The 121255-nt window shown below is 40.8% G+C and overlaps 4 protein-coding genes across 6 annotated transcripts; 1 reads left to right on the top strand and 3 right to left on the bottom strand.

The window, feature by feature from the left end:
• The first annotated feature begins 13361 nt into the window (after positions 1 to 13361).
• On the top strand, positions 13362 to 76760 carry kiaa1522 (KIAA1522 ortholog). 2 transcript variants are annotated; one of them, XM_055225372.1, is made up of 11 exons: positions 13362 to 13574; positions 13667 to 13836; positions 16918 to 17263; positions 66124 to 66279; positions 67116 to 67159; positions 67245 to 67383; positions 69033 to 69140; positions 69231 to 69379; positions 71077 to 71298; positions 72071 to 74831; positions 75881 to 76760. In XM_055225372.1, the coding sequence occupies exons 3-11, from the start codon at positions 17038 to 17040 to the stop codon at positions 75919 to 75921; spliced, it is 3846 nt and encodes a 1281-aa protein (XP_055081347.1). In that variant the 5' UTR covers positions 13362 to 13574; positions 13667 to 13836; positions 16918 to 17037; the 3' UTR covers positions 75922 to 76760. The 2 variants fall into 2 exon arrangements, with proteins under 2 accessions (XP_055081347.1, XP_055081348.1); XM_055225373.1 differs by lacking the exons at positions 13362 to 13574; positions 13667 to 13836; positions 16918 to 17263 and adding an exon at positions 31980 to 32463.
• A 7-nt stretch (positions 76761 to 76767) lies between these two features.
• On the bottom strand, positions 76768 to 81420 carry yars1 (tyrosyl-tRNA synthetase 1). Of its 2 annotated transcripts, XM_055225382.1 has the most exons (15): positions 81385 to 81414; positions 81054 to 81164; positions 80530 to 80596; positions 80321 to 80467; positions 80069 to 80244; positions 79861 to 79990; positions 79671 to 79751; positions 79492 to 79584; positions 79280 to 79415; positions 78817 to 78902; positions 78580 to 78715; positions 78396 to 78505; positions 78082 to 78275; positions 77363 to 77504; positions 76768 to 77253 (listed from the first exon to the last, which is right to left on the bottom strand). In XM_055225382.1, exons 3-15 carry the CDS (start codon positions 80584 to 80586, stop codon positions 77143 to 77145), a joined length of 1599 nt encoding a protein of 532 aa, XP_055081357.1. In that variant the 5' UTR covers positions 80587 to 80596; positions 81054 to 81164; positions 81385 to 81414; the 3' UTR covers positions 76768 to 77142. The 2 variants fall into 2 exon arrangements, with proteins under 2 accessions (XP_055081357.1, XP_033831184.2); XM_033975293.2 differs by having other exon boundaries at positions 81054 to 81420.
• A 1174-nt stretch (positions 81421 to 82594) lies between these two features.
• LOC117379028 (SOSS complex subunit C-like) lies at positions 82595 to 82936 on the bottom strand. The gene has a single exon (XM_033975741.1). The coding sequence runs from the start codon at positions 82934 to 82936 to the stop codon at positions 82595 to 82597; it is 342 nt and encodes a 113-aa protein (XP_033831632.1).
• A 432-nt stretch (positions 82937 to 83368) lies between these two features.
• On the bottom strand, positions 83369 to 113883 carry mfsd2ab (MFSD2 lysolipid transporter A, lysophospholipid b). The gene is made up of 14 exons (XM_033975555.2): positions 113670 to 113883; positions 107265 to 107387; positions 105867 to 105991; positions 95415 to 95538; positions 95164 to 95242; positions 93634 to 93803; positions 93459 to 93549; positions 92799 to 92917; positions 90571 to 90654; positions 88301 to 88384; positions 88093 to 88205; positions 86348 to 86491; positions 85845 to 86021; positions 83369 to 85003 (listed from the first exon to the last, which is right to left on the bottom strand). The coding sequence occupies exons 1-14, from the start codon at positions 113754 to 113756 to the stop codon at positions 84949 to 84951; spliced, it is 1575 nt and encodes a 524-aa protein (XP_033831446.1). The 5' UTR covers positions 113757 to 113883; the 3' UTR covers positions 83369 to 84948.
• Positions 113884 to 121255: the final 7372 nt, after the last annotated feature.

The raw sequence follows: 121255 nt of genomic DNA, 5'->3' as shown, positions 1-121255 counted from the left end.
TTCCATGGTAAACTTTCCTGTGAATGCCCCACATGCCTCGTCATTATCGAGCGCTCTTTAAATAACTCTGTAGTTCTTGTTGCTTCCTATGGGACGACCGGGTTTCACTTAAACTGTTGACCTCGATAATAAACCAGAGGACAGCTGGTCTGGGCTTTTGTTGGAGGAGTTGACAGGCAAAAACAGAGGAGCTGTGAGAGGACACGACCAGAAGGGGGCGACAAACCTCTGCAGAGAGCTAGGAATGAGTGAAGAAACGTTAAACAGATCAGACTTGTACAAATATTTAAGTGTCACATAACTGGAGTGGTGGAAGAGGTGCTCAGTTTTGTTAAATACTCAAGTAAAAGTAAAGTAACACATGAAAAAATCTACTTAAGTGAAAGTATTAAAGTACTTGCTTAAAAATGTACTTAAAGAGTAGAAAGTTAAAGTGTTTCTCGCTGATTTTGAGTCTTACAAAGCTTAAAATGTAGTGATTTTGATGCAGATTTGAGCCGAATTTTGTTTTTCTCGCCTGTTTTTATTTGCGTACGGTGGTCCCTCATATATCACGAGGGTTACGCTTTAAAAAATAATCCACAACAGGCGAAATCTGCGAAGTCGTCAGCTTTATTTTTTGCTGTGGGGAAGCTGGACCAATGTGCTCGAAGTAGGAGGCAGAGTCAGAAAAGGCTCAACTGACAAAATGTATTTCAAGCACCGTGGTAAAACAAAAATAATACATATTTACAAAAAACAAAAAACAAAACTGTGCTCAACTTAACAAAACAACAGGAATTAAGAAGCTAAGCAGAAAACCCCACGTGTCCCTGAACGTCTGATTGGCACCACTTATATACCCCCCCCCACACAGGAAGCTCCTCCCCCTCGGTGTACGCCGTATTCTTCACAGGTGCTGAGGGTATAACTTTAGACGTATCTGTTACTCAACCAGCTCTCAGCATCTTAAGTCCCTTAAAAAAAAAAACTATAAACACTTAAAACATTGAAACAAAATACATAGGATATTGAAAGAAAAGAAACAAACAAACTTTACCCAGTTCTTCCCTCCACATGGTCCGGCCCACGACCACACCCAAGGCTTTAAACATGGCCGACACAGGACACACCCCCTCATTATTATTATTATTATTATTATTATTATTATTATTTATCTTATTTTATTTACTTAATTGCGCATCAGATTGTGAGCCTATTCTGACCCATACTCCGGAACAGTAGGTGGCGGTAATGCTCCTGTACAATGGTTGCCAACCGCTGTAAAACAACAAAAAGAAGAAGAAGAAGAAGAAGACGAAGAAGAAGAAGAAGACGACACGCCCCCTCTGTGTCTGGACCATGTGGAGATTCAGGTAAGAGGATGAATGTTTTAAACTGAATTGACAAAATAACTGAATTAACTACATTTAACCAAAATTTTAAACAAAACTTTAAAGTGGTGATTGTCAGATGAAGCATTGAAGCCTTTCCTCCAAGGTGTTCACTTCAGCACAAAGCTCCTTGAAGCTTCATTTGCTCTAGTAGGACATCTACAGGACGCAAAAATATCAGTCGGCATGAATTTGAAGTGTGTCGCATTTTGCAGAAAGTCTCTGAATAAAACTGTCAGCAAAATAAAGAAGTTTGCAAAACATGTATATTGTAGTGATGGCAGTGTACTGTGTTTTATTCACTGGCAGTGTGGAAAATTATTATTTGGAAATGATGAAAATGGAAATGATCATTTACAGTGAGGAGGGTTTGGGTTTGGACAATGTGCTTTTGTCACATTGAGGTGAGGCCAGTGGTTATGGTTTAGGGGACACATCATTGGTTTATTTAAAAACATTCCATTCTATCCTGATCTCGCTCAATTGTCTCCAAACTGTCTCCAAACTCTGTCCAAACTGTCTCCAAACTCTGTCCAAACTGTCTCCAAACTCTGTCCAAACTGTCTCCAAACTCTGTCCAAACTGTCTCCAAACTCTGTCCAAACTGTCTCCAAACTCTGTCCAAACTGTCTCCAAACTCTGTCCAAACTGTCTCCAAACTCTGTCCAAACTGTCTCCAAACTCTGTCCAAACTGTCTCCAAACTCTGTCCAAACTGTCTCCAAACTCTGTCCAAACTGTCTCCAAACTCTGTCCAAACTGTCTCCAAACTCTGTCCAAACTGTCTCCAAACTCTGTCCAAACTGTCTCCAAACTGTCTCTAAACTGTCTCCAAACTCTGTCCAAACTGTCTCTAAACTGTCTCTAAACTGTCTCTAAACTGTCTCCAAACTCTGTCCAAACTGTCTCTAAAGTGTCTCCAAACTCTGTCCAAACTGTCTCCAAAGTGCCTCCAAAGTGCCTCCAAAGTGCCTCCAAAGTGCCTCCAAAGTGCCTCCAAACTGTCTCCAAACTGTCTCCAAACTGTCTCCAAACTGTCTCCAAACTCTGTCCAAACTGTCTCCAAACTGTCTCCAAACTCTGTCCAAACTCTGTCCAAACTCTGTCCAAACTGTCTCCAAACTGTCTCCAAACTGTCTCCAAACTGTGTCCAAACTGTCTCCAAACTGTCTCCAAACTCTGTCCAAACTCTGTCCAAACTCTGTCCAAACTCTGTCCAAACTCTGTCCAAACTCTGTCCAAACTCTGTCCAAACTCTGTCCAAACTCTGTCCAAACTCTGTCCAAACTGTCTCCAAAGTGTCTCCAAAGTGCCTCCAAACTCTCTCCAAACTCTCTGTCCACAACTCTCCATCAAACACCCACATTTTGAATGAATCCTGACGGGTTTATATCGCTTTCAAAACTCGCGGCAAAATCAGAACCACTTCCTGAATCAGTCACATGGTACAGCCGGGCCTCGATACGCGCGTCTCAAAAACGCCCCCTACTCAACACGGCACGCGCTTCGAAACCTCAATATGGAACATCACATCACTAAAAATAACTGAAATAACTACATTCAACCAAGTAAAATATCTTTAAAGTAACAAGTGTGTGTGGTGATTAAATTAAAAGGTAAACTAAACAAAACAAACCCGGGATAGTTCTGCTCAGTTGTATATTGAACAATTATTGGAAATGAACAAATTGATGGTAATATTAAAAAGGACAAACGCGAACTTTGTCAGATTTACAATTATTCTATATGTTTTTGTCTGTAAACCCCCTCACCACACAGTTTGTACACTTTTCTCACACAGGCATTAACATTTTCTCACATTTCTCTTTGTTTAACTGTAACAAAACCTGTGTCTGTTTTACTCCGGTGATGCCGCACACTATCGCCTCGTCAGTTTAACCCTCTGGTGCACAGCGGTCACTGCAGTGGACAGCTACTAAAACAACTTTCTCTTTAATGCATTGGTTTATTATGGAAGCCCGTTTCCGCCATGAAAAAAAAAATAAAAGCCCCACAGAAAGTCGAAATTACGAGTTTTAAACTCGAAATTACGAGTTTTAAACTCGAAATTACGAGTTTTAAACTCGTAATTATGAGTTTAAAACTCGTAATTATGAGTTTAAAACTCGTAATTACGAGTTTAAAACTCGTAATTTCGACTTTTAAAACTACTAATTATGAGTTTAAAACTCGTAATTATGAGTTTTAAAACTACTAATTATGAGTTTAAAACTCGTAATTAGAACTTTTAAAGTCTTAATTGAGCTTGTAGCACACTGCAACTGAGTGTACAGAGCAGAGGAGACAGGAGGAGGACTGTTATGTTTATCACCTACATACTTTTAAGAAATGAATAAATTAAGCTCCAGTAAAGTTTCTGGCGTCTTGAACAAATCAGTGGGCCCTGAGTGCTGTTCTGACCACTCATGAGCTGTGCTCTGTGTCTGTGAGCGCTCGTTTTCCTGGTCTGAGCAGAGTGCCAGCTGGTCACAACCCCGCTGGTTTATTGAGGAAATTATTAAAATACCAAATTCATTTAATCAAAATTGATAAGGTTCACTTTTTGTAAATGTTACATTCCCAAAATTACGAGTTATAAACTCATAATTCATACTTTTAAAAGTCCTAATTACGAGTTTTAAACTCATAATTAGTAGTTTTAAAAGTCCTAATTACGAGTTTTAAACTCGTAATTACGAGTTTTAAACTCATAATTACGAGTTTTAAACTCATAATTACGAGTTTTAAACTCATAATTACGAGTTTTAAACTCATAATTACGAGTTTAAAACTCGTAATTTCGAGTTTAAAACTCGTAATTTCGACTTTCTGTGGGGCTTTTATTTTTTTTTTCATGGCGGAAACGGGCTTCCATAGTTTATGTGGTGGAGCCTCTAGAGCAGTGGTCCCCAACCACCGGGCCGTGGACCGGTACCGGTCCGTGGATCAATTGGTACCGGGCCACCGGCCATCCAAGAAATAATTAATTATTTCCGTTGTATTTATTATCTGAGTCTGAAAAATCTTTTATTTTGAAAAATGACCGGATTCTCTCGGTTACATTTCCGTCACTCGAGCGCCGACAACTTAACCACTTATCGTTCCGACGGCCCGCGCGCGTTACACGTTACAACTTTACAGCAATGTACGTGTATTTCTGCGTCACCCACACAAACAATCTACACATCAAATGAAAGCTACGACATTCATCTTTCTGAATATGTAAACCATTTACACCTGTAATCACCACAGTGTTGACAGGAAAGACGTTTATACAGAGAAGTCAGAAATGTGAATCTGGACTTCACTTACCATTGAGGCTCTGGTTCTGTCAAACATCAACATATTCACACAAAGTTGGTCTCATTCGTTCCGTAAAGGTCCAGAGAATATAATCCAGTCAAGAAATTATGTCCACAAAGGAAGTTAGAGCCTCCATGTCCAATCTGCTGCAGGAAAGTGAAATCTGTTCCGTCACTTCTCCGCGTAAAAACACGAGACTGGATATAAAGATCCGCGCGTAAAATTACGCGCGCGTATTGCGTAATTTTACGCAGCAGTTTTGTGTTTTAAACATGACGAAACGGACAAAACAAAGGAAGTACGCGACCGAGGACACTGTGGATGTTTGTACAAGTTAAACTAGAGACATCTGGACCCGGAGCGGTTCGTGGAACCGAGTGAAGATCTAATGATGGACTGAGGAGCAGAGGACCTGATGTTTTAATGGACTGGATGCTGTTCCTGATCGGTGAGTGTGGTTTAATCTGCTCTTAACTTAATTGTGGGTCAAATGTGTATCATGTGTAATCATTAGCATTAGCATAAGCATTAGCGCCCCCCCGGTCCACGGTAAAATTTTCAAGCGTTGGCCGGACCACTGCTTTAGAGTGCTCTCTGCTGCCACACTCCATTGAGATCAATTCAGTGGTCAGTCGGTGTAACTGCAAGTTATTTTCCTTATTCAGGCCTAAACGTTGAATCTAAACAGTGTTGAAATTTCCCCAAAAAATGTTGAAATGTTTTTCAAAGCATAAAAAGAAAGATGTGTTTGTGTATTTACAATAGAACTCAAGTTAATTCATTTTTACAGGCAGTTCACAATGTTGTTTCATGTCCTGAGAAGAAGAAAAACACTTTAGAAAAAAAAAAAATTCCTCTTCCCAGTTCCTGATAATTATTGCTTCTATATTTGTTCGTGTTTGCTCGGTCCTGTCAGACGCTTCATCACACACGGCGCTCTCACTCTGGGTAAGTGTGTTTAACGACAACTGCCTCGTGTAATGTTTATATTTCAGAGAGTCAGCTGCCGTCTTCACACTGTCATCGCCCCAAACCTGTGTGAGACCCGCTGTTTATGATCTTACCAGGTCAACACAGATAAACAGGCCCCGGGAACGTGTTTGGAAGCAGACAAACAGAGGACAGACGCACAATCGCACAACTTATAAAGCCACAATCGCACTTTTTAAATTATTAATGTTAAAACACGTAAGATAACGGCGCCTTGTTCAGTTTTTTTCCACTATAATTGTATTTAAGTGAATGTCCATGTAAATCTGTGAGTGTTTTTGTATTCTAATGTTCCACCACAAGGGGTCAGCAGTGAGCACAAACGTTTATCGAGCATTTTATCCCGTTTAAAGTGTAGAAGTGTTCACATTTTCACGCTCGTACTCTCTGTTTATGAAGGTTTAAAGTCAGAGAATAAAAGGGAAACTATGAAACTGTAAATTCACGTGTAAGATTCAAACTTCAGCTGTGACGCGGCTCGTGTTTGACCAAACGAAGAAACGAAGAAGAGACGGACGGATGAACGGAAAGAGTGTGTGAAAGAGTCAAAACCAGCAGCCTCCACCTTTCTTTCTTTCTTTTTCTTTTTCCTTTCTTTCTTTTTCTTTTTTCTTTTTCTTTTTTTTCTTCTTTCTTTTTCTTTTTTTTCTTCTTTCTTTTTCTTTCTTTTTTCTTTTTCTTTCTTTCTTTATTTCTTTTTCTTTCTTTTTCTTTTTCCTTTCTTTCTTTTTCTTTCTTTTTTCTTTCTTTCTTTTTCTTTTTTCTTTCTTTTTTCTTTTTCTTTCTTTCTTTTTCTTTTTCTTTCTTTCTTTTTCTTTTTTCTTTCTTTTTCTTTTTTTCTTTTTCTTTTTTTCTTTTTCTTTCTTTCTTTCTTTTTCTTTCTTTCTTTCTTTCTTTCTTTTTTCTTTTTCTTTCTTTCTTTCTCTTTCTTTCTTTTTCTTTCTTTCTTTTCTCTTTCTTTCTTTTTCTTTCTTTAAACAACAAAACACCTCCACCAGAGCCACCTGCACTTCCACCTGCACCATGTCCACCAACGCCATCTCCTCCTCCACCGCCACCTCCACCAGAGCCACCTCCTCCACCACTACTACTACCACCACCAGCACCATCTCCACTACGTCCTCCAACAACACGTCCACCACCATTGCCTCCACCATCACTTCCACTACCTCCTCCACCACCACCTGCACCATGCCCACCAACGCCATCTCCTCCTCCACCTCCACTACCACTGCCTCCACCATCACTTCCACTACCTCCTCCACCACCACCACTGCCACCTCCTCTACCTCCACCACCTCCACTCTAAAAGCCAGCTGAAAACTAACACTTCATGACATCACAAGGTGGACCAGATCATTTTTTTAGCACAAACATGTGTGAATGAAACAAAACACAACTCCAGGTCTGTTTTTGAGGAAGTAACAACATTAGAACACGACTTAAAGCTCACAAGAGTCACTTTTGTGTAAAATATAGCCTTTAAAATGTTGCTGTAAATATCTTTTCTATTATTTACTGTATCTTACTCCCATCTTAGAATCACACACAGGCATTTTGTGTCTGTAAAACAAAACCAGATACTAAAATGTAATAAAAAAAGATGGAAGTGTAAAGGTCTAAAGGGGCACACTCCCTCCCACGTCCTCCTCTGAAGATAACATCACACAGACGGCCATCAGGAGGAGGAGCTAACCCCGGGTCAACAGAGCGGCACGTTTCTCTATGACGTCGCCGCTTTCAACTTTAAATATTGTGTTTGCGGCTGAGGCCTGTGTCCGGACTCACTCGGGCTCGTGAAATGCTGCTGTCTTAGAGCTGTTGTCTGTTTCCTAGAGCCACAGCAGTTTCCTACAGCTTCATTGAGCAGCTAATGTTCCATGTTTAGTCGCAGCTCTTTGTCTTTCAGTCGTTTTGTCACTTTAAACACCACAAAGTAACGGCAGCATTTAGAACTTTAACTGTGAAATAATCTGCTGACTTTAAAGGACCAATATCTCTGTTCCAATGTTGTTTCCTCGTCACAAACAGACCTGGATTTGAGTTCTTCTCTCAAACTGAAAACACTCTGTTCCACCTTGTGATGTCATCATGTGGTGATACAGGAAGTGCTCCGCTGTGTTTTTAAACTCCACACACCTTCATTTCTAGAATCATTTGGATCATTTCAGCTCTGGATTTTCTTTTTCTGTCGTCCTCTCTTTTTCTCCTCTTTCTATTAGCTACTTTCTTCCCTCTCCTTTTTTATCACCCCCTCTTTCTGTTCCTCTATCACTCTCTCCCTTTCTCTCATTATCCCTCGTTTACTGTTTCTCACCCTCTGTCCCCCTTTCCATTCCTCTCTCTTTCTGTCTCTTTCTCCCTCTTTTTCCTCCCTTGCTTTCTCTCTCCTTTTCTCTCCCCCTCTCATTCTCTCTCCATCTTTCTCTATCTCTCTCCCTCTCTTTCTCCTCTTTCCTTTTTCTATTTCTTTCTCTCTCCCTCTCTTTCTCTCTTTTGCTATTCTTTTCCTCTCTCTGTCTCCCTATCACACTCCCTCTTTCTCTTTCTCTCTCTCTTTCTCCTTTCTCTCTCTTTCTCTCCTCTCTTTCGCTATCTTGTCTCTCTCCCTCTCCCTCCCTCTGTCTTTCTCTCTTTGTTTCTTTCTCCTTTCTCTCTCCCTCCCTCTCTTTCTCTCTCTCCTGCTCTTTCTCCCCTCTCTCCCTCTTTTCTCTTTCCATCTTTCTCCCTCTCCCTTTCTCGATCTCTGTCTCTCTCTCTCTCATCACTCTTTCTTTCCTCTCTCTCTCTCTTCTCTAGAATCATTTGGATCATTTCATCTCTGCAGTTGTCAATCTTCTACTGAACTAAAGCTGAAAACCTCTGTTAACGTGAGAACTACCACTTGATGACATCACAAGGTGGCTGCACAGGGGCCGTCTGGAGTGATGGAGTGATACTAGAGTGATAGAGTGATAGAGTGATACTAGAGTGATACGAGTGACAAAGATGCAGCAGAAACACGTCTGGACACTTGAGGTCAGTGTTTTCTTTTACGTGTTTAAATGTAGTTTGTAAAGCCGTTCTATATAAATGCATAAATACTGCATAAATACTCAAAAGACGTGAAAGTATACAGGTAATGTGCTACTACCAGTACTATTAGAGCTCTGGAGTTACTATGTCATTTACCAACAGTAGTGGAAGAAGTACGGTACACAGTTTTGTAACTTAAGTAAAAGTACAGACACCTAAAAAAAATACACAAGTAAAAGTATCATATGGAAAAATCTACTTGAGTAAAAAATGTACTAGGAGAGTAAAAAGTACAGGTGATTTGCGCAGATTTTTGTTGAACAGAAACGACTGAATCTGTTATTTTTTCCAGCTGTTTTTATTCATGTACAGTTGTCCCTCGCTATATCACGGTTCATCCTTCGCGGTCTCACTGTTTTGCTGATTTTTTTGTGGAGTTTTACATTTTTTTACATTTTGTTTCCCAGAGTATGATCATGCATTGTGTCGTGCGTCCTGATTGGCTGTTGGACTGTAGACCATTGTCCATCAGTCTCCTCCATGCCGTGTCTCCTGTCCAGTACAGAATGTGTTCAGACAAATTTACATAAACGTTGGATCTCAGTGTGACTCTGAAGTGCTGTACGTTTGCAATTTGTTTTCTCCCCGACAAAACCCACAATGTCGATGAAACGTTCTGCACCGACAAAGACGCCTACGAAGGTTTGAACTTTGAGAGAGTTTAAACGAGAGAGAAATGTGAGAAAATGTTAACGCCTGTGTGAGAAAAGTGTATAAAGTGTGTGGTGAGGGGTTTTACAGACAAAAACATAGAGAATAATGTAAAAAATAAAGCTGATACTTCGCGGATTTCGTCTATTCCGGGTTATTTTTAGAACGTGACCCCCGCGATAAACGAGGGGCCGATGTATTTTTATTTTCCTCAAATTATGAATGTGTTAAAAATAAACCCTCAGACAATAATAAAAGTACTTTTTAGTTTTCAGTCCTGCTCAAAAATGTAGTGAAGTAGAAAGTACGGATACTGCTTTCAAACGCAGTGAAGTAAAAGTAAAACATACCAACTTTAAAATGCACTCAAGTAAAGTACAGACGTCATCATTCCCCTACAATACAAAAATCTAATGTGTATTTATGAGTATTTTGTGTATTTTGTGTGTATTTTCTGCTCTAGTTGTGTCTGATTTGTGCTGAGGGATCCCTGTATTTCAGCCTCTCCCTTTGCTCCGAGTCTATTACTGCACAAACTTTGGCTGTGCCCTCGTTTCTCGGTGACTCCACACACACACACACACCCCCCCCCCACACCCACACACCCCCACACCCACACACACACACACACACACACGCTCCTCGCTAACACGCTACACACTGTTACACACTGTTTGCTTTGGGTGATTAAACCAAGCGCCCCGGGAATGATGACGTTCAGATCATACACACTGAGCCTCCACTAAAACATTATAAAAAAAAAAGAAAAAAACACGATATAAGTCGCAAAATTATCCCACAGAATCGACAATTGCGTTTGTGTCGATACATCACACTCACTCCTGATGTCACCGCCGCTAATTAGCTCTTAATAACGCCGCGGTTTAAATATTTAGCTCGAAAATAACAGTTAAATGACTCTGTACTTTTTGCGGAATGATTTTGTTGTTCCTTCTGCGCCGTGTCAACATACATAAGGTCGTGTTTTTGTGTCGTCGTCACGGAAACGGCAAAACTTTTCACTCCCGCGCCGCGAAAGTGAAATAAACTGTGACTCATTTAGACCCCACCTAGTTCCCCCAGAAAAAAGACGGTCCCTTACTGCGCTGGTATACAGATTATACTTACTTTTATGATAGCGAGTTATAGCACTCCACGTTCTGAAGATATATTTGGGTTTTAAATGTGTAATCGCTATGGCAACAGTGTGTTTTTTTTGGGGTTTTTTGCCCACTCAGTCTCAAACTCGGGCATAGTTTCCTATATATAATTGGTGGTTTTGAGATTTTAGGATGTGATGATGTCATACTCCCAGATGGCGGGACAATGACGTCATCGCGAGAGACAGTTTTTTTTTTCCCCCCATCGATTATTTTGTACTTTGTCGTGAAATATCCAAAATGTAAACGCACAAATGTTGAGCCTGATCATTTCTATTTAAGAGTAGACCCAAGAACTCACTGTACGACGAACAATGGTGGAAGAAGTACTGTATTTTCTGGAATATAAGTCGTACTTTTTTCATAGTTTGGCCAGGGGTGCGACTTGTACTCCAGAAAATACAGTGCTCGATTTTGTTACTTAAGTAAAACTACAAACAAAGGGGTAAAAAGTTACTCAAGTAAAAACTACTTAAGTAAAAGTATTCAAGTACCCGTTTAAAAATGTAGTTTCAGTGTAAAAAGTAAAAGTATTTCACACAGTTTTGTTCATTTGAAAATACTGTGCTCAATTTTGTTACTTAAGTAAAACTACATATGTGAAATATGTTTTTTTCTTCATTATTATTGCATTTTTTGGCTGGTGCGACTTATACTCAGGGACGACTTATACTACAGAAAATGCGGTACTCAAACTTACACAAGTAAAAGTATCACATGAAGAAATCTACTTAGGTAAAAGTATGTAAGTACCAGTTTAAATATGTTATAATAGTTTAAGAGTAAACTGGTGCGACTTATACTCCTGAAAATACGGTACTCAATTTTGTTACTTGAGTAAAAGTACAGATACTACAGATACAGTGGTTAAAAGTTACTCGAGTAAAAGTATCAAATGAAAAAATCTACATAAGTAAAGTGTAAATGTAGTGATTTTGGTTTTAAAATGAGACATATTTTGGTCAACAAGATAAATGAGTAAATTCTTTCATTTTTCTCATGAATTTTGTGCGACTTATACTCCAAAAAACACAATACTCAATTTTGTTACTTAAGTAAAACTACAGATACAGAGGTAAAAAGTTACTTGAGTAAAAGTATCACATGAAAAAATCTGCTTAAGGAAAAGTATCTAAGTACCTGTTTACCAAATGTACTTTAAGAGTAAAAAGTAAAAGTATTTAACAGTGTTGTTCATTTTTAAGTGTAAATGTAGTGATTTTGGTTTAAAAATTACACATATTTTTGTCACAGTAACAATAAGAATCTATTCCTTAATTTTTCTTCTGAATTTTGTGTTTTTATTTTAGTTTTGCTCAAACCCTTAAGCTTTATTCAGGATGTTTCCACGAACATGGTAAAAAATACTCCCTCAAATCATATGAAAAGTACTTTTTACTTTTCAGTCCAGTTCAAAAACGTAATGCAGTAGAAAGTACAGATACTGCTCTCAAATGTACTGAAGTAAAAGTAAAAACTGTCCACTGTAAAATGCACTTAGACACCTAAAAATCCTACTTAAACGCAGTACTTCACTACTTCTACTCCATTATCTTCCAACACACATCTGCATTTGAACAAAACTGACTCCAGCTGCTCCCATCTGTGTTTTAAATACGATTGAACTTCAGTTTGTCATGACGTCATCTGAAGCAACAATACTTGAAACGGGGGAGTAAAATGAAACAGACACGACAGAACCAGGAATCCGATGTAACGAGAACACGTCTACTTCACCGTAAGCACATTCTTGTAATTCCCGACTAAAGCGTGACCTCTTTTTTTCCCCCAAATAACACAAGTTTCAGTTCAATATTTCATTCCAAAAAACCCTAATTCCCGTCACATTTTGCTTCGCCCATGTTCAGACCGTCTTTAGCACATCCATCATCTCTTTTTTTTTTTTCCGAAGTCACACCCACGACGCTACCAGCAGATCTCCACAGCAGTCAGCGTTAGATTTCATTAAGAACAGCTTGCACGGCATTACGTAACGTTGTAGGCAGACGAGAAATCCCCCCAAAAAAGTGCTTCCAGATGTCACTACTTTGTTTGCGCGGTACGTGTTTGAGATTTTGAAACGGGATGGGGGGGCTACTCGCAAGTATCCGTGAAGGGTTAAAGCGTGTAAAGTTAGCATAAACGCGTCAAACTCATTTTCACCGAGGGCCACATCAGCAAAATGGGCCAGATGTGACTGTGCGGCAGCGTAAATGTCACTAAATTTAACCGAATGTCGTGTAAAATAAATGTAATTACTTTCGCTTTCTGTGTGTATCTGGTCGGGACACACCTGCTCACAGACCTTCAGCTCTGCTTCAAAAACTGACTTTTACAGCCTTTTAATTATTGGACAATTTGTTGTTTTTCTTGCAGATTAACTTTTTCACACTTAGCTCCGTGTTCGGTGTCAAAATGTCGACGTAGATTGTACCGACCTCGCCTCAAAACACAAAAAACACACAGGTTTTTCTTCTTAAAGCACAAACTTGTATTCACCTTCACCTTTCTTCCTTAAAACTTCCTTCCACGCCAACAATTTTCCTCTTCATGAACATTTTGTGATGATTATTTGCTAATATTTCTGAGTTCCACTTGCTGGGAAAATCTCATTAGTTTATTGTCAGTGCACACGTTAAAGCAGCACAGACTTATTTTAAAATGACAGTCATGCCTTTTAATTTATCTTCTTGCGGGCCACATAAAATGACCTGGCGGACCGCATTTGGCCCCCGGGCCTTGAGTTTGACACACCCTCCTCCTCTACCTTTGACTCGTTCTACCTGTCTTGCTTTAAAACGCAGTCCAAACAGCTGCGTCTTTCAAACCCTTCGCTTGCGTTTTTGTCTCGTTTCGACACTTAACCATGGCTGTTTTAATGTGCATTTTCTCTTTTAGTACTTTCCCGCTTCACGGCTTCACCTTTGACCTCACTTTCCTCGAAAACCTGGAAACGACAACACCTGATCCACGCAAAGGAGGATAAATTAAGAAACTAAAAAAAACACAAAACGTCATGTCTGGTAGGTCACGCTAATATTATCATGTAAGTTTGCGTTGTTGTGCTGCGAAAAGGTGCAAATTTTACATCCCGTTTTTGAAATCGTGTGACTAGGCTGTTACAGGACGTGCAGAGGTGGGAGGAGAGGCTGCTGGCTCCGGGACAGGGGGGCGGGGCTAGCTTCACTGTGAGAATCTGCCTCCTCATTCACACACACACGCATGGTCTGCTATGGACAGACAGAGAGCGAGCGGGGGAGCTGTGGAGTGGACAGCGCTGCCACAGTAAGTTACACACTCACACACGCAGGCACAAACGCACAAATTAGCCTTTTTCTCAGCTGATACAAAGACACAAACGGGTTACGCGTGTTGTTTTGCTGATATGAGACACTACAGTTGTAAAGGCTGCACTGGTCAAGGTCTTGTTTTTTGCTTTGTTTTTTTTACAAACGCACGAAATACGTCTTAAGAAACTCCCTGACTAGACGATGTTAAAGTCCTGCAGTTTACCTCAGGCTTACGCACGATTAATACATTTGCTCTGATGATTTCTTCACATTTTAGCAGGGCCGTTCCCAGATTTAAGGGGGCCCTAGGCTGAATTTGTCTCTGGGGCCCCCAACGGCAGGAACCCCCTTCACATTTGACAACATTCTGACTCTGCTCTCATCACGTTGACCAGTTGTATTTGTGTTTTTATGACCAACATCAGACTGAAAACATCCAGAATGTCACAACGAACACAGCCACAAGAACAGAACACACACATATATGGGGGGGGGGGCGGGGTCAAGAGTTTTAAAATTCTAGACAGTTTTTCTTCGTTTCTGGTGGATTTTAATGTGTTCCAGTTGGCGACAGTGGGCTTAAATTTACACTATAAAAGGTTGTTTACACCGGTGTAAACACAGAGCTGCCCTCACCTCTGCCCGACTCAAAAACAAACGTAGCAGCAGCAGATACACTCACCTAAAGGATTATTAGGACCTGTTCAATTTCTCCTTAATGCAATTTTCTAATCAACCAATCACATGGCAGTTGCTTCAATGCGTTTAGGGGTGTGGTCCTGGTCAAGACAATCTCCTGAACTCCAAACTGAATGTCAGAATGGGAAGAAAGGTGATTTAAGCGATTTTGAACGTGGCATGGTTGTTGGTGCCAGACGGGCCGGTCTGAGTATTTCACAATCTGCTCAGTTACTGGGATTTTCACGCACAAACATTTCTAGGGTTTACAAAGAATGGTGTGAAAAGGGAAAAACATCCAGTATGCGGCAGTCCTGTGGGCAAAAATGCCTTGTTGATGCTAGAGGTCAGAGGAGAATGGGCCGAGTGATTCAAGCTGATAGAAGAGCAACGTTGACTGAAATAACCACTCGTTACAACCGAGGAATGCAGCAAAGCATTTGTGAAGCCACAACACGCACAACCTTGAGGTGGATGCGCTACAACAGCAGAAGACCCCACCGGGTACCACTCATCTCCACTACAAATAGGAAAAAGAGGCTACAATTTACATGAGCTCACCAAAATTGGACAGTTGAAGACTGGAAAAATGTTGCCTGGTCTGATGAGTCTCGATTTCTGTTGAGACATTCAAATGGTAGAGTCAGAATTTGGCGTAAACAGAATGAGAACATGGATCCATCATGCCTTGTTACCACTGTGCAGGTGGTGGTGGTGGTGGTGTAATGGTGTGGGGGATGTTTTCTTGGCACACTTTAGGTCCCTTAGTGCCAGTTGGGCATCATTTAAATGCCACGGGCTTCCTGAACATTGTTTCTGATCATGTCCATCCCTTCATGACCACCATGTACCCATCCTCTGATGGATACTTCCAGCAGGATAATGCACCATGTCATAAAGCTCCAATCATTTCAAATTGGTTTCTTGAACAGGACAGTGAGTTCACTGAACTACAATGGCCCCACAGTCACCAGATCTCAACCCGATAGAGCATCTTTGGGATGTGGTGGAACCGGGAGCTTCGTGCCCTAGATGTGCATCCCACAAATCTCCATCAACTGCAGGATGCTCCTATCAATATGGGCCAACATTTCTAAAGAATGAATCAGCACCTTGTTGAATCAATGCCACGTAGAATTAAGGCAGTTCTGAAGGCGAAAGGTCAAACACCGTATTAGTGTGATGTTCCTAATAATCCTTCAGGTGTGTGTATTTTACTACTAAAGATATAAAACAAATGTGTCCTGTGTCCAATAAAACCCACCCGCAGCTCCCTGTCCACTGCCTCATCTTTAAATATTTATCCATTTTAGCATGACTCTGCAAAAACCTCAGAGATAAAACTGGACAGGGAGTAGTGGCGCTAACAGTGAGGTAGAGGGCGCTAAGTGAAAAGTACTGTCCTGATCTTGAATCGTTTGCATAAAGGATGATGTTGAAGAGGTCTGTGGGGATAAATAACATGATTTACTTTTGCAAAATAGAACTGAACTTTGACTGAGTTTGAGTTGTTGACCTGTCACGATAATAACTATATCAACTTAACATGTATATTTTGGTACCTGCTGCTGTCAGACTCGTCATTTTGGTCTTAAATGTTTGTTTTAACCCGCTCTACATGATCCTGGGGTTTTTATTTCACTATTGTGTCTGTAAATCAAGATATGAACATTAATAACAGACAAATCAGACGCCTTTTTTCCCCAAAGTCACTCCCGCTAGCATTGGCAACAGGTTTGATTGACAGCGTTGCTAACCGGGAAGGGGCGTTGCCTTAAACAGCCTCGCTCTGGATTGGCTCTTTGGTTGCTATGATACTCGTGGTCACAATTCCAAATTTGTCCATCGGCTCCAAAGTAGTAGTTTTAAAATTCTAGACATTTTTTCTTCGTTTCTGTTGGATTTTAATGTGTTCCAGTTGGCGACAGTGGGCTTATATTTACATTATGTCGGGTCCTTGCTCCGGTGTAAACACAGAGCTGCCCTCACCTCTGCCCGACTCAAAAACAAACGTAACAGCAGTAGATATTTTTGCTACTATAGATATAAAACAAATGTAATTGTTTTAGAGGGATATTTAGTCTGCTGTAAACACACAAGCCCCGTGTCTAATAAAACTTGATATATTATGTTATTTTCTTTATAAATGTATAGGCTCTTGGGGGCCCTCTGGTGGCCTCGGGACCCTCAGCAGCTGCTCAGTCTGATTATAGTCTGAACCGGCCCTGCGTTTTACCCCATATTGCGCCATAAGCCTTCTTAAGTGAAGTTTCATCCCAGCTAATCTCGCTATTATACTTAATTCGCTTTTGATTTGCGTCGGTTTATCTGTCGGTTATGTCATACTCTCACGTCGTTCTCCTTCCTTCTCGTCCTGCTGCTCTCTCTGTTGTCCCAGGTGCTGAAGAACTACAACTTATGACAGCGACAGGGGCCAAAGAAGGGACTCGCCGGATCCGCCGTCCGCTCTAGATGCTGCTCTAGGTTTGATTTTGAAAGCTCGGACCGCTCTCCAAAGATGTCGAGGAGGAGGTCGGCGGGAGAACTGGTGCCTAAGGACATTACCGAGGTGTTGGCCCGGGAGGCGAGGGTTCAGCGCGGGCACAGAAAGCCGGGTAGCTCCCTGGGTCAAGCCTTCAGCTGGTTAAAGGGGAGCAAGAGGAAGAAGAGCCTCGCCAATGGACTCAATCAAAGCGCAGTCGGCGTGAAAGACGGCAAAGACAACGCGCACGACTCTACAAAAGGTGAGTTAACTTTGGAATACATTTTGCTGTATGAAAATCGAAGCAAAAAGCAAATACACAGATCACACGATACATAGGAAAAGAATAATAAAACATCATCCTGCGTAGCTAGTGTTAAATGCCAGGGAGAAGAGGTGGGTTTTCAGGCTAGTCTTGAACTGTGTTAAAGACTGAGAGGATCTGACAGGCAGAGGGCGCTGTTCTGTGGTCTGGGCGCTGCCACAGAAAAGGCACCGTCACCTCTGGTCTTGCCTGTCCAAGCCCTGGTGGTTTAAAGGGTCCAATATGACACAAACGTGACTACTGAGAGCTTTAGGTCATGTTATAATGCTGTTACCTCTACAAAAACACACCTGGAGTTGTGTTTTCGTATATTCACACATGTTTGAGTAACACTTTAAACACTCAAAATGCTCAGTTCCACCATGTGATGTCATGAAGTGGTAGATTTTTCAAGTTAACAGCTCCTTTTACCTTTAGTTCAGTTGTAGATTGGCAAATCCAGAGCTGAAACGATCCAAATGATTCTAGAAATGAAGGTGTGTGGAGTTTAAAAACACAGCGGAGCACTTCCTGTATCACCACATGATGACATCACAAGGTGGCGCAGAGTGTTGTCAGTTTGAGAGAAGCAGAACTCAGCGTAAATATGCAGGGTTTGTGTGTTGAAGATGTGTGAATGAAACAAAAAAAACACAACTCCAGGTCTGTTTGTGACGAGGAAACAACATTAGAACAGATCAGAAAATAACGTAACATTAGTGATTATTGTGTTTTTCTTTCATTAGTGATTCTGTTCTTCTCTAACACATGGGATGTTGAGAATTGAGTTGTTTTTTTCAGATGCATAAAACTAGTTGTGGTGGAGGTTTGTTTGATCAGAGTCAGAGGAAACAACTTTTAAAAAAAACATAAATACATGTTTTTGTGAAATAATTGTTTTGAGGATGCTGTATTAAGTTTGTGTAATGCATATCACTGTTAAATATAAATACAATTTCCTACGTTTGACTGAGTAGTTCTTCCGTTCTCTTGTGTAGTTGTTAACCTGTTGATAGGCTCTGCGCATATTAGCACGCTAGCTAGCTCACTGTGTCTCAAAGCTCAAAGTCACTTTTATTAAATTCAAAAAACATAACGCAAACAACGTATTTAAATGAATTAAAATAAAGACTACATGGTTATTTTTATATGTAGAATACTTCAGAGTACACATTATTTTTATTATCAAAATCAGCATTAGCATTAGCGTTAGCATTGAGACACAAACTCGTCTCTTGTGTCTCTGGTGAAGTTTTCATTTTATTTGTGTCGTGGTTGTAACATGTTGTCAGTGACATCCACCCGCAGCTACCTGTCCACTGTTTGACCCTTAACACTCTAACCTCTGACCCCTGATTGCAATATTTCGTGCTTTAAAATGTGTTATCGTGACACCACTGAAGAAAACTCCCATCTTTAGCCACTTTTATTATTACAGATACCAACACGCCACAGTGGGGTTTGCCAATGACGGAACGTAGCCAGCTCTTTCACGGTGGATTAAGATTAAGAAATAGTTTTAAAAGTTATCATGGGGCCATCAGTTTGAACATTCACCCCCGCAACACGCACACACACACACACACACACCCCCACGCGCACACACACACAGACATGCAGGCTCTGGGGTGTAATCCCTCTTTCTGTTTACTGATGCGTCTGCCTGACCCCTGCACAGGGATTACCCACTTTCCACATTTCCTGTTTTTGTTCCATTTATAAAGACTTTTCCATTGGCTTTTGTCACTGTATGTGTAGGGCTTTGTGGACATGTGTTCTGTTGTACAGCTCATGCCTGTATTAGCTTTCTAGTTATTACACCAAAGCTATTTTCTTTAGAATTGAGTATGTTTTGGAGGAAGTCGATATTAAAGAGCACGTTACGCTGTTTTCTGATCTGTTCTAATGTCGTTCCCTCATCACAAACAGACCTGGAGTTGTGTTTTTTTGTTTCATTCACACATGTTTAACACACAAAACCTGCATATTTAGGCTGCGTTCTTCTCTCAAACTGTAAAACAATCTGTTCCACCTTGTGATGTCATCATGTGGTAATACAGGAAGTGCTCCACGGTGTTTTTAAACTCCACACACCTTCATTTCTAGAATCCTTTCAGTCCTGGCATTTCAAATCTCTACTGAACTAAAGGTAAAAGGAGCTGTTAACGTGAAAACTACCACTTCATGACATCACAAGGTGCAACAGAGCGTTTTGAGCTTTGAATAATTTCGCGTTATTAGTCTGTCTACACCTCCAAACATGTGTAAATGGAACAAAACACAACTCCAGGTCTGTTTTTGACGAGGTAACAACATTATAGCAGGTCAGTGGGCAAAGTGGGCTCTACCGACTGAGCCACCGTCGGCGTTAACAACCACTCAGAGGCTTTAATTAAGAAGAATGACTTAAGAAACAGCTGTAAGAGACGGTGTGTGATTACCTTAGACAGGAGAAAACAGATGGTGCTGTCATGTGGGAACTGTGTCGTAAATGGCGACAGGTGAAAGTACCTGTAACGGAGTACTTTTCCCACCGTTTAAATAATTGCTTCACTGTTCTGGCTTCAGTTTGGCGGCAGACAGTAGGGGGCGACAGTAGCTCAGTTAGTAGCATAGACTGTACATATAAATGGACATGGCTAACGTCGACTCTGGCTCTAATTCACTTTACATCGGAAAACTGTCACCGTTTTCTCTGTACCTGCTGCTGTCAGACTCGTCATTTTGGTCTTAAATATTCGTATTAACCCGCTCTACATGATCCCGGGGTTTTTATTTCGCAATTATACCCGTAAATCAAAATATAAACATTAATAACAGACAAATAAGACGCCTTCTTTCCCCCGAGGTCACTTCTACTAGCGTTAGCAACAGGTTTGATTGAAAGTGTTGCTAAGCGCCCACTCCCTGCTAAACCTCACTCCTGATTGGCTCTTTGGTTGCTATGATACTCGTGGTCGGAACTGCAAATACGAAACTCAGCTCCAGATTAGCCGCTATAACTGCTCTAGCGTCGATGAGCTTCATTTGACCGGAGCCGAACGCTGTGGGTGACGTCAGACTCCACTTCTTTATACAAATCAGACGTCGAGTTAGCTACAGGTTTGATTGACAGCTGTGTGGGCGGGACTGCCTGTGTACACTGGTGTATGAACGTGTGCGTGTGTGAATGGGTGAGTGGTTCCTTGATGTAAAGCGCTTTGAGTGACTTGAAGGTGGAAAAGCGCTGTATAAAAACGTGACCATTTACCATGTGAAATAGACGGGGGACTATACAGCGATCCCTCGTTTATCGCGGGGATCCCGTTCTAAAAATAACCCGGAATAGACGAAATCCGTGAAGTGTCAGCTTTATTTTTTACATTATTCTCTATGTTTTTGTCTGTAAAACCCCTCACCACACACTTTATACACTTTTCTCACACAGGCGTTAACATTTTCTCACATTTCTCTCTCGTTTAAACTCTCTCAAAGTTCAAACCTTCGTAGGCGTCTTTGTCGGTGCAGAACGTTTCATCGACATTGTGGGTTTTGTCGGTGGAGAAAACAAATTGCAAACGTACAGCACTTCAGAGTCACACTGAGATCCAACGTTTATGTAAATTTGTCTGAACACATTCTGTACTGGACAGGAGACACGGCACGGAGGAGACTGATGGACAATGGTCTACAGTCCAACAGCCAATCAGGACGCAGGGACAACTGTATATCAAAGAATGAGATTTCCAGAGACTATTTTTATTCCATTGTTGCTTTATTTTGATTCAGATTTGGTTGACTCACCTTTTGTAATTATCAGATTTGTTCTCTGTAATAAGCATTGCGTCTTGGGAAGTTGCAGTGCATGTGTTTTGTGTTGTGTGTGTGTGTGTGTGTGTGTGTGTGTGCGTCGCTGCCTAGTTGCCAGATTGGGTCTAGAGTTATGTGATGGAGAGCAGAGATTACAACAAGTCACAAAGCCCCATTCAGCCTTGAGAGCGCTCTGAGGGAACTTTTTTAATTAAAGCAACTTCTGCACAAAAGCACATGCAAAACAACAGCTCAAATCTTTTCACAATTTAAATAAGATAGAAATGTTGTACTTGTGGTTTCATTGAAATTCCTTTAAAAAAAAAACAACAAGCACAAGATGTTGTTTTAAATCTGATGATTATATGAATTTGCCGTATCACCCATCAATCTACAACCAAGCAGTGGAGGAAGAAGTACTCAATTCTGTTACTTAAGTAAAAGTACAGAGACCAGAGCGAAAAAATACTTAAGTAAAAGTATCACATGAAAAAATCTAAAAGTAGAAGCATTAAAGTACAAGTTTCAAAATGCATTTAAAGAGTAAAAAGTAAAAGTATTTCGCGCATACTGTATTTTTTTTTTTCACTTTTTTTCATAGTTTGGGGTGGAACTTGTACTCGGATGCGACTTATGTTAAATACACGTTTTTTTCTTCATTATTATGCATTTTTTTGGCTGGTGTGACTTATACTCCAGTGCGACTTGTACAGAGTAGATATTAGATATAGAGATCTGTTTGTGCTGAGTTTTGTTCAACAGAAACAACTTCCCAGCTGTTTTTATTTGTATATTTGCTCAAATCATGAACGTGTTAATAATACTTTTACTTTTCAGTCCTGTTCAAAAATGTAGTGGAGAAGAAAGCACAGATACTGCTCTCAAATGTACTGAAGTAAAAGTAGAAACTATCCACTTTAAAATGCACTTGAGTTAAATTACAGTTACGTGAAAGTACAGTACTTTACTACTTTTACTTTGTTACTTTCCACCACTTGGACAGGAGACAGAATTGACCAGAACAGTGAGCAGCCGACTCCCTTTTCCTCACGTCTTTCTCATTAAACACAACACAACTAATACTAAAAATACTGTACTAATACGGAACAAAGTGTCTTCTTGTTCTTCCACCCTACTTGAGATTACTTCATCAGATTGCCTAACTTCTTCCATTGTTTTGGGCGTGACCCCTGCAGTGTCTGTCATTGTGTAACCTGTACTCCTTATTTAAACTCATGTTGGTGTGACACAGTTCTAGCTTGTATCAGAGGTTGTGCGTGTGTGTGTGTGTGTATGCGTGTGTGTTCTCAGCGGCTCACTGCTCGGCTTAACGCGGCGCCATCCTAACACCGTGCCCCATTGCGTCACCTCTGTACTGAACAACACTGTCCATAGAGACTGGGACTACCTGCTTTGTCCAGTGTGTGCGCTCCATCGGGCTGTTTGAGCGCTGAGGTCATTGTGGACGGGCCCGGGGATTCCATCAGTGTATATGTGTGTGTGTGGGGGGTGTGTGTGTGTGTGTACTGTCTTTGTTTATACACGCATCCAGCCATGTGGTCACCCCCCCTCAGCACAAGTGAACTGCAGGATTTGTAACGAAAACACCGCAGTAATGATGAACGCTTTTCTTTGATACGTTAGCTTTGGCGTGCGTGTTTTTGCGGCGGTATTACTTTGTTTAGCTTTGGCGCTCGTTGAGAAATGGGGTCGTGATGCGGATCTCGACATTGTGCAAATTAGGTTGGGTTCGGTTTTGATTAAGTTGAAAAGGGTCGACGGAACTCTGACGCTCTGTTTGTCATATAGAGGTTAAACTCGTCTGTATGTTATGGTAAAATCGTTTGTTTTGAGTTCAGTTTTTGGATGAAAAATGAAACTGTTTTACGTTCACGAATCGAAGACTGAATTAGATTAACTTAAATAAAACTTAAAATCACAGTTGTCAGTTCAAGGGAAAAAATGTGGTTAATTTCTTTGTCATATTTGCTCCGTGTACAGTTGCACGCTAGCTCGATGTGTCTTAAAGCTAATGCTAACTTTTATTTGAAATCTAAAATAAACAACCTATTAAAATTCAAATGAATTAAAATAAAGACCCAATTGTTTTAAATGTAGAATGCTTCGGTTTGTGGTGCTGTTTTAATATTATGCCTCAAAATTGGCGTTAACATTAGCATTGAGACACATTAGCATGCTAGCTAGCTCACTGTGTCTCAAAGCTAACAGCCATGTTTATTAAAATCTGAAAATATAAAATAAACAACCAATTAACTTTCAAATTAATTAAAATAAAGACTACCCGGTTATTTTTATGTTATGTAGAATACTTCTTTTCATTTGTGGTGGTGTTTTAATATTTATTATGCCTCAAATTTAGCGTTAGCATTAGCATTGAGACACATTAGCACGCTAGCTCGCTCACCGTGCCTCAAAGCTAACAGTCACATTTATTAAAATCTGAAAATATAAAATAAATAACCTACTAACTTTCAAATTAATTAAAATAAAGACTACCCGGTTATTTTTATGTTATGTAGAATACTTATTTTTGTTTGTGGTGTTGTTTTAATATTTATCATGCTTCAAAATTAGCTTTAGCGTTAGCATTGAATCTCTTACTAAACACAGACATGTCCTCTGGTGAAGTATTAATTTTATTTGTGTCGTGTTTGACCCTAATCCCTAACCTCTGACCTCTGACCCCTAACCCACCTGCAGCTCTCTGTCCACTGTCTAATCTTTAAATATTTAATCATTTGTGACTTGACCGAACCCCGTAGGAATATAACTGGACAGGAAGTAGTGACGCTAACAGTGAGGTTGTTGGAGCTTATTGTGAATCTGTAGTGAAAATCCAGCTGAAGTTTTGTTGCATTTTGACATGATAAGTTCTTTTTTATGTGTTATAAATCAGACTAGTTCTATCTGCGACTGCCACATCATCATGTGCCGTGGGTATGGGTGGATATATTCACAAACTATGATGTAGATTACAGACTTAGCAGAGTAATTGGTGCGCTAACATCTCATTACAGTGAGAACATTACATATACAGCTTCTGCTCTATTACAGGCCACAAAATACAATTGAAACTCAGCCCGGCGGAGCGCTGGGAGAGAGAGGCGCAGTGGAAACAGTGTGAAAGTTTAATGAAAACACACATTGTTCCAGAAAACATCACTCACCACTTGTACACACTTTGATGGCCGGTGTAATTTTACCTGGGTAAGCAGATTCCTCTCAGCCCCATCCATCACCCGCTGCATAGACCTAAAGCTACGCTCCTGAAAGTCACCACGGCAACGCTGCCCCGTGTGGGACAGCAATACTGAGGGTACACCAGGGACTAGGGATGGGACGATACGCAAGAATATTGTTTATGACGTTTACCGTAATCGTTTGTGGCACTTTGTTGGCGATCATCACGATTATATACAAAGATAATTGCCATTGTGTCACCAGAATGTGCATAAAAAACGACTTCTCCCTCTAGATCACTGTTGTTTTCACTTATAACAAAGTACGATACTTTAACAGTTTAAATATGGAACCTATTCATACAGTAAAATGAAAATTGTAATCCAGTAATTCATATCCAGAAAATGTTTAAACTGTCAACAACAATAATTATCGTGATATAATCGTTATCGCAATTATTTTGGCCATGATAATCGTGACACCAAATTTCAATATCATCTCATGCCTACCACGGACTTTTATGTCTTTTATATAGAATTATACTGTATTTTAGCACTGCGCTAACACGGCTGGGTTAGGGGTCAGGGGTCAGGGTCAGACAGTGCAGGTAGATGTCACTGAAAACATGTTAAACACGACACAAATAAAACTAATACTTCACCAGAAACACAGAAAGAGACATGTTTGTGTCTGAATGCTAACGGCTAACTTTGAGGCATAATAAATATTAAAACAACACCACAAACAAAAAGAAGTATTCTGCATTTAAATCATTTGGGACTTAACTTTAATATTTGTATTTTATATTTTATGCTTTAAATAAGAGTTAGCATTAGCTTTAAGACACATTGAGCTAGCGTGCTACTGTACACACAGCCAGTATGACAAAGAAATCAATCCATTTTTTCCCTTGAATTGACCAACTTTGATTTTCAATTTTATTTCTGTTAATCTAATTCAGTCTTAGATTCGTAAACATAAAACAGTTTCATTTTTTCATCCAAAAACTGAACTCAAAACAAACTATTTTATCACTGTGCTGCTAACGTTAGCAATAGGGATAAAGAGCAAAAGACAAAGTTTAAATCTGTCAACTGGAGTTTTAAACTTCGACTTTTGCTATGGTTTAGACCTGGACGACTGAGGGATTACACAGACAACAGGGATAAAGAGTGGCAGTAACATGATGTAGATGCAGTAAATGGTACAGAACTAGAACAAGAGACAAAGGCGTTAATGCAATTATATTCAACTTATTCCGGAAGTTGCCGTGGACACCTCCATCGTCATTTTGGACTGTATTATATTGCATGTGGCTGCCAATCTCGACGGCAATTAAGGTCGTCACGAACTACAGCGTCTCAGCGACAGGGGGCAGCGTTCACTTGTTGGTCACATGAGCCTGGAGCATTTTATACAAATCAATCTATAGCAAAAGACGAAAGTTAAATCTGTCAACTGGACAAATTGTTGTAGAAGTGAAGACGTTTCACTTTTCATCGAATCCGCTTCTTCAGTTCTGGTCAATTTACTGCTGGACACTGCATTATATCTGTCTGAAGGGATGAGCTAACTACACCGAACCTGTAAACAGCTATTGTCTCCAGTTTCAGCCTTAACGACCCTATTCAATCCTTAATGACCGCCTATTGTTCTCTTTGTTGTTTGTTTTGGGTCTGAGCATAGAGTCATAGAGTTATAGTTATTCCAAATCGATCTACTTTATATCACATTTTAGCTGCAAAACTTTTCCCAAATTCTCCAGTGAAATGAACGGGATTCCCACTTAACCGGAAGTGGCACCGCAAAGAAAGCGCGGTTCAGTTATTTACGGCAAAAGTGGGCGGGGCCGAATACGATCGATAATAAAATGTAGTAGCCGGTGTAATACGGGAGGGTCCTGAGGTAAGTGCGGTCTCATCGGGTATAACAACTGTCCTTAACTCGTGCCAGGTTAATAAATCAATGCAAACTGTTATATTAAAAAATAATAACAATAATAATGTTACTATAGCAACCAAAAAAAGCTGATTATTTACATATTGTTTGACATGAACTCACAGCAAACTCTATTGACTCTTACATGTCTCACACACACATAACCCGGTTTTCTTACGTAGTGTGTGTTTTTTTGTGATTAGAAACACGTGTGTGGAATTAGCCGATTTTAAGTTAGCGCGTCTATATTAGCACGAGATAATAAAGCCCCTGTTTGAGTCGGTTTTTACGAAGTTGCCCCCTGAAACTTTATTTGGGAGGTTATTGTTTATGAGCTGAGAGAGGCATTTGGTATTTTTAGCGAATGTGCCGCGGATTTGATGTGGCGAAGGCGCAGCTGGAACGCATCAGAACCGAAAGGAGAGGAGCGCCCGACACGTTTAGCACTTATATACACGTCCGTTATGTAACTGCAGTAATGGACACACCTGCGGAGACTGTTTACCTGAGCGAGACTGCGCGTTCCCACTTTTTGACAAATGCGTTTCAAAGTGGAACACGACGCAGCGGCCGAGGAATCCAGGCACTTCAGAGTCGTATAAAAGGCCATGTTTGGATTATTTGATCCAAGTAGTTTATCTTGAGCTGGTTCTAGCTTTGTGTAGTAGTAAAAGTAACTGTCAGTACTCTGGTTTAAGTATCTGTACTGACGATTTGTCCTGAGAAACTTAAACAAACTTAAACCAAACAAAACCAAAAGGCTAAGGGTGAGGAATTACGCAATAAAATAAACCGTCTTAACTTTATTTTTGTTTGGATCATTGATTATTTCCTTGGCAGCAACAGTTAAAAAACAAAACAAACTGCCATGCTGGTAAAAAAACAAACAAACATCTGCCCCCACAATGCCTTGCTGCACCCCTCCCACCTTCACCTGTTTATTACGTAATTTTCTGATCTATGTTCTAATGTTGTTTCCTCGTCGCAAACAGACCTGGAGTTGTGTTTTTTTTGTTTCATTCACACATGTTTAACATATTTAGGCTGAGTTCTTCGTCTCTCAAACTGAAAACACTCCGTTCCACCTTGTGATGTCATCATGTGGCGATACAGGAAGTGCTCCGCTGTGTTTTTAAACTCCACACACCTTCATTTCTAGAATCATTTGGATCATTTCAGCCCCGGAATTGACAATCTCTACTGAACAAAAGGTAAAAGGAGCTGTTAAAAACGACCACTTCATGACATCACAAGGAGGAACAGAGCGTTTTGAGATTTGGAGATATAGATAGACTAAAAATAAAGTGTTACTCAAACATGTGTGAATGAAACAAAACACAACTCCAGGTCTGTTTTTGAGGAGATAACAGCATTAGAACATGACTTAAAGCTCAGAAGAAGACTCCATTTTGCATTATATAGGACCTTTTAAACCCTGTGAACAAAGAAATGGTAAATTAAACCTTTTTTTTTCTTTTTTTAAATTCATTTTGAGCACATGTATCGGGTTCACTTAAAGCACATTACACAAATTAATCCTTATATCAGCTCAAAAAGGCGTGGGAAGAAGAAAACATATTAAATCCCACCCCGTCTTCATTTAAGACAAAATTCAATGCTTTGTTTAAGTTTCCTTTTCAGTTGAAAAACAAAAAAAGAAACAAAAAAAGATCATTACCATTAACAAATTGAATTAAATGTTTTGTACCCAGGCTCTTAATTTTGCTGCTGCACCCTTGTGGACAACTGTGGGATTACACTGAGATGTTTATGATGAAAAGACGCTTAATCGAGGCTGGAGATGGCTCAAATGTATACTGGTCTGTTTTGTCTTTTAAAATACGCTCATGTTTGTTTTTTGTTTTATTTTTTCAAGAAAACGGTATAGAGTTTTACACACAATGATTTAAAGCAGGGGTGTCAAACACATTTTCACCGAGGGCCACATCAGCAAAATGGTTACCCTCAAAGAACCAGATGTAAAATAAATCAACTTTTTTAACTTGATAATTAACTGTTTCTGTATTTACTTATTCAAGTTACAAATATTACATATACATTTGCCTAGATGTAAAAATATGTCTGTGTAACTGTGTATCTCCTGATAAAAATACATTTTAACACCGTCATATCTTTTAACTTACCCTATCAAGGGCCGCATAAAATGATGTGGAGGGCCATATTTCGCCCGCGGGCCTTGAGTTTGACACATGTGATTTAAAGTATCCAGTAGAGCTCAAAATTTGATCAGTGTTTCTTGTTTTGTCTTTTTCAGTTTAGCGCTGCTGTAAACATGCCATATATTTTGACCATTAGCATCAAATTAGATCAGAGTTTTTTGTTCATTTGTTTTAAATTTTCATCTATTTGAATTGTCCTGCATATTACCCGCAGTGGGGAGTTAGCGCTGTTGTAAACCCGCTTTATATTTTAACCATTAGCATCAAATTACAGTCTCAGCTATTTAAAGTGAGTAAACTAACTGAGCTCCCCAACAGCGCTGAGTTCATTTGTAATACCACCCTTTTGCCACAAGTGGGAGTACTTGGCATTGCATCGCGACACTTCAGACGCCCAACTCTTGTGGAGCAGAGAAATAAAGACAAGGTTATACAGGTCAGCCACCCACACTCTGCCCCACAGTGTGTCTTTACTACCTTTTTTAAATCCATCCTTTGGGAGAACCGTGCTTTTAATCCTTTGTAACCGTGACAACCGCTCACAATGCCATTTCACTGCATTACTTCAGTGTTTGCCCTTCAGTTTCCTGCAAATTTTAAATGCTGCTACGACAGTTACATGTTCATACTCACTTTTTTTTCTTCTTTTTTATCTATTTAAGTGCATCCAGGGCGTTTGGAGTGTGCCGTTCAGCGCTCGTAAGGTGAAAGCTGCTTCGTACACGCACATAAAAGTGAACTTAAACCCGATCTAAGGCTTTAATTTGATGGAGGATGGAGCTGTAGTGTCATATGAATGCAGTGCAAGGGTGTGGTTGTGCCAGGGGCTCCATCAGGAGGCAGTGGCTCGCTCACTCCATCTCTCCTCTCTATGTAGCAGATCGTTTTACACTGCAGAGACGGGGTGCTGCTCATCTTTATACATATTAAGAAAAATACAGCTATTTCTCCAATAACTTGCCTCCAAATCGATTCTTCTTGTGCAAAAAAAATGACAGTTGTAAATATAAACCCTGTCAGCCCCGTGGCATCCTCTCCAATCCCAGCCAGTAAATCTGCTTTTTATTGAAGTTTTTTTCCTCTCTCCCTCTTTTTCTCTCTCTCTCTCCCTCCCTCCCGCTCGCTCTCTCTTTCATTTGAAGGCTAGAGGATGAAGGGCGTGCAGGAAACGTGACCACAGTGACTACAGCAATCACTGCGCTCTTTCGATTTCTATACAGTGTTTTTTTTTTTTTTTTCTTTTTAGTTTCTATAGGAGCGATCTCCAGTTGACGTTATTCCACGCGCGCACGCCGTCGCTCGTCCCCCGGGTGGCGCTGACCTCATTTCAGACCTTGATCTCCCGGTGATATCTGGAGCTCACTTATTAGCATAAAATGACACAGGGGGTTTTGGTGCGGTCAGGGTTGATAACAGACCGTGATGACGTTAACTTTGAATGGGTTTATATGGATTTTACACATAATCTCTTTTGGGATAATCACTGTAAATACTTCATACGAGGAGGTACTTGCATATTCGTTTGGCCAGTGTCATTTTAGACTCGCGCGACGTCACCCACAGCGTTCAGCTCCAGTCAAATGAAGCGCATCGAGGCTAGCAGTTATAGCGGCGAATTTGGGGTATCGTAGCAACCAAAGAGCCAATCCGGAGCGAGGTTGTTGAAGGTGACGCCCCTTCTCGACCGCACCTCTGGTTTAGCAGGGAGCGGGCGCTTAGCAACGCTGCCAATCAAACCTGTTGCTAACGCTAGCGGGAGAAACATCGGGGAAAGAAGGCGCCTAATTTGTCTGTAAATCAAGATATAAACATGAATAAGAGAGACAATAGTGAAATAAAAACAGTCGATGGAGCCGGACGCGCGCCCCATGATCACTTCCTGTTTGTAACGCAGCGGCTAGCAGGTTAGCCATGTCCATTTATATAAACAGTCGATGGTTATACTGCACTGAATATGATAAAAAATAACTAGGTCTGTGCAATTAATCCAATTTATTTTTTTAATTTTTGATCTACAGCCAGTCCTCTGTCAGTAATGAGGATTTTCTGTTCCGATACCGATTTCGATACTTTGGCTTTAAGTATCTGCCTCTGCATATATATCCCTGAAGTAAATATAGACGATAAATGACACTATTGAAACCAAACCATAAACAGAATTATTCACAAAAAGTATTTTAAATTTGGCTGAATATTGTTGAGATGTATAAATGAACAGCAGAAAACAGCACGTAAGTCATTAGTTTGTGTGTTTCAGTGCATAGTTCAAACTTCTAAAGCTCAAATCTGGTCATATTGTTGGAAAAAAAAGCAAAAATGTCCCACTATGACAGAGACAAAGTCCTCACGATAAATATTGACCCCCAAAACTGTTGCCGATCCACGATATCAACAGATACAAGGACAGATCGTAAGGTAAAAAATTATCCAGATGTGTTTTGTTACTACAGAACGGTTTTGTAAAAATACGCATTTATTATTATGAGAATCTATGAGCCAAGCAGCCAGTAAATCGTCTTATTACACTACAATTTATAAACCAAAATAGGAAATTAGTTTAACCGATACCTTGGGAGCCCATACCCCGTCCACAAAAATAAGCATAAAACAGTAAAAATAAATAAATATTACCGTTTCTTGCGTAAAATTACCACATTTTCCGGACTATATGTTGCACTTTTTTTCATAGTTTGGCCAGGGGGTGGGACTTATACTCCGATGCGACTTGTATGCGAAATATTTTTTGTTTTTACTTCATTATTATGCATTTTTTGGTTGGAGCGACTTATACTCCAGTGCGACTCATACTACGGAAAATACGGTATGTATAAAATAGAAAAATAAAAAAGTTTGTATTGTATAAATTCAAGAAAAACTTAAATTAAATAATATTTAGGGGAAATGATGTATAAATGATTTGCTCATATCGTTTGGTGCATGGACTTTACATAAGACAAACTATTGAGACCAGATTATAACTACCCCAAAACGACTCTGTTTGTTTACCTATTCTGCAAACTTTTGAAAAATTACAACCTTTCTTCTTTCCATTTCCATCACGTCGTGCAGAACGCCGCCAGGGCAGTGAATGTTTCATCATGAGACGAGCTTTGAAGTTTGAGCCCGCTTCACATGCATGTATACTTCCCCCCGTTTCTGCTCCCCGTCTCCGCTTTTGTGTACACGTTTATACATGTGAGGAACTCCCGATGTGTCAAACACGAGGCGCACAGGTCTTGTGAATTATTCAGCAGCGCTCTGTTCCTTTTGTGCGATTTATTATCTGTGTTTCATTCTCATTCTGGTCTATAAACACCACACATCTGCTTCGGGCTCGTCTGTTTGTGGTCGTTACTCCTGCCTTGACGTCGTCCTGGTAGCATCACTCAAACACTAATAATAATGATCGCGTTTGCCAAAAGATGGGATTAGGGCGGGACTAAGTGAAGCTCTTAGCGGAGAAGCAAAGGTGTATTGTGTTGTGTGTGTGTGTGTGCGTGTGTGTGGCTGCTTAGCGGAAGGCAGAGGCAAACGCACGGGAGAAGGAGGGGCTCTTCCTCTGATACACACACAGTAGTGAGTCTGACAGCGTTCAGATGGCGTGTGCGCTTCAGCAGCTGGACGACAAGAAGTGTGCCTTAAATATCCAAGAGTATTCCTGATTGGGTAGCGTTTGTTTTGTTTTTTTGGGTGGGATTTGTGCATTTGGAGCACGAGCGCACTTGCTAGAAATGGTGTCAGTGGGTCTTTGGCACGCACGGCACTGGGCAGCATGTGAATCAGCAGGACGGATCTGACCACAGGGACCGAGCGGAGTGCGTTATCGACTGCATGTTCAGGATAACGAGCGAGGGCTTGGAAGAGGGCGAAGTGTCGGGGTAACGTGAGACGAGATGGAAGAGCCGGCTTAATCGGGAGAGAAAATGGGAAACAGTAACCAGAAGAAGAAGAAACTCCAAGCTGAGAAGATCCTCCTCTGCTCACCAAAGTCAGGCAAAGACAATCAGAAGGAGTTGTGGCTGTTCGGGCATCCGGATAAACTCGTCACAGGTACGAGACGCTTTCAGGTTCTTTCTGATTTATGGTTTGTTCATTCTGCTGTGTTTGTGAGCTCAGAGGTGCAATATTCCCACGCTGACTTGACCTTAGTCAGCTTCATGGTTCTTGCTTTCTGCCCATGTACGCAAAAGTATGTACAAGAAACCAAGGCCGTGACCCGAGGTTTTTCCTCTTTGTCGGCTAATTAGTGTCCGGGACTTTATTCTACGAGCAAATTTAAAGCGCTCTTATTCTAAAAACTGTAATTCTAATGTTGTTTCCTCGTCACAAACAGACCTGGAGTTGTTTTTGTTTCATTTGCGCATGTTAAAACGCACAAATCCTGCATATTTAAGCTGAGTTCTTCTTCTCTCAAACAGAAAACGCTCTGTTCCACCTTGTGATGTCATCATGTGGTGATACAGGAAGTGCTCCGCTGTGTTTTTAAACTCCACACACCTTCATTTCTAGAATCATTTGGTTGATTTCAGCTCTGGAATTGCCAATCTACCACTAAACTAAAGGTAAAAGGAGATGCTAAGGTTGAAAACTACCACTTGATGACATCACAAGGTTGAACAGAGCGTTTTGAGCTTTGGAGATGTTACAGACTGACAATAAAGAGTTACTCAAACGTGTGAATGAAACAAAACACAACTCCAGGTCTGTTTTTGAGGAGGTAACAGCATTTTAACACGCTCAAAAGCTCAAAAGAGTCAATTTTCTGTAATATAGGTCAAACCCAATTATCTGTTATGCTTTAATTCCCAGGTTGTTGCGTTAAGGAAAACGAGGCTGAACGAACTAATGCGAGTCACTGATGGTTATCTCTGTAGCAGCTCAAAACTCCAGACAAACAGGCTTAACACATTACTTTTGTTTTCATTTGCTGAAGCTTTCCCGGTATAGTTCCCACAAGATATTTTTGTGCTCACTTAAAATAAATTCACGAGCAAGTTTCACAATATTGCAGCTGGCAGGTTCACTTTGTTTGCATAAAGACGCACGGCAGATGGATTTGAACAAGGATTCGGTTTTACTTCTAAGTGTTTCGTGTTTTGTGATTTTTATGTTCCGTCTTCTGTTCAAGTTCTGACCCGTGCTCTTTGGTCCGAGCCCGTTTCCTTGGATACCTATGACCCCGCCGAGTTAAGAAACCTCAAAGAAGCTCTACCCGAACATCAAGACGGGCTTTGGTGCAGAACGAAAACGACCTGGACAAGAATAGTTACACGCTGATAATGAACTTGTCATTTAGACTAGTTTATTACTGGATTCTGTCGCAGGTTTATTTAGAGGCGTGGGGTGTGAGTGCATTCCTACATACCACAGCATTTCATACGCATGGGAACCCATTCATAAACACGAGTACCAACCTTTTTCTCACTACCGGCATATTATATTTATCATTATCTAGTAGGGATAGATCGATATTCTGTTTGGACGTATAAATCGATGTAATAAGACAATTTGCTGGTTGTAATCGACCCAAAAAGTCTCATAATGTTTGAATTTTTATATTAAACAAAGTTGTTCTGTTGCTAAATGAGTTACGTCACACTTTTGAATCAGTTTCGTCGCATTTTATTTTTGTTAACACCCCTTCCTGTGGTGGTAAAGAGAGTCAAATAACTGTAATACTAGTAGTAGTAGCGGGAAATACGCTCGCCTGACTAGTTTGTCGTCTTTGCGGCCGTGTCTCGCTCTCTCCTTGCTGTAGTTTTCGTTGTCTACCAGTAGGGGCGCCTGCTGCTTGTTACTCCATTTGAGCGTCTTGGTTTTGGGTTCACGGTCCAGGTCTCTGCTCTCTGTGTCCATCTTATTCCTTCTCGAAACTCGCAGAAAACAAGATGGAGGATGATCAGTTATGCTAGGTTAGCGTTAAGCTACTAAAGAAATATGAACGTTACAATACATATTAAAACACACGAAAATACTGTATTCTGTCTGATTTAGCAGGGAGCAGGCGCTTAGCAACGCTGTCAATCAAACCTGTTGCTAACGCGAGGAAAGAAGGCGAATAATGAAATAAAAACCCCAGGATCATGTAGAGGGTTAATACGAATATTTAAGACCGAAATGACGAGTCTCGACGGAGCCGGAAGCGCACACATGATCATTTCCTGTTTGGAACGCAGCGGCTAGCACAGAATAGGTTAGCTACGTCCATTTATATTCAATACAATGCAGTTTATTTTTGTAACATCCAAAATCACAGCAGCCGTCGCCTCTTAGGGCTGAACATGAGAATGAATTTAACCAACAGAAAGTTAGAAAATCAACAATGAAAGAAAGAAATTTAATCAACAGAAAACAAGCAAATGGAGACCTGTCCCAGAGTAGAGCGCCCCCTGTCATCTCGGCAAAGAAAAAACCTCAAAAAAACCCAGTGGGAAAAAGAGAAACCTGGAGGAGAACCACAGTGAAGGAGAGATCCACTCCCAGGGATGGACAGGCTGCAGATGTGTCCAGGACTAATGCGCATCCATTTGCTGATAGAGTTCAGTCTGTGGGGCCAGAGCCACTCAACTCAGAGACAGAGAGGGGCCAATCCACGGCAGGACAGGAGCCACCGCAGCCAGGCACCGGGTCGTCCAGCCAGGCGAGGGAAGGGAGGGTCCGGGCTCACGGAACACGACATATTCAGTCTATGGTATCTGCAAATAACAAAATCTGTATCGTAACTGAAAAGCTGGATCGTTACCTCCCTATTATGTAGTTGACTTGTTGGGTTTTTTTTGTCATTTTGTTTTGCAGCTGCTTGTTTTCGAGTTAATTCTGGCCTATAAAATCCGACTCTATGAACAGCAGACCGTAGCGTTCTGTTTTAGAGCTGCTCGTGTTTGTAGTGGCCACTTCAAACGAGCAGGTGGTGAACTCGGGGACTCGTGTTATGTGTTGTTGCAAAAATACTATTACTGGAGGAGTGTCTGTCGTCAACGAGACCCGGAAATGAAGTAACTCGGCCCGTAATGATCAGTAAACACGTTTTAGACAACAGAATGTAATACGCAACACAAAATAACAGCACAGTAGGAGGTGTTTTACTAGAAGTGATAGAAAAAGACAGTTTTATTTGTCCAGGAAATGTCCAATTTTGTTCTATTTATATATATTTTTTTCTTTATCCCGTCTGCAGCAATGGTGGAACGTGACAAAGTAAAAGTAGTAAAGTACTTTTGAGTATCTATACGTGACTTAAATGCGTTTTACAGTGGATACGTTTTACTTCACTACATTTGAGCGCAGTATCTGTACTTTCTACTCCACTACATTTACGAACAGGACTGAAAAGTAAAAGTATTTTTTGATTACTGACCGAGATCTGCTGCAAAATCTGAGGGTTTATTTTTAACGTGTTCATAATTTGAGCGACAAAAATGAACGGAAACCGAAAAATATTGATTAAATTGTTTCCGTTGAACAAAATTCAGCCCAAATCTTGATCGAAATCGTCACATTTGAAGCTTTATAAGACTCAAAATCTGCGTGAAATACTTTTACTTTTCACTCTTGAGGTACATTTTTAAACAGGTATTTGAAACACTTTTACTTTTAAATTTTTTACATGTGAAACTTTTACTTTACTTAAACGTTGGATCGCAGTGTGACTCTGAAGTGCTGTACGTTTGCGATTTGTTTTCTCCCCGACAAAACCCGCAATGTCGATGAAACGTCCTGCACCGACAAAGACGCCTACGAAGGTTTGAACTTTGAGAGAGTTTAAACGAGAGAGAAATGTGAGAAAATGTTAACGCCTGTGTGAGAAAAGTGTATAAAGTGTGTGGTGAGGGGTTTTACAGACAAAAACATAGAGAATAACTGTAAAAAATAAAGCTGATACTTCACGGAAACCAGGGACCACTGTACGTTCACCTTCAGTTTAGGTTTATCTGAGTATCTACTTTCTATCCGCTGCGTTCTCTTTTCACTTTTTCTTTCGACCTTGGATTTTTGGCGTTAAAGTGTCGCCGCAGAAGTATCGGAACAGAAACCTCCATCCTAAAGCTTTACCTGAATAACTCCCTGACTGTGACCTGCTTCAGTTCAGAGTTCGGTTGTTCCTCGCAGTGCACAAACACACAATTTCATTTGCTTTATTTTTTTTTTATCTGTCTGCTGCAGCATGTGAAATTCCGAATCCTATTATCCCACTTCGGCGCTAAGCCTTTTGAGTTCTGTAAGCGGGGTTGGGATGATCTTGTCTAGGTCTCCTTTTGAAGATCCCATTTACTTACACTGTCCCTGATTCCCTGCAGTCGGATCATGAGAGCGACTTTCCGTTTATGTCACTTAGCCCTCGTTAAGCTCGTGTTGTAGCCTCAGTGTTAACATTCGGAGCACGATGTACATGTGACTGATTATATTTTAAATGTCTGAGCGCATTCCCCAAAGAATTCCTGTTCAACACGTCCATAAATGAAAGTGTATATATAAGTACGGACAATAGATAGAACCGTGACTGTAATTAGGAGATAGTTTCCTGTAATTAAGACATTTTACACACTCGGATCAAACCGTGACGTTTGATTCTGATCTTCACCCGTGCGGAGATGTTTGCTCAGGCGCCGCATCTGTCCGAAACGCCACCGCACTGAAAAGAACCTGTAGCTTTGTCCAGAGCGGGCGCCGTGATCGTTTCGTTCCTTGGCGTGCTGCGTTCAGAATCCTGCTCTCCACAGAACGGGGACCTGGCAGGAAGTGGAACGCGAGCTGCTCCGACCTCGCGTATCGGAGACGTCCTTCTTTTACACTCGAGCAGACCAAACTACGCACGTGTCCCAAGTCTACGGCTCGTTCTGGGTCTCCATGTGGGTGAAGGCTCTCACGCTCTTTGTGCCACGCATTTTGCTCTGGTCCAAAGTAAAAGCAGCATGTTTCTGTGGCGTCAGAGCAGCTTGGGTTCCACATTTGTTCAGCCCGATGTTCTAAGGACGACTCCGTGAGGTGCATGTGTGCTACAATTTGGCAATATCCTTTTTTTTTTCCTTTAAATCTAATTATACCGTGATGTTATTGCCTGTCCCAACTAATTAAGACACGCTTAAAATGTAGTTAAACTTGGATTTTTCCTTAAATAGCACACACACTTTGTAAAATAACGCTCGTTTAATGAGGACAATGTGAATTTAGCTGGTTTCAATGCAAAGTTCTTCATTAAGTGACCAACAAGCTTCATGTCTCTGCCCCTTCCGCTTGTTTACAACTTACTCCTCCTGCCCACTGCCACCTCACTCTGCTTTTTTCTTCTTTTTTTTTTTACCATTTTACCAAAACCAGATCACAAGAAAATGTGTGAAACATCTAATTCATATGTTTAAGAGGTAAACTAAAGAGTGAAGCACACACGGATTTAAATGGAGCCCAAATTTGGACCTGGGGAGGAAATGTGGTTTCAACTATCAGCCTTTAATTACAGTAAATACACACGTACACACTGAATCTAACACAGTGTGGACCTGTGGCTGGGCTCCTCGGACAGCGTGATCGAGTCGGAACAGAGAAACTGAGGCACATCAGTGTGTCGATATATAATGTGTGTGAGTTTGAAACAACATTCCACTTCTGTGTATTTGGGCAGTTTATAACTTTGTTTCACTCATCTGTCCTGTCCAAATGTCCATGTCCTGAGTCCAGTTCCATGTGCTCCACATCACTCCATACGTCCTGCACATTGGTCCACACCGCTCCACATTGGTTCACACCGCTCCACACCGCTCCACACCACTCCACACCGCTCCACACCGCTTCACATTGGTCCACACCGCTCCACATTGGTCCACACGTCTCCACATTGGTCCACACCGCTCCACACCGCTCCACACCGCTCCACACTGCTCCACACTGCTCCACACCGCTCCACACCGCTCCACACCGCTCCACACCGCTCCACACCGCTCCACACCGCTCCACACCGCTCCACATTGGTCCACACCGCTCCACACCGCTCCACACTGCTCCACACTGCTCCACACCGCTCCACACCGCTCCACACCGCTCCACATTGGTCCACACCGCTCCACACCGCTCCACACCGCTCCACATTGGTCCACACCGCTCCACATTGGTCCACACCGCTCCACATTGGTCCACACTGCTCCACACTGCTCCACACTGCTCCACACCGCTCCACACTGCTCCACACCGCTCCACACCGCTCCACACCGCTCCACACCGCTCCATACGTCCTGCACATTGCTCCGAGTCCACGTGTTAGTTATATTCTTCTTTCTAGCTTGTTTGTATTTATCAGTTGAAGTTCTTGTAGTTGTTTTGGACACAGATGTGTAATGTGGCGTACTAAGACACCAGCTGTGTGCCTGTGTGTGCGCTCAGCCATTACACTCAGACGTCCACTCGTTTATTTCAGCTTTCTCTTCTTGTTTTCTGTTTTATTTAGTCAGTCTTGAGGTTTGTTATAAACGATAAAACCAGAGCTGCACCTTGGAAATGGCAGTGTCATAACTTCAGAAACTCATTTTCGTTTATTTGGCTATTGGCGGAAATCTCTTGTAAAAACTGATTAAATAGGTTAAAATAAGTAATGTATGAAAATCAGGGACTAGGATAAAAACGAACAGAAGGATGCGTCACCACTGAACGGACTGATGTTTTTTTAATCAAGTGAAGGAAATATCCGTTATTGTGATTTGTGCGTATTTGTGCGTGCACTTAATGATGAACGGCTTTTACACACTTGTTAACGTGGCCTCTCGACCGCGCTCACAGCCTCACACACGGGGGGGTCAGGTGTATGCGTCCAGTGGACACGTGGCCAGACATGGAGCTGCTCCTCTGGACAAACAGCTGACTGACCCACACTCGGCTCTACAGGCAGAACCCGGACAGAAAGACGGTGTGGATAAAACAAGGAAAGCACTGAATCGTCGACCTCTTAATTTATTTAATGTAAGAAAGTCTCAGGATCTCAAGGTACTTTTTAGGGTACGACATGATAATGCCTCTTGATCGTGGGATAGTTTATTTTATTCCTCTCCTGGCTCCCCTGCAGGTCTTGTACTATGTTATTTAATATTGTTTTAAATAATCAAATTGCTGTAAAACGCCTCATAAACATATATCTGGGCCTTTTAATTAGGCCCTGGTGAGCTTATAGTCTGTTCAAAATTATGACGTAATAAGATACAGTTATTAGTGGTGCAGGAACAGACAAAGTCAGCACAACAGTCACAGTGGAGCAACAAACAGCACTCACACTCACCGATTCACACGGCCGATGAGCATGACCCGTGTACAACAGATTTACTTTAACGAGTATGTTTGACTTGTATTTTGTCCATTTATAGAGCCCCACTAAGCATTAATAAGCATTTTATTATCGTCTTTTATTATCATCTCCAAACCAAGACCCAGGGCCTAAACATGGCCTTTGACTTGAATGAGCCGTGCTCGATGCACATGTGGGTAGTTGTGTTGCTTTAGTGGCTTAGGTACCTCTGGTCCTGCCCATCGACCATGTGCAGTTCAGCTGCCCCCCATGAGACTGATCGACGAGAGCGAGCAGAGTGGAGCGGCCGCAGAGGAGGCAAGAGAATTATAAATAAATTATAAATTGTAATGTTTATGCTTCCAGGAGCCTCTGAACCATGTTCTAAACCTGCGGCTCATTCAGGACAGTTTGGTTAGAGCAGTCACATGGTACGACATGAACGAGCCAATCAGAGCTTGAGCTTACCTAGAACAGGCATAGAGTGTTGCTGAAGCTAACGATTAGAAAGTGTTTTTTAAGGAAACTAATGGATTTTGAGCTGAGAAAAAGTTTATGATCTGAAAATACGTAAAAATCCCCACAAAACTGGACCTTTGTTGCAGCTGTAGGTCCCTGTCAGCCCCTGTCAGCCCCTGTCAGTCGAACATGAGCAGTTTGTGATTGCACTGCGCTTTATGAGAAAAATCCTTTCTGGGCAAGAAAGTTGTAGTATCAGTGAGTGGCCACTAGTCTAACTTGAGACAGATCTAAGATGGCAATACCCTGTCCAGTTATTTTAACAGATCCATGCTCCAAACCATAGACTGTATATATAAGTAAATGGACATAGCTAACCTGCTAGTAGCCGTGTTCTAAATAGGAAATGATCATGGACTGCTCATCCAGCTCCTTATTTTGTAATTTGTAATTAACCCGCTCTACGTGATCTTGGTGTTTTTATTTCACATTGTGTCCCTCAAGATATGAACATTAATAACAGACAAATCAGCTGCCTTCTTTCCCCTTGGCTGCTCCCGTTGGCATTTGATGATATTTGTGGTTCCAAATATGGAGCCTGGCTCCAAATTTGCCCCTGACTGTGAGCTTCAATGAGCTTCAAGTGACTGGAGTCAAACATTATGGGTGACGTCACATTCACTTGTCCATTGTTTATGAGTTTATGAGTATAGTTCACTGCTGAGCTGGAACAATGACCAGGTCACTTTGAATGACGGACTGGATTAGACAAAGTATCATGGATTTCTATTACTACAATAGTTTCTTATGGATTACCGGAACGGACGAGGCAAAGATGCATATTTTGACGACAGGTGATTACTTATTGAGCGCTGCATAATGGCGGGGTGCTGTTGGTGGCCAATATAATTATATCAGAAACACTGTGACCCAATACAGTATTATATACCAGTACTGTAAGTAGTACTAGAAGTATTATTACATTTGTATTGCTATTAATCGTATTGGTTTTAATTGTTTTATTTAGTAACACAATATTTATAAAGACACAATAACTTTACTTGTGCACGCGTTTTGAGTGATGATTTTCACACAGATCCAGAGTGTGTTAAAAGCCTTGTCATTCATTACCCGTCTCCTCCCTCGTGTGACATTAGGGGCTGCAGACCTCAAAGGCAGAACACTCTCCTTCTCAGCTCTGCCTGGTTTTTAATAGTCGACATCAATTTTCAGCTGTGGCCTTGTTTTCGGACCTGCTACGGCCAAGTGTCACGGCTCCATGCACTTGAAAGCACTTCATCGCCTCTCCCAGTCTGGCTCTGTCCCGCCTTACCCTTTAACAGGTTAGGCGACAGAAATTTGGGGGTCTGGGGCAAGAAGCGTCACATGGGCCCCCCTCTAATATAAATGAGTAGGATAAAGGTCCAGTTCTGGGCCCCTAAACCCTTGGGATCCCCTGCCCTTTCGCACTGACTAGGGGAATGTCTAGTGGTCTGGTTCTGAATGACTGAATAAACTTTGGTCACTAATTTATTTCATTTTTATATCTATATATTTTTTTACCTGCCAAAAAACACCGTGCTAGAGCTGGGATTTAACCCTAAAATCTTATGAAGACGACGACTCTTGATAAGTTCATGTTGAAAACGAGAGATTTTAAGACACATTATAACACGTAATATAATTTTTTTTTGTGTCTTTATTTAAAATGTCTGTGTAAATCCTCAGTCATCCAGGTCTGATCCATCGCAAACAACAAAGTTAAATCTGTCAACTGGACAAATCTTGTAGGAGTGAAGACGTTTCGCTGCTCGTCCAAACCGTTTCTTCAGTTCTGGTCAGATGCTGGTGGCCACTGCCTTTAAATCTATCAGAGGGGAGGGGCTAACTACACTGAAACTGTAAACAGCTGTTGTCTCCAGTTTCAGCTGAAACTGCCCTATTCAGCTCTTAACGACCCTGCTATTGTTCTCTTTGTTCTGGGTCTGAGGATGGAGTTGTAGATGGGGGACAGATTATGTCTCAGGACCCCATTTCTGTTTAAGGAAGGATTCTCTTTCCTAACAAAAATTGCTTCTTTAACTCCTCTCTCAAACCATTTTTCTCTGGCTAAGATCTGAACTTCACTCTCTTCAAAGGAGTGGTTAGTGTCTTTGAGATGGAGCTGCACGGTGGACTGGGGTCCAGAGGAATCTCCCGTCGGTGTTGGTTCATCCTCTTATGCAGCAGCTGTTTAGTTTCTCCAGTGTAACGCTCACTCTTCACTGAATGGAGTAGACACATTACTTTGTTTATGGTTCGGGGTTTTGTCCTTAGGGTGAACCAATTTTTGCCTTAAAGTGTTTGTGGGTTTGAAAAAGACAGGAATCTCATACACCCAAAACATTAAACATTATCGATGTCGAGGTCTGAGTCACATCTTCAGGAAGAATGTTCCAGGTTTAAACTGCAGAAAAATGAAACACTGATTCACCTGGTTTAGACCTGATCTAGTCCTGGTTCAGTCCTGGTTTCGTCCCATATAGTTATGGTGTAGGCCTGGTTTAGACCCGGTTTAGTTTTGGTTTAGTCCTGGTTTAGATCCGGTTTAGACCCGGTTTACTCCTGGTCCAGTTCTGGTTTAGTCCTGGTTTAGTCCTGGTTTAGTCTTGGTTTAGTCTTGGTTTAGTCTTGAGTCTTGGTTTAGTCCTGGTCCAGTCCTGGTTTAGTCTTGGTTTAATCCTGGTTTAGTCCTGATTTAATCCTGGTCCAGTCCTGGTTTAGTCCTGGTTTAGTCTTGGTCCAGTCCTGGTTTAGTCTTGGTCCAGTCCTGGTTTAGTCTTGGTTTAGTCTTGGTCCAGTCCTGGTTTAGTCTTGGTCCAGTCCTGGTTTAGTCTTGGTTTAGTCTTGGTTTAGTCTTGGTCCAGTCCTGGTTTAGTCCCGGTTTAGTCCTCAGAGTGTGAGATGTTCTTTGGTCCATGGAGAGACTTGTACAAACTCAGAGCTGCTTTAAACTCCACTAACCTGGTACATTCTTTGTGCTCATGCCACAGTTCGTGTAAAAAGACGACTATCACTTTGAGACACGTGAGCAAATCCGCTCTGACGATATCTGATTTATAACGTAAACCTTGTGACAGCTGAGTGTGTCCTGCCAAAGCCAAACTGAGATGAAACCAGTGATGAACTCAAAAGATCTTTTCTGCTCGTGTTTCTGGCTCCTCCATCGCACAGAATATAGAATGAGGTTCAGACTTTTTTCTTTTTTACCAGAATAGTACAGTACAGGCGTAAAAATCAGCAGGATACACGATTCTCCACCAAGAATCTGCGACGCTATGCAAACAGATTAAACGATAACGTGAATGACAAGACTTGTAACCTGAAAACAGCAGAGTTATTATGTTTTTATATGACATTTCTACAGTATAACATCTGCATAATTCATTTAATAACTGTCATAATTCAAAACTGGGACACACACGGGTTGGGACGGTTTGTATACAGTATTTTCTTTATTATAAGTCTTTTTTTCATAGTTTGGCCCAGGGTTTGACTTATACTTATGCAACTTATGTGAAATATGTTTTTTTCATTTTTTGGCTGGTGCGACGTATACTCCAGAGCGACGTATACTCCAGAGCGACGTATACTCCAGAGCGACGTATACTCCAGAGAGATTTATATACTCCAGAGAGACATATACTCCAGAGCGATTTATATACTCCAGAGAGACATATACTCCAGAGCGATTTATATACTCCAGAGCGACTTATATACTCCAGAGCGACATATATACTCCAGAGCGACATATATACTCCAGAGCGACATATATACTCCAGAGCGACTTATATACTCCAGAGCGACATATATACTCCAGAGCGACAGATATACTCCAGAGCGACAGATATACTCCAGAGCGACATATATACTCCAGAGCGACTTATATACTCCAGAGCGACTTATATACTCCAGAGCGACTTATATACTCCAGAGAGATTTATATACTCCAGAGAGACATATACTCCAGAGCGACTTATACTCCAGAGCGATTTATATACTCCAGAGCGATTTATATACTCCAGAGCGATTTATATACTCCAGAGCGACTTATATACTCCAGAGCGACATATACTCCAGAGCGACATATATACTCCAGAGCGACATATATACTCCAGAGCGACATATATACTCCAGAGCGACATATATACTCCAGAGCGACTTATATACTCCAGAGCGACTTATATACTCCAGAGCGATATATACTCCAGAGCGACTTATATACTCCAGAGCGACTTATATACTCCAGAGCGACTTATATACTCCAGAGCGACTTATATACTCCAGAGCGACGTATACTCCAGAGCGATTTATATACTCCAGAGCGATTTATATACTCCAGAGCGATTTATATACTCCAGAGCGATTTATATACTCCAGAGCGATTTATATACTCCAGAGCGATTTATATACTCCAGAGCGATTTATATACTCCAGAGCGACGTATACTCCAGAGCGACGTATACTGCAGAGCGACGTATACTCCAGAGCGACTTATATACTCCAGAGCGACTTATATACTCCAGAGCGACTTATATACTCCAGAGCGACTTATATACTCCAGAGCGATTTATATACTCCAGAGCGACTTATATACTCCAGAGCGACTTATACTCCAGAGCGATTTATATACTCCAGAGCGACTTATACTCCAGAGCGACTTATACTCGTAAACACAGTAAATACAACTGTGAAAAGTACATGTAATGTTATGAAAAAAAATTGTAAACAAAATCCTTCTCTCATTATTCTGGCATTTAGCAAATAGAAATAATTTTTGTAATCCTATTTGACCTAAAACAGGAAAAGTTTCATCAGATTTCATGTCAGACAGTGAGAAAAAAAAAAAGTGTGTGTATTTGTATATAGTGTATTTAAACTTTGTGTAGTGATTTCAACTGTTTTACTCCTTTTACTGTGGGCAGGGGTGAGACTGGACAAAAATAGGGACACCTGGGACATTTCTTGTTTAAAACTGGGTCACATCACTGGTGTCGGATACGTCTGCCAGGACAGGGGACACAGGGCGAGGCAATGACAATTTCAGAAAAGTTACACACTGTACCTTTTATCTAGACCTAAAAAAAATTATTTATATATTAAGTTTTTCATCAAAGTTTTTGCTTTGCATTTCGATGGCACTGTGTAGTAACGTTGTACTTCTAGTGACGACAATTGATAATTCGCTGTGGCATCAGGCGGGGGGTGTTCTACTTGTATTTCTATGGTGGAATGTTCAGCAGTTACCATGGAGACACAGTGCACAAATTCAAGAAAAAACACAAAATGGATTTAAAGGTCCGATATTACAAAAACTTGACTCGTGTGAATGAAACAAAACAGCCCGAAAAGTTCACAGATGTTTGAGTTACTACATCTCTAAAGCTCAAAACGCTCTGTTCCACCTTGTGATGTCATCATGTGGTAATACAGGAAGTGCTCCACTGTGTTTTTAACCCTTTAAAGACTCAGAACATTATAGACCATTATAGCGCGCCTAGACTTTTTTCTTTTTTTTTTTAACCATAAAAATCATGTTAAAGGAGGTATCACCGTGTACTTTTGCCCTTTTTCACACAACGACCTCTATTTTACAAATCCATCCTTATTTTTCCATTGACGCATCAAATAAGTGTGTAAAACCAGTTTAATTAGAAGAAAAATGTAAAAACGAATGTACTTTTGAGTAACTTTTATGCAACTAAACAATGAAAAACACTATCTGTCCAGCTCTGAAACACTTTAAATTACATATATGAACAATAATAAACATTTATACAAGAGATTATGCAGATTGTGTTTAGGATTAGGTTTTTACAGCCCTTCCTATAAAAAAATGTCAGGCGTTTATGCAGCTAAGACAGTGATTTTGCCAGGTAATATTTTTTGAAATGTCGATTAAAGAATATCTGAAGTTCTGCAGCTTATAAATTTGTAATATTTGGTAAAATAAGTAACATATTTAAAGAGCCTCGTGCCTCTGCTTTGAGACGCCGATTGAATTTACACGTGAGTACAATCGGTTGCGGAGTTACGGCGATGGAAAGTCCACAACCGCGAGTCTATCGGCGACGAGAGCATCCGACGCTATAGGGTTAAACTCCACACGCCTTCACTAGAGTCATTTAGATAATTTCAGCATCTGGAACTGCCAATCTACTACTGAACTAAAGGTAAAATGAGCTGTTAACGTGTAAACTACCACTTGATGACATCACAAGGTGGAGCGGAGCGTTTTGGAGGTGTAGATAGATTAATAAGCGTCACTCAAACATGTGTGAATGAAACAAAACACAACTCTATGCGTGTTTTTGAGGAGGTAACGACGTTATAACACGACTTAAACCTCACACGAGTCCATTTTGTGAAATATCGGACCTTTAATATGTCAAATCAAAAACGTACGGCCCGAATCCTGCGCCGGCTCCAGCGTCTGCGGAGGTGCACTCGGCAGAACGCTGGTCCAAACGTACTGCCGTCTCTTTACGCGGATTTGCCAGCGCTTTCAAACGGATTCAGACAAAATGATTTGAACTTGTTTACCAAGGAGCAGCTTAGTTCATCGGGCGTACATAATGGGATTTGTGTGAGAAAGAGTGACGAAGAGTTTGTGACGCCGGGAGTTCACCGTGTCAGAATGACTTGTTGTTTTGTCAGAGCTGGAGGGACCTGTTAACAGTCTCCATTCCCCACAATTCTAATTCTCTCTCACGTAACGTCACCGCAGAGACACACTTTCTGTTCTAGGCGGGTTTTGACTTGTCACAGGATGCAGAATTTTAAGGTCAGTGAGTAAAATAAACATGATACCGCCGCTCTCTGTGTAACTGCCGCCGTCAGACTCGTCATTTTGTTTTCAAATCGTTCGTATTAACCCGCTCTACATGATCCTGGGTTTTTTTATTTTCCTTTTGTGTCTGTAAATCAAGATATGAACATTAATAAGAGACAGATCAAGCGTTAGCCTTAGCAACAGGTTTGATCGACAGCGTTGCTAAGCGTTTGTTCCGTGCGTTGTGGATGCAAAAAGGCGTTAACTTCAACCATTTTGCTTCAGATTGGCTCTTTGGTTCATAATTCATAAGCAAAAAATTGAAACAAACCTGTGAATACTTCTACTTTTTCCATTTTTTCATGTGATGTTTTTATTTGAGTAACTTTGTACCTCTGTATCTGTACTTTTCTTGTACTTTAAATAACAAAATTGAGTTCTCCATCCGCCGCTGCTGAAATCTGTTTGTAAATATAACCTTTGTGTAAGATGAAATGTCCAGGAGAGTTTGGGAGATGCTGAACTTGTCCGGTCTTGTTCATAAATGAGCTGCTGCTGAGGAAGTTGTCAGCCTCTCATTAACTCATCAGTCACGTTAAAAAAGACTCTACGTCACCACATGACCTGGAGTAACCTCTGTCTGCACCTTCACTGCTCAGCTCTTCAGCTTTTACTTTTGCAAATACAATTTTCAATTTCGAATACCGGATTTTTTTCTGTTCAGGAAATATATGGACAGTATTGTAAAGAATAATCAGCGCAAGTTATATTTATCAGAATGTAGTTCCCAGGAGGAGGACGCTGTGGCAGAGAGGAAATGAAAGAAATAAAATGAAATAAAATTATATTAAAAAAAGAAATGACATAAAAAAAATAATAATAATACAATAGAATACAATGAAATAATAAAATAAAATATAGTAAAAAAATAAATAAAACAAATAAAAAAATAAAATGATAAAACAAAATATAGTAAAAAAAAATAAATAAAACAAATAAAAAAATAAAATGATACAAAATATATAAAATCATCAAATCAAAATAAATAAAATAAAATCATAAAATAATAAAATAAATAAATAAAATAATACAATAAAATATAATAAAAAATAAATAAAACAAATTAAAAAATAAACTGATAAAATAAAAAAAACAAAAATAAATATAAAATCATTAAAATAAAAATAAATAAAATAAAATCTTAAAATAATAAAATAAATAAAAAAAATAAATAAAATTGTAGGGATACACCAATCTGATACTGAAAAATTTGCTGCTGGATATCGGCTTCCAAATATCGATTCAGCCATTACCCTGGTTGGACATGTACATTGATAATAAGACTATTTACAGGTCATAATTGGCCCTGAAAGTCTATAATAATGTTTGCATTTTTATTTTAGTCATATTTTTTGTTTTTGTTTTAAGGAAATAAATGCTGCTTTGGTATCGGTTAATATCGACATCGGTATCAGAACTGAAGAAGCTGGATCGGTGCTTCCCTAATATTCAATCTTATACTACATAGTTTTACATTTGTAATTATAATTTTCAGATTTTACAGTGGACAGGAGGTGAATAAATAAATAAAACGTAAGAATGTACAGATCTGATCCTGAAAACTGATCCAGATGTTATGGAACTGTTTGTCTTTTAAGTCCAGCCAATTTTTGTCTTATTTTACTTTTGTTTGAAGGAAATAAATGCTGTTTTCAGGCTTTGCTCTGGTATCAGTTGAAGAAGCTGGATCAGTACATCTGTAATATTAAATCTTTTACTACACACTCTTATCCTTACCTTATACTTTCCAAATCATTTGTTGAGGTGGTTAAACAGTGTAACTTTAAACGGCTACGTCTTCTTTCCTTTTATAAACATGAATGACTATAATTTGCCCACTGCCTGTTGGACCTGTTCCTGATGAGCGCAGAACAGGAACGCCCCATAAGACCAGCAGTTTCCATTGTGTTATTTGCTCAAATTATTCTCACTATAATTACTGTGCCCAAAACATCCCAGCGTCCAACCCAAAAGACAATTCACTTAATCTGCCTGTAGTTATTACGCAATGTGTAATATCCATAGACTGTACAGTGGTCCCTCGTTTATCTAAAAATAACCCGCAATAGACGGAGTCAGCTTTATTTTTTACATTATTCTCTATGTTTTTGTCTGTAAAACCCCTCACCACACACTTTATACACTTTTCTCACACAGGCGTTAACATTTTCTCACATTTCTCTCTCGTTTAAACTCTCTCAAAGTTCAAACCTTCGTAGGCGTCTTTGTCGGTGCAGAACGTTTCATCGACATTGTGGGTTTTGTCGGGGAGAAAACAAATCGCAAACGTACAGCACTTCAGAGTCACACTGCGATCCAACGTTTATGTAAATTTGTCTGAACACATTCTGTACTGGACAGGAGACACGGCACGGAGGAGACTGATGGACAATGGTCTACAGTCCAACAGCCAATCAGGACGCACGACACAATGGTCTACAGTCCAACAGCCAATCAGGACGCACGACACAATGCACGCTCATACGATGTAAAAAAGCATGAAAAATTGCACTAAAAAAATCTGCAAAACAGCGAGACCGCGAAAGGTGAACTGTGATATTGTGACGGACAACTGTATAAAGAAGTGGACTGAGAGTGACGTCACCCATAGTTTGTGGCTCAAGTCAAATGAAGCTCATCGAGGCTAGCAGTTACAGAGCCGAGTTCTGACGGCGAGTATCACAGCAACCAAAGAGCCAATTCGGAGCCAGGTTGTTGAATATAACGCCCCTTCCAATCCGCAACACTTGTTTAGCAGGGAGTGGGCGCTTAGCAATGCTGTTAAATCAAATCAAACCTGTTGCTAACGCTAACGGGAGCGACCTCAGGGAAAGAAGGCGCCTGATTTGTCTGTTATTAATGTTCATATCTTTATTTACAGACACAATAGTGAAATAAAAACCCCAGGATCATGTAGAGGGTTAATACGAACATTTAAGACCAAAATGACGAGTCTGACAGCAGCAGAGACAGAGAGAGAAGCGACAATTTTTCAGTGTAAAGTGTTGACGGAGCCGGGAGTGCGCCCTTGCTCACTTCCTGTTTGGAACACCGCAGCTAGCAGGTTAGCTATGTCCACTTACACACAGTCCATGGTAGCATCTGTCCCTAGAAGCACATGTGGTGGTTCTGCATTTTCTTTTCTCAGTCGGCTGGTTCAGGGGACACAGGGCGAGGCAATGACACTTTCAAAAATGTTACACACTGTACCTTTATCTAGACGTAAAAAAAAAATATTTATATATTAAGTTTTTCATCAAAGTTTTTGCTTTGCATTTCGATGGCACTGTGTAGTAACGTTGTACTTCGAGTGACGACAATTGATTATTCGCTGTGGCATCAGGCGGGGGGTGTTCTACTTGTATGTCTATGGTGGAATGTTCAGCTGTTACCATGGAGACACAGTGCACAAATTCAAGAAAAAATACAAAATGGATTTAAAGGTCCGATATTACAAAAACCTGACTCGTGTGAATGAAACAAAACAGCCCGAAAAGTTCACAGATGTTTGAGTTACTACATCTCTAAAGCTCAAAACGCTCTGTTCCACCTTGTGATGTCATCATGTGGTAATACAGGAAGTGCTCCACTGTGTTTTTAACCCTTTAAAGACTCAGAACATTATAGACCATTATAGTGCACCTAGACTTTTTTTTTTCTTTTTTTTTAACCATAAAAATCATGTTGACGGAGCCGGGAGTGCGCCCTTGCTCACTTCCTGTTTGGAACACCGCAGCTAGCAGGTTAGCTTTGTCCACTTACACACAGTCCATGGTAGCATCTGTCCCTAGAAGCACATGTGGTTGTTCTGCATTGTCTTTGCTCAGTCGGCTGGTTCTGTCGGCTTTGAGGTCAGCCTCGAGAGACCCGTTTGCTCACTCGTGCTAAACCGCAACAAACTCATTTATTATCTTGCTTTGGGATGACTGTAGGGACCGGCTCAGAGCCACATCTGCGTTTTTATACTCTTCAAAAACACTTTAAACTTGACAAGCAGCAAAAAAAAACATTTCATCCTCCTGCAGGAAAAACACCCAGAATCCTCTTAGTGAAAGTGAGAAAGGAGTCGTCATGAACAGGGTGACAGATACTATTTTGGGGCTCCATGTTTGGATGCTCTTCAGAGGGGTCCTGCAGGGAAAGTCACTTCTGCTCAAGCTTAAAGCGCCATTAAAGATGATGGGTTCACAGGGAAACACAAAGAGACAACGCACAGTTCAGGGAGACGTATCGCTGCTTTGTGTAATGACCTCATCCACTTGAATTGGTTCAGGGATGTTAATGCAATTTGAACTTCCAGCAAAGGCTTTATTAAATGCATACTTGGAAATTACTCGAGGTCAAAAGGAAAGATCTGCACAGTTATGTTTTGTTTATTTGAAAACTTTTTTAAAAATTCTTCCGGTGGCAAACTTTTATACTGTATTTCCATAAATCGACTTGGATTTCCATTGCGATTTTGCGGTGGTTAAGGTTAGCTTTGATGGTTTGCTAGTCTGTTAGCATCAGCATAGACGTAGAATAGAAGCGTGTAAACTTTTTTGATAGAACGGGGAGTCAAATAAAACTTTAACGGAATGCAAAATTGTTTAACCGTCTGGTGCACAGCGGTCACTGCAGTGGACAGCTACTAAAACAACTTTCTCTTTAATGCATTAGTTTATGTGGTGGAGCCTCTAGAGTGCTCTCTGCTGCCACACTCCATTGAGATCAATTCAGTGGTCAGTCGGTGTAACTGCAAGTAAATTTCCTTTGATTAGTTTTCTTATTCAGGCCTAAACGTTGAATCTAAACAGTGTTGAAATTTCCCAAAAATTGTTGAAATGTTTTACAAAGCATAAAAAGAAAGATGTGTTTGTGTATTTACAATAGAACACAAGTTAATTCATTTTTACAGGCAGCTCACAATGTTGTTTCATGTCCTGAGAAGAAGAAAAACACTTCAGAAAAAAAATCTTGAGCAAGGCTTTCATAATTCATGCATTAGAGGGTTAAAATGTGCAATTAGGCAACAACAGATTTAAAGACAATAACATTTTAAATCAGACCTGTTAAATAATCTATGACACCGGTGAAGCATTATGTTATAATTAGCACATTTTAAATTACAATAGCTAGTACAAGGCTGTTAACTTCCGTGTTAGAAAACTGTGGTGCCCAGTGTGATGTTTCTGTAGACGTGGATAGCTGCACATGACACGAGCAAGTAGCGGATTTGTGCCAAAGTGCTGAATCGTACGTGTATCCTGCAGTTGGTCCGGTCGAGGTTCAGCAGAATGAGGTCAGCTGACACCTGAATAAACTGAATGACCAGGTTATTACATCAGGGGATTTTTGGGGATATTCCAAGACGACAATGTCAGGATTTATCAGGATTAAACTGTGAAAGAGAGAGACAGGAGCATGAGACACAGAGAGAGAGGGAGAGGGGGAGGGAGGAAAAGGGAGAGAAAGGGAGGCTGAGAGGGAGAGAGACAGAGAGCGAGAGAAATCAGAGAGAGGGAGAAACGGAGGCAGAGAGAGAGATACACAGTGAGAGAAAGAGGGAGAGAGAGAGGAAGAGAGAGAAATGAAAGCAGAGAGGGGGAGAGAGAAAGAGAAGCAGAGAGAGAGACAGAGAGAGAGAAAGCAGAGAGAGGGAGTGAGGAAGAGAGGAAGGAAGAGAGAGAAATAGAAGCAGAGAGGGGGAGAGAGAGAAAGCAGAGAGAGGGAGAAACAGGCAGGGAGAGAGCAAAAGAGGGAGGGAGAGAAATAGAAGCAGAGAGGGAGAAACAGAGGCAGAGAGAGATGCACAGAGAGACGGAGAGAGAGCGAGAAAGAGGGAGGGAGAGAGAGAAGCAGAGAGAGACAGAGAGAGGGAAAGACAGAGACATCATTTTCACACATGGATTGTCCGTCACAGAGTCCAGACCTTAACCCCAGTGAGAATCTTTGGGATGAGCTGGAGAAGCTGCAGCGTCAGACTCGACCATCATCAATGCAACAGGTGAAACATTAATGCAACACTGGACGGAAATAAATGTTGTGACGTTGGAGAAGCAGAAGTGATCAAAGCTAAAGGCGGAACAACCAAATATTAGTGTGAGTGTGTGACCTTTTTTTTTCAGTGGCGACTTGTTTTTTGGCCAGGCAGTGCATATAAACAGACATAGCTAACCTGCTAGCCATCGTGTTTTTTTGCTCTTAAATCTTCGTATTAACCCGCTCTACATGATCCTGATGTTTTCCTTTCGCCATTTTCTCCATAAATCAAGATATGAACATTAATAACGGACCAATAAGGAGCCTCCTTTCCTCGAGGTCGCTCAAAATTTGCCGCTGTCCTCGATGAGCTTCATTTCGACTGGAGCCGGACGCTGTGGGCGACGTCACACTCACGCTCAGTCCTCTTGTTTATGCGGCCTGTGCGTGTGTCAGCGGAGGTGAAAACGAGATAAAAGGTCTGACGTTAATGGAATATAAATGACGTGTTAACTCCAGCCTCTAGGGGGCCTCTTTAAAGCAAATGATAAACATATACAATCTACAGAGTATATTTATATCTCGTTATTCGTCTACGCATGACTCTTGCCGTTTTCAAACAGATATTCTTCTTCTTATTGACGTAATCCCATTTATAGTATTTAATTTCCGCCGTCCTAACCTGCCTCTCGCTGCAGCCGGACCGTTTTGTGTTTGGAAGGTAATGAAACTGCCAGTGCGCATCAAGCCCGGGTTAAAATGTGACCAGCAATATGGGCCCTCCATCACGGCTACGGCCAGTCCTTCAGGTGCGCGCTCTGCGATGGCGGATACTGGCCTCATTTGTATTCTAAAGCAGCACCGGGGAGTCTGAGTTATGAGGTCCTCCACATCGACTGGTCTCGTATTAACTAGGACTAACCCATCCCCCCGTACAACACAACTAGAGGGTTTTAAACGCTTTATAGATGCGCCATGTCGTAAAGAAGTTTAGATTTAACACAGTGAGGGCGACAGCAGCTCGGTTGGTGGAGCGTTTGTCCATTTATCTGAAGATTGGCAGTTCGAATCCCGCGCTCGACTTAAACATCGTTGGTTGAGCGGTCAAATCTATTGATCCACAGGTTGGCGGTGCGAAAAATATTTACCAGTGAAGGTGAGATAGAGCTAACAAAATCAAAGAAGGAAATGGGAATAGAACCATGAAATACTTGTCAAAACTTGTCAAAAATACTTTACATGGTCCAAATTATGTCGCAGTAGCTCAGTTTTGCCTGCGATAAACGATTTTCACGTCTGGCTCGCGACGGCAGATCATAAAGAGTTTATAGTAGCTAACGCACGGCTGTAATGTTCTGTTTAATGTGTTCATAAGATGGAAGCGTAGACTGTGTAAAATGGTGGACGTCACCCACAGCGTTCGGCTTCAGTCAAATGAAGCTCGTCGAGGCGAGTTCATACTAATTTACGGACATAATAGTAAAATAAAAACCCCAGGATCATGTAGAGCAGGTTAATATGAACATTTAAGACCAAAATGACGAGTCTGACAGCAGCAGAGACAGAGAGAGGACACAGTTTTTCAATAGAAAGTGAATTGGAGCCAGAAGTGCGCCCATGATCGCTTCCTGTTTGGAGCGTAGCGGCTAGCAGGTTAGCTATGTCCACTGTTTATATATACAGTCTATGGGTGGAGGTGTTGACATAATATAAGCCGTTTTGTGTTTTTTTGCCTTTTCTTGCACCTGCTTTTTATATATTTTGGCGTTTTTTATTGTTATATGTTGTATATGTGCAAAAAAAAGAAAAGAAAAAAAAAGCATTGAAGGCAGAGGGCAGGAGGAGAGGAAATAAATCACCAGGTAGTGTGACTGTCACTTCCCATGAAGGCTCTGTGTAAGAGAATTCCTCGGGGTTTGGATGCAAGGAAGATCAGAGAGAGAAAGACGGAGAGACGGAATATATAGGCTGAAGGAAATTACATAATAAAAAGAGTGTCTGAGGGTGTGTTTGTCTCTGAAGTCGATCGTGCTCATGTTTCAAGGTCGAGTTAGGAACAAAACAAGACAAAACGCAGATATACTTACGACTTTGGAAGCATCAAAACGTTCACTTCTTACGTTTAGTCAGTTTATTATTATTATTATTAAAGTGTTCATATTACGCTATTTTCTATGTTCTAATGTTGTTTCCTCATCACAAACAGACCTGGAGTTGTGTTTTTTTGTTTCATTCACACATGTTTAACACACAAACCTGCAGATTTAGGCTGAGTTTTTCTTCTCTCAAACTCAAAACGCTCCGTTCCACCTTGTGATGTCATCGTGTGGTGATACAGGAAGTGCTCCGCTGTGTTTTTAAAATCCACACACCTTAATTTCCAGAATCATTTGGATCATTTCAGCCCTGGAATTGCCGATCTACTGCTGAACTAAAGGTAAAAAAAAGAGCTGTTAACTTGAAAACTACCACTTTATGACATCACAAGGTGGAACAGAGCGTTTTCGGTTTGAGAAAAGAAGAACTAATCACATTATAACACGGTTTAAGCTCACAAGAGTCAATTATGTGTAATATAGGACCTTTAATAAACGACTAAAGGCTAATTACTCTTAACGATGCAGCAAATTAGTGTTATATAAGCACGTAAAGTAGCACAAAGGTAAAACTGTTGTTGTTTTTCTAAATGTCATAGTTACCAGTCTGAAATCGAGCTAAAATTGAACTAAACACGATCACATTACTGTTTATACGTAGATGCAGGTTTGGATAAATACTGAGCGCAAAGTAAAAACCGGTTTCTCCAAAGCGAAACACCGCCTTATTGCGAGTGTGTGCGGGCCTTGTGCCAGCAGGGTCTCCACACAAACAGACTCCACCTGTTCCTCTTGACCCCGCGTTAGCCGAGCCGTGACGTCACAGTCCAGCTCCGGCGTGTTTTTGTTTCCACGAGTTTGCTACGCTTACATAACAGACGCACAGCAGGCCGCACGCTCTCGCCCTGTGTAGAAATGTTGTACGACTGTTGATGCTTTGCTGTGGCGGCATCGGGCTGGGCGTGTTCTACGTGTATCTCTATGGCGGGATGTTCAGCAGTTACCGTGGAGACGCAGCGCACACATTAGCAAACGCTGACAAAAATGGCTTAAGATTGTCTATAAAATGGATTTAAAGGTCCTGTATTACACAAACCTGACTTGTATTATTAGGATATCTACATTTCTAAAGATCAAAACGTGCTGTTCCACCTTGTGATGTCATCATGTGGTAATACAGGAAGTGCTCCACTGTGTTTTTAAACTCCACACGCCTTTACTAGAATCGTAATTTACTAGAATTTGTGTAATTTCAGCCCCGGAATTGCCAATCTGCTACTGAACTAAAGGTAGAAAAAGGTTAAAGGTTAAAGGTTAACTTGAAAACTACCACTTCATGACATCACAAGGTGGAACAGAGCGTTTTGAGTTTTGGAAATGTAACAGACTGATAATAAAGTGTTACTCAAACATGTGTGAATGGTCCTATATTACACAAACTTGATTCTTTTGAACTTTTTGGGGCTGTTTTGTTTCACACATGTCTGATCTCTAAAGCTCAAAACGCGCTGTTCCACCTTGTGATGTCATCATGTGGTGTAGTGCTCAACTGTGTTTTTAAACTCCATAAACCTTCGCTAGAATCATTTGTGTAATTTCAGCACTGAAATTGCCAATCTACTACTGAACTAAAAGTAAAAAACGAGCTGTTAACTTGAAAACTATCACTTCATGACATCACAAGGTGGAACAGAGCGTTTTGAGCTTTGGAGATGTTACAGACTGATAATAAAGTTACTCAAAAACATGTGTGAATGAAACAAAACTGAACTCAACGCATGTTTTTGAGGAGGTAATATCATTATAACCTGACTTAAAGCTCAGAAGAGTCCATTTTGTGTCATGTACGACCTTTAACCTCACACTGCCCTGTCCACTGACCTCTCTGTTCACCTAATGCTCCTCCGTTCTTGTAACAAAAGCCGCCCATCGCGCTCTCGTCTTTAGCTCCTCCGCGGACGCGCTCGGAGCAGCGGCGGGGAGGGTGAGCCGAGGCCACGACATGACATAATGCTGCTCTGTTTGCCATTACACGTTCCAATAAGTGAGTGTGTTCTGTTTGTCAGTCCAGAGGGAGGCATGTTTTTGTGTATCTACAGTAACTATCCTCATCGAACGGCGTGAGGCGGCGGCGAGAGGGTTTTCTGAGGAAGTGAGCTAATAAATGGGCGTGTTTGAGGCAAAAGACGAGAAGAATCAACTGCTTTTAGATGACGCGACAGTAGGAATAGTAGAAGTAGTAGTATCAGTGTTGTTTTTGATGGTGACTTCAATGTAAATATGGAAATGTGCTCCTTGGTGACCCCTAGTGGATGGAGGGTGAATCAGCGACCGTCAACCTCACTGTTAGCGTCACCACTTCCTGTCCAGTTCTTTTTTTATTTTTTATTTAACATTATCATTACAAAAACACGTAAGACACAAAAAAGCAGCACACCACAAAACCAAAATTAAAACGAAAGGACCTGAGACGTCGAATACAAACATTTTTCAGATTTACGCAATTTCAAGGAGTAAAATAGTTTAAATTAATTCATAAAATGTTGAAAGTGGAAGGTAGAATCTCTCCATTTACAACAATGAATATGATATTAAAATATGAGTAACATTCAAATTTTGGAAGGTTTTGCCGAGTCAAATATTTAAAGATGAGACAGTGGACAGGAAGCTGCAGGTGGGATAGAGGTCAAAGGTCAGAGGTTAGGGGGTTAGTGTCACAGTGGACAGGGAGCTACAGGTGGACGTCACTGATAACATGTTAAAAACTACGCAAATAAAATGAATACTTCACCAGAGAACACAAAGAAACATGTTTGTGCCTGAATGCTAACGCTAACGCTAATTTTGAGGCATAATAAATAATAAAACAACACCACAAACTGAAGTATTGTACATATAAAAATAACCGGGTAATTATTTTATTTTATTTAATTAGTTATTAAATTAGTTATTTAATTAGTATTTTACGAGGTTGTTTATTTTATATTTTCGGATTTGAATAAAAGTGACTGTTAGCCTTGAGAGCTAGCGTGTGGCTGTGTGAGTCTACAAGGCTAATCTAAAAAAACAAACAAAAACAAAGCAACAATGTTCTGTCTCGTAATGTTTTTGTTTTTTTTCCTGAAGCTACATCATTAACTACAAGGACACACACACTTGCTACTTGTTAAAAAGCAATATTTCCAACCCATAAATTTCAGCTGGAGACGATATTAACCAGAGATACTGCTTCAACTTCACTCAGCTTCACGCGGGGCTTTTGTGGTGTTTGACATTTTAACAAAAGCTCAGAAAAAACACAGACTTTTGACCATTAACACAAAGACATAACAATAAATCACACGGTTAACTAAAATTACTGGAGCGCAGCATTTTGATCCAGTTTGTGACGTGACTTCCTTGTTTTTTTTGTGTGTGTTTTTTTTTGCTCGTGTGAAGGAATGGTGTGTGTTTGGTGTGGAATCAAAGCCACGTCCAGGTCCGCGCCCCTCTCCCCCCGGAGCAGATGGTGTCTCTTTAGTCCTTCTAATGAATATTGATACACTCTGTCCGCGCTGGGCTGTTGTTACCCCAGACCCGTGAACGTCTGAGAACGAGAGGGACTCACGGACAAAGTTTGTTTCAAGAGAACAACAGCTTCACTTTCTACGTCAAATTATCTCATAGTATGACTGCAGTAGTAGTAGTAGTATTTGTAGTAGTAGTTTATTTATTTATTTATTTGACAGGGAAAATGCACATTAATGAACATCAGTATAAAACAGATGTAAATTTTAGCAACAAAGCTAGTTTTCATCCGTAGTCACGTGACTGGTTTGTTTTAAGTTGTAGTAGGAATATATTAGTAGCAGTATATTAGTAGTAGTAGTGGTAGTAGTATATAATAGTAACATAGTAGTAGTATAGTAGTTCTTGTATATCAGTAGTAATTAGTAACAGAATATCTGACCATGCTAACTGCTCGCTTGCTAACCTTTTGTTTGCTAACTCCTTGTGTGAAAGGCACTAGTTTATCACAGTCCAACTTAAACAATAATAACTCCAGCATCCATATAGTAGTACTAGTTGTATAGTACTAGTATAGCAGTAGTAGTATAGTAGTAATTTGTAACAGAATATCTGATCATGCTAACTGCTCGCTTGCTAACCTTTTGTTTGCTAACTCCTTGTGTGAAAGGCACTAGTTTATCACAGTCCAACTTAAACAATAATAACTCCAGCATCCATATAGTAGTACTAGTTGTATAGTACTAGTATAGCAGTAGTAGTATAGTAGTAATTTGTAACAGAATATCTGATCATGCTAACTTCTCACTTGCTAATTCCCCACTTGTACAGCACAATTCGTACACAATTCAAAGAGCTTTACAGAATAAGAAAGACATTAAAATCACAATCACACAAATCAAAACATAAATAATCACAAATAATCAGTCAGTAAATTAGTAATTACAACAGTAGTAGTAGTAGAATAAAAACCTTTCAGTTAGTAGTAGTAGTAGTAGTAGTAGTAGTAGTAGTAGTAGTAGTAGTAGTAGTAGTAGTAGTAGTAGTAGTAGTAGTAGTAGTAGTAGTAGTAGTAGTAGTAGTAGTAGTAGTAAGGCTGCAGTTTATCACAGCCCAATTTAAATAATAACTTCAGTATCCATAAAGTAGTAGTATAGTATAGTCTACTACCACTATACTATTACTACGACTACTACTATAACCGTAAATACTAGTAGAATATCTGACCATGCTAACTGCTAGCTTGCTGCCTGCTCACTTTAAAGGCTGCAGTTTATCACAGCCCAATTTAAATAATAAAAACTTGCCGGTTCATATTAGTCACAGTGTTTTTGTACAGAGGGGACATTTTGTCTTTCACTGACACAGTTTGATTCAATAAAGAGATGGCCCCCGTGTAACAGCGACACTGAAATGACGCTCCGAACAGTTAAACGCATTTACCGGGACGACAGCGGCTCATTTATTTCTCTGTTTACAGTCTGTGGAAAGGCCAGGGATAAGCTCTTCATCCTCTGAGCGAGACACTGCAGCGCCCGGTGTCTCAACAAGTGCTTTTCTTATCAGACAGTGTCCAAGTCGACACAGACAGCTCATATTGTACTTTTGTTTTATTTTTATTTTTTGTTTTGTTTTTGGAAAGATGCGTGAAGATAATTCCATTGTAAATAATATATACATGTATGTTTAATTTCAGATCTATACACTACCAGGCAAAGGTTTGGACACACATCACCTCAATCAATGTTTTTTTTATTTGTTTGTTTTTTTTTGTTTTTTTTACTATTTTCTACATTTTATATACAAACAGAAGACATTAGATATATATGAAGCAATATACATGGAATTATGTGGCAAAGAAAAAAAGTGAAATAGATATCAAATGTTGGAGAATTTGAATATAAAATATAAAAAAAGTAAAAAAATTATATAATTACTTAATATATTTGATGTATTATGTGTATATAAAATGTAAAAAGTAGTCAAATAAAGAGAAAAAAAACACTGAATGAGAGGGTGTGTCCAAACTTTTCACCTGTAGAGTACTTTTAAATAATCAGTTTTAATTTAACAATTTATGATTTGACTTTTTAGATCAGTGAAATTAATTACTCCTATTTTTTTATTTATTTTTTTTTTGGAGGGGCAGAAAGAGCAGATTATATACAGTCTACCCTACAGACTGTTTATATAAATGGACATAGCTAACCTGCTAGCCGCCGCATTACAAATGGGAATTGACTTTGGCTCCAATTCACTTTTTATTGAAAAACTGTGTCCTCTCTCTCTGTACCTGCTGCTGTCAGACTCGTCATTTTGGTCTTAAATGTTCGTATTGACCTGCTCTACATGATCCTGGTGTTTTTATTTCACTATTGTGTCTGTAAATCAAGATATGAACATTAATAACAGACAAATCAGGCGCCTTCTTTCCCTGAGGTCGCTCCCGCTAGCATTAGCAACAGGTTTGATTGACAGTGTTGCTAACAGCCTTGCTGCGGATTGGCTCTTTGGGTTTTGTTTTTTTTCCGTGCCGAGAAGGAGGGTCAAGGACAGGAGATGTTCTGGGACACTTCTCCATGTCCTTGTTTTCTGTTGATTAATTTGCTTGTCTGTTTCTGTTTCATTGTTGATTTTCTAACTTTCTGTTGCGGTTAAACCAATTCTCATGTTCAGCCCTGAGAGGCGACGGCTGCTGTGATTTTGGGCTTTACAAAAATAAACTGAAGTGAACTGAAACTGATCGAAATTCCAAATGTGCAACTCGGCGCTATAACTGCTAGCCTCGATTAGCTTCATTTAACTGGAGCTGAACGCCGTGGGTGACGTCGCACTCACTTAGTCCGCTTCTTTACACCGTCTATTTTGTTTTGTCTGGACATCATACCTTTTGTGAGCATTGCAAGATACCACCATTTTGAAACTTGTACATTAAATATTACTACCTCTTACTAACCAAAAGCAAGTTCGTTGACGGCTTAATGTTTGAAGTTAATTGCACTGACCGCGTGTCCCTCCATCTGGACGGACGTAGGTTGCAGCTGTAGCCCCCTGTTGCCCCGTGTCATTGGAAAAGAACCCCCCCCATTCACAACGCAAGTCCATCCAACACGCTCTCCCTCCACACGGGAAAAACACTGCATTGTTTTTCATTTTCGACCATGGAATCAGCCGTTCTCTTGTCCCGCTGCGTGTTGGATTTCATGACCTCTGTACTTGAGGAAACATTAGTCGACCGGGATAAAGCCAAGCGCAGCGCTCTCAGACACACAACGATGAAACGCTGTCAGCTATTTATAACCCAAAACCTCTGTATAAAGCGATAATGGACACAGAGGTAACATTAGGAGGAAAGAGGTAGTCCCAGAAGCTAACGGTAAGTGAGAGTCGTAGGCGAATTACATGACGATTTTAAGCGCACAAGCTTTGACGCGACGTAAATAATTGGTCTGACAGACGCTGAAGGCTTCTACGTTTGGCAAAAGACAAGGACGTTACTGCTGTGTCGATTTGTTTATTCCACAAACTGTATAAAGACGTGGACTGAGCGAGTTCGGCTTCGGTCAAATGAAGCTAATCGAGGCTAGCGGTTATAGCGGCTAATTTGGAGCCGAGTTCGATATTTGTAACTCTGACCGCGAGTTTCATAGCAACCAAAGAGCCAATACAGAGTGAGGCTGTTGAAGGTAACGCCACTTCCTGTCCGCACTGCTGGTTTAGTAGGGAACTGGGCCTTCAAACAGGTTGCTAATGCTAGCGGGAGCAGCATCAGGGAAAGAAGGCGCCTGATTTGTCTCTTATTAATGTTCATATTTTGTTTTACGGTCAAAAAAAAGCTAAACAAAAACACCAAGATCATGCAGAACGGGTTAATACGAACATTTTAAGAGCAAAATGACGAGTCTGACAGCAGTCGTTACGGAAAGAAGGACGCCAGTTTTCCAATAGAAAGTGAACTGGAGCCAGAGTCGATGGAGCTGGAAGCGCACCCATGAACACGCGGCGGCTAGCAGGTTAGCTATGTCCATTTATCTAAACAATCTATGGTTTATTCCTATAATTTTCTATCTTCACCATCCAAAAATGTGTTGTTGGGAAAAAAAAGAAGCTAATATAATCTTTTTTTTAAACGTAAAAAACGGGCTAAAAATAGCAATTACTTCTCATGTTTATGCAGAACACCGTTTCACTTCAGGTAAAGGATTAACGGGATTGGGATTATTTTATGTAATTATTTAGAAGGTGAATCTAGAACTATATATTTTTTCCTAGGCCACATCACACACGTGTCTGAAGTGCCGTGGAGTTTGGGAGGCTGCGGGTGGAGGTGGAGGAGGAGGAGGAGGAGGGTTTGGGTGGGTGGGTGGAGGTCGCTCGCTCTTGAAAGGCAAAACTCTGACAGCCGTTTTGCGCGAGAGGGGGGCTTCCAACAATCCACAATGGGCCTAGGATTTTCCATGCGAGGAATCTAAATGAAGAGAAGCAACAAGGGCGAAGTAGACGGACGGAGCGCGAGAGAGAGAGAGGGGTGGGGGGTGGAGGGAACGGAGTATCAGACCCGGGGGATAATGCAGCTGGGACAGGCCGCCCGGCTGGAGGCAGAGCTCATTGTGCGCTCGTCTCTCACTCTAGACTTCAAGGAGACGCCGGAGCGACACTTTATAGACTTTATATCTCACCTGGAGTCGCGCGAGAGGGACGTACTGCAGTTTGATCCGAGTTTGGCGCTTGTTGTCATGTTGTTTCGGCATGGTGGTATACCTGAGGAAAAGCATCCACTCGCTTCTGTCAATCTTCAAAAAGACGGGTGAGTCCTGCGTCGCTTTGGGAATAGTGTGGAGCTTTTAGTAATCACAGCATTTGGCGAGTTTTGTGATGTTTGAAATGTCCGTTCTCACCGATTGTAGTCCACGGTCCAGGCTCGTACGCAAACAATTAACGTCATTTTTAAACATTTCCTGAAAGACGGAGTTTAAATCTGTCAACTGGACAAAAAGGTGAAGGAGTGAAGACGTTTCGCTGCTCGTCCAAGCCGTTTCTTCAGTTCTGGTCAGTTTTGGAATCCTTCCTTAAACCGGAATGGGCGCCTAAGACATAATCTCTCACTGATCTATAACTTTAAACTTAGACCCAAAACACACAGGAACAAAGAGAACAATAGACTGCCATTAAGCGTTGAATAGGGTCGTTAAGGCTGAAACTGGAGGCAACAGTTGTTTACGGTTTCAGACAGATATAAGGCAGAAATCTGACCAAAACTGAAGAAGCGGTTTGGACGAGCAGCCAAACTTCTTCACTCCTACAGCGATTTGTCCAGTTGACAGATTTAAATTTCGTCTTTTTTTTTTTTTTTTTTTGCGATGGATCAGACCTGGACGACTGAGGGATTACACAGACATTTCCTGCTAATGAGATAAAGAGCTTAACGGAGTTTTTGACGATTATCTTAATGAAGTTAAAGCCCGTAACCTCCCGCGGGGATCGGGGGTCTTGTAAACATTCGAGTGAAGTTCAGATAAGTTAAGATAAGAAATCCTATGTCCCGTGAAGTGTTTTTATTACACCGGACAGATATATACGCTCATGGTACAATCGGCGTGGTGTGACTCCAAAAGGTCAAAGGTTGTGTTTACATATAATTACTTGGCCGACACATTTCTCTGGTAATTATCTTCTCGGCCACAGCACTTCATGTTGTTGTTTTTCTTATACAGAACTTATTTTTCCATTTCTCCAAACTTTTATTTGCCAGAACAACCCACGGACTTTTGACCCATGTGACTCACTACGAGCTGCTTTTTTCATACTGCATTTAGAAACGTTAGAATTTATATTTCCATACTCCGGATCAGTGGTGGATAAAGTACTGTATTTTCCGGTGTATAAGTCGCACCAGCCAAAAAATGCATAATAATGAAGAAAGAAAACATATACTTCACATATAAATCGCATCTGAGTATAAGTCGCACCCCCGGCCAAACTGCGGAACAAAAAAAATGCGACTTATAGGCCAGAAAATGCGGTACTCAATTTTGTTGCTTAAGTAAAAGTACAGATAATACAGAAGTAAAAAGTTATTTATATAAAAGTATCACTGCCCACCTCTGGACTCATTACAAAAAAGCCCGTGTCCAAAGTCTGCAGGTGGATTATAATGACGCTTTACGGCCGTGATGTTCGTCACTGCTCGACTCAACACTTTGCCGTACTAATAACTTTAATGTACAGTTTTATTTGCAGCAGAATAAGTCAGAAAATAAGATAATAATGTCACTCACAAACATAAGATTCAGTGTAATCCGCTTCAGTCTGAGATGTGGAGACTCTTTTTAAAACGTAAATGTCACTGTTTGTGTTGTTACTGTCCGTCTGTTTTTAAAATGGACCATGAGTCTGGAATAAAGACGAACTGAAGTGAATATCCAGTGAAAAAAATCTGCTTAAGTAAAAGTATTTAAGTACTCGTTTAAAAAAAGTAAAAGTATTTCACACAAGTGTTTGGTATTTGGTATTTTGATCACAGTAACAATATGAATCAATGTCTTAACTTTTCTTATGAGTTTTGTATATTTATTTTTGTTTTGCTCGAACTCTTAAACTTTAGTCAAGATGTTTCCACGAACATGGTAAAAATAACCCCTCAAATCAGATGAAAAGTACTTTTTACTTTTCAGCACAGTTCAAAAATGCAGTGGAGCAGAAAGTCCAGATACTGCTCTCGATTGTACTGAAGTAAAAGTAAAAAGTATCCACTGTAAAATGTACTTAAGTAGACTTTTTAGGTATCTTTACTTTACTTAAGTACAGTACTGCTCCTGATGTGAACGTATGAGAGTGAAGACGCTCACACACTGGATTACCGAACCAAAGCCGCTGTGTTAGAACCAACAAAGGAGGGAAACGGACACCTGAAGGCTGCTCTTTGATTAAACAGACCCACTTGAATATCAACAAGTCGTGTCTTCTGGTCAGTCTAGTCTCTTCATCTGATTATGTAACCCACTTTTAAAGCTCCTACATGACACAAAACCAACTCCTGCAAGTTTTAATCATGTTCTAATGCAGGGTTTGTGTGTTAAACAAGTGTGAATGAAACAAAAAAACACAACTCCAGGTCTGTTTGTGACGAGGAAACGACATTAGAACACAGATAGCGTCATATTTGCGCTTTAAAATCATTCGTTTTATAGGTGAGCACCTCATGCGGGAGACTAGACTCACTAAAGATGTCTTCCCATGTGGTAAACGAGATTATCCAACCCCCCGCAGACGAGCCGCTGGTTTGGCGTCGTGCACCTGACCGGATTGGACAGGTGCCCGACCGAACTGCTCTGGAGAGACTGGGAGCGTCTACAGACTGAATTAAAATAAACACTCTTATGCCCGGGGCTCCACTCCAAGCTGATAAAAGCTTTAGGACTCGCACACCTGTCCGTTGTTGTTTACATTTGAGGACACGTGTGAAGTTCAACTAGTGACTCTCTCTCAGTTTGTGTTCTTACCTGTGAGTAAATCGTGTTTTGTTTTTGTTCTTTTGTCTTTCTCCACAGCTGGGCCGAAGGCGACGGAGGAGCAGAAGAGGTTGGCGGTTCATTACACGGCGGCTCGGCATTACCAGGAGAATGTGTTCATCGAAGGCAGCAGACCGCAGTACCTGGAGGATCTGCACACTGAAGCTCTGGAAGGACTCAAAATACTGCAGGAAGGTCAGATGGAGTACTTTTTAGTGACTGTGAAGGAAGTGATTACAGAGGAGTGTAGGTACAAACAGCAGGAGCCCTCCAGTACTTATACCACGAGAAAGGTACGATCTATAGAAGGCTGGTCTAATCGAAATCCGCGAAGTATCAGCTTTATTTTTTTACAGTTTTTCTCTATGTTTTTGTCTGTAAAACCCCTCACCACACACTTTATACACTTTTCTCACACAGGCGTTATCATTTTCTCACATTTCTCTCTCGTTTAAACTCTCTCAAAGTTCAAACCTTCGTCGGCGTCTTTGTCGGTGCAGAACGTTTCATCGACATTGTGGGTTTTGTCGGGGAGAAAACAAATCGCAAACGTACAGCACTTCAGAGTCACACTGCGATCCAACGTTTATGTAAATTTGTAAAATGTAATGTAAAATTGCACAAATTTCTCATAGGCTTTCCAAAAAAATGTATAATAGAAGTTTGAAAGCTCGGGGATAATCAGCTCTGTAGTGACTAATGACCACGTTTTATTTAAAATCTGTTTGAAAAACTTTATAAAGCACAAAGTTATTAAAACATTTCGCTGAATTTTGTGTTTTAAATGTGCTTTTTAGGCTTAAAACTGCTGTGTTATGGATAATAGTTAGCATGTAGCTGGTTAGCATGTAGCTGTTAGCCTCCACGATGTCTTTGAACTCTTAATATTTGAAATTTTGGAAAAGTCTATGGGAAAAATGAATGGATTTACTTGGGAACCAGAGCAGGAGGTCACTGTTGAGCCCTGTTTACTCTATATAGGTGTATGGGTCAGAGACGGATTAAAAAACTGCCCTTTGCTTCCTCCACAGAACACAGAAACGGAGTGTCCTTCCCTGATGACGGGAGCGTTGCTGTAAGTATTTCACTGGCCTCTGATTGTTTGTACTGGCTTTCACACACACACATCACACACGTCTAATCCACCGCTGTGTGTTCAGTCCAACGACACAGATCAGCAGGAGCAGGATATCAGCCCCAAGGTCGAAGATGGACGCCCGGAGTCTGGATCTCCCTCGGGGAATTCTGATACCAGTGTGTTCTCTGCTGGGTCAACACGACCTGGACTCACCCGCCAAGGTAAGATTATCACTGTGTTTGAGACGATATCACCACATTCTGCCAAACATATTTAAACAGATGAGGAAGAGAGCAGCTACAGTGAATATAGGCACAATATATAGTCAGAATGCAGATTTTTGTTGCACTACAGTGAGTTTCAGTGGTGAAGAAGTACTCACTTGTGTTACTTAAAAAAAAGTACAGAGACCGGAGCAAAAAATACTTAAGTAAAAGTCAAAGTATTGTGAAAAAACCTAATTGCCGTATTTTTCGAGGTATAAGTCGCACTGGAGTATAAGTCGCACCAGCCAAAAAATGCATAAAAATAAAGAAAAACACACATATTTTGCACATAAATCGCATCTGAGTATAAGTCGCACCCCCGGCTTATAGTCCGGAAAATACGTTAAGTAAAAGTATTAAAGTACCTGTTTAAAAATGTGCTTTAAGAGTAAAAAGGAAAAGTATTTTGCGCAGGTTTTGAGTTTTTTTTAAGCTACAAATGTGGTGCTTTTGATAAAGATTTGAGCTGGATTTTGTTCAATAGAAACAGTTGGGGTTTTTTTTTTAGCTTTTTTTAAATTCTCACACTATGAACTTGTTAAAAATAAACCTTAAGACAATAATAAAAAAAATACTTTTACTTTTTTAGACCAGTTCAAAAATGTAGTGTAGAAAGTACAGATACTGCTCTCAAATGTAGTGAAGTAAACGTAAAAAGTATCCACAGTAAAGTACAGATACTGCTCTCAAATGTTGTGAAGTAAACGTAAAAAGTATCCACAGTAAAGTACAGATACTGCTCTCAAATGCAGCGAAAAGTAAAAAGTATCTACTGTAAAATGTACTAAAGTAAAGTACAGACACCTCAGATTTATACTTTTATGTTTCTTGGGTCTAGTCTTAAATAGAAATGATCAGGTTCAACATTTGCACATTTACTTTTTGGATATTTAATGGCAAAATACAATGTAATCAATAGGGAAATCTGTCTTTTGCGCCCCCAACTGGCCATATAACATCATTACATTCTATTATCTATTAAAAAAACAGTTCAAAGCCTGTGTTTTAGTGCATGTTTTAGTCCAGGGAGCTGATGTGTTCAACTTCTGACAATATAACTCGATTTTCCAGACGTTATCTTATTAAACATTATCGATTAATTTGAAAAAAAGTGAAGGTAACTGGTTTGTAAACACGTTAATATTCAATCGGGAGCATCTATGGCCGAGTTATGCCTTTGTCCCGTTGGGTTTGGAGTGTCGTACTTGGCGTGTGACTGTCTTGACGAAAACACAAATTTAAAAAAGCGTATATTGGAAGCGTATTTGTTGTTTTGGCGTGTTATCGGTCCTCGCCGTGCACTTTCACATTCACCGAGCGTCTCTGCAGCTTCACGGTTCTGGTGTGAAATCAAACCAGAAAACACATACACAGTCTCTTTCCCTTTTACTCTTAATATAGACCGGCAGATTTTTTCTTTTTCCCTTTTATTGGAAGCACTGCGGCTGTCTGCGTGTCAGTATAAAGCCGTAGACTCGCATGCATTAGCTCCCATTTGTATTCCGCGTGGCGTATGAAAGTTTCTCCTCTTCGTTCAACTTTATATAAAAAGTCAAACCTGGTATTTTCGTGGAATGTGACCATGTTTTAAAATTACACCTTAGGCTCCACATTTAAGCCTCTGAACCCGGTGAAAAGCATCGACCGGAACAAGAAGAGGGGCAGAAGGACGACCATCATGGGCATTCCAAACCAGGTCCAAAAAGAGCTCGGTATGCTAACACGACCGCAGGACACGCACCAACGTTAGCGCTGATCTATTTTGAAGTGATTTAAAGTGTGTTTTCTTTTTTTTTTTACAGCGCTGCGTCGGCATTCCACGTTTCAGCAGCTTCCTGAAAGTAACGGCGCGAGTAACGGCCAATCAGGAGCGCTCGTCATCCCCACGGTGGACGGAGGGGTCCCGGCCGCAAACAGAGGGGGCGCCAGAGTGCACCTGTCTGAGCTGGAGGTGAGATAGTCACCGGGCGTCGCTGTTGTTATTCGGGTTTTTGTGTGAGGCTGCTCATCCTGACAGTAACAGTGGTGGATGGAGTACTCAGTTTTGTTAAGTAAAAGTACAGATACAGAGGTAAAAAGTTACTCAAGTAAAAGTAAAAGTATCACATGAAAAAATCTACTTAAGTAAAAATATTAAAGGACCCGTTTAAAAATGTACTTTGAGAGTAAAAAGTAAAAGTTTTCCACACAAGTGTTAATTTGTTAAAGTGTAAATGTAGAAATACTGATAAAAATGAGACATTAACAAAACGAACGGTGCTGGGGAGGAGGAAAAGGAGGAGGGAGAGAGGAGGTGTGGGAGGGAGGAGGAGAGGGGGAGAGAAGAGGAGGTGAAGAGAGGAGAGGAGGGGAGGTAGAGAGGAGGGAGAGGAGCTGAGGGAGAGAGAGGACAGGAGAGAAGAGAGGAGAGGAGGTGAGGGAGAGGAGAGGAGGAAGAGAGGAGGTAAGGGAGAGAAGGGGGAGAGGAGCTGAGGGAGAGAAGAGAGGAGGGGGAGAGGAGCTGAGGGAAAGAGAAGAGAGGAGGGGGAGAGAAGAGAGGATGGGGAGAGGAGCTGAGGGAGAGAGAAGAGAGGAGGGGGAGAGAGGAGAGAAGAGAGGAGGGGGAGAGGAGCTGAGGGAGAGAGAAGAGAGGAGGGGGAGAGAAGAGAGGAAGTGAGGGGGACAGGAGGAGGAAGAGATGGGGAGAGGAGGAGGAGAGGAGAAGGGGAGTGCAGAGCAGAGGGGGAGGAGAAGAGCAGAGGTGGAGAGGGTGACGTAGAGATATTGATTAAAAATGACACATATTTTGTTCGACAGTTACATTACAAATCAAATTCTTAGTTTTTCTTATGAATTTTGTGTTTTTATTTTTGTTTTGCTCAAAGCCGAAGCTCCAACTGGAAATCTTTAGTCAGGATGTTTCCACGAACATGGTAAAAATACTCCCTCAAATCATATGAAAAGTACTTTTTACTTTTCAGTCCTGTACAAAAATCTAGTGGAGTAGAAAGTACAAAAATCTAGTGGAGTAGAAAGTACAGATACTGCTCTCAAATGTACTCAAGTAAAAGTAAAAAGTATCCACCGTAAAATGTACTTAAGTAAAGCACAGATACATTAAAATTCTACTTAAGTGCAGTACTTTACTACTTTTACCTTCGACCTCTGGACAGCAGATATAAGTTCTACTGGGACAGAGCTTTTTTAAATCAGTGTTGACTTGTTGGTCACATGAGCCCAGAGTTTTACACAAATGAACCGACTTTATGTAATATTTTAGCAGCAAAACTTTTCTTAAATTCGTCATTGAATTGAGTGAGATTCCCACTTAACCAGAAGTGGCACCACAAAGAAAGTGCAATTTTCGTAGCATTTAGGCAAAAGTTTTTTATTTTATTTTATTGTATTATTTTTTTTGGTATTTATTTATTTATTTATTTATTTATTTATTTATTTATTTATTTATTTATTTATTTATTTATTTATTTTTATTTATTTATTCATTTATTTATTTATAGCAGATTAATGAACACATGTATCCAGTACACTTAATGCACATGTCACATATTTTTCTTATTTAAGCTCAAAAAGGAGGAGGAGGAAGAGGAGGAAGGTTAATAACGCTGTATAAATCACAAACACATTATAAATCTCTATATTCATCTGCAGGTTTCCAAAGAGGAGAAGCTACTGCACAACCATCTCCAGGCAGTTTACCAAGATGAGCAGCACTTTAGCTTCCAGGGTTTTGGACATCTCCCCGGGCCCACCTCCACCCCCGGGCCCACCTCCATCACCTCCACGCTGAGACCCAAATCTGTCGCGGTTCCTGGGATGACATCCTTCGTCTCCTGTCCATCCACAGTGCTCAGCTTTCTACAGGAGCCGCAGGTTTGCACAGATCACAACCGCTACAAATGCGCAGGTTATAAGACGAGAAAACCTTTACGTGGTCTGCAGTGGGGGAAGTTCAGGGCTGCAGTGTTACGTTCAAGAACAGCAGTGCATTTTTCCACACAGATCATTAAAAACATTGTTCACAGAGTCAGTCATTTTGCATTTTTAGCTTTGTAGAAACGAGCTAAATTAACAAATACGTTGAGTTAAAGGGCTCGTGTTACGCTATTTTCTGATCTATGTTCTAATGTTTTCTCGTCACAAACAGACCTGGAGTTGTGGTTTTTTTTTTGTTTCATTCACACATGTTTAACACACAAACCTGTATATTTAGGCTGAGGTTTTCTTCTCTCAAACTGAAAACACTCTGTTCCACCTTGTGATGTCATCATGTGGTGATACAGGAAGTGCTCCACTGTGTTTTTAAACTCCACACACCTTCATTTCTAGAATCATTTCGATCATTTCAGCTTCTGGGATTGCCAATTTACTACTGAACTAAAGGTAAAAGGAGCCGTTAACTTGAAAAGTACCACTTCATGACATCACAAGGTGGAACGGAGCATTTTGAGCTTTGGAGATGTGACAGACTAATAATAAAGAAACAAAACACAACTCCAGGTCTGTTTTTGACGAGGTAACAACATTCTAACACGACTTAAATCTCACAATAGTCAGTTTTGCGTAATATAGGACCTTTAAAATAAATACATTTAAAATTAATTTCACATTAATCTTAAACTGTGACTTTTCTTGTTATGTCCAGGGTCCAGTGATGTCCATATCTCCTCAGGCCACGTACATGTCCACCATCATCCCCAACGCCGTTCTGCCCGCCGCCGTGGACGTCATCGAAATCGACCACGGTCTGAGCCGCGCTCGAGGCAGCAGCGTTCACACTGTGAGCAAAAGCAGCCTGGGATCTGGGGACTCGCCCGTCAGCCCCGTGTTGTCCAGAAGATCAGACGTGGACGGCTCCCAAAACGACACGTCTCTGAACAGCTCCTCGTTCGCGTGTGACTCCGCTTCAGAGTCGCAATCTTCAAAGACCATCGTTTTAATCTCCTCCCCCGCTTCGTCCAAAAGGAGCACCTGTAGCGTTGATTCGCAAAGTCTGACCCAGCAGGACCAAACTGGAGAAGATCTCGTTAGCATCCACAGCTCTGTTAGCGTAATTAGCTGTCCCACGAGTACAAGTGAACATTTGGTCGCGGGGGACGCCTCTGAGATGGACACATCGCAAGTTGAGGACAAAAAACTCAAAAGGAGAAGTTTGTCGGTTACGAAAACAAAGCAACCGCCGGCGCCACCTCGAAGAACGAACTCCTTGCATTGTAATAAGATCAGAAATAACGCAAAAGTTTTGGTTAACTGCCAGGAACCTGTGCTGGAGAATGATGTTACCGTGACAACAACCGTTACGTTATCCACGCCCGGTTCTGTCATCGAGAACGGAGGAGCGCACCCAAAGTCGGACGCTTCTTTTTCGAATAGGGACAAAATGGAACGCACGATCTCGCCATCTAGTGGTTACTCGAGTCAAAGCGGGACGCCAACGCTGTCCCCGAAAGAGTTCTCCCCAACCTCTCCGGAGAAGCAAAAGAAGGCGTCAGTCAAACCGGAAACGTCCGTGTCTCCGAGCTCTCCTTCCTCCTCTCTCACCTCGCTGTCGTCGGGCGCGTCTGAACCCGCCAATCACGATGTTCCCTCAAAGGACTCCGCGGCGCCCCCTACCGTCGTCTCATCCGCACTCTCGACGCAAATCAAAAGTCTTATAAACGTACCGGCGCATCCCAAAGTCCGAGCGCCGTGTCCTCCTCCGCCGGAAGTTTGGGCTCACAATAGACGCACTGTCGAACTTCTTTTGGGATCTTACGGGAACGTCGAGGCGTCGCAGTTTCTAGATAGGACCGTGACGCAGGCGGGGACGCAAACTGAAGAAGAAACTCTGCCGCCGACGGAAGATACCAGTGGGAAAAATGAAGTGGAATCATCCGCGGAGAAGGAACATGCCGTAGAAGATCAAAACAAGACGGTACTGGAAAATCTGATCGTTCAAGACGCTGTTGAAGAAGTGACAAACGCACAAACTGTAAAACAACTCAATGATCTTCCAGTCGTAACCTTGACGATAACCGACGAGCAGCTTTCAACCCAACCCGCGGACGAAGAACCAACGACCAGCGAAAGTTGCGACGCAGATACCAACTTAAAACAAAATGGACGCCAAGCAACTGACAAACTTACGATAGAGGTGCCTAAATTATCAAAAAACACTCCACCTGCCACTCCTCCACCGACGTACCACCCGACGCCGCCGCTTACGAGAAAACCAACGATTTCGACCCAGGATTCTGTTGAACTGCAAAAGGTACAAGAGGACGGCAAAGTTTCGGAATCGTGTTGGCCTCCTCCTCCCCCACCACTGGAAGAAGCTTACGAGGGAGGGGATGAGACGGAATTCCCGCTTCCGCCACCTCCTCCCCCTCTGCCGGTGGAAAACTCCACAGACGTGCCTGATAAAGCCGATAAAAATAACGTAACTGTTTTGATCAAGAATGGAGTGCAGGAGGAAAGGCAAGAGACCGCCTCAGAACCTGATTTTGTTGAAGAATTGGTTCTTCAAAAACACGGCACACGATCTGACGCTTTGGTATCCGTTAGCGCAGTAGAAAACTCAACGTCTTTAGTAGCAAACTGTTCAAGCCAAGACTCTCCGAAACCTGAAGATCTCCTCCACATCGCCCATCCAAACCAAACCGCAGAGAACCCGCCGTCATCTGTGAGTTTCAGAAGGCAACCCAGTACCGCAAACAGAGCCAAAGAGTTCCACGCCCGCCACAAAAGCGTCCCCATTCCGAAAGAGGACGCCAACATACCTTTAGTCACGCCATCCTTACTTCAGATGGTCCGGCTCAGGTCGGTTAGCATGGCGGAAGGAGACGGTAACGGCGCTTCTGAGGAGAAATCGGCGAATGTAGAAACGTCAGCGCAAGAAAGCCGCCCCGTCGCTAGCCAAACCCCACAAAACACACCACAAAAGCCAATTCGGAAGTCGCTATCCGTTAAATCCTCGTCCCCGTTACCTTCTCCAACAGTTGTCCAACCTTCTCTGCGACTGCAAGAAGCTATACGAATGAAAACCGCAGCGATGTCCTCAAAGGAGAGTCTTCTAGTCAGACCGGTAGCACGGTTACCTCCTTACAACACTAAAGGCGTACCAGGAAGTGACACGCACAAGTCCACAGCTTCCACAGCCAGCTTCATCTTCGCGCGGAGTGACAAAAAGGTGGTAATCGAAACTGTGGAACCATCCCCCGAAGCGCAGATGTCCCTGAAGCAGAACTTGGCAGCAGAACTCGTGCATTTGTCAGAGCAGTCCAAGAGTAATGCCTACTCCAACGGCGGGATCAAGTCTGTTCCCCCACCAGTCGCCAGGAAACCGAGCTACGGCAGCGTGGGGCCCCTGCAGACGCTTCCAGGAAATGTTGGCATTAGGCATCAAATCGCTCCACTCGAGACAAAAAGTAAGTCATTTTGAACCCACGGAACTGTAGTAATACAAACTGTAGTATGTTTTCTGTTAAAGGTCTCATATTACACAAAAATGACTCTTGTGAGCTTTTAGTCATGTTGTAATGTTGTTACCTCCTCAAAAACAGACCTGGAGTTGTGTTTTATTTCATTATTTTTAATCCGTCTACGTCTCCAAAGCTCAAAACGCTCTGTTCCACCTTCTGATGTCATGAAGTGGTAGTTTTCAAGTTAACAGCTCCTTTTACCTTTAGTTCAGTAGAGATCGGAAATTCCAGGAGCTGAAATGATCGAAATGATTCTAGAAATGAAGGTGTGTGGAGCACTTCCTGTATTACCACTTGATGACATCACAACGTAGAACCGAGTGTTTTCAGTTTGAGAGAAGGAAAAACTCAGCCTAAATTTGCAGGGTTTGTGCGTTAAACATGTGTGAATGAAACAGAAAGACACAACTCCAGGTCTGTTTTTAATGAGGAAATCACATTATATAAACAAAGATCAGAAAATTGTGTAATATGGGGCCCTTTAAAATCTTTACTAATAGATGATTTTGTGATTTACTCTGAAACTTTTACACCTGATGCTCATCTTTTTACAGCCAGCCATAAATTATGACTAGATTAGAGATGGAGATGATGCAATATTTAAGAAAAATAGTCAATTGTTAATATCTTGCGTGCGTTAAAATCAGTTTCAGTGGCAAAACAGATGTATTTCTCTTAAAAATAAAATAAAAAACACCAAATTTGACCTAGAACTGAACATGGTGACTGCACAGAAACAAAAGCAAGATCCAGTCAGAAATACTTGAGCAAGCATATTTTAAACTCTCTAGACAATAACACAGCGCAGACCGTCTTACAATATACAATAGGCCCAGGAGCTTCCAGAGGTTTTTAGGAGAATGTTTAAGCATGTGCCTAACCTAAAGCTCATGATTATGTTTCAGCAGCTGAATCCAATTAGGACAGAGCTCTCATAAGTAACTGTATTATAGTGATGCCATTATGTCTAACCTGCGTCCATCTTTCCCCTCCAGCCACAAGAGTCACAGCGGACACAATAGAGACACTGTTCTGAGGATTTGGTGACGAGCTGAAGAGTCTGAAGAGTCTGACGAACACAAGGACGACATGCAAATACAGAAAAGGACAGAGGAACTGTGTTATTGCTGCGTGACAAGTATTCAAAGTATTCCAAAAGCCTTAGCCTGTAATGGCCTTTCATATTTATGCAAAAAGCCTCTCTATTTCTTAAGACAGCTTTATTCTGGAGTATTTTTCTATATTATTTATCTCTAATGAAGCCTATCCCAGAGAGGTGGAACACGTGGGACTGTAAATACTGTACGTGACTTGCTTTTGGTCGCCCTCTTGTGGCTGAGTTAAGTAGTAGCTCAATCTTTCTGGCTCTGACAAAGCCTTTCTGTGAAATGCTACTTGTGTTGTGTAATTATTTTGTAAAATAAATGCGTTGTTAACGAAACAGATTTTTAAAAAGTGCATTTACAGCAAAGCTAAAATAGATTTTTAAAATGTTATAAACATAAAGTAGAACAAATCAGCTGTACTTTGTTTTTACATTAAGATTGCTGCAGCTCTTGAAAGTGTTTCATTTCCTGACCTTCGTAACACGTTGGTAAATGTAAATCATCAGAGTAATATTGACCAGTTTATGTGGAGAATCATAATTAAAAAACTGGGGTTTCTGCAAAAACATCTGTGGTGTAGCGATTATGGAGATGAAAAAAACTTTTAACATCAATAATAAAAACCTGCCCCTTGGTTAAAAAATAGAATCCAGCTTGTTTCTATTTGCACAAATCTTTTTTTTTTTCCTAAACTGAGTGGAATATTCTGACTTAAGTCACACATATGTACAGTTACTACTTTAAATAAAAAATATATGTAAAAAACTGTCAGGTTTGTGATTCATTTTGTAGACCATACATTTATTTAACATGAAGCATTTATTGATTCAAATGTGGATAAAATCTTTATGTGACTGAAGTAAAGACTCGAGTATCAACATGAATTCCCTTAAACTGAGAAGCTGCTTCCATGTGGTTAAAACATTACAGTTTCAGTCGGATTGGGATTCAGGAAAATTATTTTTCAATGCATTTCATGGATGAAGCATAGCAGCACGACCACCAGAGATGCTCTTCAGAACTGACGTTCTTATTGTCCACAGATTCTCTGAGAAATTGGATCAACGTGTTATTGTTGTCATGGCGATGGATGAAAGGCGTTTTCCTCCCTGCAGCGCTGCAGACAGAGGCTCCTCTTGTGCAGACTGTGGTTAACTGATATTGCCTCCTTTCAGTGTTTTACATGTGATTTGTCCTAATTTGGTCAGTAGCCGTTTGTCTTTCCACTGAGCTACACACTCGTCTGAGGCCTTCAGATCAACCTGAGGTGAAGAGACGCACAGAGACCACAGCGTAATGAGCATCATGAGCCCAATCCCGGCACAACATGAAGACAAATGTAATAAAAACATGATCCGTGTGCTTCCTCACCTGGAGTTTCTCCCACACTTTCTTCTTGGGGTTGAGTCTGTCGTCTGGTTTTCCCGTCTCGTAGCCTTCAACAAAGACTCTTTCTCCAGGTGACGAACCCTCAGGAGGATCCAGAGGTTCAACTCGCCTGGGCTCCCCTTCACTAAAATGTTAAAAAAGAGCTATAGTGTCTCTCTACAGTTATAATCTCTGACACCTGTGGATCATTATGTTATTTTAAATCACAATATTCATCAACAAGTCCACTGACATCCACGTTAGAAAACTGTGGTGTCCAGTGGGAGCCGACGTCGCCATAAACATCAGAACAAAGAGCCGCTGTCAGTCCCTCCTGTGGATAACAGCACATCACACTAGCGAGCAGCAGATTTTCTTTCATTTGATCCAAAATGACGACGCGACACTGCCGAACCCTACGAGTATCACCGATTAAGAAAATAAAATTGAAGAACAATGTGAGTACGTCATAGTGGGCGTGTCCCGGTGGAGGTGAAAATGGGGGTTGATCGGCAAAAATAGCGTCTTGAAACTCAGCGAATAAAGATTACTCAAACATGAATCACTCCAAATACAACTTCAAGAGGGTCAATGAGAAGAAAACAAAAACAACAACACGGTTAGAACTTCTGAAAAGTCCATTTTGCAGAACAGGTCTGGCTTTAACATGCCAACAAGACAGGAACAAAAACATGAAGTGTAATAACTTAAAGTGAACTTACATGGACGCACACAACAGCATGGCCTGTGACTCGATGCCTCTGAGCTTCTGTGGTTTGAGATTGCACAGGGCCAACACCATTCGGTCTTGTAGCTCTTCTTGTGTGACGTACGCTGCCAGGCCGCTCACTACCGTCCTCGGCTCCGGCTCGCCCACATCGATCTTCTCAAGGTAGAGCGAATCGGCAGCTGGGTGCTGGCAAAACAACGTCATAACTGCTCATAAAATAACTATAATATCCAACTAAACTACAGCTATAACTAAAATAACTAACTACTAACAAATGTTTTAGTTTGTATTACATCTAAGTCCTACCTTTTCCACACTGACCACTTTTCCAACCCGTATGTCCAGCCTGGATGGGGCCAACTCATCGTCGTCTCCCCCTCCTCCTCCTCCAGTTTTTCCGCCCTTCCCACCGGATTCTAAACAACAAAACACAAATTTGGTCATCAGAGCTGTCCTGTGTAACTGAAAATAAACCGTTTTAAATACAGACTGTTCTTTGACGGGTCTGGGTAGGCGGAGTTGGTGAGTTTGCGGAGCTCAGGTGTCTCAAACTTCTTTCTGATCGGATCCAACAGTTTGTTTAGTGCCACTTCCACAGACGCCTTCAGATCTCCAGGGTGAATCAGCTAAAGATTTTGACACACAGAAATGTCAAACCAGTTAAATGGAAAAGCAAAAGTTTAAAATACACAGATTTTTTTTTTTGCAATCAGAAAGAAAGTTTTACCTCAGCAGCAAAGTCTTTCTCCACTTCTTCAAACTCTGTGTACACTTTGTCACCCCCCCATTTAGGATCTCGTTTGACACAGAAATCTGGAAAGAATACAAATGAATTTATGTACCGGTATTTATTTGTTTTTTTTAACAGGTAAAAGAACATTTCAAATCTGTCAACTGGACAAAACGTCGTAGGAGTGAAGATGTTTTGCTGCTCATCCAAGCTGCTTCTTCAGTTCTGGTCAGATTACTGCTGGAAACTGCTATAGCGATCTGAAGGGAGGAGCTAACTACACTGAAACATCGAAACAGGCAGTTATAAGGCAGCCAAACCTCTTCACTCCTACAACTTTTTGTCCATTTAATAGATTTGAATTTTTCTTTTACTTCTACATCTTTATTTAACTGGGACACTGCACATTAATAAATATTTATGTGCCTGGAAATGAACGCAAAACGCCCAAAGCTCTTACCTCCGTGCAAAGGGAACAGGACATATTTGACAAACGAGAGGACGCCGTTATTCTGGATATTTCCGGGCTCACAGAAAGCTTTCTTTAACTTCTTCTTCACGTCCTCTTTTGAGTCCAGTAAATCGATCTTTGACTCCTGTGACGTTAAATATTAAGCACAAAATTATACACTATAATACTGTTAACTCTGATACCATTGGTTAAAAACTTACCTCTTCTGAGGAGCTCATCTTTGCCCCAGTCAACCCTGGCACCATGGGATTCATTAGATGGGCACGTTTAGCGTAGCCAAGAGAAGGCAGGTACTGGACAAAACAAAAGCACTTCAACTTAATCGACAGGCACAAAATGAGTAATAAATCAATTAAATTACATGTTGTACAAAAAGTACCTTTTCTGCCAGAGTAAAAATCTTTCTCTGGTCAACTCCTCCAAACTGGGCGTCCACCTTCAGGTACTCCTCATCCAGAGCCTGTGACAGTTTGAACCGTTTTTAACCTTATTTTACATGTTTAATATCTATTTACATGCACTTTAACCAAACGTCTCAACAGCAGTAAGCTCCCACTGTGATGAAATACCTGGAGTCCAGGATACAGCAGCCCGCTCAGGAGAGGATGCTCCACCTGTTTCACCACTTCTGCTCCTGCTTTTTTGGCATCGTGCTCAGTGACCATAGACGACAGGCGGTACACGTCCAGTGTGTACTCTCTGATCAGTGACATCGAGCAGCTTCATGAGTTTACTATTACACGCTTTGTCTGGAGGAAAACTCCAAAAATATCTCACCTGCTGAGCTGAAAGTCTGTGCCTTTGACAAACTTGAGTTTATCCAGAGGAACATCAATACTCTCCAACATCGCCTTAATGACCTGCTCATAATATTTCACCCTGAGCTCCAGCAGCTCCCAAGGAGCCTTCATGTTGTCTAGGTAGGCATGCAGGTCGGCAAACAAAATGGTGACCTGTTAGAACAGAAGACATTATTTATTTTGCTGTAGTTTGTCTTTGTACAAAAATACTCTGAATAATTGGACTCACCTCACAGCCGGCCTTCAGAAAGTCTGCGATTTTAGACATGGGCACAAAATATGCCACGTGTGGTTTGCCTGTAGTGGCTGTGCCCCAGTAAACACGGAGCTCCCGCTCCTGTAAGACCTGCTTCACCTTCTCTTCCCCCAGAACCTCCTGCAGAGTTTACATGGAGCTGTCAGCTTGTATTAAAAGATGTAAATGTAAAAAGATCATACCTGGAGGTTCCTGGTGATGAGATTAAACTTCTCCTCTGGATTTAAGTGGCCTGCCATTACAACAGACCTGCAGGGTAAAAAGAAACGCACTTTAGTATTATCATTTATAACAAAAAAGGTTAGGTTTTTGCTGCAGTCCGTAGCACTTATATATGTCACATTTTGAACAGTTACTGTTCGCAGATGGTAAATTAAACAGGTCAGTTCAGTTTATGTCCCAGAGACAGAGGCTCATGGATTAAACACAATAAACAGATTTACACTTCAGGACCTCATGAGTCTTGGGGATGTCTCATAAAGACCTGACAGACCCTGGACACACTGATGTGCTCGGACACGCTGTAGAATGAATGAAACGTCAGCTAAAAACACTTAGCTTTAGCTTTAGCATTAGCCCCATGAACATGTGGCTAAAGCTTCTTAGCTTCACATTACTGCGAAAATGTGTCTCGTTTCGAGCTCACGGTAAAGACACAGTAAGAAGTCACGTGACCAGAACAACACAGTATAAAACAAACTCTCACTTCAGACGGTGACAAACAGAAGCTTCAGTCGCCGGTGAAACTGTCAGTGTTGCATCAGCGCCGCTCCGCTCTGCGATCGACTCATCAGACCTGCCCCTGCCCCTGCCCCGACTGCAGGCGAGAGCAACAGAGCACAGAGGCATAGAGCACAGAGAAACAGATCAACAGAGAGAAACAGAGCAACAGAGAAACAAAAACAGAGAAACAGAAACAGAGAAACAGAGAGAAACAGAGAAACAAAAACAGAGAAACAGAGAGAAACAGAGAAACAAAAACAGAGCAACAGAAACAGAACAACAGAGCACAGAGAAACAGAGGCACAGAACTCCACCTGTGGATCTGTGCAGCTTCCTCCTCCTGCTCCTCCTCCTCTGCTCCTCCTGCTGCTCTTCTTCTTCCTGCTCCTCCCCTCCTCCTGCTCCTCCCCTTCTTCCCTCCTCCTCAATTCCTTCTCCCCCTCTTCTCCTCTCCTCTCCGCCTCCTCCTTTTGTCCTCCTCCTCTTCCTGCTCCTCCTTCTTCTTCTCCTCCTCTCTTCCTCCCCTTCTTCCCTCCTCCTCCTCATCTCCTCCTCCTCCTGCTTCCTGCAGAATCACTTTTATCCTTTTATATAAATTCATTAAATTATTGCACAAATCCAAAAGCCTTAAAACAAAAGCACCATGTACAGAATTTGAAATATAAAATGTAAATATTGTATTTATTTTTCTACATTTGTGTGAGACATAATGAAAACTTTAGACCTAGACACTTATTACACACACACACACCCCCCCCCACACACACACACACACACCCCACACACACACACACACATACAGCGTACGACAATCACTGTCTGGCCAAAAAAAGACGCCACCTGCATTTAACTAAGCAAATATGTTGGTTTTGCTGCAGTTGGTCCGGTCGAGGTTCAACAGAATGAGGTCAGCTGACACCTGAATATAATGAATGACCAGGTTATTACATCAGTGGGATGGCAGAGGACCGTCATTAAACCACCACACACACACACACACACCCCCACCCACACACACACACACACACACACAAACACAATGTCAAATCATTCAGTCCATGTTCAGGACGTCATCAAGCGATTACATCACTGTTGGCAGTTGACCATCATCTCCAGATGTAAATCATCAAGTCCGGCTCTTCAGTCATAAGTCCGGCTCTCGGGTCATAAGTCCGGCTCTCGGATCATAAGTCCGGCTCTTCTGTCATAAGTCCGGCTCTTCAGTCATAGGTCCGGCTCTCGGGTCATTAGTCCGGCTCTCGGGTCATAAGTCCGGCTCTCGGGTCATAAGTCCGGCTCTTCGGTCATAAGTCTGGCTCTTCGGTCATAAGTCCGGCTCTCGGGTCATAAGTCCGGCTCTTCAGTCATAGGTCCGGCTCTCGGGTCATTATTCCGGCTCTTGGGTCATAAGTCAGGCTCTTGGGTCATAAGTCCGGCTCTCGGGTCATAAGTCCGGCTCTCGGGTCATAAGTCCGGCTCTTCTGTCATAAATCCGGCTCTCGGGTCATAAGTCCGGCTCTTCGGTCATAAGTCCGGCTCTGGGCGGGGCTCTGGGCGGGGCTCGGGGCGGGGCTCGAGGCGGGGCAGCACGGGGAGGATGAGGTTCCCAAACGCAGAGTCTTGTGTGATGAAGAAGCCGGAGCAGTGCCCGTGCGCGTGCTGCAGGGCGGTTTTCTGCTGCGCCGCGATGAGCTGCTGCTCCGCGGAGTCACGCGCGTCCTTCAGGCTCCGGGGGGCGGACCACAGCGTCCCGGGACAGGTCAGAGTCTGGCCCTGCAGCAGGCGCCTCTTCTCTTTGTCCAGCTCCGCCAGAATGGCCACGCGGGCCCTGCTCTGGGGCCCCTGTCCCGCGGGAGGAGAGGCCATGCGCGCGCTCCAAAGAAACTCAGGGTCCTGCGCTTTGGTCCGATAAATAAACCGCGTCTGGAGGCAGTGGTCAGTGTAATGGTCAGTCTGTAAAGCACCGGACCAAGGACTCAAACAGAGGAACGGGAATCGGACTTTTTATCCGGAAATGGCCTTTACAAAATAAAACACTGTTACTTTATCCTTCAGAAGTGTAATACTGATGTGAGGCGCTAGATGTCGCTGTTGATTTAGAAAAGAAACCGAAGATTCACTGAGTTTCTACTGATTTTACAAGTGTAACCCTCAAAGCTGCTCTAGACAATCATCCAGTGGCTTTTCATACTTTGTGCCTTTAAACATCTGCGTCTCATTTGTGTCACTTCATTCACACAGTGTTTTTATACATTTATAGTTTCACTGTTCAGGGTCAAAGAAGAAACACTTGAGACATTTTCACAGCACAATTAAAGTTTATTAACAAGATCTTCATTTTCTTTTCTTTAAATAACTACAATACAGCTCAGAATACACAGACTTACATAACCAAATATCAAATGTATTTACAGTTTACAGTATTTACATATGCACAGGAGGCTCGTACAAGGCGTTTGTGGGTCACAGATCTGCAACAGCCTCGGTCATTTAGGGAATTAATAAAATACAACACACAAAAACACTCACGTACAACTCGATTGGGCTTTAAGTAGAAATGGCACAGTGCTCTTTGTGCAGTATCCCCTCTGTGAACGGAATACATTGTTTTATAAATAAACCAAAAAAGGGGAATAAATATGAAAATCTGGCAACCCAGTTATCAAAAATAACATGTTACAGATGGAGCCGTATGTATAACATATGACACTGTACATTTTCATATCAACGGATATGAATTATGCCTTTTGTCACTTTTTTTCATGACAAGGACACAGAAGCGTTCGTTTCCTTCACACGATATTTACAACGAGAATCACACTCATCCTCAGCGTTCACGGTCGTTTCCCTTTAGAAAGCACTTCGAAAAAGCGCTTTGGATCAACAACAGCTGCGGCGACACGTTAAAAATCCGTTTTTTTATTTTTTTATTTACACCGACAGCCGCCATTTTGACACTTTCACCATTCAACTGGACACACACAGGCTTTAAATACTGCACGACTATGGCACAGGACCTCAAGGTGAAATAAATACTTAAATACGTATACTAAGGTCTGTTTGGTAGAGAAAAAAAAGCTTCCCCCAGTCCAGTTTTTAAGTTTTTTTCACTGTTGTAGTGGTTTCAATACTGCTACAGGGAGGGACAGCTGCTCCGACGTCACATGACCAGCGCGACGGCCAATGACGGTGATCGGTTTGTAAACTTTGGAAGGAAAGGAGAGTGCGATTTCTGCAAAAAAACGCACCCCGCACGTGCTTTAAAATGCAAAGGCAGTGATTTCAGAGCAGCGTTTCCAGTGTTGCTAAGTAGAAAGTCTCGTAATTTGCGAGGAAAGACATACAGGTGCTGTTTTTTTTTTGGGAAAAACCGGACGAGAAGTTGTAGGAGCGAAGACGTTTGGCTGCTCATCCAAGCCACGGCTTGGATGAGCAGCCAAACGTCTTCGCTCCTACAACGTTTAAAATGACATAAACGCGAAATGTGGCGTTTTAAACTGGACAGAAACTCATGTTCGGGTTCGTAGCACCACGGAAAACGCCTCCTTCGCCGACACGTTTCGATATTTTGTGCAATCGGTTAAAAAATCCCCACAGTACTAAAAAGCAGCATGCTGGTAACGTAAGGCTTTTGAGGTGCAACCGGCGAAACGGCGAGTAACATGCTCGAAAATGCAATGGTAGAAGAACTGTTGGTGTAGAAAAGGCCTCTTGTGGCTGACACTCAGGTTCTGGAGACTTCAGAACAGCAGCATTGTGATTGGACAAGAAGGCAGCGCCCGTCTCGTGTAACAGGCCCAGGTATTTTTTGGTCCCAACCCAGTGCGAGCTACCAGCCAAACAGCCACTTCAGCCCCGGCGTCGGCGCACACGGGCGACTATGCCACGTTGGACAGTTCTGCGCATTCGGTGTCGGAGTCGCTCTCGTTGTCCCTGGAAAAACAAAAAAGAAACACTTTTAGAAACATTTGCAAAGGAAAATAATGCAGGAGTAAACCAGGATTAAACTAGGAGTAAAAACCAAGACTAAACCAAGACTAAACATGGACTAAACTAGGACCAAACCAGGACTAAACCAGGACCAAACATGGACTAAACCAGGACCAAACCAGGACTAAAAGCCGAGACTAAAAATCAGGAGCAAACACGGACTAAACCAGGACCAAACATGGACTAAACATGGACTAAACACGGACTAAACCAGGACTAAAAGCCAAGACTAAACCGAGACTAAAAATCAAGACTAAGCCAGGACCAAACCAGGACCAAACCAGGACTAAACCAGGACTAAACCAGGACCAAACATGGACTAAACATGGACTAAACATGGACTAAACATGGACTAAACATGGACTAAACATGGACTAAACATGGACTAAAAACCAGGAATCAGTGTTTCAGTTTTGTGCATCTAAAACGTGTAACAGCCTTTTCTTTTTCTGTAAAGCCCTTTGAATTACTTTGTTAAATTGTATTTTTATGGCACAATTAGTGCACAATGTTATTACAAAATTGGTAAGATACATGAATTAGACTTGTCCTGTTGTGCTCAGTGGTTAGAAAAGTTTTTAATCACATTGCATTTTTGTAGTTGATTAATGAACCTCAAGAGAAAGCACAGTATGGAGCCGATATAGAGGCAAATTAAATAAGGTAAAAACTTTGGAAACCACTGAATACAAGAGAACAAGTGATTAAAATATGTTATTAAACTGTAAAGAGACTGGACAGACATTTACACTCATCTGTCACGAGTCGGCCATGTTTCTCGTACCTCTGCTCCTGCAACAGTTTCCGGTTTCCTTGTCTCTTCTCCTCGTCGATTGGATAAGTGTACAGTATGCAAAGCCCGATCAAAATGAGACCGATGGGAGCAGCGGACACCAGGATTTTCAGGGTTAAGTCCACCTCAGCCGGTTGGGAGCATCCTCTGGTCACGTAACCAGCAAAACTGAAGGAAAAAAACAAGAGATTTGATAAGATTTGATGGTCAAATGTGTCAAAACTGGTTCAACGAAAGCTAAAATCTAATAAAAATCCTCTTTCCCTGCGGGTCACATGAGTTAGGACGGGAGCGGAGTCATGTGACGCAGATACAGCACATTACACTGGACCTAATCACGGAAAGACCTAAAGAATTTTCCCTTTTGAAGTCGGATTTACTTTTCGATGAGATTTGGATTAACTACGTTTGACTTTATAAACTCTGTCCCACTAAACTAGTTCAGGTTCAGGTCTGGAGTGAGTCTGAAATGAGATTAAAGTGGAATAACTTACTCCAAACTGAGGGTGGAGATGCCGAGCGAGACTCCAGAGGCAAACTTGGTGAAGAAGACGTAGAATGAGTAGAAAAGAGCCTCGTGGCCGGTGGAGTCGGGGTTGTGGACTTGGAAATCGTCGACGACGTCAGGAAGCATCGACCTGCAGGAAAAAAAAAACATACAAATGATTATGTCCCTGTGATTCTAAAAAGACACAACTCAGTCTGGGTTTAATACAGAGATTAAACCAGGACTAAACCAGGACTAAACCAGGACTAAACCAGGACTAAACCAGGACTAAATATGGACTAAATATGGACTAAATATGGACTGAAAAAGGACTGAAAAAGGACTAAACCGGGGCTAAACTGGGGCTAAACTGGGGCTAAACTGGGGCTAAACTGGGGCTTAAATCAGGACTAAATATGGACCGAAAAAGGACTAAACCAGGACTGAAAAAAAGGACTAAACCAGGACTAAATATGGACTGAAAAAGGACTAAACCAGGACTAAACCAGGACTAAACCAGGACTAAACCAGGACTAAACCAGGACTAAACCAGGACTAAACCAGGACTAAACCAGGACTAAACCAGGACTAAACCAGGACTAAATATGGACTAAATATGGACTAAATATGGACTAAATATGGACTGAAAAAGGACTGAAAAAGGACTAAATCAGGACTAAACCAGGGCTAAACCGGGACTAAACCAGGACTAAACCAGGACTAAATATGGACTAAATATGGACTAAATATGGACTGAAAAAGGACTGAAAAAGGACTAAACCGGGGCTAAACTGGGGCTAAACCGGGGCTAAACTGGGGCTAAACTGGGGCTAAACTGGGGCTAAACTGGGGCTAAACTGGGGCTAAACTGGGGCTAAACTGGGGCTAAACTGGGGCTAAACTGGGGCTAAACTGGGGCTAAACTGGGGCTTAAATCAGGACTAAATATGGACCGAAAAAGGACTAAACCAGGACTGAAAAAAGGACTAAACCAGGACTAAATATGGACTGAAAAAGGACTAAACCAGGACTAAACCAGGGCTAAACCAGGGCTAAACTAGGGCTAAACTAGGGCTTAAATCAGGACTAAATATGGACCGAAAAAGGACTAAACCAGGACTGAAAAAAGGACTAAACCAGGACTAAATGTGGACTGAAAAAGGACTAAACCAGGACTAAACCAGGGCTAAACCAGGGCTAAACCAGGGCTAAACCAGGGCTAAACCAGGGCTAAACTATGGCTAAACTAGGGCTTAAATCAGGACTAAATATGGACCGAAAAAGGACTAAACTAGGACTGAAAAAAGGAATGAACTAGGACTAAACATGGACTGAACCAGAACTAAACCAGGACTGAAAAAGGACTAAACCAGGACTAAACATTTTGAATCAGTGTTTCAGTTTTGTTCAGTTTAAACTTGGAACATTCTTCCTGAAGATGTGACTCAGACTCGACTTTGACAGTTTAAATCCAGGCTCCCGCTGGACACTGCAGTTTTTCTATCACAGAACTCAGCGAACTTGTTTCTTTTATTACGTCGTTTTAGATGAATATTGTGATTTAAAATGTGCGAATTACAACATAACGATCCACAGGTGTCGTAGATTATAATTATAGAGCGACACGAGCAGACGGCTGATTTTAAAATAATATTGATCAGTTTTATGTCGGTCAGATAACGTCTAGAAAATCTGGAGCAGCCCTAACAGTTTAATTTATGTTTCTCTTGTAATAAAACCCCAAAAACTCACCAGGGCAAGAGGAACGCCGCCGCCACAGACACTCCAGCGGCGAACGAGACGATATACGTGATGGCGAGGTTGCTCTTCACGAGGGCGACGAGGATGAGGAAAGGAACCACGGACTGGAGAGAGCGGAAACGCATTAGGATCACAACTCACGGGAGACTGGTTTACAAAAAAACAATCATGCATTTTTAAACGAGCTAAAGTATCTCACCAAGCTTCCGACGTAAACCGCCGTCTTTTTCCCAAAGCGACTGAGGAACCACTGCCAGAAGGGAATGGTCAGCGTGGCGGAGAGCTGCGTGGGGAAAACAAAACATTAATTATTATGAGTATTGATTTTAAATGTTTGTATCTTTGTACTTTTTCAAATTGTTCTTCCATGTAAAGTGTCTGAGTGTCTTGAAAAGCGCTATATAAATAAAATGTATTATTATTATTTTTTTTTATTATTTATATTTATTATTATTATTATTATTATTATTATTATTATTATTATTATTATTATTATTATTATTATTATTATTATTATTATATTTTTATTATTATTTTTTTATTATTTATATTTTTTTATTATTATTATTTTAAAAACAGGAAGTGGTCAAGATTTGGGTTTGAAAAGGACACAAGAGTCAGTTATTACTTTCACTTCCTACTTTTAAAAACTCATCCCATTTCTGTGTTTTGATATTACATAACGACGGCCGAGGCATGTCAGTGGTCGGAATTCTCGAAATACTTTCCCCCGGCTTCCGTTTGGCGTTGACATAACATGAAACACGCTGATGCAGAAGTGTATTGCACAAGCACAACATTGCACACACACACACACACACACACACACACACACACACACACGGGGCTCCACGCGGCTCCAGGCTCGTCCCAAAACAAACTCGATCTCCGTGATGTTATTGAAAAGTCCGGCGGGATCCTGCGACTCTACGGGGGGGAGGGTCAGGAGGGCGCAGCAGCTCGTATCAGGGAGTGAGTCTGACCTCTGACCTCTCTTGTTTGGTGAAAGGACACGTCGTTATCGTGAGCAGAAGCGTTTTTCCCACCTGCTCTGATACTGTACGAGGAAATGCTGCCGTTTTAGTAAATCACAGGACTGAAGTTTTCCCATTCCTTGTTTTTCCATTTCAGGGATGACGTGGAAAATGATCGTTGTCCAGGATTTATTTTATTGTATTAGCGTAAAATAGAGTTTTTGATTTATGACTCTCTGTTTTAAGTTTTACTAGAAGTTGGATAAAAACTGCATAAACCGTTTTAGTTTGTCACTCTGAGATACAAAGTGAGACCAAACCCATAACAACGTCTCACACAGTTTCCTTCACGAGTAAAACGCCACACAAAGATGCTCTGTGTTCGGTTTAATGAACTCCTCGCTGCTCTGGGACAATGTTTCATGTTATTTGACCTTCTACTGACTGTGAGATTCATCTGGGGAGATTATATAATGTGAAGTGAAAGCCTGGCTTGTTAGCTAAGTGTCCTTTTTGAAAAACACCACCTTTGTCCAGTGATGCTTCAAACGCGGCTCGGAGATAAGTCGCTCGAGATTAAAGCGTCCGTATTATGATGTTTTCTGATCTGATGTCGTTTCCTCGTCGCAAACAGACCTGGAGTTGTGTTTTGTTTTTTTTTTTGTTTCATTTACACACGTTTAACACACAAACGCTCCGTATTTCGGCTGAGTTCTTCTTCTCTCAAACCCGAAAACGCTCTGTTCCACCTTGTGATGTCATCATGTGGTGATACAGGAAGTGCGCCGCTGTGTTTTTAAACTCCACATGCCTTCATTTCTAGAATCATTTGGATCATTTCAGCTCTGGAATTCCCAATCTACCACTAAACTAAAGCTAAAACGTAGCAGCTAGCTTGAAAACTACCCACTTCATGACATCACAAGGTGGAACGGAGCGTTTTGACACGTGCGAATGAAACAAAACACAACTCCACGTCTGTTTTTGAGACGTAGCAACATTACAAACACGATTAAACGCTCACAAGAGTCCGTTTTGCGTAATACAGGACCTTTAAGTCGCGTCACATTCTCAAATTTGATCCGTTTCGTGACGCCAAAGATCAAAGCGTTTAATCTTTTTTAGCTGGGGATCGTCAAAGTTTTTGCTCGGAGCACGCTTCAGTGGCTCCGCTTCACCCGGCAGAGCATCTCGGGTTGTACTTTGATGCTCGGGCTGCGGCTAACGACATAAAAAAGTAGAAAGAACTCTGGCCAAACCGTCCCGTCTCCGCCGTCGTCCGCTGTGGGAACGGGCCGGTATTCAAACGGACACATATCCTTCCATCGGACAGGGGATTCCGACGGACAACAGAGCCGCCTCGAAGCTCCGGTGAGTTACAAGCGAGCGTCTTTGTCCCGGGGTCTAAACGATTCCCCATAAACACGCCGGGAATAGTCTCGAAAGCCGATCGCTATGGAAACGTGTGTGTTTTCGTGCGTTACGGTCTGCTTACCATGATCACCAGGAGAATGTTCTGAAAGTCGTTTCTGAAGCCCAGAGTGTAGCTGCAGAAAAGGGCAAAGTTTCCTTCCAGGAGCTGTAAACAAAAGAATCGGGAATCAGTCTCACGGCGCAGTAGCAAAGGCACATTTTTGGCAGGCGCGTCGCATACCGAGGAAAGGGCGCTCCCATGAAGGAGCGACAAACACGACAAGGTGAGAGGAAACGTGGAAACTTCAAGGAAAAGTTTCATTTAGTCTTTATATAAACACACCGTCTCTCCAGAGTCACTGTAATTACTTCACTATCTCTCATTTTGCCTGGGAACGCCTTAAAGTCCCGCTGGAGGAAGTGTCTGGGGTGAGGGAAGTCTGGGAGTCCCCCGCTTAGACGGCTCCCCCGACCCGGATAAGAGGAAGGATGGATCAGATTAAACAGACGTGGTTTGTAAAGAGGCGCCGTGATGGGAAAAAGAGCTTTTGGTTATTGTGCTTCCCGAAAATGGAAAAATGGAAAATGGACATGGAAAACCGGACGGATCAGCGGCACTAATGAACTTTAATAATGTGGAAATAAACATTTAAACTCACACCTGCTCCTGGTTTTATGTTTTAAACGGATCTGTGTCTGTTTGGTTTTGTTTGTGTTGTTCTGGATTTGAATAGAGTGAAAATGAAAAGGAGAGAGTCTGAGGGTCTCACTGAAGAAAGAGAGAAAGAAAGAGAGAGAAAGAAAGAGAAAATGAGAGTCTGAGGGTTTCACTGAAGAAAGAGAGAAAGAAAGAAAGAAAGAAAGAAAGAGAGAGAAAAGGAGAGAGTCTGAGGGTCTCACTGAAGAAAGAGAGAAAGAAAGAAATAAAGAGAGAGAGAAAATGAAAGAGTCTGAGGGTCTCACTGAAGAAAGAGAGAAAGAAAGAAAGAAAGAGAGAGAGAAAAGGAGAGAGTCTGAGGGTCTCACTGAAGAAAGAGAAAGAAAGAAATAAAGAAAGAAAGAAAGAAAAGGAGAGAGTCTGAGGGTCTCACTGAAGAAAGAAAGAAAGAAAGAGAGAGAGAAAAGGAGAGAGTCTGAGGGTCTCACTGAAGAAAGAGAGAAAGAAAGAAAGAGAAAAGGAGAGAGTCTGAGGGTCTCACTGAAGAAAGAGAAAGAAAGAGAGAGAAAAGGAGAGAGTCTGAGGGTCTCACTGAAGAAAGAGAGAAAGAAAGAGAGAGAAAGAAAGAGAAAATGAGAGTCTGAGGGTTTCACTGAAGAAAGAGAGAAAGAAAGAAAGAAAGAAAGAGAGAGAAAAGGAGAGAGTCTGAGGGTCTCACTGAAGAAAGAGAGAAAGAAAGAAAGAAAGAGAGAGAGAAAAGGAGAGAGTCTGAGGGTCTCACTGAAGAAAGAGAGAAAGAAAGAAAGAAAGAAAGAGAGAGAGAGAGAAAAGGAGAGAGTCTGAGGGTCTCACTGAAGAAAGAAAGAAAGAAAGAAAGAAAGAAAGAAAAGGAGAGAGTCTGAGTGCTCTTATTAAGCTCTCCCTGTAGAAAAAGACAGAGGAAGAGAGAAACAGAGAGAGGAAGAGAGACAAAAAGATAGAGGAACAGAGAAAGAGGAAGAGAGAAACAGAGAGGAAGAGAGAAAAAGACAGGAAGAGAAAGAGAAAAAAGACAGAAAGAGATACAAAAAGAGAGAGAGAGGAAGACAGAGAGAAAGAGACAAACAGACAGAAAGAGACAAACAGAAAGAGAAAAAAGAGGGACACAGAAAAAGAGAGAAAGAGCCAGAGAAAGAGAGAAAAAGACAGATAGAAAGAGACAGAGGAAGAGAGAAAGACAGAAGAAGAGAGAAAGAGTCAGAGGAAGAGAAAGGGCCGGGGAAAAGAGAAAGACAGAGGAAAAGAGAGAAAGAGACAGAGGAAGAGAGAAAAAGACAAGGAAGAAAGAAAGAATGAAAGAAAGAAGGAGACAAAGAGAAATTGAGAGAAAGAAAAATGAGAGAAAGATGGAAAGAGAAAAAAAAGACAAAGAAAAAATAAAGAAAGACAAAGAAGTTGAGAGAAAGAAATGGAGAAAAAGAAAGAAAGAAAAAGAAAAAATAGAGAAAGAAAGAGAAAAAGAAAGATGTGTAGATAAAATAAACCCTTCCATCTCTTTCTTTGCGTCTTGTGTATTTCCACCTAAAGTCGTTCTCGTGTGAAGAGTCGATCCGACGGAGGAAAAGGTTTTGACTTTGACATAAAACTGACGTCTGAACATTAACACGACTCACCAGGAATCCCATGGAAGTGAACAGGAAAACCATGACGAGTTTGGCGTACGGACCGTGGCCCATCACCAGCCGGATCCCCTGGAAAAACGACATGGGCTCCGACTTTGGACGACACGATTCTGAAAGTAAAAAAAGAAACAGTTTTTAAATCGTGTGTTTTCGGTTCAACAGCTTTGGCTTCATTAAATTTCTGCATAAACAAGTTTCTTTCCGCTAAACAAGCCACACAATAGAGAGAAGATAGAATAATACGATAAAATATACAAAAAAAATCCCACAATATCGATACTGTATCATTAAATTAAGCGATTAAGCGATACGATATGTTGATATTTTGTTTTATATTTTCGTCTGCGTGTTTTTAAAAACTCAACACACCTTCACCATCATCATTTGGCTCATTTCAGCTCTGGAATTGGCGATTTCCACTGAACTAAAAGGTTAAAGGTCGCCGTTAGCTTGAAAAAACTACCACTCGATGACATCACAAGGTGGAACAGAGCGTTTTGAGGTTTGGAGATGTCACAGACGAATAATAAAGTGTTGTGAATGAAACAAAACACAACTCTAGGTCTGTTTTTGATGAGGAAAACGCATAATAACACATCAATTTTGCGTAATATATGACTTTTAACGACTCATTAAACGTTTTTTTCTTACCTTTTTGCTCTCTCACACCAAAGAACAAAACCACGGCGCAGATGACGTAGATCAGGCAGATGACGCCAGACGAAATCATATACGCGATCCTCTAAAAAAAACAAAAAACAAACACACCACATTTAAACTTTCACTGACCAAACACTCCCAGGCGAGTCTTTTTGTGCGCTCGTACCGTGTGCTCTATGGAGATGGCCGGTTCTGACGAGTTGACCATGAGGGAGACGTTGCTGACGTTGGCCAAGACGTCATTGGGTCCCGGGAGGCAGGGGGCGTTGGCCATTCCCACAATCTGACCCTGGATGGCTGTTCCGAGGACGGTGCCCAAGACCTCCACCGTCATCCCTGAACGAGGACAACATCAGGAACTTTACATATTTTGCAAAAGCCACTTTGGAATAGAAGTATTTGAGTAGAAAAAGTCATAAACGTCAGATTTTTTTACCCATACGTGACCGATATCTGATTTTTCCTGTCGGTGTGAACAGCTCAATTCCCGTTTTTTCAAATCCGACCCAGGCCTCACTCGTATGTGGTCAGGAATCTGATATGTCTCGGATATCAGATGTCTCGGATGTGACTTACACGCCATTCAGAGACGATTTTAAAATAGCGTTTTGCCGTGTAAGAGTCAGTGAAAGGCCATCGGTGCATGTAGCCAAATATTCTTCGACTCATCCCAAAGTTATTCAAACAGCTCCTCCAAACGGAAACGCCAAAAAGAGCCCCACGGACGGCCAAAACCAAATTCCTTCTTGATAAGCGAGGCAAAATCATTTGATTATTAAGTAAAAAAAGTTGAAAATTGTTCAAAAAACTTGAAATACACAAATGCTTCAGGACTGAGACGACCTGTTTACATCTGCAAACACAACGCGCCGTGTGTAACGTTGTGTTCTGTCGGGTTCTGTCGGGTTCTGTCAGGTTCCGTCATATTCTGTCGGGTTCCGTCATATTCTGTCGGGTTCTGTTGTGTGCACACGGGTCACTTCAACAACTTCATTCAGTTCACATTATAACAAAAATGCGACTCCTGTCTAACCATAATGTGAACGACTACCATATTTTCCGGACAGTAAGTCGCACTTTTTTTCATAGTTTGTCCGGGGGTGCGACTTATATGTGAAATATATGTTTTTTCTTCATTATTATGCATTTTTTGGTGCTGGTGCGACTTATACTCCGGGGGCGACTTATACTCCGGGGGAGACTTATAGGGGCGACTTATAGGGGCGACTTATAGGGGCGACTTATAGGGGCGACTTATAGGGGCGACTTATACTCCGGGGGCGACTTATAGGGGCGACTTATTCTCCGGGGGCGACTTATACTCCGGGGGCGACTTATAGGGGAGACTTATACTCCGGGGGCGACTTATAGGGGCGACTTATACTCCGGGGGCAATTTATAGGGGCGACTTATACTCCGGGGGCAACTTATAGGGGCGACTTATACTCCGGGGGCGAATTATACTCCGGGGGCGACTTATAGGGGCGACTTATACTCCGGGGGCGACTTATAGGGGCGATTTATACTCCGGGGGTGACTTATAGGGGCGACCAGAACGTCACCACAGACTCTTTTTTTGTGTCTTTATCTCGTCATAGCAACCCTTCTGCAGCGTTTACATAGCGTTGTGTCATATAAGTCTTGGATTGTAGAGATTTAAACAGATTTAAACAGTTTGTAAACACTGCACACTCACTGTACGCCGTAGCGGAGTCTCTTTCCTTTTGCTCGGAGCTGATGAACATCGTGAGGGCGGAGTATGGCACATGGAAACACTGCGAACAGAACAGAAAGACATTTGAACTCAATTTGCGCCATGTTTCAGTGTAAAACAATGTGCAAGTAAGACGATAACACGTTTTGAAGTTGCGGGAGTAAATATAGACGATAAACGGTAATATCGGAGCTAAACCAGGAAGTAAAAAATGATGGTTTTGTCACACTCACTGTTTGGAGAGTCTGGAAAAGGCAGTAGAAGAAGAGGTACCAGACGACTTTTCCGTTCTCAAAGGGGGGCACGTACCAGATGAGGAAGTAGGCGAGGACGGCCAGAGGGGTGGACAGCACGATCCTGGAGGCGAAGGGGAGAAAGAACAGAACCAAAACATGAGCGAGGAGGAAAGAAAACGTGAGAGCGGCGGAGCGTGAAGTCGTAAACAGACGTTACAAAGAGGGGCTGCTGTTACATAAGGGGGAAACACACACTGATTAATGCGGCTGGGGTTGATTTATCCTCGGACAATCTGCGGGACTTCAGCGGTTTGTTGTTGCCAAGTTAAAACGTGGATCGGCTAGAGCAGAGTGTTCAGGGTGTGGACGTGCGTTTATTGGTTTTTCATATTTTAAACAGTGAGATTTTTGAGTTTTAATGTGAATTTTACGTATTAAATGACACAAAACTGACTCTCGTGAGCGTTAAGCCGTGTTATAAAGCTGTTGGCTCATCAAAAACAGATCTGGAGTTGTGTTTTGTTTCATTCACACATGAGTAACTCTTTATTATCAGTCTGTAACATCTCCAAACCTCAAAACACTCTGTTCCACCTTGTGATGTCATAAAGTGGTAGTTTTCAAGTTAACAGCTCCTTTTACCTTTCGTTCAGTAGTAGATTTGGCAATTCCAGAGCTGAAATGATCCAAATGATTCTAGACATGAAGGTGTGTGGAGTTTAAAAACACAGCGGAGCACTTCCTGTATTGCCACATGATGACATCACAAGGTGGAACGGAGCGTTTGAGAGTCAATTTGAGAGAAGAACTCAGCCTAAATCTGCAGTGAATGTAAAAAAACAACAACTCCAGGTTTGTTTGTGATGAGGAATCATTTAGAAATCAAAGTTATACAATATATTTCAAACACATGTGATTCCTTTTAAATATTTTTTAGGCTTTGGTAATGCCAGGACGAAATATGTCTTTGTAAAAGGTGAAAGAATTTTGAGTATTTTTGAGTATTTTTATGTAAGAAGGCGAGTTTTGAGCTGTAGAGGGTAGAATCAACTTCTTCTGTGGGTGATTATTGGTTCAATCTGCTTTTTATTTGTTGCACCTTAGGCCAGAAGTGTCAAACTCAAATTTACACTGGGCCAAAATTAAAAACCAAAACAAATTTACACTGGGCCAAAATTAAAAACCAAAACAAATTTACACTGGGCCAAAATTAAATACCGAGACAAATTCACACTGGGCCAAACTCAATATTTATTTTTTTAAAAAGGAGTGCGCCTGATGTGTAATGTTTAACTTTTTCATACGGAAACAAACTTTAGTTTTGCTTAAACACAAAATCTGGAACAACTCAAGCTTGATATTACAAACAAATGAGGAATTAAATTTGAAATAAAAGACACATCGGTAGTATTCATTTATTATTTAAATGACTAAAATAGCCTTTTAAATTCCTTTTTAATGTAATTATTTTATTATTTTTCACAAGCCAAAAAAAAAAAGAATAATTTCATTCACTGAAACTTACCTAGGAGTAGAAAAAGTCCAAAATAGAAAACATATTCAAGCTCAATTTGCTACACTCTGATTTATTTTGTGCATTAGTCTCGACTGTGCACCAGCGTACTAGGCAAAGCATTCTGGGATTTGTAGTATTGTAGCGGGCCAGCTCTAAAGCACGTTTGACACCATCTCACCGGCCAAATATAATTACACCGCGGGCCAGATTTCGCCCCTGGGCCTGACTTTGACATATACGCTTTAGGGTTTTTGATGATTTAAAACAGGTTTATCTTGAAATCGCTCAGTCGTTCAGGTCTGATTTTGTCGTCAACTGGACCAAACGTTGTAGGAGCGAAGACGTTTGGCTGCTCATCCAAGCCGCGGCTTGGATGAGCAGCCAAACGTCTCCGCTCCTACAACTTTATTAGCGTTTATTGCAATATTTCTCTATATATACACGCGTTATCATGACAGATTATCATTATTTGAATAAAAGCCTTGTACAATCCTATGTCAACGACCTCAACACTCCCTTCCCACGCGTCACTCCGCTCCACACACATTTTTTAAACGCGCCGCATAACAGATGAGGTCATTCTGCGGTGGGGTAATTTCTCAAAAAAAACCCTCAGGGGGGGGAAGCGTCTGGTCACTTCCTCATACCATGTCCGCTTCCTCCGATGGTGAGACTCCCCTCGGCCAATCGGAGCCTTCGGAGTGACCACGCCTGAGTGGAAGGCAGGATGTGGCTCGTGATTCGGTGTCCTGTGTTCCAGATTATAAACGTGCACGGGGGAAAAGCAGGTCAAACACCAGGAAGGATCTGAGTCACGGATGGAACTATGTAATATACTTTTTGATTATATTGTTCCAGTTTTCTTGCGCTGAAGGGTCAATATATAGTGATTATAGAGACGGGAGTGTACAGAGAACAGCGTAAAGTCACTCCACACCCAACTTTAACCCAGCTGAAGTAAATATAGACGATAAACGATAATATTGAAACTAAACCAAAAAGCGAAATTATGGTCAAAATGGTAAATAGTCACGTTTTATATAGCACTTTTCCACCTTCAAAGAGCTATTTACGTCAAGGAACAGCTCACACACGCACGCGTTTATACACCGGTGTGCGCAGACACTGGGGACGAAGGGGGTTAAGTGTCTTGCCCAAGGACACGACAACGGGATTGGTCTGTGGGAGCTGGAATTGCACCGCCAACGTGTGGGTCTGTTTCATGCAAGAAATACAAACAGTGATCATACAAATACAAAAGTGACAAGTGGTGGTAAGATATACAAGACAAACCAAGACATGACATGGTTTGTGAACATAACGGATATTTAAAATGATGTGTGTGTGAGGGGGTGTGTGTGTGTGTGGCATTTCCGTAGTTTTGGCGGGGGTAAGGTGGTGGCGGCCGAGGAGAGTGCTAGTACTAGTAATTTGTAAGTGAGAAAGGAAGTTATAGAGAATTTAGATGGGAAGAAAGAGGAGAAAAAGAAAAAAAAAATGTATACAAATAAAATACAATAAAAAAATTAAAATTAAAATATTTAAATAAAACCTTATATAAAAATAAATAAAATAATAATGATAAAACGTATTCTAAATGTACAATATCGTAAAAATAACACAAAAAAACCCAAAGAAACAAAGAAAGAGGAGAAAAAAATCAATACAAATAAAATAAAAAAATTAAATATAAATAAATTAAAATAAAACCTTGAATAAAATAAATAATACAAATTAAATTAAGATAAGAATAAAATAAAAATAAAAATAATAATGCTAAAACTTATTCTAAATGTACAATATCGTAAAAATAACAAAAAAAAAAAAAACAGGGACTGCAAGAAATATTTCAAACTTCTACAGTTAAGTTGATATAGTGATCATCATGACAGGCCTATACAGAGATGAGAGATGATTAATGTCACTCCAGACCCAACTTAAAATAAAACATTTGATCTAGACGGACATTTATATAATTTAAGGGACCTATTGTGTCGCAGGACTGCAGAGTCTTTCACAATATGTTTTATGAGTCTTTCTCTTCTCCATTGTCAATTCAAGTTTTATGTGAAGCACTTTGGTAAATGTGCTGTATAAATAAAGTCAACAATAAAAAAATATATATATATAAAAAATATGAGAGCGGGAAAGTGCCTTTAAAGTAGAAAAAGATGAAATTTACAGATGCACCGATACCGCAGACTGTTTATATAAATGGACATAGCTAACATGGGTACGGTTCTGGCTCCAATTCACTTTATATTGAAAATCTGCATCTCCTCTCTCTGTACCTGCTGCTGTCAGACTCGTCATTTCAGATTTAAATGTTCGTATTAACATGATCCTTCTGTTTTTATTTCACTATTGCGGTTCCGACGATCTCCTGGTTGGGCCTTTAACTGGACATAATCAGACTTTTACAGGCTGATTTTGGCCTGGAAAGTCTCATAATATTTGAACTTTTATTCATCCAAAACTGTTCCGTAGCCATTTGAAGGAAAAAAATAACAGTTACATAACACAAATGGATCTCTTGTGAAATAAGTCAAGTGTTTTTCAAGGATGATAAGCGTCATTTTCCACGTTTACACTCGTATCTGTTAATATCGCTTAATATTGGCACAAACGGAATCAATATCAATGTCAGAACTGCCCGGTTAATGAAAACTCCCCTCGTTCCGGGTACAGTAGGTCAGCTCCGTCAGCGGTGACTCAGAGATATAATGTGCCGATGACCCAGGGGACTCAAATTTAACCCGTCTAAAAAAAACATCTGATGAGTAAGATGTAAGTGCGGCTCATATCCAGGAGAGTTCAGCGACGCCCGCGGCAGTCGGAGCTGCACAGACAACGACACTTGTTCTTCAGGTTATCAGGAATATGCAAAAGTCCTTCATGTGGTTTGTGTTGGCAGATAGAGACATAAACGCTCGCCGTGGTTTTGCATTTAGTGGAATAAACAAATGTATCAGTTTCAGGTGAATACACAATGGATGACTGAGTTTATTTGTTTGTTTTATTATTTAATGAAGGGACAATGCATATTAAGTCCCACACCTGTAAATATGCAGGATTATAGCCAGTGCTAATTTTCATCCTTTGTCCCTTGCTAGAAAAAAGAAAAAAACCCAGCCACACCACAGCTTATAAAAACAATAAGTACAAAAAACAAACCCTCTTTCATATCGTAAAACTCATCCATAGACCACTGGCCTCACATCCCTAGATCTCGCACAAACTTACAGTCCATACATTCACAATACAGTCCACTCGTACACCACATCTACCTATAATCACAGCCTACACCTTAATAAGATAAACATTATACATTCATGAGAAACTGCATTTGAAATTCTATATACAGTACATGTAGAATAAAAAACACAGCATTACCACTAAAATCCATTCAAGTTAGTGATTATGTGGACAGGGTGTGATAGGTGTGATGGCTGATATCTTCCAAAAATCTGGGAAAGTACTTGAATTTATTGATTCATTTATAATACGGGTAATGGGTGATACGAGAGAGTGTTTATGAGTTTTAATAAACGTTGCGCTCAGTCCAAATGCATCATTGGCTTTTGAATTTTTTAGGCCACCGATTATTCTTTCGATCTGTACATGTGACACGGGGTTCAGTTCAAATGCTCTCTGCACAAGGAGGTCCCTCTGGTGTCAGGTTCTTAACAGAGTTCAGGAAATATGTATTGAAAGCATTTGCCATTATTGATGGACGTTCGTTGTTTACTTTTATTTCACTGATGTTATTTGATGTGAAATGTCCAGTGAGTTTCCTTATGTGTGTCCATACTTCTTTTATATTACATTTGCCATTTTTTATAGCGTTAATAAAGAAATTTGTCTTGGCATATCTGATTTCAGCGGTAACTTTATTTCTAAGTGAAGCAAAAATGTGTCTATCTATAGTTAATTTGGTTTTCATGAATGTCTTAAGTGCACAATCGCGCCGTTTCATTAGTGCCCAAATTCCTTCGTTTAACCAAGGAAGATGTTTTTTCTGGGGTCTAACTTTCATTTTTCTCTGAAATGCATGCATTGTCTCTTGAATTACATTAGTAAATACTTTACAGTTTTCGTCTAAATGGTCATGTGATAAGTTCTCATCCCAATTTATTTCACTCATTGCTTTTTCTAAATTGTCCATTTCACTTTTGGGAATTTTTAACTGTTCTTCTGGTTTAATAAAAGGACGAACGTGTCTGTTTTTTGATCATTTTCTTGCCAAAAGAATTAGATTATGTTCTGACAGCCCAGTGATCATATTATAGGTTTTATAAATTCTGTCCTGTTATACGGACTTTTGTTTAAGGGTTTCCACAAATGATGAAGGGATGAGGGTCGAATGAGGGGTGAAGGGAAGAGGGAGGGTAAAGGATGACAGGGGGGAGGGTCCAATTAAGGGTAAGGGAGGTCAAATGAGGGGTGAGGAATGGAGGGATGAAGAGATGAGGGTCCAATGAGGGACGGTGGGATGAGGGATGAAGGGATGAGGGTTGAATGAGGAATGGAGGAATGAGGGTTCAATGAGGGATGAAGGGAAGAGGGAGGGTAAAGGATGAAGAAATGAGGATCAAATGAGGGAGGGAGGGTGAGGGATGAAGGAAAGAGTCAAATGAGGGGTGAGGAATGGTGGGATGAAGGGAGGGGGTTGAATAAGAAATGAAGGGATGAGGGAAGAGAGAGGGTGAGAAATGAAGGGATGAGTGTCAAATGAGGGAAGGGGGATGAGGGATGAAGGGAAGACAAAGGGAGGATGAAGGGATGAGGGTTAAGTGAGGAAAGGAAGGATGAGGGTCAAATGAGGGCTGAGGGAAGAGGGGTGAGGGAGAGTGAGGGATGAAGGGATCAGGGTTGAATAAAGAATGAAGGGATGAGGGCAGAAGGGAAGAGGGAGGGTGAGGGATGAAGGGAGGACGGTCAAATGAGGGGTGAGGGACGGTGGGATGAAGGGAAAGGGTTGAGTGAGGAATGACGGGAAGAGGGAGGGTGAGAGATGAAGGGATGAGGATCAAATAAGGGATGATAGGATGAGGGATGAAGGAAAGATAGAGGGAGGGTGAAAGATGAAGATTGAGTGAAGAATGGGGAGATGAGGGTCAAATGACGGCTGAGGGAAGAGGGGTGAGGGAGAGTGAGGGATGAAGGGAAGAGGGTCAAATGAGGGAGGAGGGATGAGGGTAAGACAAGAAGAGGGAGGTTGAGGGATGAAGGGATGAGAGTCACACAGATAGGACGACGAGAGACGACGTGAGCACGATTAGCGAGAGCAGCGCTAGCGATAACGACAAGTAGGAACAAATGAGGAGCGAGGGACGGCGGCGCGAGACCTGACGTGATCCGGCGTCACGTGAGACCTGACGTGGAACGAACCGGCGGTGACAAAGCGTGAGCTAGCAGGCGTTAGCATCGAGGGCGCCGGTCGGGATGCGCTTGTATAAATAGGGCTTCTGGGTAATTAGAGGTTGCGGTTGATGTGAGAGCTTTGGCTTCCTGGAATGAAGCAATAAAAACTTAAAAAGGTGTGGCCCTGCTCTGGGATTAAAGTTAAAACATTTTAGCTCAGTTTGTTTTTTTTTTACTCAAAACTAAACTATCAAAAGCAGAATCTCCACACATTCTGCAGCCACAGTGTCATTCTGCCGCTTCACACAACTTGAACTGGAGTAACCCCTCTGTGGATTCCTCACCCGCCCACTCGAGTGTTCATAACTGCGAGCCGGCGTCCCATTGGCTCTCCCCGGTGGTGTGTTGCGGGCTGGACAAATCACGACTCGCAGATCCCTCCCCCCGCTCCCTCCGCACAGACGTTTAAGACGGAGCGGCTTCTCTAGCTCCCACGGCACACACTCGCCTTCAAATCTTTACGTCTCGACCGGCGTGAATGTGAACAAACATGCCTGACATTCTTCGCACCATTGTCCCGGAAACGCACAAACACTCTCCACCCTCCGTCGAGCTCGGACACATGTAGATTTAAAGCAAAACTGTGACCTAGTTTTGTTTGCAGCATCAGAACCCTGGATTAAGTTAAAGATTTGGAGGAGTTTTCTAACCAACGCCCTTGCGCTGAAAGCTTAACGCAGACTTTTGTTGTGCACATTTTCACGCATGAGCCACACCTGCCACTATTTGAATCAAGATGGACGCCAAGAAAACGTCTTTGTCAAGCATTTTTCTCTAATTTAATTTAAAAAAAATGTCTCTGCAACCCCTTGGTCGATCCGCAGTAAAAGAAAAAAATTTAAAATGTCAGCTTTTTTGTCCAGTTGGCAGATTTTAACTGTTTCTTTTGCTAATTTAATAAAAAAAAAACATCTTTCCACGTGGACCTGAGGGCATATTAAGACTGAGAACCCAACAGGGGCCTTACAGTTCCTTTCTTTAGGGATTTCACATTTAAAATTACAGATTTAAATAAGCATTAGCAGTCGGCGACCTGCGTTAGCTCCCTGCGGTGCTAATTACAAAAGGCAGTCGGAGCCAGGGACATTCACCTGGGGCTACGGCACGTTTTGCTTTGAGTTACTCTGAAATCAACAGTGACATCTCAGCTGGTTCGTCTCAAGTAGATTTACAAGATTCCAGCGAATGACAGTGGTGCGGCGGTTAGATCATGTGACAAGAGATTTGGCGAATCGAAACGGGACACCTCAAATCACCCATGAAGATCAGATCCTCGGCCGAGATTACGAACACAAAAGCAAACTTTGAATTGCTTTTAGACAATAAACGGTAGTGTTGTGACGCTGATACAAAACCCAAGAGCAGATTTAACCCACAAAAGCCATTTTAAATCTAAAATATCATTAAAAAAACGTGAGGTGCAATCAATAAAACTGCAGAAAGAAAACAAACACTAAACAAGTGCTTAGTTTGCGTCTGTAATGGGTCGTAGAAGTTACTAATTCAACTTTCTAAGGCTCAAATCTTCTCATATAGCCAGAAAATTACCAAAAATCTCCTAGTCCTGCAAAGAAAAAGTACACACACTTTTTCTGACATAAAAAAAAACATTGTTCCATCTGTCACTTATTGAACGAGAAGTCGATATATGAATAGGGAAAGTCACAGCCACACACCAACTACGAAAATGTATAGAATGAATAGAACATCAAACCACACACTGAGCTGGGAGAAGTGTGGGGGAGGGAACGCCATTTCAAAACAGGGTCAGTCCCTTCAGTGTGAAAACGACCCCGGCACATCCCAAACCCACGCCTTTTTCTACTGTCACAAGCGCAAAAGGCGACGCGGCGAAAGTTATCCGACGTTTTAAAAGCTCAAACGTGAGAGTTAAACGTCGCAGAACTCTGAAAGAAGCAGAGGACGTTGCCAAGTCTGCATGCCAGTTCAAGTTATATTTACCAGTGCCCCGCCAAAGGTTACGCTGTAAGGAAGAGGCGATGACACTTCTCCTGGCTTGAAAGTGGTTTGTGCGACGATGCCTGATCCTCTGCTCTCCAAAGTTGTACATAAAGCGCGTATATTTCCAGGGCCAGGCTGTTCTCCGTGGACCCTGAAGTTTGCCCATTGTGGATTCGATGTGGCCTGACTATTTGGCCACATGTTTTGGTCATGGTCACACCAGCAAATCTATTGGAGGAACTTTTCTAACACTGTGGTTCCACCCTAATATTGAATATCTGGGACAAACCCTGTATTGGCCCCTTTTGGTATTTGAGGATCATGTACATTTTAGTGCCACAATAAAGTTTTGGCTTTTGCGTTACTTATGTCACGCCGAGCTATTTTATTCAGATGGAAGGACGTTAACCCTCACATCCTGTCTTGTTTATATTTATAATACCAATAAGGTACAGAGCTATCAGATGCTGCCCTCGTGGGTATCATCTGATAGCGACTATACTGTATTTATTTTGATATTTGTTGCATATGTCTCGCACTTTAATAACTTGTAGTTTGCACTATGTATTGAAAACTTTGCACACTTGTATATTGTCTTTTGTATTGCACTTTTTATATATATAGGACTACAGATGGAAATTAGCATTTTGCTAAATCTGGTGCAGCCATCTTTTTAATGTATCTGCACACTGTCCTTCAAATAAATAAATAAATAAATAAATAAATAAATAATCCTTCACACTCACAGTGGTTACAGCAGGGGCACAAAAAACTCTGCAATTAACATAGTTTTGACTTCATACTTTAAATAAGGCTTGAAATATTAATATTAGGTCTGTATGACAATGCAATGTGGTCTTATTTAGGTTATATTGGAGGATTACTCAAATTTGCCGTAAAAAATACTGATTATGATCAATTGAAGGCCTGGTCATGTCCTGTCTAAAGCTAGAAAAAACTGGATATTCATTCAAACAAAATACCAATATTTGAGAAGACACGGAGTCGTTTCCTACAGTTGTACCCAGCTCTTTAAAAAGTACAGGCTGCAGCGTAGTTGTATGTGAATAAATACAGCACCTGGTGTAAATATTCTAGGGTGGGTGCGTTTTGTTTTACGCTTTGTTCTTTTTCTTTATTTGTATTATTATTTTTGCATTTTTACTCCTTGTTCTATCAGTTTTCAATTGTATTTGCTCATTTGAAACCAATAAACGTATCCTGAAGTAGTTTGTATTGAGTACAGCGGGGAAACCAGTCTTGTTTTAAGATGCAGACGTTGGTGCGCAGAAGCTGAACGGTTAACGGCATTACGGCGTGAGGATGACACCACACTGACCCCGAGTGAACCTGCAGTGATGTCACCTCAAGGCCCCGCCCCCGAGCACTGACACATGTCGCCTGTCTGGCTCTGAACGCTCGTATCTCGATGAGTCACGACAGCTGAGCAGGTTTGCGGGGAAAGTGACAGGGGGAAACGTACGTGTATTTCATGACGGATAAAGCCAAGTGTGGGACTATTTCTTTATTAAACGGCAGTGACTTACCAGGGCAGCATGCGTCCAAAACGAGTCCAGGGGCTTCGAGAGACCAGAAAGCCCACGGTGGGGTCAGTTACTGCGTCCCAAGCTCTTCCCACAAATAGAATGATCGATGCGTAGAAGGGGTCCAACTTTAAAAAACGAAAAGACAAAGATATTACCAGGTGAATTTGCCAAACACAAAACACCACTCCCACATAAAAGTCAAATAAAAGATTGCACTAATGTTTACAGTAATCAGCTTTCATCATCTGGCAGTCTGATAAAAAGGACCTTGGCCACTCCCGCCCTCGTTTCTCCGTGTTTTGTGTGAAGGAGACACGCCTGAACGGATGCCAGGGCCGCTGAAAGCCTCGGACTGTAGAATCGGCGCCATGCTGTGTCAGTTTATAGCGACTTAATCAAGAATCAAAAGAAACTGGACAAAGCCGAGCCCTCGGAAGCTCGCGACTTACAAACTTTTCGCAGTCATGACCATGGGCTTAATGTCAAATCCAATTAAAGTGAACTCCTCCTACTGAGAAACGGCCTGGTGCAGTAGCCAAGTTTACACTTTGTTTTGACCTCTTTTTGGGGTAGTGTACGGGTGGTCTTTATGCGCGCCGTGCTCTGATTGGTGGGTTTCAGATGACATCACGACATGTTTTACGAATATTTAAAGGTTCTATATTATGCAAAATTGACTTTCGTGGGCTTAAAATCATGTTCTAATGCCGTTTCCTCCTCAAAAACAGACCTGGAGTTGTGTTTTATTTCATTCACACACCTTTTATTATTAGTCTGAAGCTCAAAACACTCTGTTCCACCTTGTGATGTCATGAAGTGGTAGTTTCCAAGCTAACAGCTATCTTTTATCTTGTAGAAATTGGCAACTCCAGAGCTGAAATGATCCAAATGATTCAAGCGAAGGTGCATAGAGTTGACAAACACAGTGGAGCACTTCCTGTATCGCCACATGATGACATCACAAGGTGGAACAGAGCGTTTTCCGTTTGTTAAACATGTGTGAATGAAACAAAAACACAACTCCAGGTCTGTTTTTGACGAGGAAACATTAGAACAGATCAGAAAACAGTGTAAAATGAGCCCTTTTAAACAGATAAAGTGGTTAAAAAACAGATTTTTGTTGTAATACAGTGAGTTCTTCGGTCTAGATTTGACCTTTTGGATGTTTCATGGCAAAATACAATGTAATCAATAGGGAAATATGGCTTTGCGCCCCCCCATCTGGCCGTATGACATTATCACAAAGCACCGATACACGAGGGAGCACAGTGATAGAGCAAAAGACTGAAATAGTGATGCAGAACAAGCCCGTGCCGATGCCCATGTTCGGGGTAGAGCGCCCTATAATTAGACGGTGAGTGACTGTGAGCGAATGTGCAGACAGGTGTGCGATCTCACCTGAGCCACGTCCAGGAGATAGATCTGCAGGAAGAAGCCCAGAGCGCATCCTGTGATCTGGTAGGGCGCGCCGCCGACGGCATAGCACAACTTGTTGCAGATGGAGAGCTTGTTCCTGTTGTGCTGGAGGAGAGGAAAGAAAAAGAGAAGGTTAGTTTTGATCATAGACCTGGTAAAGAAGTGGACTGAGTGAGTGCGACGTCACCCACGGCGTTCACATCCAGTCAAATGAAGCTAATCGAGGCTAGCAGTTACAGCGCCTAATTTAAAGCAGACTTTCGTGTTTGGAAATACGACAGCGAGTATCATAGCAACCAAAGAGCCAATCCGGAGCAAGGTTTTTGAAGGTAACGCCCCTGTACGCTCGCATCACTGGTTTAGCAGGGAGTGGGTGCCTAGCAACGCTGTCAATCAAACCTGTTGCTAACGCTAACAGGAGCAACCTCGGGGAAAGAAGGCGCCTGATTTGTCTGTTGTTAACCTCCTACGACCAACACATTTTGGGTTGTTTAGGCTACATTGCAAATTTTAGAAGAAGAAGCAAGAGTGCAAAAATGTTCAATTTAGAATATTTAAGAGTTTAGAATGTTTAGAATTTTTTATTATTATTATTTTTATTTTTTTTTTATAAAGGGATATGTGTTCCTGCTCCTGTCAAATGAGCCACATTGTTCCAAGAAGCACAACTGTTATTTCTCATTTTGTTTTTACTCTAGACAAATGTTGAGTAATGATTAGCAAAAACTATTTATTATCAAAAGGATTCAAACGTAGAACGAATGTCCTCATATGTGGACATAATTTCTCTCAGTTTACTTATTACACTCATCAGGTCCAATCAGCCCAAATAACAAAGAGAAATTAATAAAGCCATGTAGGAGCTCGGGTCCTGGGAGATTAATGTTCAAAAATAACTAAATAAAAAACCCCAGGATCATGTAGAGCGAGTTAACACGAACATTTAAGACCAAAATGACGAGTCTGACAGCAGCAGGTACAGACAGAGGCACAGTTTTTCAATAGAAAGTGAATTGGAGCCAGAGTCGATGAAGCCGGAACCGCGCCCACGCTCACTTCCTATTTGCAAAGCAGCAGCTAGCGTGTTAGCTTTGTCCATTTATATGCACAGTCTCTGCTTTTGACCTTCAAACACACACAATAGACACAGTATTCAACTTTTTTTTTCTGCTGATCTTTCTGCCGTGGCCTCAGATCGTTTTTTGGGTTTTTTTTGCAACGACTGAGGCTTGTAATTAGAGCTCATTTCATCGCGGTCAACAGCGCTCTTCTCTTTGCTTCGTTTAACTGTGTGTAAAAAGTGTCCTGGAGTTAAACTAAGCCTAACCATAACCCGAACGCATTGAAAATAACTCGCTCTATTTAACCCCGTCTAATCTTCCACATCACGCTTTTCAAACCAGCAGCCAGATTAAAGCCAAGACGAGAACGTAAATATGATAAACGAGAATATTAAAATGACTTTACACCACGTTTACAATAACCTCAAAGCAGCAAAATGACCATAAACCCTTTTCGAAGTGACTTATATTAAACAAAACGTGTCCAGATGCATAAAAAGTACAACGAAACACAAAAGTAGTCAGTTCTAGTGTCTATAATCTGTCCATTTTCTTCCTCTTTTACAGGAATCCCAGACTTCCCTCACCCCAAACACTTCCTCCAGCTCCACCGGTGCATTAAGTTAATCATTATCCACAACTCAAATCTCATCGTCTAAGCCTAACACAACATAAAATGACCCAAAACGCCCCCACGCGAAGGTTTACACGGCATTTACAGAGCCAGGAATAAAGTCGATGTAGTAATTATCAAGCCTCATTGTGAAACTCTGGTGAAACGCTCTTCGGTGTCGTAAAAATCCTCTTCGTGGTTAAAATGCTTTTGACTGGAGCCAGGGCATGACAACGCTGTGGTGCCATCCTCATCAAAAAGCCAGGCGGGCCGTGGGCTTTGGCTGACCTCTCCCCCTGCGGTCGGACAGCTGCCGTTCTGACCGGTGCTACTATGCAACGAACCCCCCTCGTTAACAGCCAATCAATACATCAGTGCATTAACAGTGTTTCAGTCTGCGGAGGCTCAGGGAATCCATTAAAAATATATGTAATAATACGATTTTTGGAGTTAATACGTCACTTACTGCCTCTATGAATGAATTAAAGATTTAACATGGCTCGGAGGTAAAAATTGGACTGTAGGGGGCGCTGTAGACTCCTTTATTAATGTGAATAACTGTTTAAACGACTCAAATTACGCTGTTTAATGTCGTTTCCTCATCACAAACAGACCTGGAGTTGTGCTTTTTTTGTTTCATTCACACATGTTTAAACGCACAAACAAACCTGCAGATTTATTTACGCCGAGTTTTTCTTCTCTCAAACTGAAAACGCTCCCTTCCACCTTGTGATGTCATCGTGTGGTGATACAGGAAGTGCTCTACTGTGTTTTTAAACTCCGAACACCTTCATTTCTACAACAGTTTGGATCATTTGAGCTCCTGGAATAGCCAATTTGTACTGAACTAAAGGTAAAAAAAGGTAGATGTTAATGAGAAAACTACCACGTCGTGACATCACAAGGTGGAACTGAGCGTTTTGAGCTTTGGAGATGTAGACAGACAAATAATAAAGATGCATGAATGAGACAAAACGCAACTCCAGGTCTGTTTTTGAGGAGAAAACAGCACTTAAACCTCACAAGAGTCATTTTTGTGTAATATAGGACCTTAAAAAACATTCACTTTACATTCAAAGACCACATAAAGTGTTAAGAATTACGAACTAAACCAATTACAAACTAAAATAGTAAACTAAACTAGCAATTAATATATCAAAATGGGATGGGACGTCTATGAAAAGCACCTCTAAGTGACTGGAACTGGAAAAAATGTGACTGTACAATATGTGTTCTTCCTGAAATAAAAGAAATAATGAAAAAAAAAAAAGTACTTCTGCCATAAATCACGACTTCAGGAACTTTTCATACACTCCACACATGCACATACCATCACAGAGGCGTTTAACTGCATAAACCAGTCCCCAACCCCGCTTTGTTTAGGTGACAGATCGGCTCTGTGGCTGAAACGAGACGCCAACAAACAAAACAGCAATTATTCAAATGAACGACTCGCACAATGGCAGCCGTTACGATGCGTGAGCTACCTGTGGTTTAGATTAAAGCCTCACGTCTCCATGGAGCGCTGGGTGAAGGTGAAGCTCCCAAATAAACTTGACACTGAGCAGCAGCAGTTTCCATTAACACTACGCCTGATTTATGACATTGTGGGGACGAAAATACTGTGTGTACCCACTTTGTCACATCCTCATTATGTAAAACTTTCATTATTATTAGGATTAAATCAACAATTATTAAAGTTAAGCGGTGGGTTTGAGGTTAACGTTATGCAAGTAGTAGCTATAGTTGAAGTTAGGATCAGATCGGGCTTGTAAAACTGTATAAATTAGCAAATATTGAGCTAAAAAAACTTTAAAATTTCACATGTAGACTAAGTTGTGGTTACTTCACTAAGAAAACAGATACTGCAGCAAAGAAATACTTAAGTAAAAGTACAAATATCACAGGAAAAAACTGACTACTGACTGTATTAACGCATCCGTTTAAAAAGTAAAAAGTAAAAGTATTTCATGCAGCTTTTGAGGTTTAATAAAGTTTTGAGCTGGTTTTGTGCAACAGAAACAACAGAATTAATTGGGGTTTTTTTTGGTCAATTTGTGCATTTTTGTTTGAGGGTTTATTTTTATCTTTTATTTCGAGCACAGGTTCACCTAAAGCACATCTCAAAACTGTTCTTACCCAAGCTCAAAAAGAAGCGGGAAGAAGAAAAACTCATCAAGTCCCGCCCCCTATCCTCCATCAGGACACACATCAAACACTTTGTTCATGCTTCCTGTCATATCTTCATAGTTTGCTCCGTCTTTTTTGCAGGAAATATGTTCACTTTTCAGTCAACTTCATATATGTAGCAGAGTAGAAAGTACAAATACTGCTCTAAAATGTAGTAAAAGTGAAAGATTTCCACTTTAAAATCTGCTTTAGTCCAGTATAGATGCTTAAAATGTATCAGTTGTGTAAGAAGAAGTATCACAGGAAGTATTACAGGAAAAAACTGACAACTGAAAGTATTAAAGTACTACTTCATGCGGATTCTGAGTCATATACAGCTTTGATTGTAATGATTTTGCTGCAGATTTGAGCTGAATTTAATCATTCTTTTGTAGATTTGTGTAGATTTGTTTGAGGGTTTATTTTTGCTCCGTCTTTTCTGCAGGTTTTAAACAATAATACAACATATTTTCACTTTTCAGTCAAGTACATATATGTAGCCGAGCAGGAAGTACAGATACTGCTCAAAAATGTAGTAAAAGTCAAAGATTTCCACTTTAAAATCTGCTTAAAGTCAAGTACAGATGCCTAAAATGTGTATCAATTGTGTAAGTAAAAAAAGAGATACTGGAGCAAAGAAATACTCAAGTAAAAGTACAAGTATCACAGGAGAAAATGTACTACTTAAAGTATTAAAGCACGCATTCAAAAAGCAAAACGTAAAAGTATTTCATGCAAATTCTGAGTCTTATAAAGCTTCGATTGTAATGATTTTGCTGCAGATTTGAGCTGGATTTAATAGTTCTTTTGTAGATTTGTAGATTTTTGATTGAAGGTTTATTTTTGCTCAGTCTTTTCTGCAGGTTTCAAACAATAATACAAAATATTTTCACTTTTCAGTCAAGTTCATATATGTAGCGGAGTAGAAAGTACAGACACTGCTCTGAAATATGGTAAAAGTCAAAGATATTCACTTTAAAATCTGGTTAAAGTCAAGTATAAATGCCTAAAATGTATATCAGTAGTGTAAGTAAAAAAGAGATACTTGAGCAAAGAAATACTGAAGTAAAAGTACAAGTATTTCATGCAGATTTTGAGTTTTATAAAGTTTCAGCTGTAATGATTTTGCTGCAGATTTGAGCTGGATTTAATAGTTCTTTTGTAGATTTGTAGATTTTTGATTGAAGGTTTATTTTTGCTCCGTCTTTTCTGCAGGTTTCAAACAATAATACAAAATATTTTCACTTTTCAGTCAAGTTCATACATGCAGCGGAGCAGAAAGTACAGATTCTGCTTTAAAATATGGTAAAAGTCAAAGATTTCCACTTTAAAATCTGGTTAAATCAAATATAAATGCTTAAAATGTATGCTTAGGTACAGTAGTTTATTGCTTTGACTGCAGTATGTACATTTCCACCTCTGAGACTGACAGAACACACTGTGACTTCTCTATAGGGCGTCTGGGGCTCCTTGCTGACTGCACACACACACACACACACACACACACACACACTTGCATAAGCCCTGGGTGCATATAGGTATGTGATGTGTGAGAATGTCTCTGCACAGCTTCTATTTACATATGCATTTCACATGTGTGTGTTTAGGCAGAGAAACCAGCGTGTTCTCGTGCAAATATGAACAAATATGCACATGTGGGAGACAGAGGCTGCACTATCAGAGCTCCCGCAGGTCTGTCACGGCCCCTCTGCGCGCAGATAAGACGCATCAGACACACATGAACCTCTCTGGATCCGGCCCCGAGCGCGCACGTTTGGAAGCTTCAAGCCTGTCCACGCCGAGTTGATAATAACAAGCGAATAAAGACGCAACAGATGGAGGTTTTTGTGCATCCACCGGCTTTTACTCCGCTGCTTGGACACGTCGCCTTTCGCTGTGGGTGTTGCTCATTGCTGCATTCGCGTCCGGCCGGAAATACGCCTATTTGTGCAGTTAAACATGAAAAAAAAAAACTAGTTTCCCTCATAAACTAAACACGAGTCACTTCTGGACACGTTCATTACGCGTTTAAATAGAAAACAGTGGTAGTTTTTGCGTTGCGCCTGAAAAAAAAAAAACGCGCAGACGCCCCACCAGACACTCCCACCCATTTTGATTTTTTTGCACCACAGTTCGCAGATTTTAAAGGCAGCAACACTCTGAGCCAACGTGTCCGATTTCATTCCATTTTCCACACATAAAACGCGCAAATCTAACCTGGAACACGTGATCTGGCACAGTGGATATGCCATTACGCATCAGGTTTACGAGCTAAAATCGAAAATCTGGCTGCGTTTCGTGCGTTCCAAGCGTTTTTAAAATATACTTCTACTCCAAATTAAACGCATCTCCATTGATCCTTTCACTATAAAGCCACGCGTGAGCCAGGCGCGCACTCAACGTGACTCACGCCTGTGTAACGCCACTATACCGGCTTCATTCATTCAGCGGTTGCGCACGGGTTTACCGACACCAAACGCGCCCATTTCGCCTCACACGTCACAAAAAAATCAATGAAGAGTTAAATAAATCACATGTACGTACCCTTTTAGCCACCTGCGCGCCATCTGAAGTGGGTTTACTCAACAAACTCGCGTTGGAGTATTGTTCGCCTCCTTCTCCTTTGGCCATATCACGTCTGAGGCTTGAACTTGACGCAATAAAACAAAAAAAATAAAGAGTTAAAACAAGAAGACTGTCTGGTTTTAAATGTCCTAAGTGAGTCGTGGTTGTCTCCTGTCTGTTTGGAAACTGAGAAGATGTGGACGCATAAAGGGTTGTAGTAATTTTAGATATGCCCGCCTCCTTTTTTCCAACGTGCGTTCAGGCCATACAGACCCCGCCCATCGCACAGTCACCACCACCATCATCATCATCACATGAGCGCGCTGCTGTGGTCAGATAAAAGGCGTCCAATCAAAATACTGCAGCGAAATAATGCTCCAAAATGATAAAGTGAGAAACGTTTGCGCTTTGGCTGTGATATAAGTTAAGTGAAGTAAAAGTGCAGATACGGAAACAAAAACATGCTCCAGGGAAAGTAAAAATATAGGATTTTTTTGTAGATTTATTTGTATATTTTTGTTTGAAGGTTTATTTTTATCATGATCATAGTTTGTTCAGTGTTTTCTGCAGGTGTCAAACAATAATAATAATTAAAAAAAAAAATTTTCAATTCTGTTAAGTAAAAGTACAGATACGGAAACAAAAACATGCTCCAGGGAAAGTAAAAATATACGATTTTTGTAGATTTTATTTGCATATTTTTGTTTGAAGGTTTATTTTTATCATGATCATAGTTTGTTCAGTGTTTTCTGCAGGTGTCAAACAATAATAATAATAAAAAAAAAATCAATTCTGTTAAGTAAAAGTATAGATACGGAAACAAAAACATGCTCAAGTGAAAGTAAAAATATAGGATTTTTGTAGATTTTATTTGCATATTTTTACTCGAGGGTTGTTTTTTTTAATCATGATCGTTGTTTAGTCTTTTCTGCAGGTGTCAAGCAATAATAAAAATAATTTCAATTCTGTTTAATAAAAGTGCAGATACGGAAACAAAAACATGCTCAAGTGAAAGTAAAAATATTGGATTTTTGTAGATTTATTTGTATATTTTTGTTTGAAGGTTTATTTTTATCATGATCATAGTTTGTTCAGTGTTTTCTGCAGGTGTCAAACAATAATAATAATAATAATAATAATAATAATAATAATAATAATAAAATCAATTCTGTTAAGTAAAAGTACAGATACGGAAACAAAAACATGCTCAAGTGAAAGTAAAAATATAGGATTTTTGTAGATTTATTTGTATATTTTTGTTTGAAAGTTTATTTTTTAATCATGATCATAGTTTAGTCTTTTCTGCAGGTGTAAATAATAATAATTGCAGGTGAAATCATTTCTATTCTGTTTAGTAAGAAAAAACATGCTCAAGTGACAGTAAAACTATCACAGGGGGAAAAAAATTCTATACTATACTAAAAGTATTAGTATTATAGTATTAGTATTATAAGTAAAGCAGATTTTAATAGAGCTTCAACTGTAGTGATTTTGACACAGATTTGAATTAGTTTTTTTTCTATCTTTTTTTGTTTTGGTTGATTTATTTGTATATTTTTCTTTGAGGGTTTATTTTTTATCATGATCATCATTTGCTCAGTATTTTCTGCAGGTGTCAAGAATAAAAAAATACTTTCAATTCTGTAAAAGTACAGATACGGAAGCAAAAACATGCTCAAGTGAAAGTATCACATGAAAAAAATCGACTTTTTCCCCCAAATAGTTTTATTAATAACACAGGCAGAAAGACAAATTATAATGAAATATACAGCTTAGTCGTCCCTGTTTTGTTTTTCTGATTAAATTGTACATAATATAAGCACTCAGATATAGAAATATCACCCGCCATGTGTGTGTCAAAAATAATTAAAATGTTCATAATTTGAGCAAAACAAAAATATACAAATAGAAACAGATCAATAGAAAATCATTACATCTGCACAAAATACTTTTACTTTTACTCTTTAAGTACATTTTCAAACAGATACTTTAATACTTTTACTTAAGTAGATTTTATCATGTGATACTTTTACTTTTACTTGAGTACTTTTTTGCACCAGTATCTGCACAGTTCCAAACAGATCCTCGGCCTTTTCTTTTAAAACCATCAGAGAATCAGCTCCAGGCTCTGAAATCATCCGTAGACTTGAAGAATTTTTACTAGAAATTGTCAAAAGTACATTTTAGATCATCAAACGTGTCCACATCAGTCTAGTTAATTTGCATTTTTCTGTCTCTGTAAAAACCTGAACATAATAGTTTTTTTAAATTGGTTTGGACTGTGGGAAACATCGTGTATTGGACATAGGGACATTTTATTATATTTTATTGCTAATGTTAATGATGAACTGTTTGTGTAATGATGTAATTGTAATGAAATCTGTATTTTAATTTACGTTCACCTGCTCAGGGACTGAATCAGAATCAGAATCAGAAGACTTTTTATTGCCATCGTCACTGAACACAGCTCATAAACTAGGAACTCTCTTTGGTGATAAAGTGCAACATAAAAACACTGAATACGTATAAACTGCACATGAAAAGCAGCAGGAGCTAAATCTGGTACAAATAATCTTTTCTTTTGTAAGATTAATGAATTTGTCCACAGTCCCTGACAAATAAAGAAGTAAGAAAGAAGAAAGAAAGAGCAGGCGCTTAGCAACGCTGTCAATCAAACCTGTTGCTAACGCTAGCAGGCGCGACCTGATTTGTCTGTTATTAATGTTCATGTTTTGATTTACAGACAAAATATTGAAATAAAAACCCCAGGATCATGTAGAGGGTTAATACGAACATTTAAGACCAAAAATGACGAGCGGAAGAAGCCAAAAGTGCGCCCATGATCACTTTATATTTGTAACGCGGTGGCTAGCAGGTTAGCGATGTCCATTTATATAAACTTTATACAATTCTGTTTAGTAAAAGTACAGATACGGAAGCAAAAACATGCTCAAGTGAAAGTAAAAATATCACAGGAAAAAAAAATCTACTAAAAGTATTAAAGTACTCATTTAAAAAGTAAGTGTTTAATGCAGATTTTGGGATGTAATAGAGCTTCAACTGTAGTGATTTTGATACAGATTTGAAATTTGAATTAATAATTTTTTTAGCTGTTTTTTTAAATACATTTATTTATATATTTTTGTTTGAGGGTGTATTTTTTTAATCGTGATCACAGTTTGCTCAGTCTTTTCTGCAGGTGTCAAACAAAAATAAAAGATCGTTTCAATTCTGTTAAGTAAAAGTACAGGTACGGAAGCAAAAACATGCTCAAGTGAAAGTAAAAATATAGCATTTTTGTAGATTTATTTTGTATATTTTTGTTTGAAAGTTTATTTTTATCATGATCATAGTTTGCTCAGTCTTTTCTGCAGGTGTCAAACAAAAATAAAAAATCGTTTCAATTCTGTTAAGTAAAAGTACATATACGGAAGCAAAAACATGCTCAAGTGAAAGTAAAAATATAGGATTTTTGTAGATTTATTTGTATATTTTTGTTTGAGGGATTATTGTTTTAATCATGATCATAGCTTAGTCTTTTCTGCAGGTGTAAATAATAATAAGGGTAATATGTTTAGTAAAAGTAAAGACATGGACACGGCGGCTAGCAGGTTAGCGATGTCCATTTATTTATACAGTCTATAGTTGGCGCTCCACCTTCAAAGTAACACGAGTTAATTCTGTTTTTATTTCACCTCAGTGTTTAACTTCTGTGGTCGACTGCAGCAAACAGAAGATCCATCATGGTTTGGAAATCAACGACGGAAGGACTTTTTTTTTTTTTGCAGGGTTTCTCCAGCTCACTGAGGTTTTTCTACAGTTTTTACGATGGAGCCAGGTTTGGAATGTCGTCTATAAGGTGAGTATTTAGTGAAATGTACACACCGCCCAGGCCTGTGTACACATGTGTAGTTCCCTCTAAGTCAGTCGTTCTCATCACGAGGCTCACGACGGTTTCGAAATGACTCGTACGACATCACTTTGAAACACTGACACTGTAATAAATCTATTTTGAAAGTGAAAGTAGTATATTTTAGCAAAAGTGTGTCAAAAAACTAGCTGATATTTGTTTTTTTTACTGTAGCGGCTCGGTTAAAATACACAAAAAGCTTCATAATAACACGAGAACTGCGCAAAACGTGACTACACAGCTCTCGTATGGGCTTGTGGTTAAAAAATGGCTTGGGAGGAGTTTGGAATAAATTTTATTGCATAATTTGGGGAAAATAGTCAGAATTAGCCCAACGTATTGGCTCAAAAATATCGGCAGAGCTCGGTTACTCTGGATCAGACGTTTGCAGACAATAAAACGACAAAAGAGCCACACTGGCCCATTTCAAATCAAATAAAGGTCAAAAAGAGACGTATGTTTTTTACAAGTAATGAGACGAAGTGATTAAGAAATGAATTTAAAAGAAGTAAGTCGACTATCTCGTTATGGAGTAAAATCTTATTAGAACTGGATAATCTCAAATAACCAAAGTTCAATCATTTATAATAAGTGGAAGAGATTTTTTTTTTTTTTTTTTACGTAAATATACTGTAAAGGGTAAACTGAGTAGCTGTAAGGAGGCTTTAAATAAAAATAAATCAATAAATGCAAACAAACAAACACACATGTTTATTAATTAATTAATTTTTTTTTGTAGGGGGATGGGGGAATCTTATTTTTTGTTATCTTGATTTTGTCACTATACAAATAATTTAAAAATGATAATAAAAAAATAAATAAGTAAGAAAACTGTAGCTGTTAAAACATTATAAACAATATGTAAGAGTTTGTATTTCTGTGGACTTGTGGATTTATCTGAAGTGTTTTTTGGCGGTCTGAGACTTTTAAGCTAATTATATGTAATTTCCTGTGTTTATATGTCAAATTTACTTTAAAATTATCATTATTGTTTTCGATTTTATGCAGGCGATTTGCTCAGACGAATAGTAAGGATTCGAAACAATCGGTATCAGCATCGGACATGAAAAAAAAAACAAAACAAAACATTGGTCGATCTCTACAAATAATACAACAAAATAAATACAGTTAAACCTGATTAGAAACATTATTTTTAAAGTTAATTTTCTTTTGCCTTTGCTGTCCTGGTCCGCGTCTGTTGCTTGGTTTCAGTGGTGGAAGTTAATGAAGTACAAGTAGTAAAATACTGTACTTACGCAAAATTTTTCTTTACGTTAAGTTCATACACTGCTCTGTCTGAAGTCGTGACTCAAATTAGTTGTTAATCTGAGTTTTGTTTTTACACGAATTTAGCTGGAATCACAACATTTATTAAACACGTCCCTCTCACATAACTCACATTACAGTCACACGCTAGCTAGCATTAGCATTAGCCAGCAGTTTTTCTGTTAATCGCTCTCACTCTTCGCTCTTTTTGTTGAACAGGATCATGAACGCTGAGACTGATCGCAGCTGGAAATCCTAAAAAATGTGCTGTTTTAATCTATTTTGTTTACCTTTTTTTGGCTATTTTAAAACTTTTTTGTCAGTGTTTGCTAATGTGTGCGTCGCGTCACCACGGTAACTGTTGAACATTCCAGGAATAAACCACCCCCAGCCTGATATCACTGCAAAGTATCTGTTTACCGTGTGTCAAGTTCAAACTATTCTGCCAAAACGCACCAAAACTAATAAGACATTTTACCGTTTCCTGCCGCTAGCGTTTTTCAGCTTTTCACTTCATTCCAAACTATGAACCTTTTGCCAACTGTGCACTTTTATTATGTTCCAACCGAGCCGTGAGTTTGGAGTAAATCGATATGTGTCAATACGCTGGAGATTAGATAAAGAGTCATAACCCGAGTGGAGGTGTGTTGGTAAATACTACGTGACGGTAGAACATGTGTACTACGATAAACTCAAAACTAAATAAATACAGTTAGAATATTGAAAGTTCATGTTCATGTCTTTGCACAATAAACATTTTTAGTTTTAAATATTATGGCATATTCTCGGTTAAATTGGCTTTATTTGGTTAAACGATAATTAGCGCGTCAACCTCCCTGCTAGCATCACTACTTCCTGTCTGGAGTATGACATCATCACGTCGTTACCCGCGCGGTCAGATATTTTTTCCCTGAGGTTCAAGAGGATGGTCCAAGCTGAATCAAATGCAAAGTCTATGCAGAGTCAAGTGCAGAGTTCAACAATTTGAGATTATACGAGTGTTTGAAATCATCCCAGACTGAGTGTTACGTGTGAAAGAAGCGACTGTGAAGAAGAGCGAAACGTGACCTTGGCCAAAATGTCACGTTATGTCTGAGTTTTCTGTGATGCCAAGAAATGACACAAGAAATGACACTGTTTTGTGGGAAACAGAACATTTTGTAAGCAACGTACTATATTTGTATATCGTTCACAACCACAAGGACCTCAGCAAGACCCGTGTGGGCGACAAGAACCGCAGCCAGGCCCGAGTACGAGAAGCCTTTGTAACGTTACCGCGGCGACACTTCTGGAAGAGGTGTTACTATCTGAATAAACCGTAAACCACTGCGGATTTATCAGCCACACTGGTCTACAATGTGTATAGACCAGTGTCGTTACTGGAACTGTGCTACGCTAACGTTAGCACGGACAACGTCAACGTACAGGGCCTCAGGAGAGTGTGCGATGACACTGTTCAGAAAAGTTACATAGTGCTTCTTTAACTGTTTAGCGTTTACTCGTATGTAATTCTTTAGAAACAGTTTATGAAGCTAATATCAGGCCTCCACAACATTTTGAATCTGTTGTTTCATTAGTTTTCACACATTTTAAACTGCGGTGTTTAATGATCCTGTCTTTAAACAGCTAAACATTCAGGGATGTTTCAGAGTTTTGTTTTAGTTGCTAGAACATTTCCTGGTGTTCTTTATATTTAACCTGTACGGTGGCCCCAGAGGTTCAAAACACATTAGATACATGAGGAGGCGTCTGTTCCTTCTGCTCTACGTTCCCGCCACCTCACGTCCCCACATGGGAAGACAAAGCAGACGGAGCATTTAACGGTTTTATTAATAAATTCATCCAAATTAAAAGGTTAATTATTTGTTTTTGTTTGATGTAAAGGAACAGACACGTACACACATCTGGCACATACACTTCAGTCATGGTGTACAGTTATAAACGGCCTAAAATGGCTCCATCACACTGTGCTACGCCCACAGACTGTATATGTGTGTGTGTGTACTTTTATACGTGTGTGTTTGTTTTCTGTTCTATTTTGTATTTTAAACAGGTCAGTCACGAAACAGAGCCCAAGTGTTTTCATTGGGTTCCCCTGTAGAAAGAGAAAGAAAGAGAGAAAGAAGATGAAAACTTCATCAGAGACACTTTTGTTCTGTTTCATGTTTGTGTCTCAATGCTAATGCTAATGCTAACTTTAAGGCACACCACAAACTCAAGCATTCTACATAAAAATAATTCGGTAGTCTTTATTTTAATTAATTCAGATTTCAATAGGTTGTTTACTTTATGTTTTATGATTTTAAAAAACACATATTATGCTAAATCAACATTTTTAGCTCTTGGATTCCTTTCCCCGGGTCTACAGGGTCTGTATTAACTCAGAAAA

The sequence above is a fragment of the Periophthalmus magnuspinnatus genome, chromosome 11 (assembly GCF_009829125.3).
Source record: "Periophthalmus magnuspinnatus isolate fPerMag1 chromosome 11, fPerMag1.2.pri, whole genome shotgun sequence".
NCBI classification, from domain to species: Eukaryota; Metazoa; Chordata; class Actinopteri; order Gobiiformes; family Gobiidae; genus Periophthalmus; species Periophthalmus magnuspinnatus.
Note: the sequence above shows the minus strand (reverse complement) of the source record. Positions and strands in the feature narration are given on the sequence as shown.

Bases quoted from the DNA above. Each gene is read 5' to 3' on its own strand.
- kiaa1522 (XM_055225372.1), top strand. From the start codon at position 17,038: ATGTCGAGGAGGAGGTCGGCGGGAGAACTGGTGCCTAAGGACATTACC. The intron at 69,380-71,076 runs GTGAGATAGTCA...ATTCATCTGCAG, and splicing joins TGCACCTGTCTGAGCTGGAG to GTTTCCAAAGAGGAGAAGCT. The intron at 71,299-72,070 runs GTTTGCACAGAT...TGTTATGTCCAG, and splicing joins GCTTTCTACAGGAGCCGCAG to GGTCCAGTGATGTCCATATC.
- yars1 (XM_033975293.2), bottom strand. From the start codon at position 81,196: ATGCCTCTGTGCTCTGTTGCTCTCGCCTGCAGTCGGGGCAGGGGCAGG. The intron at 78,276-78,395 runs GTAGGACTTAGA...TTGTTTTGCCAG, and splicing joins AAGTGGTCAGTGTGGAAAAG to CACCCAGCTGCCGATTCGCT. The intron at 77,254-77,362 runs GTGAGGAAGCAC...TCTTCACCTCAG, and splicing joins AAGTGTGGGAGAAACTCCAG to GTTGATCTGAAGGCCTCAGA.
- LOC117379028 (XM_033975741.1), bottom strand. From the start codon at position 82,936: ATGGCCTCTCCTCCCGCGGGACAGGGGCCCCAGAGCAGGGCCCGCGTG.
- mfsd2ab (XM_033975555.2), bottom strand. From the start codon at position 113,756: ATGGCCAAAGGAGAAGGAGGCGAACAATACTCCAACGCGAGTTTGTTG. The intron at 86,492-88,092 runs GTGAGTTTTTGG...TTTTTCCTGCAG, and splicing joins GCGGCGTTCCTCTTGCCCTG to GTCGATGCTTCCTGACGTCG. The intron at 85,004-85,844 runs GTACGAGAAACA...TTGTTTTTCCAG, and splicing joins AAACTGTTGCAGGAGCAGAG to GGACAACGAGAGCGACTCCG.